The sequence below is a fragment of the Canis aureus genome, chromosome 19 (assembly GCF_053574225.1).
Source record: "Canis aureus isolate CA01 chromosome 19, VMU_Caureus_v.1.0, whole genome shotgun sequence".
Classification (NCBI taxonomy): Eukaryota; Metazoa; Chordata; class Mammalia; order Carnivora; family Canidae; genus Canis; species Canis aureus.
The window spans coordinates 32435392-32569613 of NC_135629.1; the positions used below are offsets into that span (position 1 = coordinate 32435392).

The 134222-nt window shown below is 39.7% G+C and overlaps 2 long non-coding RNA genes across 3 annotated transcripts; both read right to left on the reverse strand.

Annotated features, from left to right (window-relative positions):
• Positions 1-26094: 26094 nt before the first annotated feature.
• Positions 26095-63583, reverse strand: LOC144289830 (uncharacterized). Of its 2 annotated transcripts, XR_013357808.1 has the most exons (8): positions 62119-63583; positions 59275-59456; positions 44390-44441; positions 42314-42456; positions 40048-40201; positions 33102-33242; positions 31772-31912; positions 26095-29663 (listed from the first exon to the last, which is right to left on the reverse strand). It is a non-coding gene; the product is annotated as an uncharacterized LOC144289830 (long non-coding RNA). The 2 variants fall into 2 exon arrangements; XR_013357807.1 differs by lacking the exon at positions 62119-63583 and having other exon boundaries at positions 59275-62038.
• A 1557-nt stretch (positions 63584-65140) lies between these two features.
• On the reverse strand, positions 65141-120783 carry LOC144291241 (uncharacterized). Its single transcript, XR_013358561.1, has 3 exons — positions 120534-120783; positions 71281-71364; positions 65141-65417 (listed from the first exon to the last, which is right to left on the reverse strand). It is a non-coding gene; the product is annotated as an uncharacterized LOC144291241 (long non-coding RNA).
• Between the last annotated feature and the right edge of the window lie 13439 nt (positions 120784-134222).

Sequence of the window (134222 nt, forward strand, 5' to 3'; positions counted from 1 at the left end):
TTGCTAGGCACCAGGATTAGAAGGTGAACACTATGGTTATGGCCCCTGCCTGGTGAAGTTTTGTCTGATGAGAGAGGTGGTTACAAATGAGGGAACAGGCAGACAAACTCGGATGGCACTGTGGTACGGAAGAGTAGCAGGAGGAGATTCAGAGCCCCTCCTTGTACTCTAACATACAAACTTGGCTCACTGATCACGTCTCTCTCATATTTCAGACCACTTCTCAGGACAGAGCAGTGGGTCTGAGTCACCTTTGGAACATCAGTCATTGTCCTGTAGAGGTGGTAAACAGAATTCCAGCTGATAAGTTAGTAGATACTCACCATGCCAGATCAGCCCAACGACATATCTTGAGCACAAGGTCTTGAGAGGCAGTGGGAGCAAGTAGAAAGAGAGCAAGCTTGGGCATCAGAGAGACCTGGATGCTCCTCCAGGCACAGTGTCCTCTGGGCAAGACATTTGATCTCAATGGACCTCGACTCATCACATGCTAAACAGGAAAAGTATATCCATCTCTGAGGGTTCTTCTTAGGATGTGCCAATAAAATATAAACTATCCACTGCTGGTCATACAAATAGGTACTCAAAGAGAAATCTGTGATTCTTATGGAGGAAATTCAGTCTCTCGCTCTTTAAGATGGACAGCATGAAAGATACCCATGGGCATCCATGGAGCCAGACTCTCTCTGGATGCCAGGATAGGGATTCTGAATATCCTTCTCCAAGATGAAGGGCCCAGGGCAAACTCCCAAACTAACTCTGTTCAGACTTCCAAATTAGAAGGGGTAGAATTATTTCCACTATCTTTCCCAAGTTACAGGTTACATTTCTCTGATCAAAAGAAAAAAAAAATTAGTTCTTTTGTTAATGTGTCAGTCATAAATTCTCTTAGGATGGGAATAAGAGTCTATATTTAAGATACAGACTGCACCCAGCACCATCTTTAAGTCGGATTTGTGGTGTTACACACTCAGAACAGACTCAATATGGGAGTACGTATTGATAACCTATAGAAGCTCTAGAGTATACCAAAAAAATGTTGCATGTACAGAATCTTAGCGGAATATCTATGAATTTTCTGGGTTGACTTGTGCTCTGCCTATGGCAGCTTATTTTCTCGAACACCTTCACCTCCTGGTACAGCTCCTGCTTTGATTTACTAAATGTTTTCCTCTAAATTTGTTTGTAATCACTGCCCTGGCACTTGGAACTAGGTTCTGGTACTTGGTACTAGGAGTTTGAACCCATGTAGTTTCAAGCAAATCTGAAATTTGCCTTTTCTTAGAGAGCTCATGTCCAGGCTTTTACTGTCTAATGGCTCTGCCCTTCCAACAACACTGCTGATACTATACTTACTTGGTGCTAGACATTAAGAGCCCTAGTATGTGGTATATTGACCCCTTATAAGAACTCTGTGAGGGGAGTATACAATATATCTCCCAAGAAGGGGGACCTCAAAACACAGGGCAGTTTCATCCCCAATGGTAAACCAATGGCTATTGCACTTTGCTTGTGTAGGTCTGTGTGTAAATAAGTTACTGAAGGGTATACTAAAGTTAATGGCTTCCTTAGAAGGTGCAGTCTCCAAGGGTTTCTGCAGTTTTCTTGAGGCCTTTAGCTCCCTGGGACAGGGATCACATGGTTTTACGTATCACTTTACATCCAGCGCCTAGCAAGTGCCTGGAACTTTGTGGTTTTAATCACCATTTGTTAAATTAATGAATGGAGACTTCCATATAATATAGGACAAAAGGTGTGACATAATAGAAGCAAGGATGTGATCAACTCCAAAGAGAAGGAGTTAATTGCTGTCAGAAGTGGGTCTAAGAGTCCAACACAGATGTATATAGGACTCTCAGCTCAGCCTAGAGCCACCTCTTCATTCCTCTACACCCCATGAAAGACAGAGAGTTTGGGGGGCTGGAACGGAGACAGTAGTAAGAGTCACTTGGCACAAGAGGAGAGACAAGCAGGTCAATGAGGGCTTGGAAGAGAAAGTAGCATCAGAACAGGGTCCAAATTCACTATGGAGATGCAGGAGGTGTTCTAAGTAGAACAAACAGCCTAAATACAGATGAAAGGTGAGAAATCATGCAGTAGGAGCAAGAACAAGGAACAGCAAGACCTTCATTAGTCTGTAACAAAGGATGTATGCAAGGAAACAGGATAAGAAGAGTGAACAAAACTCCAGTCCAGTCTGAATCCCACACAGAGAACCTGGGAGTTCATTACATAGAAAGATATATCCTAGAATGGGGAACACATGTGACACTAGTATGCCCCACAGTGGGAAGTGGGACACAGTTTATCATTCCATCCCCCTCCAGTCTTTGATGAACCCAAGGAGGGGTTAACAAAAGGACTATTGAAAAAACATGGGTATAGGCATAAGGGCAGTGAAGGAATCCAGGGCTAGTAAAGACATTTGTCACCAATGCTAGGCCTTAAGGGATAAGAAAAGGGAGAGCCATGTAGAACAAGGCACCTTAAAACGAGCAGTAACGGGGGCACCTGGGTGGCTCAGTTGGTTAAACATCTGGTTAAGTGTCCAACTCTTGGTTTGGGCTGAGGTCATGATCTCACAGTTATGAGATGAAGCTCCAGGTCAGGCTCCATGCTCAGCCCAGAGTCTGCTTCAGAGTCTTTTTCCCTCTCCCAGCTTACACTCACTTTCTCTAAAATAAATAATTCATTAAAAAACCAAAAAAGCACAAGCAGTAATCTTTGGTCAAGAACACCACCTGGCTGGGGAAATGGGAACAAAGCGCTGGGTCCAGACCCTCCCACTGTTGGTCCCTCCTTCCCTCCTCTACCTAACTGGGCTCCCTAGGCTGAGCTCCAGTGGAAGCCAGAAAGCAAAGGAGCCCATGGATTAGTCCCTAGGGCTCAGCCTCCTGGGGCAGAGAGCAAGGACATGGGAAGAGATTGTATCTGGAGGGACAAATGGAAGATAACTGAATAATCACTCACCTTTGTAAGCAGAGAGAGAGAGTGCTGCAAGTGAGCAAGCCTCAGGCTTACAGCCTCAGGCAGTACTGTCTAGTTAGAAGATACTACTTCTGTTTTGTTTTGCTTTCATTGTATTTATTGTTAGCTGCTATTTATGATAGATGATACTGGTTTCCCATTTACTTAGAGATAAAGTTTGCTCTTAGAATACATTTAAGTGAAGAAAAAAAGTGAGTCCATTTAAAGATAAATATGAAGTAAACAACAGCACACAGATGGAAGGGGAACAGCAGAGATAATGGAGGTGTATGAGAGACTCATGTTTGGGAAAATATCTCTGAGAAAACAGGGAGCTACTGACAATTTCTGAGCTGGAGAGAGATAGGATCAAGGCTCTGCTAGGGGGAGCTTGCTGTGGAGGCAGCAACACAACAGACCTAGGGAGATGCAGGGGGAAGCAGGGAGACCCTTAGAGGAGGCCCATGGGGCTGCAGGGGTAGGGCTGGGGAGGAAGGGTAGATTCCACATCTGGTAACTCATTGCATGCATGGAAGGCATGCAGGATACAAAGCAAAAGATGATAGTAGCTGCTCCCCAAATGGCTTTATTTATTTATTTATTTATTTATTTATTTATTTATTTCCCAAATGGCTTTAAAAAACTCTATTACCAGGAATATTAGAACTGATGTAGGAAAATAATGTGACAGCAATGAAGGTTTGCTAACAGGCAGAGTTTTTACGTGGTTCATCTCCTGTGAGGCCATCTGCTATGAAAGAAAAACATGAATGCTTACCTAACGTGTGCCTACGCCTGATGTTTCTCTACAACAGCTGAGTTTGTTTTTCAGATTTGCAGCCGAAAAATTGGGAAGGTCAACCAGGCTTGGCATCTAGCACCAGGAGGGCAATTTTCATGCCTTGGATCAGCATTATAGGAGAGGTGATTTTATAGCATATAGATACTATGAATGTTTATTTAGAGCTTTGAACTAAGCCCGGCGATCTATTTCCTGAAGACCATTTAGTTCGAAAAATGAAGTAAAATAGGGATAATCATCCAAGTGTCACATATAAATAATTTGAAACTAGAGGTAAGGAATAGTAACAGCTCAGCAAGGTGGAAACAAAGCTTTGGCCTGATAAGGATTTTGATACTAGCTGCCCACACTATCCTGGATTCATTCACTCACACACACTCACACACATACACACACACACACACACACACACACACACAGAATTTCTAAACCATGCTTCACTTGTATGAAAATTACTTTCAATTAAATTTTCAATTTCTGGTTCCCTGAGAGCATTAACCATTAGGTTTTCAAATGAACCAGTGATTCATGGGCATTGAGAAAAGGAAGAGACCTATCGTATTACCAAGTCTGTCCCAAAAGATATTCAGGGGAGTGTTTCCTACAGTTCACTTTCCATTGCTTTGTTCAGTTCTGGTTTTAAATGACTCCAGCAATGGGACTCTCCATCAAACAGGCCCTTGGGAGCCCTTTCTCTGTCTAAGGCTCTTCATTTTCAAAAAAAATATTCTGATATTAAGTCTTGTTATACCATCTGACTCTCCCAGTGGAGACTCACTTCTCTGCCGTGATGTCCTTTAGCCCCTCCAGATGCCAGGAAGTGGCAGTTATCTCTCCTTCCCCTTCATCATTTCTTCTTCATTGTTTTTAATCTAAAGATTTCTATGCTTTTATCTGCTTCTCTGGTCCCTATCACTATAGTAATTGAAGGTTTGACAAAGCAAGCCTTTCAACAGAGGCCCTCAAATATGGGCCATTTACCCTTATAGCCCTCAACTCCAAGCCAGAAACTTTCTAGAATCCTAAGCATTTCACCCCTAGGCTAACTCACTGGGTAGCCAGATACTGGCCTGGGGTAGCCAGGGCCTGTCACAGAACCTGTGCATGACCAAAGGTTTATGGTCCACGTGGTAGAGATCTCTCCCACTCAAGGATAAGGAGGACAATGAAAAGTTGGCTGTGTATTTTTGCACATTTAGAAGTATTAGAAAAACCACAAAATCTAGAATTCTCCAATTTCTGCGGTTAACCAACTCTGCACCTCTGGATGTCAATTTCCACATTTGCCAAAAGAGATTACATGCCATCTGAGGACAATTTATGCGCTAAATCATTAGAGCACAATTCTAATTTGAAGAAGTAACAGCAACGTCCCACACCTAGCACTGCCAGATTTAGCAAAAAAAAAAAAAAAAAAAAAACCTAAGCTGCCCAGTTAAATTTGAATTTCAGATAAGTGAATAAATTTTAATATGAGTATGCCTTTTACAATATTTGGGACATATACTAAAAAAAGTTATTCATCGTTGAGATTCAAATGTGGCTGGATGTCCTATATTCTCTCTGGCAATCCTACCCTCACCTCTGCCTCCGTAGGTGATCGCTGGCATATAGGTAGTAGAGTAGAAGATTCTGGTCCTCATTACCTCTCACCCCAGTGCCCTGATAGAGCTTCCAAGGCTCATTTGAAGCTCCAGTCTCGTATTTCCAAATACATGCACCCTTACTTGCTCTCAGGTTTCCTGAACAACTCAAATATAACCGAATATACTTTAGAAAGTGTGAAAGGCTGTACATGTACATTATTAGCATTAAGCACAGAAGCCCTCATCAAAATATAAGGACCAAGGTAGTATTAAGTCTATAACTCCTGTGCTACAGCACTGCACAATTAAAAACCAGCCTTCCTATCAGGATCCCTGCATTCCCCACAATGGGCTGGCCACATCTCAGCTCTAACAGTAAACCTATTCATTTACTTATTGAAAAATGTGATATGACATGTACACGTAGTGACCTTTTTCATTCTTAAAAAACCTTGAAATGGTGAACTAGTATACTTTAGAATCAGGATTTACAATGCCATGCACTGTGTTAGGAACTTTGCATGTGTTATTTTATCTAATCCTCAAAACAATCCTGTAAGAAATAAATCATGCTGCTTTCATTTTACAGATGGAAAGACCGGCCAGAGAGGCAAAGTGATACATCTGAATTCACACAGTTCATCTATGTGAATAGAATGGCCAAGGGATTTCAACAGATCACAACAAACTCATTTTAATATTTAATACCTGAAAGCAAAGGGCCAACTATACCAAGAAACTCCTAAAAAAAGAAGCCAAAGGACTTGCCCTATCAGATAATAAGTCTTATAGTAAAGCTATTAAAATGAAGGACAGTGTGGTATTTGAAAAGATGTAAACAAATAGACAAATGGAAGAGAAAAAGCAAGTCCCAAACATGACTGGTTCCCTAACAGGAAGTTGGCGGGCTGGCAAGCAGAGTAGCAGGATCAAAGAGGCCACCTAATAAAGGTCAACAGTTGACTATATGGAAAAGTGAAATGGGAACTGAAAAAACACAGGAAAAAAAAAAAACACACACACAGAAAACACACACACACACACACACACACACAAAAAAAACACAGAAAAATTGATTCCATACACATTAAGACCTTAAATGTGAAGGACAAAACGTTAAAACTTCTGGACCAAAAAAAAAAGTTTTTAATTGCCTTAGTCTACGATTGATTTCTTAAACAAAATGCAAAAAAGCAGGAAGATGAAGGGAATTAAGAGCATACTTAGCCTGATGAACACTGAGCAATGTACAGAATTGTTGAATCACTGTATTGTACACCTGAAACGAATGTTAACACCATATGTTTACTATATTGGAATTTTTTAAAAAGTAGTAAGATTGATCAAATGTGACTATGTTAAAGTGAAAAACTTCTGTTCATAACAAGAAATCAAAAAAGTGAGAACATAGCTACGGGTTGGAAGAAAATAGGATTAACAAAAGATCAGCCTCTAGACCATGCATTACTCTCAATAGTTGTCCAGAGACACGTGGTTACTGAGCAACTGAAATGTGGCTAGCATGAATTGCGATTTACTGTAAGTATAAAATACCTGTAGATTTGGGCTTCATGAGTAATTTTATTTTTTATTTTAGGTATTTTTGGATAAATATAAACCAAGTTAAATAAAGTTGTAACCTGTTTTACCAATTTTTTACTTTGTTGATGTGACTATTAGAAAATTTTAAAACACAAAAGTGACTTGCATTGCATTTCTATTGGGCAGCACTGATCTAGAATATACAAAGAGTTCCTGTGACTTAGTAAAAAGAACAAAATGGAAAAATGAAAAAGATCATGAACAGATTTTTTTCCCAAGAAATAAATAGCCAACACAAAATGCTCAACCTTACAAATAATCCAAATTACAAACTAAAACTGCAATAAAATATCCTTAATGCCATCAGATTATCAAAATATAAGGACTTTAACAACATCTAATGTTGGCAAGGATATGGAACAGTGGAACGCTTGTTCACAGTTGGTGGACGTAAAAGTGGGTACAAAAACTTTAGAATACAATTTGGCATTAGGCAGTGAAACTGAACATGTATGCACTCTGATGATCTCTTAGACACCAGAGAAAACTCTTGCAGGTGTCACATGCAGAGAGTCACAGCCCTGTTGATACTAAACGCTGGAAATGGTCCAAGGTTCCATCCACTTTAGAGTGGCTAAGTCAGCCGTAGTTTATCTATACTATGAAAAGCTACATGGAATGTTAAAGAACGCAAAGAACATACTGAAGCTACATACAGCTAAATATTGCAAAGATGTGTAGAGAGAAGCTCTTAACAATGAAGAGATGGTACCAAATTCAGCGGGCACCCTCCATGTGAGGGAGGGAGGCGGCATGCCTGGGGAGGGGGCCATTGGGAACACAAAGAGGCAATCGGGTTTTCTTAAACTGAGTGGTAGGTCCAGGAGTACTTAGTTTTGTCTACTTTTAAGTATACGTTGTAAATCCTGATTCTAAAGTATTCTAGTTCACCATTTCAAGGTTTTTTAAGAATGAAAAAGGTCACTACGTGTACATGTCATATCACATTCCTCCAGAAGCACTGCCCTCTTTTTGCTTTGTAATAACATCATCTCTCAAGTGGAACAACGTTCTGTTGGTCTTTCCTCTAGCACTAGGCTCCTCTTTCTCATAGCCTGTCCTGTGTAAACCCCAGATGTCATACTTTATAAACAATGTAAGTAACATTCTTGAAAACACAATTGTGTTTTGACTCCTCTCAGTCACTTTCTCCAGGAATAGCATAGACCGAAGGGGGGGCAGGGCCGACACTTGGTGGTGGCCCAGAGACCCAGGCACACGTGTGATATACTGAGCAGCCAGTGCTTCTTCTCTTGCCAGTTCTCCCCACCCTCAGTCCAATACTGCTTTGATTCCCCCATTTAAGTTTCTGTCACAGTTAACAGAAGGTAATTGGAGATGTTCTTAAGACAGGCCTTGTGGCCTCTTGTCAATATTCTTGGAGATGGAGAGGAAAATGATTTAATGAGACACGTTCAGAGTAGTCAGGTTTTACAGGCAATTCTGAAGTTCTCAACCCCACTGAGGCAAGGGTATCAAAACACTACATACAGTCAACCTGAAAACTGGACTTCCATCTTGGTCCTAAACACAGTTATAAGATTTTCCTAAGGGGCCAAACCATCCGATCAGATATTCCCCCCTCCCAGCTATTAATTTATCCCTCTCCCTTAGAAATGCAAAATCGAATCCCCAATGGAAATGTCCAGAGAATCAGGTATAGCTCATCTTCCTAGGACTAGGGGGGAAAACAAAAAACCCAAAACCACCAAACCCTTATTAGTTGTGTGTTTAACTTCTGGCACCTGTAGCATCCTTAAGCCATCTTCACCTTGAAAACATTCCTTCTACCTGAGGGCAACTGGGGACTCCCCAGAGCCAAAGTCCCCTGCAGAGGAAGATTCTTGGGGGACCTGCTACTCTCACACATCCTAGGCAGCCTAGTCTGTGTTTCCAGAACCCTGAGCGCTGTCTCCTTTAGGTGAGCCCCAATTCCAGAACATGACGAATCAATGCACAAGCTGTTATTCTCACCGTGGAGCAGAACAATTACTAAAATCTATTTGCCAGTAAATGTGCCTTGTCTTGTAAATCATTGGGCCGTTAACCTTAACAACGGCAGTGTGCCGTCTCTATCCAATTCAATTAAAGTACAGACCAAGGTAATACTTAAGAATACATTTCAGGCAGAGGAATATACTATTATAGTATTATATCCTCATAAATTAAACACTGCATTTATTTCCCTTCTTGGAAAAAAAGTACACTGCATGATAAGCACAGGGTGAAGAAACAAAGGCAAGGATTCTAATAGTTCAGGAGGACTGGAGAGAAGAATCTAAAGGCACGAAGTCAGTCACCTGTGGCCACCACTCCCTCTGGCACTGCAGAGAATTTCTGAGCCAGGTGGTAGAGCAGACCATTCGTGGCTTAGGAAGTACAGTGGGAGATACAAGTGCCTGAATTGTATCCAAGGGCAAAACCAGTTCACTGCCTGGTCCTAGTCTGGCATGACTGTACCTGAAGATTTCAATGCCAACCACAAGTAGAAAGCTTGGAGTCCAGACGCGGATTCTCTATAGTCCAACAGGGATCCTGTTCTTTCACAAATATTTTGAGAATAAACAAAGGAAAGCTCCCCATGCAGCACTTGCTCTCAGTTTTCTTCCTGTTTCCCACTTTAGGGGTGAGGTGGCAGGGAAATCTTATAACAGGGAATAGGTCTCAAGACTTAAGGTATCTATCTCAAGATTAGAGAATACAGACATGAATATTCATCTTCACAAGGGGCTCAAAATGAAGCTTCCCTTCCATCTTCATTTCCCCTTAATTCTTCCAACATGGACCCCTTTCTAGCTACAACTAGCACAGTTTAGTTCAGAAGATATATTTATTTTCTATTGCTGCCCTAACAAATGGCCACAGAGTTGTTAAAAACAATACACGTTTGTTATCTTATTTTTCTACAGGTTGGAAGTGCAATGCAGGTCTCACTAAGCCAAAATCAAGGTGTCGGCAATGCTTTCTGTGCTCCTTTCTGGAGGCTCTGGGGATAATCTGTTTCCTTCCTCACGCAGGTGGCTGGCAGCATTTAGTTCCTTGTAGTTTGAAAACGAGTCCCGGTTTCCTTCCTGGCCAGCAGCTAAGGGCTGTTTCCAGTTGTTAGAGGCCACCTGCATTTCTTTAGCTTGTGGAGGTTTCCTACTTCATAGAGCTAGCAACGGTGCGTAGAGTCTCTTTCATGTTTCCAATCTATCCCCTCTCCTCGCTTTGTGGCATCTCTCAAAATTGAGCCAAAAAAGGTTTTCTGCTTTTAAGGGTTTATCTGATTAGACTGAGTCCAACCAGATTATCCAGGGTAATCTCTCCATCTCCAGATCCATCACTTTATTCTACAAAACCCATGTTAAGGAACCTATCTCTAGGGCTTGACGATCAGGATGTGGACCTCTTGGGGGAAGGAGGGGTACATTATTCAGTCTGCCACATAGACTGGTGCTCATACCAAAGGGGCCAATGCTGAGAATGGAAGAAGAGATGAAAGCTGACCATCTTCTCCCTTTTCTTTCCCACCTCCTTCTCGACACCTCCTTTCTGTTCTTTGAAAGCAAAGTATGGCTACTTTTCCCTTCTTAAAAGGACTGCCTGGTTGAAGAACTCCACCTCTCACCAGCTAGGAAGACCAGTCTGCATCTACCTGGCTTTCTCTGGGTGAAACGGTCTTTTACCATCTACACAGTGGTTCGCAAGCACGCGTTTAAACAAGAACCACCTGGGGAGACATGTTCCAATATGGAACCTTGTTCTCATGTGCTGCTGTTGGAAACTGAGTTCACCTGGCCTTCAATGATCTGGGAGTCGAGGGACTCAGGAAACTCTGTTGGCCATCCCCCATCCAGCAGGCTGGAGCATCTGATGTACAAGGGCTCTGAGGGTCTCCGGCCCAAGTGGGTGGATCTTGGTTCAGAGGCCGTCTAAACTCCTACTTCTCTCTCCTTTTTTTTTTTTTTTTTTTCTTTTTAGTGACTACAATATACTCAGTCTTCACAGTAGCCACATCTCCCTTTCTAGCTGCACCGAGTCCCTGGGGAAGGCCTTAAGGCAGGGCACTTACTCAAGATGCTTTAATATTATATGGTCAGCAGAAGCTCTGTCTTTGGAGTCATAGGAGGTTGTGTGATTTGGGAAAATTTCCTGGTCTAGGCCCCGTTTTCTTCATCTATCAGATGGGGCAATGATGGTCATGACCCCAGAAGGCAGTTACAAGGATATTGGGAGATGCTGCCTATAAAGCCCAGAGCATAGTGTTAGGCACTCAGTAATAAAGAGCTGTTTCGTTACTCCTGAAATTGTTATTCAGTGTTGCCCTAACCTGCTCTGTGACCTGGGCAAGTGGCTTGGCTCCTCTAACACTTATTTCCCCCTCCCAGGAAAAAAGGAGAACTTTACTCAGTTCAGGAGGTAAGAGGGGAAATTTACCAAGGCACATTTTTGCCCTAGTGGTTTCTGCTTCATTGCCAGAATGTGGGAAAACACGGTGAGAGATTATGGGATTGGGGAGATTATAGATGTAGTATGTATATGGTGTTAGTTTTTTTAGACCAAGGTCAGCAAACTTTTTCTACAAAGGGCCAGATGTTTTTCAGAACATATGGTCTTTGTCATTCCCTTTCACCTCAAGCAGCTATTGATAATACTCAATAAATGCATGCAGCTGTGTTCCCATAAAACTTTATTTACAAAAGCAGGTGGCAGTGTGGCTTGGCCCATGGACTCGATCTCTGTTTTAGACCAATGTCTGGAAAGCTCAAATTTAGTTCTAGTGATAGAACCATTATTCTGCCCCTTACTTTATTGTCTTTTACCAGATATTTGTGAATTTACTATCCTTGTAAGCATATTTCAATGAATCTTTATATCCATGGGCATGCTTGGAAAATTTGAATAGAAATTCACATAAATGCTTGGAACACATTCTGAACCCCACAAAAGAAGGCAACAGTAAAGGACTGTGTGTTTTGTTAAATATGGTTTTCTCCGGAAGGTTTTGAAAGCCATAGAGCTGTGTGATTTTTGGTAAGTTACTTAACTTTTCTGACCTTCAGTTACTTCCTCATGTTCAAGGCCCTAGTGGTGTCTATTTCATGAGGACTTTTAAAAAGTAAGCATAAGCATATAAATTAGGCTAAGTAATATGAAGCTCCTAGCACAGGGCCTCTGGTATGGAAAACATGCAGATTATCACCATCCTTCCACCTGTTGTTATTAGAGACCTTGCATGAAGAGATTTTCTTACTTATAATACAGAAATAATAGTGAATTAGCAGCTATACATAGAACCCTGTCCAAGGAACTTACCAAAGTTTATCCTGAATAGGAGAGTAAAACTGGGGACTTTAGAATTCTGTAAAATAGTCTCAAAATCAGAAGTGATTCAGCAAGTCCATCTCACGGCTTACAAATTGGAGACTAATGGGTCCATCAGTTAGGTTAGGTTTAATGAACATAACACTTTTTTTTTTTTTTTTAATTTGAGCCACAACCTCTCAGATAACCACAGTTCACTGCTGTCTGCAACAGAAATAGCCTCACACTGTTATGTTACCATTCTGGACCTGAAGGCGTTTGAGTGCCTCACCTCTGGTCTAAATTTTTGATGCTAGGTTTTACTGTTACAACCCCAACTTCTCATGTCATGATCTCATTGTCATCCATATATCTGGAGGTAGAGTCCTTATCTTTTCAAAAACATATGGCCAGTTCCCAGAAGTAATGTCACCCAAAGCTGCCAACAAATGATGTAATGAGACAGGTTAACTGCAAAATGAGATGTTTGCTTCCTTCCTTGCTTGCAGCCGCCAGACCTCACATATAAAAACTGAGACTCTCTTTTCACACATGCACAGAGAGGAAACTTTCTTTAGGAGTATTTACTCACTTTGAGAACATTCATTATTATATTCATTTTTATACATTATCAACATTCATTATTGAGGACTCAGGAGTCTTTGAGGACCTAGTCACAGGAGATTATCAGAGAAAACAGTCTTCAATTGCGGAGTAGCCTGACTTGGAGAATGGCTCAGAGGAGGCATAAGGATTTCTCTTCTATAATCAGGGTCAAAGAGGCAAATAGCAAAGGTCAGGATGGCTGGGGTGCTGGATGGATGCCCCTACTGTGTGATTTTCTGTGTAATGCTCCCAAAATGACATTAAAGGTGAGCAGATGGTGCAACCATTCTGAGCCCACCATCACAGCAAGCAGGATGAGGCTGTAGCTGATACTTCAGGATCTCATCGCCTTGCTTGGGCCTGGACTTTCAGCTGGTGAGGACTTAATGGGCACTGGTGCCCTGGAAGTTACACAGCAGGCATTTAATGAATTCATTCCACTTAAATTTCAGAGTCAAGAGAGTAGTAACATTGGTAATAATATTCTTACTGTGAGCAAGGAGTAATAAGCAATATTCTTTAAATATAAATCAGATCACATCTGACTGCCTGCTCTGAGACCTCCAATGTTTTCCCATTCACCTTCAGTAAAGCCAGACTCTCTGTGAGGCCTGCAAGACCCTGCATACCTGCTGGCCCTCCATGCCCACCTCTCCAGTCTCACCCTTTCCTTTTTATAACAGCCTTATTGAGATATAACTCATATGCCACCCAATTTATCCATTTAAAATATACAACTCACTGGTTTCTAATATGTTCACAGAGTTATGCAGCCATCACTAAAATCAATTTTAGAACCTTTCCATCAGGCTAAAAACTGATCCTATACCTTTCAGCAGTCACTCCCACCCTCAAAGCCTGATAACCATTATGGATCTACTTTCTGTTTCTACAGATTTGCCTATTGTGGACATCCCATATAAATGGGCAATGTGTGATTTTATGGGACTGGTTTCTTTCGTTTAGCCTATGGCTTTCAAGATTCATCAATGTTGTAGTGTTTATCAATACTTCATTCCTTTTTATGGCTGAATCATATTCCGTGGTAGGGATACACCACGTTTTGTTTAACTGTTCATCAGTTGATGACTTTGTGTTGTTTGTACTTCTTGGTATTATGAATAATGCTGCTGTGAACATTTGTGGATAAGCTTTTGTGTAACTATTCTCTCAGGTATGTATCTAGGAGTGACATTGCTGGGTCATATGGTAATTCAGTGCTTAACTTTTTCAATTTGGGGAAATTTTCAGCCATTATTTCTTCATATATTCTTCCTACCCCTTTTTTTTTCTCTTTCCCTCTAGGACTTCTAAAAGGTGTATATATAAATAACTTGGAATTCATCAAAATTAGAAGTTTCGTGCTCAAAGGATGCTATCAAGAAAGTGATAAGGACTGTTTTCCAAGGTGGGTGTACTATTTTATATTCCCAGCAGCGGTATATGGATGGGAGTTCTGGTTTCTTCACATCCTCACCTGCATTAGTTACTACCTATCCTTTTGGTTAAAGTCAATTGGAACACTCTTTTTAGGTCTGCCTCTCTCTCTCTCTCTCTCTCACACACACACACACAATCACTGAGTCTCTTCCCCAGAGCTAGGATCAGAAACAGTGGTCTGCTTCTCTCAGAGTGACACCCCTGCTTTATGAGTGCGTGCTGGCCTAGGGCAGCAGTCTCCAATCTCCCTGGCTTGTCTCTCCTAGGTGGACAGTGTGCTTCTCCTAGTCCCCCTGTGAGCAAGCTGAGCAGAAATAATTGGGCCCCCAGATTGTTTTGCTGGGGAGGGGCTCTGTGGGGCTCCTCATATCACCATTTTGGAAGCTGTCCGCCCCCCTCTCCACCCTCATCCTGGGCACCTCTTCTCCTTCTCCTCTCTGCTCCTGGCTGAGGGTCATAGATGCTAGGCTTATCACTGCTGCAGGACATTTGCACCTACTATTTCCTTAGCCCTGAAAATTCTCCCTTGAAATAGACACTGTTAGATTCCTACCCAAGTGTTGTTTCTACCTGACCCCTGTAGACAGAGTCCTTTCCCCCATGACTCAGGAAATCCTCATTTTTCTAGAGCAAAAATCAGAAAACTGTAGCCGATTGGCCAAACTGGGCATACTGCCTGTTTTTGTACAGCCGACAAGCTAAAAATGGTTTTTACATTTTTAAATAATTGAAAAGGAAAACAAAAAAATGAATACTTTCAACACAATGAAAATTACATGAACTGTGAATCTTAGTGGCCATAAATAAAGTTTTATTGGAGCATAACTGTGTCCATTCGTTTACTTTTTGTCTGTGGTTGCTTTCACACAACAGAAAAATTGTGTAGTGACAAATTACACAACTAACAAGGTCACATCTTGAAAGCATTTTGAGGTCACATGTATCACCTGTGTGTGTGAAGATATTTGCACAGATGAAATATGTAAAATCTCATGATAGATCATTAACAGATAAGAACTTGCAATCTTTTTGATGATAGAGAATACTATCTTTGCCCCTCAATTAGACAAAATGTTATCCTCCCCCCAAAAATCTATTCTTCTCATTAGTAGACCTGAATTTTTAAAATTACATTTATTTATCATTCTATTTTGAATTTCATCAATCCATGAAAAAGTGTGTGAAAATTTTTCCCTCTTGCTGTGGAAGTACTTACACAATATCTTCAGTTTTTCCTCCTGACTCATAAGTCAAAGGTATTTCATATCTCTTTACAGAAAAAGTGCACCAATGAAGGTGATTCTATCCCCTTGTGGGTGAGTGATTTTAAAGGTGAGTGTTTGGCCTGGTTCTGACCAATGACATGCAAGAGGAAGCACATTGTATGTACTTCTGGAAATGCTCTCTTTCTCTAGGTGTCTCCAAAGTGGTGCTAAGAACAGTGGCAGCCACAAGGGGAGCCATTCTAAGGAACCAGATGACATCTGAGGATGGAAAAACCTAGTTCCTTGAACTGTGGGAAAGCCCTGAGTTAGCCAATCCCTTCCTACCTCAGGACTTCTTGTGATATGAGACAATAAATGTTTTTATTCTTTAAACTATTCAAATCAGACTTCTCTGCTATTCGTTGTCTAAAGCATTCTTTAAAAATAGAAAGATTTATTTATTTGAAAGAGAGAGAGCTGGAGGAGAGGGAAAGGGAGAGGGAGAGAGAGAGAATCTCAATTAGACTCTGTGTGGAGCCTGTTGCAGGGCTTGATCTCATGACCCTGACATCATGACCTGAATAGAAACCAAGAGTTGGACACTTAATGGACTGAGCCATTCAGTCACCTTTAGTATCCAAAGCATTCTAATTGATATCACTTGAGAGCATCTCATCACCTAGGGTCAGGACAAATGTCCTCTCCTTAGAAAGGGCTTTGCCAGCTACCCTAAGGAAATAGCCTGTGATGTTCCCCCTCTCCCTACCATGTGTCATTATCTGTAACTATCTCACTGGACAGTCTCCCTTCTTTCAAGTATAAGTTCCCTGAGGTCAAGGCCACTGTGTCATTCAGCATTGCTGTCCCACGGCTTAGAGTAGAGTCTGACACCAAATGAGTGATCAATAAATATCTGTGGAATGAATTTAAAAATATACTAATAATATTTTAACTGATATTTCATAGTGTTACTAATACAAACATTGTTAAGAAATATTAATATTTACTACTAATAAATATTAGTAGTAAATAGTACCACTACTAGTAGTAGGCAAGCAAACATTTTCCTATCTAGCACATGCCACACTCAGTGGTAGAGCTTATCACACATCCCTCAGTTAATCTTTGTAACCATGTGAGGAGGCAGATATGACCATCCCCACCTTCCACGAGACTGCCTGCTCCCATTTTCTTCATCACAATCTAGACTGCAAGTACAAGCAAAGGGCAATCAAATAATAACAATATATTTTTTAAAAACCAATAACATTAAGTTGGACTCATTGCTATGCCTCTGGGAACTTTCCTGATGGGAAATGGCATAGGACCACAGTGATTTTGCCCCAGACCTCCTCCTCACCCTGCTGCAGGGGGAGATTCCAGCCCAGAAGGGAAGCACGTTCCCCTAGGGGGATGTTTCAGACCCAATTTATCAGGGCAAGTAATGATGGTTATTGTATCTGACTCAAGGCCTGCCCTTTCCTCTTCCAGGAGGCTCTGTGGTGACACATGATAATTGCCCAGTTCCTCCTAGGGTCCTGGAGTTATGCAGACAGGCTGCAGCAAATCTCTTGTTATCTTTTGATAAGTGCTCTAAGAGCAGGCCGATTACCACCCCCCACCGTGTCAGCTTCTGGGATGCTGGTTGGCTCCACCTTTTTACCCCTCAAAATTTGCACCTTGGTTTCTGAACAATCTCTGCCTTAAATCTAATAATTGTCTATGACACTATCTCCCATGTAAAATTGCTGAGGGGTGACCCAGAAAGTGCCTGTATGTGAGAATTAATGTGCATCGCCCTAGGTCACTAGTGTCTGTAACTCTAATAACTATTTTCACAACAACAATGTTCATTTCTGTCTCTTTTTATTTACAGAAAATCTGAAGGGCAAATTTGGGATGATCTAGCTACAACATATGCTCTAAGGGCTCTGTGGCATACCCGAAATTCACTATACCGGAATTCCTGGAACACTTTAAAGAGATGGAGGAAGGGGGGTGCCTATTTTAGTCCAGTGCTGTCCAATTGAACTTTCTGTGATAATGGAATTGTTCAATCTCTGCTCTGTCAATACAGTAGCCACCAGCCATACATGGCTATCAGCCACTGGAAAGTGGCTAGTGTGAATGAGGAAGTCAATTTTAAATTAAAATTCCTACAGTGACATATGGCTGGTGGCTACCTAGTGGACAGCTCAGGTCTGGAGTGTCTGAGGATGCTGATTTAGCATGGAGCTGCTTCACATTCAAGCTGCCTTCCAGGGTGAACGTATGTAATAACCTTCCTCAGCAACATTTGGAAACCAGCCAGTAGTTATTAATGCTGATGGAAATAACAATATAATTTACAAGGTGCTTTCATATAACCTCACTTTAATCCTCACACAAACCTTGCAAGTCAGCTCCTATCCCAATTTGGGGAAGAGAATGAGCAGTGCAACTGCTGGACCAAAGTTACAGAGATTTTTGGCTCCAAGTCCTGTGTCTGTTCTAGGTGCCCACTGCTTGGTTGTTTTCCAATTTTCAGTACTCTGTAAGTGAATCTGTCCCAGGCAGACATGGGGTGGCAAAGCCCAATGAGAAAGCAGGAAAGCAGCTACAAGGGCTCTGCCAGAGGGGAAGATGGGAGGACAAGGAGGGTGGGCAGATGCCATGCACCTGCACTCATGCAGGTCCTAATGACATGACTCCACTGCCACTGATGGTGTGGGGGTCCTAGTCTGGGGGCTGTAAATTCAACCTGTTTCAGCCCATTAAGCCAGTATTATAATCCCCATCTTCCAGATGAAGAGAGAGGCTCTGAAGGTTTACATGACTTGCTAAGATTTGCTCCACCTCTGCCAGTGGTAGGGACATGCTTCTGGCTCATCTGCTTCTAGTGCACCAGACAGTTCTTACCCAAGAAAATAGCCAAAGCTCAATAAAAAAGGGGGCATAAATGGGAAAGCAGTGAGTTTGGTCTTCATCAGGAAGACCAGAAAAAGGCTAGTCACTCTTGTTTGCCTGAAACTCTCTCACAGACCCTCTTCTTATAAGTTAAGGCTCGAGTTCCCAGGACAATGGAACTTGATTCTCATTAATGTCCTGGGACAAGTGGTCCCAGGACTGTGGCAAACATGGGGGAGACACCAGCACAGCCAGAGCCAGTGGGACTGATGGTCCAGAGATGCTGTACTAGACATGACAAGGCAGAGGGAGTCCCCAGACCAGGAAGATGACACACAGGACTCACGCACACTCCCACCCCATGGGACTGTATCTAAACCGAAACAGGCCTACAACCTATCCTGCCTGGGAGTGCTGTTGAGGTCAAGGCTTTATAAAGGGAGAAGAGAGAGAAAAGAAGGTGAGGAGCCAGATGAGGAAGGAAGAAGCAGAAGTGGCAGCTACTACCACAGGAGCTCCTAAGGAGAGCAACCTGGTACTCCCAGTGGGAACTCACATACCTCCTTCTGCCGAGGCCCTCAGACCTTGTGGCCACTCCCTGCACCACTCCCACCTCACCCCTGGCTTCAATTACATCCACTGGATTAAGTTCTTTGTGTCCTTTGAGTCTGAGCCTGAATGCAACTACCTCTAAAAAACCTGCCTTATCCAAACTGTGGAAAGAGACCTGATGTCCATCAACAGACGAATAGATAAAGAAGACATGGTATATCTATACAATGGAATATGTTACTCAGCCATCAGAAAATGAAATCTTGCCATTTGCAATGATGTGGATGGAACTAAAGGGTCTTATGCTGAGTGAAATAAGTCAATCAGAGAAAGAGACCATATGATTTCACTCCTACGTGAAATTTAAAAAACAAAACGGAGGATCATAGGGGAAGAGAGGAAAAAATAAACAGGATGAAATCAGAGAGGGAGACAAACCATAAGAGACTCTTAATCATAGGAAACAAGCTGAGGGTCACTGGAGGGGATGTGGGTGAGGAGATGGGGTGACTGGGTGATGGATATTAATGAACACTAGGTGTTACATAGATTGATGAATCACTGAACTCTACCTCTGAAACTAATAATACATTATATGTTAATTAATTGAATTTAAATAAACAAATAATAAAATAAAAATTAAAAATTAAAAATTTAATTAAAAATTTAAAAAATTAAAAAAAAAAAACTAAATAAAACACCTCCCCTAATCCTCAGCCGTCTTTTATGCTTCTCACCTTCCTCTTAGCTATTCCCTCCCTCCCTATTCATCTATTGGTTCCTTCCTGTCAACAGAGGACAGGGGACTTAACCCAAGTGAGCCTTCCGGTGTCTGTCACATAATAATGACATTAATGATAATGACACTGGTAAAGATTAACGTGCCCTGAGCAATTACTATTGTGTCAAACACAGTTCTAAGCACTTCATATGGATTCATTTCATTTTTGCAACAACCCTGTGACATAGGTCCTTTATCATCTTCATTTTACAGAGGAGAAAAGTGAAACACAGAGAGGTAAATAAACTTGCTTAGGGCACACAGTTAGCAAGTAGAAGAGTTAAAATTTGAACTCAGGCAGTTTGATTTTAGACTTTTCCCCTAAACCCTTTACTGACTTGCTATAGATGCTCACACCTATTGACCTATTTATTTACCTCCTGGTTTTGTGTAACTCCCCAGCTTAAATCTAAACCATGATAAAATGCCTCCTGGATTACAAAGAGGAATATAGGTAGCTCTGTGCACCTGTGGTAGTCAGCAAATAATCCAACATCCATTAGAGATAACAGCAAATAATCTTTTATTTGCACAGGATGTGCTTTATTAATTGTTCTTGGAAAGCATTTTTAATCTTTTATATGTGCTTTGCACATTACCCTGTAGTGAACACTGAGATACATCTAGTGTGCATCTAGATATAGGATTTAAGCAATTTCCTAAATGTGTTTAGGGATAATTTGTGGTTGGTGAAACAGGGTTCTGGCTGGGACACAAGCAGAAACTGTGAGAATGACCACAGAAAAGGAAGTAGACATACATGCTCTGCAGAAGGCAACATGGTGACCCCCTTGCATATTGGCATTGTTTTGTTCTTTGAATAATAATAAGCAATCGTGGTTCTGAAATAGGAAGGAAAGTCATGACTGAATGCCCTGGAGCATTATGCTCAGGGAAAGTGAGTGTGTCATGTGCAGGCTGGGGACCCATTTACAGGCAGGCAGAATAATGCCCCCTCAAAGATGTCCTCGCCCTAATCCTTGGAACCTGTGACTACGTGAGGCCATGTGGCAAAGAGAGTTAGGTCGCAAATGGAATTAAAGTTGTGACTTGGTTAACATTATTATCCTGCGCTACCCACAGGAGCCCGTGTAAACACAGGGTCCTTGAAACTGCAAGAGGGAAGCAGAAAAGCAGAAGGGTCAGTCAGAGGAAGATATGACCAGAAAAGAAAAACCCAGAGAGATGTAAGATTTGCTGACTTTTTTGAAGATGGGAGCAACAAGCCAAGGAATTCAGGGGGTGAGGAAACAGATTCTCCCTTGGAGCTTCCAGAAATGAATGTAGCCTGCCAATGTTTAGATTTTAGCCCAGTGCAGTGAGACTGGTGTTGCACTCCAAGACAATAAGAAAATAAATTTACGTTGTTTTAAACCTCTGAGTTTGTGGTAACAGGAAACGTGCAGTGAGGTGTAGCAAAAAGCTGAGGGTAGCCTGCCTGGGGAAGTAGAGAAGCTGCAGGGCTTCCCTTTCCTGACTATGATTGGGGAGACCCACGTGTGCACTGCTCTCAAGCAACTTTCCTGCCACTCAAGGGTCTTCATCATGGCTCAGGTGCAAAATACAAGGGTGCATTTCCTGGCACAGGTTAAGCCATCCAAATTATAGACAAATTAACACAGAAACAAAGCAACAAAGAGCTTGCTTCTGATTCAAGTAGCTAGCGTTCTCAAGACCTAAGGTGCCTAGAAAAATAGGTTCTCCTCCTCTTTTCTTTGCTTAACAGCTTTTGGAAAAACCCTAAGGTGATAGCTAATGACAGCATCCCTCTCCTCTCCTGCACCCTCACTCTGGACAGTGAGATAGGTGTGGGGAAGCAAAGATACAGCCAGGGGAGGCGAGAGCTTGCGCAGGACACTCACCCTCAGCAGGCTGCAGGCTGCTCAGAGAAAACACAGGTGATTTTTTTGATCGGTGCTGTTTAAAGACGAAGACAGACTTAATGGAGGAGAGAGTTTGCTGCTCTCTGACCTTGGCTGTGTGTTTTTCTCCATCCCCTGTCAAGTTTAGCGCTAAGAACAAACAATTGCTGATGAGCTGGAGCATGAGAATGCAAAGGGCAGACAGCAATGAGCTAACTCCAAGGTGAAGCGGACTCAAGTCTTAGGAAATGTAGTTCACTTATACCTGCCCAAGGGAAGAGAGGCTGGAGAGTTGTCAAGGCATTCACAAGCGTTGTGGTGTGCGGTGTGTGCCAGGCACGTCTGTGTGTGAGCTGTGAGATCTGGGTCAGGTTATTCAGATCCCAGGATCCTGTCTGGTCAGGTCAAGGTGGGAGGTCATACCTGGCCAAGACAGTGCTGGTGGGGTGTTCTGAAAAGTCTTCTTTGTAGCAAGGAACAGGGGGCCCCCTCCTGCTGGCTCAAGTCCTGGTGGGGTGTTCTGAAAAGTCTTCTTTGTAGCAAGGAACAGGGGGCCCCCTCCTGCTGGCTCAAGTCAAGGGAGGGTGATGGGACTCATGTGAAGATACAAAGGGACCCTCACAACAGGCAAGAGCAGAAGCTCTGATGGATTCTGGATTCCAGATTCTTGTTCATTCCAGGAATATCCTACCTGGAGTGTGTGGAATCTTTTTCATTTTCTTTCTTTCTTTTTTTGCTTAATCTCTTAATGGATATCTTTTCCTTTCTTTCTTTTTTTAACTGAGACATAATTAACATTCAATAAAGTGCCCAATTATAACTGTATAGCTCCAAGAGTTTTTACACAGATCCATGTATTCACCAACCACATCAAGGTATAGATCAGGGGTCAGCAAACTCAGGTCTGTGGGCCAAATCCCATCTGCCACTTTTTGTAAAAAAAAAAAAAAAATAGTTTTATCAGAACACAACCACACCACTGTTTGCATCTTGTCTAGGGCCACAGAGACATTATAACTTCAAAGCCTAAAATCCTTACCAGCTTCCCTAAGTCAGCAGGCCCCTGGTATAGACCTCACCCATACCTTGCTGCTCGATTGATGCCCTCCCACCAAGAGAACCATTCTTTTGCCTTCTATTACTGTAGGTTAATTCTGTTTGGTTTTTAACTTCATATGAATGGAATATAAGAGTGTTCATTCACACAACATCATGTGTGAGACTCATCCATGTTGTGTGGCACTTTCACTCTTGTGCACCACCATTAACATGACTTGTTACACTGTAGGCATCCTCTGCTGAGTCCCACTGACAGCAGAGTGCTGCCCTGACCCTGGATCCCATAGTGTCCCTGTAGCACTCTGGGCCCTCTCACTACTATGGTGATTCCTGACTCCCTCCCTCCCTCTCTCCCTCTCTCTCTCTCTCTCTCTCAAACACCTATTTCTGAGCCTTAAATGCCACTGAAAATCTGATCAGAGACAGAGACCCTCTTCTCAGGTAAATACACAGAATATGTCCAGCTAAAGATGAAAATTCGTTGACTTTTTATGTTTTTCTCTCCGTGTTAGAGAGATGTAAGAAGCCCATCTTGGATTCATGAAGCTTTGCCTGTCTTAGAAAAAGCAGGGGTTGGAGAGAGAAGACCCTGTTATCATGTGGATTCACCTGAGGGCTATGTGTAGGACATGTACCTCTGTGGTGGCAACCAAGGGAAAGAACAAGACACCTGCTGTTCTGGGGACCTGACCTAGGCAGATATGTCCCCTGGAAGAGTCAGGGACAGGGCACTGATTCAACCCTCTAGTGGCTCAGCGATACTCAGGTCCCACCTCCAGGAACTACACAGGCATCACTACGGCAGGGCAACAAATGGCACCTGCTGCTCACCATGGGGACCAAGCTCCAACCAAGACTTGGCATGGGAGGGGACCATCAGCAGCAGTGGACCGAATGGTTTCCCGAGCTTTCCTGGCTTAGATGTGGGAAATGGACAGAGCCCTTAGGGACAGAATCCTTAGGGGAAACTCAAGGCTCTTGGATCACTCAGGGAGTGAGAATACCTTAAAACAGTGATTGTGAATCTTCAGCTAATGAGGTGAGTAAAGGGGAAATTAGTCAGCAATTAAGAGAGGCAACCCTACTTTTATCTCTAATTTGTGAAGCAGTCCATACCATTTATACACATAATCTAAATGGGTTCATAGACCCTAGGCTAAGAGCCTCAGTTTAATATGCTATCCTTTCTACTTCAATTCCCACTGAAAACAAGCAGAGCCTTTCTGTGCTTAGATTAAATTCCCAAGAGAATGTTTTTAGTCAAGTTAATATTTTTAATTAGGCCACAAAAATCCTGGTCTCTGGCCATTCCATGGATTAGTTGTCCACAGGTCAGGCTCTCAGCCACAATTTGGATCAACCGTGGTGGGTGTGGGGAAAGAGGGAAGCAGGATCCTGTGATCTCAAACACAGGCAGTGGGGTGCGGGGTGGGTAGCTTCCCTGAGAAGGAGTCGGGGAGGTGGATAGCTTCCCTAAGAAGGAGCTGTGAGCAGGGCCGGCATGGTGACTCTTGTATCCAGTCCCAGAGGTTTGGAGATCTTGATGGAAACTGCTTAGTAAGTGCAATGCTGGAACCATTAGATGGTCAGTAGCTGTAATGATGCTGATGAAGATATGAGTTAACCCCTAGAGAATCACTTCCTTCTGGGGGACATTTCTACTGCCCTTCCTCTCTGTGATCCTGATGGCACTGTTGTATGTTGAAAGCAGATATTAAATGTACACAGGTTGACAAGCTTGTGGAACATGGGCATTTGATGAGGACACACATTTAAAGAAATTAGAGGAGGGAAATTAAAAGTGTCCCTCAAGTCGTTAAAATACAGGTAGTTTGAGGGTTTCATTGAAAAATGAATCGCTTTAATAAATACTTAAAGACTAAATAAAGACATTGCACAGCAATTTGAATAAGAATATTGTTTGAACGATTATAAAAGTTGTTCCTTTCATCTCATAAATTTATGTAATTAAACTAATGTCACAGTTTGCTCTTGCATGGTGGCAACATGACAGAAGCGCAGAATTTCTATTCTACTGCTGGCTAATTAGGATGACGTGTGATTCTACTTCTTATTTTCCATGCTCTTTTGGGTTTTGTGCTCAAACCCACCCCCCGTTCTTCTTTCCAAACCTGATGTCTAAGTAGTTATAAATAGGCCTCCCAAGCCAGGACTTGAATGTGATTTGGCTCTATTCTCTTTTCACCTCAAATTAGTGTAGGCATCAGTAACAATTTAAAGAGAGTTAACAAAAGATATAACCTGGATTCCAGAGAAGGGGATGAAGAGGTCTGCTTCATTTGGGACTCAACTAAGAGGGACATATTATTGGTCCCAGGGTGAGAGAGAAGTCCAGGCCTCTTTGGGTTTTATTTTTATCCTCTTGTTTTGGGGAGTTTCTTTTAGAGGAAACATAATTTTCTTTAAAAAGTGGCAAGATGTTGTAGAGAATGTCTGTATGGTAACTGTACATACGACAGAAAATGGTATCTATACTGTAGCCCAGCACACAAATCACTTAACACCATCTGACTTCTGACATCCTCATCTGCAATGTAAAGGGCATAAATGGATCCATCCACCCATTTGTTCATTCACTTAACCTGCTAGCATTTCTGAGTGCCTAGAACATTCAGACATCTAGAAGTGAAAGATAGTGTTTGGCTTCAAGCAACTCACTAGCAGGGAAGAGAATACTGTACAAAGGTTAAGAGCTCAGATTCTGGAATTAAATGATCCAAGTCCCAGCTCCCCACCCCACCCCACTATCTTACAAGCTGTAGACTCTTAGATAAGCTCCTTTACCTCTCTAAACTGTTTCTTTAAATTTAAATTAGGATATTAATATAATATCATAGGACAGGTGTAAAGGTTAAACAAGATAATACCTATAAAGCACATTGCCTGACAGATCCATATGAGCTGCTAAATTGATAAATGTGTTTAAATTGTTCTAATATAGTTATGTAAGTAATGCTTGAGCAATACTATGAAGGGAGCCATTAATTCTTTCAGGGATGGACTGAAGGAGAGTAGGCTGAATTTTAGAGGAGGTGATACTGAGTTGGATTTTGTAACATGAGTAGGAGTTTGTTTACAATACAGAGAGGGAGGTAGGGTAGTGAGGACAGAGGGCACCATATGTGAAAATTCACAGAGAATGAGCAGTAATGTTTTCAGGTGAAACCTTTGATGCATGTAGGGAATGGCAGAGGTAAATCTTAAAAGTAATCCTGGGATTACTTTATAAGCAGCATATCACTCAGAAAGCTTTTAGTCACTAGTTATAGAAAACCCAGCTTGAACTAGCCCAAACTATAAAAACATTCATTTTTTTTTCATTGTTTATTGGGGGTTTTTTGGACATAGGTAAGTTCATGGCTTTTAGAAACATGAATACCTAAATAGTCAGATTGGTTTGATCTAAAGACCCAATCATATCACCAAGGAGCCGATTTCTTTACGTTTCTACTCTTCTCTCTTTTGTAATATCTTCTTCGTCTTAACACCAGTTACCCCTTATGGTCACAGAGTACCTGCCAACTACCAAGGCTATATGCTTCCCAAGTAACATCCACAGGAAGAAAGAAAGCCTGTTCCTCCAAAAAAAGTCCCAGACTTTATTATGACTGACTCACCCCCGAACCAATTTCTGTGACCATAGAAGGACATGGGCCAATTGACATACATCTGGGACACCTTAACCAATCACTGTAATGATAGGTATGGGGCTATCGTTTTGGTTTAGAGCAGTCAAAGCCATCTTTAAAACTGAACAGCTGGTCTTTGTAACCCACAAAGCTGCCACACAATGGGGAGGGATGGGATGGTTATAGATAGACTGACCACATGGTTCATCCGGAAGACTTGCAGGCCATGCTTTAGACTTCATTGTTTACACTGTGGACAATAAGAAGTCATTCATAGGCTAAAGTCCACATTTTAGAAATAATTCTGGAGGCAGTATGGGGACACATTTGAGGAAGGAGGCAGTTTGCACCTAATTCAACTCTTAGGTTCCCTGTAGAGCCAATATCCTAACTCTCCTGGGCAAACAGCTATTCCGGGCATCTACCATGCCTCTCAGAAACCCTACTTCTCAAGTTGTCTTCCAATTCAGTGTGTTGAACTCCTCACAATTCCCAAGCTGCCAATAATAATGGGGCAATAACTGTTAAGAAATTCAATGTTTCTGAATCACCTTAAAATCTCTGTACTTGAGTTTTGTCCTGAAAATCACTTGCAGGACACATAAGAGCCAAATGAGAGGAAAATCTGTTATAAGTGGCAGAGGGGAGAATATGAGAGCCAGGGCCCTAGAACCAGACAGGCTCCCTGGAAGTGACATGTCCCAGTGAGTCTGCCCACACCTCTGAAAAGCAAAGAAACAGTCCTAACCTCGTAGGTTGTTCATTCACCCAATTAGCAAATATTTATGAGAACCAACAATGTACCAGGCTCCCTGTTAAATCTCAGGAGAGAAGCAACTGAGCAAATGTTTGTTGTTTGCTTAGCAGAGTTCCCCTCAGATCTGAGAAGAGAATAAAGAAGGGGACAGATCCCTAGGACACCAGAAAAATGGAACCTCTGGTGGTCAGGAAGACATGCATTGAACACCTCTCATGCTAACACCAGTGAAGATTTGAGGGCTGTCCAAATCCTCAGAGGTCATGGCCAAAAGGCACAAGTGGTCACAGATGGAGGCCACTGGCATTTATTAGCTCTCTTGGTAAAAAGAAGAAGATTAAGGGTACCTCACTGCTCTCCTAATCCTGGAGTGACCTCAGAAATCCGCTTATTTGATACTCAGCATCATGTCATTTAAATCATGTTTCAGGGACACCTGGGTGGCTCAGCAGTTGCGCGTCTGTCTTCAGCTCAGGGTGTGATCCCAGAGTCCCAGGATCTAGTCCCACATCGGGATCCTTGCATGGAGCCAGCTTCTCCCTATGCCTGTGTCTCTGCCTCTCTCTGTGTGTCTCTCATGAATAAATAAAATCTTTAAAATAAATAAATAAATCATATTTCAACAATACCCCAAAAGGAAAGTTTCTCACTAAAGAAAATCTAAAGTACTTTGATGACTTGGATTTTTCTATCCTTTTCTCAGGACTACAATGATAGACTCAAGGTAATATGTTATGGAACAACTTGAACAAACTCACATTTTAAAAATGGATTACTTTCCTACTGTGCTGTGATCATAGGAGTGCTTCTTTGGTTGTATTTCAAATGATGGCCTCACCACCACTTCCAGAACCCTAATGAGAAAGGCTTAGAAGTAAATAAGCTTCGTGCAATATGCCATGTGGATAGGCTTCTCCCCATAGAAGAATGCTCCTCTGTTCAAGGGGGTGATACCCACATATATAGTTTACCCTCCAAACACTAAAGCTAGGGAGAAGATGGCTTAAATTGCTGTGATTTGTGATCAGGAAATGAATATGTATTTTTATTGCAGCATTCATTATACAGAGTACAACAAGTTTTGCTTAAAGCAATTCCTGTATCACTTGGTATGAATGTTATATTGTATTTTGCAATGCACAACTTCTTGAAGAAATATTTTACAAAGAAATTAATAATGCAAGCTTTTAATGTATGCTTCTAGCACTCATAGATAGAACCAGTCTATTTCCATCTTTCTCCCTGGAGCCACTTTGACACTGGGCTGACATGTTGGTGACGATGCTTCATAAAAGAAGGTTTTTGCATTCTACCTTATATATATTCTGGTTAAAGTATATAGAGATAACAATTGAATGAGAGAACTCACAGATAGCAACAGAAGCTAAAGGGGATACTTTTGCACCAAGGTATTGGAAGAAAAAGGTATATACTAAATGGCATTATCTTTAGAATAAAATAATTATATGAATTAGAAGCTCCTTGAGTAAGTGCAAATTAGGACACACAAAAAAATAAAGTTTTTCTCACTAAAAATTTCTGTGAGGCAATAATATCTAAAGCTTTCCAATCCCAGAGTTTGTCTGGCCTAACTTTCTTCTCTTGCTAAACTACCTTATCACTCAGGTAAGTAGCCCAGCCTAGGGGTCTTTGGTTAGAGTAGAGGTGGCTGCTCACCAAGCCTGGCCCACTTGTAAGCTGGCCAGAGACAATCAAGATGGCCTACAACAAAGGGATCTTCCTATTAGCCAAGAAGTTGTCTCTCTTCTCAATAGAAATTGGAAAATTTCTAAAGGCCTGGAAAGTAGGCTATGAGCGGAGGGGAGCAGCTGGTCCCCTCAGCAGCATAGTAGCAGACTGAATACCCAATTTACATAAAAAGCCATCTTTGCTCTCAGACTTTTGGATGGGGGTTGGGCTCATTGTATCCTAGCTCCAGATATCTGCACATGGTCTAGTCCTGGTCAGTAAGAGTCCCACACCTCCTGGCCACACTGACTGGATTCTGGAACAGAAGCATGACTCAGGTCCGAAGCTTCAGTTAAAATTATCAGGAACAGAATTTCCCTTCCACTAGGATAATGTAGGTCTAGAGTCATTAGGGTTCCAGTGAGTAAAGGGAGCCTGCCTGAAAGCTAGGCCAACACATCTGAAAGATGTAGAGACACATTCTGGTTGACATCATCTGAGATCTTAGATCTAGCCATATTTGAAGTTGTTGAACTACAGACTTAAAAAATTTAATAAACTATTAATTTCATAATAGTTTTAGATTTACAGACAGTTGTTAGGATAGTTCAGAATATTCCCACATACCCCATACTCAGTGTCTTCTATTATTAACATCTTATACACTAAAGCCCATATTAACACATTATTAACTTAAGTCCATGCTTTAGCAAGATTTACTCAGTTTTTACTCCTTGTTCCTTTTCTGTTCCAGTATCCTATCCAGGATACCACATTGTAGTTAGTCATCATGTCTCCTTCGGGTCCTCTGGACTAAGGCAGTTTCTTAGACTTGCCTTGTCTTGGTGACCATGACAGTTGTGAAGAGTACTGGACAGGTGTTTTGTAGGATATTCCTCAGCTGGGATTTCTGATGTTTTTCCTATGATTAGACTGGGATATGGGTTTTGGGGAGAAAGGCCACATTGTAAAGTGCCATTCTCACCACATCTTATCAAGGGTACATGCCATCAACATGACTTATCATTGTTGATGCCAATCTTAATTACCTGGGTGAAGTAGTATTTAGGTTTTTCCACTGTGACTGTGCTTTTGGGAAGGAAGTCATTTTGTGCAGCCCACACTTACTGCAGGGGGTGTTATTCTCTTGTGGACAGAGTATCTACATACACTGAAATTCTACCTCATAGAGTTGTTTCTTCTCCTTTGTTTATTTATTCAATCACCTATTCATGATGATTGGTGTGGACTCGGTTGATACTTTGGCTTTTGATTCAATACTTTCAATTTGTTTTTGTGACTCAAATTCTTTCAGCTTTGACCTTTCGCTTATTTGTTCAGTTGGCTGCTATGTCCCCTTGACATTCCATATCCTTCAATATGTGTTTGTGTGTGTGTTTTGGGTTTTGAGCACTTTTTTACTTTTTGCACCATAAGATGCTCTAGGCTTATTACTGTATGCTCTCTGCCTTAGTTCTAGAATTAGTCATTTCTCCATGGAGCATAGTTCATTTTATTGGGGAATGGTATTAAACACAAAGATCTGGGCATTGGGTGTAACTATGGACTTTTTAAATTACTTGAACCCATTCATTCATCCTTTCTCTCCCCCCTCCCCCACACACTTAATTCTATCTTATTTGAATTTTCTATCACTGGAGAAAATTTTAAAAAAAATTAATAGAAATACAAAGATATATAACAAAGCCAACTATCTCCCCTCACCTTCTCAGTTTTAGTGAGCTACAGACCTCCTCCAAACCCTCCCCTTCCAGCCCAGGCAGCCTCTCTCCATCAACTGGGTGGGGAAAGGACAGAGCCCACACACAACATAAGCAATGTGCTTGTTCTACAATAACAATAGGCTTGTTCTGGACTGGCCTAGCTCTCCTGCACATTTCTCTCTGCTTTCTCCATTTTTTCTCTTCAAAGCCTGTGTTCTATATTTTCACCCTCCAATCCCCATGCCTTTTGGTGATCTCAGTTCAAGCCCCTTACATCAGAGCTGGCTTGGATATCTAGTCCAGTGTGCCACAGATACAAACACTGCACCATTCTTGCTCTCTTATAAAGTTATATTCCAGGTTTCTTAGAAACGTAAAAGCCTTTCACTAGTGAGAATTTTTCTCATGACATCTTGTTCTTTTTCTCCATTGAACACATTTGCAATTCCATGCTTGTACTGTTTGTTCCATGCTTATACTGCTTAGTCTTATGAACTCTACCAGAGGAGAAGGAAGATCTGTCTCATTCCTCACTCTAGTCTTACTCAGCACAATGCTTGACACATAACAGGCACTCCGTAAATATTTGTTCAACATATATATAAATGAGTGAATGAAAGATCAATCCTGGACCCATGGCCTCCTCACTATCTAAGGACCTGGAGATATAAGAAACCAGTTCATGTCTCACCACAGAATATGACAGAGTGGTGTCAAGGGGACCCTGATAAGGGAATAAGTGATGTCATGTAGTTTAGGTTAGCTGGAGGATCAGAACGGCAAGGGGAACACAACTTCCAAGCTAGGCTTGGAGATGACTGTAGTTCACCAGGCAGACAAAGGAGCAGGAATGGGAATTCTTAGAAGAGCATTCCAAGCAGCAAGTTAGATATGAGCAAAGACATGGAAATGTCATAACATTTGCATCAAGACGAGATGAGATGCCTGGAGTAGCTCTGAAGAAGGGTGAAAGGAGTGGTGAAGGGCCTGGGAGTGGCCAAGGTGAGCTGCTGGGGAGTATATAGCAGGGATTGGGGTTTCAGAAGGATATTTGGCAGACAGAGGTAGGAATGGATAACAGAGGCAGGAAACCTGATTGGGATACAGTGTTGTGGGCTAGGACCAGGCCCCAGGGTGCACAGGGTAGAGTGGGGGGCAAGGTAGACAGGCCTGAGCACTGGAGCCGTGTCTGCATATTTTCACACAGTGGCCCACACCAAGAATGTCTCCTGAGAGGGGACAGTACATATCTTTCCCTCCTCTGTGTCCTTTGGTCTTATACTGGAAGCTTGAATTCAACCATGTGGGAGTACTTACACCACAGAGATTAACATGCACTCAAGGCTTTCTTCCTTTTCTTTTTCTTTCTTATTTTGTTCTTTTCTTTTCCTTTTTTCTTTCTTTTCTTTTCTTTTTGTAGAGCCAGTATCCCACTGCCAAAAGAATCAGTCAGCAATTCTGGAAAAGAGAAAAAACGTATTTATGCTTTGTTCTTTTTCCACTGCTTTTGGGTCAGGTTTCTAAGCAGATCTGTACTGATGGGGAATTCTGAGTAAATTGGCTATCCAAGAGGTACTTGGGCCTCATCTTCATGAAGAGAAAAATAAGGTCTGCCTCCTTAGAAAAGAGGACACAGTCTAGACTTAATTCACTGGGTCTGACTGCTCAATATTTTTTGCATTTAAATATAACTTATAACTAAGCATTTCATTTACTCTGATGGAGGTGGAAGGGAGAAAAAGAGAGAATGGGAGAGAGAGGGCAGAAAGAGACACAGAGAAGAAAAAGAAAAAAATGAAATGAGAAAGGAAAAGGTGAAAGGAAGGAAGAATGAGAAAGAACAGAGAAAGAAAGAAAGCGGAGGGAAAAGGGGGCAGGCAGTCAGTTGTCCCTCTGTCACTATGAATTATGCACCACATCCTTGAGGATCTCTAGTCATTAACACAAAGCAGCAGCTTTGGACACAGAGACCATTCTGTAAGCCGACACAACACACTGCTTAAATGCCAAGGAATAGATGCTATTATTATCTGTCCTCGAATTTACAGATGCGAAAACTGAGAACTGTAGAAGTTAAATAGCTTCTCCAGTCACCCTTTTAATAAATCACAGAACCATGATTGGAGGGGGGACATGAATCCAATTTGTGTAACTCCATTGGTATTCTCCCTTTGCTACTGTACAATAAGGCTTTCACTCCATATAAAGCGAAGTGTGGTTCTCAGTGACTACATTTGAACACACACTCTAGGTGAACAGGCATTGTGAAAAATATAGAAAATGGCCCTGTCCTCAGGAATTGGTCCATGGTGCCTTTACAGGCAAAATAAATGACAAGGTGGGATCTTGGGGACAATACCCAGGCCCAGCTGATGGGAGCTCCTTGAGACTGGGGACAATGTCCTTTTATCCTTGCATTGCTAGTACTGAGCACAGAGCCTGACCCAAAGCACATTTATTCAGTGAATAGCCTGAGCTTGTATATGAAGGGCGGATTAGATCTCTCTTGCCAGGGAGTAGTCTAGAAGTCCCTGCAAAAAGGGAGAATGGCTGAGCCAAAGGTTTGCTCTGTGTGAGGAACAGGAAAGTAGCTGACAGGTGCATATGGAACATCACTTGCTGCGTCCAGCAGGACACATCTCCAAACCTTGACTGGACTGTTTGCTCCAGATGCCCTTCCTCCAGCTCTGAAGTCCAGATCACAGCAGCAACACCACTGGCAGTGAGTTACAAATCTTCTGATGACTGAGGAGCTCCTGATGGATTTACTCAGTTATGGGCAGAGCTTCTTGGCAGGGGATTAACAAAGAAGGGAGAACAAAAGGATATTTTAAAACTCTGATTCTTTGGTCAAATGGATACAACAACTACGAAAGGCAAAAGTGGCTTTGGGTGATTTGAAAGCAAAGTTTTTTTTTTCTTCAGGCTCTAAAGCACACAGCTACCTTTTACTCACTCTGGTTTGCCTTCTCTTCTCTTCTTAATGTATTTGTAAAATATGTCTTGCAGCCACCCTTTCCTTCTGTTTCCACTGCCTTGGTCTAGGGTATGGTTGAATGTTTGCTCAAAAGCCCCCTTAGAAAACACTAGTGTGGGTCCTTTGTTAGGGAGACAAGAGAGTGAGGCCCAGGGATGGAGGACTTTGCAGAGACGACAGGTTAGGGCAGAGTTGGGGCCACTACCAAGCACTTCCACTTGCAGGAATTTTCATTATTTTCAAATGGGTCAGTCAGAGTTCTTGGCTGTAAGCAACAGACATGAACTCTGATGACCTTAAGTGACAAGAGACTTAGTGGAAGTATATCAAAATGGCAGGGGGCTGGAGGATCAGACTCTGAGAAAATCCAGGGCCGTACTCATGCTGCCACCATGTAGTCAAGGCATGCTTCTTCTGCGTTATTATTCTTGCCACAATGCAACAGCAATGTTCTGACCTCCAACTGTCCCATCCCTAGCACCAAATGCTTAAGTCCAGGGACAGTGCCTGAATCTCTCTGGAGAGACCACCTGAGCCAGACCTCCCTCAAAGGGACATGGGGGAAATGGGGAAAGCAATAGGAAGGGAATGGATGCTGGCAGCCAGAATACCAGGAAACTGAACATTACTTTTCTGGGCCTGGGGGTCGGGGGAGTGTCTTCCCAAATGAACCTTCTGCCTCTTTTTTTCAGAAGCACTTGGGGCCCTCTGTCAGACAACTTTATAAAACTTACAACATCTACTTCAAAATCTGCAGTGGCACAAAGGTAAGAGCCCTTTAGCCACCATCTATAGCCTGCTTCATACCCTCCCCAACTTTACCGCCATCTCCAGTAGAACCTCACCATAGCTGTCCTCTAACCGTCTTCTCTACTTCAGCTAGGTTGGCCTAGTGGTGGCTACTGGTCCCATCTTCACTTCTTTACTCATGCTGTTCTTCTTACATGGAATGCCCTCTCTTAGCTCTCAGCACTGTGATTCAAGGGACAGTTCGAGTTCTACCTTTTACAACAGGACCTCCTCAAACAGTCTAACCAACAGAGATGTCTCCTCTGTACCCTTACCAAATGCACTTTCCATTTGACAATCATCTTCTCTCTCAAACTTGATGCCTGACCCAGAGAAGGGTCTCAGCATATATCTGCTAAATGAATGAATTGCATCCTTACTTACCCTTCAAGGTCTAGCTCAACTGTCATTGCCTCTAAAAACCCCTCCCTGATCCCCCAGCACAAATTAGTGCCTTGCTCTTTGAGTTTCCATGGCATTTTTTCTATATATAGCTGCACCATAATACCATGCCTACTAATCATTTGCTTGTCAGCTTGGTCTTCCATTAAACCATAAGATTCTCATAAATGGGAATCACACCTTATTCTTTTTGTACATATTATATCTGGCAAATTCTATACCTGTGCTGTCCAATATGGTAGTCACTAGGTACATGTGGCTATTTAAACTTAAACTGTAATTAATTAAAATGAAATAAAATAAAAGATTCCTTTTCTCAGTTGCACTAGCCACATTTTAAGTTCTCAAAGTTACATGGAGCTAGAGGCTCCAGCATTAGACAATGCAGTTCTAAAACATTTCCATCATCATAGAACAAACTAATGGACAGCGTTGTACCAGGAATTCACAATATTATAAAAATAGCCATCATTTGAGAATTCATTATACTTACGCATTGTGCTAAGTGTTTTATGTACACTCATTTAATTCTAAGGACTGCACTCAGAGGTTAACACTAGGATTATTCTTATTCTATAAACGAGGAAACTGAAGCACAGAAAGGTTAATTTGGCCAAAGTCATATGTTGAATGGATGGCAAGGCCAGATTTTATTATTCTCATAGGCAAGTCTACACCCATAACCACTGTGCTTTTTTTGTTTAAGGAAGTATAGGATAGGATAAATAAAATGGCTTTAAAAGTTCTAATTCAAATGCTAAATCCCACCCTCACATGTCAACTGTTAGACCTTGGAAAAATTAGTCATTTCTCCCTAAAATGTAGATAATTATTTCATAGGGTCACTGTGAAGACTGAGTGAAGTAATCTGTATGATGAGCTTCATATAGTTCCCAGAACATAATAGGTATCCAGTGAATTTTAGCCATGTTCTTATTCAATGTTTTACCCTCCAGGGTGTCAAGAACTTCTTAGTTCAGTTAGAAGCACAGAGTAAACCTTTGTACATATTATTTTAAATGACTGATTCTTATTCTGAGATATTACACTTTGTTCCTTCCCTGTATTTTTTTAATGTGGCTTTTACAAATCCATCGACTAACTGCCCAATTTGTGTCCTGTTATTAATGTAACATGACAGGGGTAGAGGGTGGAAATAAATGTTGCATTCTACATCTAGGAAACAAGAGCTCTACAGAAAGGAAGGAACCACCTCAATCAATGTGAGCACCGGAAAGTAGTAGAGTTTTAACAGGAGAATTTCAAGCATCAACCCTGATAGGGGTACAGGGCCACCTTTCCTCCTTAATGACTTAGTCCCCTTGACTGCTTGAAAGAAGGCAAACCTAATTCTTACTGACTTGACAAGAACTTGCAGTGAATAATAAATGCCACAGTTCAGGCAGGCTGTTACCATACCAACTGGAAGGTCAGATGAACAAACATCTGAGAATGAATCGAAGTACACAAAATGAAGAAGAAATAGATCTGCTGCAAGGTGAGTGGGCAATGAAAGGATGGAATGGTTGGGTTTCCAAGGACAACATTTGAAGGGGGGAACCCTGTTACCTCTCTAGGCTCTGCATTGCGTTTTACCAATGTGCTGTTTATTCCCATTGCTTTGGGCCTTTGTTCTTAAACATTCCGAAGAAAATTCTGAATTGGGAGAGTTTCTTGCCCAGTACAAGAAAATCTATCCCAAATGAGCTTAAATACTGTCACACTTGGCCAATATTACTTGAAGCCTGGATGTCAGCTAGAACTTGGGGTTGATACGATTTAGTGGCTCCAGCTCTGTTTTTCTGGGATTCTCTCGGGTCACCTCTTCTCTGTGTGTGTTGGCTTTATCTGAAGGTTAAAAGGGATGTGGTCTGCCATTCTCCTGAGTTTCACATTTATGTATGGCCCTGTGGTAGACTGGATTATTGCTCAAAACATTCAACACCTTCCCCACGACTCCCAGGAAAAAAAACAGACTTCCCTCATCCATTGATGATGGGCTTGGCCATCTGACTTACTACAGCTTCACAGCAGGTGGGTTTGATGCAAAGCCTAGCCATATGACTGTCCTTGGCCACTAAGATGGTGGTAAGTGTGATGAAGCCTAGGCTTTAGCTATGTTATGTATTTCCACTGGTGCTCTTATACCTCTGCCATTGTCTTGAAAATAACACGTGTAGGCTAGTTCACTGGTCCTGGGAAGAGATGGAAGACTTTGATGTAGAACACTAGCTAGCTCAGCTGATCTCTGGACTCATTAGTGGGCCCAGCCAATGTCAGGAGAGCTCAATTGCTCTAATTAGCAAGGTTTAAACCAACTGAGTAGATGCTTACTGCTCTATGGTGCTGAGGTTTTGTAGGGTTTTGCTAGGCAGCATATTTGTGGCAATAGCTAACTGATAAAATTATATCCAGATCCAAAAAGGGATTCTCTTCTGAAATTTTCACATAAGATTAAGACAAAATTGTATCTTAAGCTCCCAAGAAAGCTTCTTCTTGCATTTAATTGGTCCAATTTGATGCTCAATTACTGGCAAGGGAGGGAGGGGGGAGTTTTACCCTCAGACAAATAAGATCTTTCTTAGAGACCAGCATCCCCTAACACATGAACCACTTTGTAAAGGAGTAGATACCTGAAGGAAATAAGAAACTCATTTAGAGGAAGAAATTGGTCTTAAAATGGCAACATTCTCCATCCCTACGTCTCTCTCTGACCTCAGGGCAAGCCTGACTCATCTATGAAAACTGCCAGAACCTTCTTGCTTGGTACTTCCCGTAGAGTCCAAACAGGAAGGCTCTCTTGGTACAGAAATGGGTATTTGCACATTACTTCTCAGGTAGCATCAAGAGTTTTGCTTTCAGCCATTGAGTTTTGGTTTCAGTGCAGGCATAGCAAAGTGGTTGAAATCCTGGACTCTATAGTTAAATTTGGCTTCAAGTCTTGGCTCACTAATTTACCAGCTCTATGGCCCAAGGAAAGTTATTTACCTTTTCTATGCCTTAGTTTCCTCACATGTAAAATGGGCCAAAAACAGTATTGACTTTACATGTTGTTGAGTGAATGCATCAGTTAGTAAATACTAGTCGGAGGTTTCTTTTTCTCCTGTGAAAACAATTGGGAAGATTTTTCCATAGCAGGCCATTCTGAGCTTATTCAGAGTTTGAGGTGTCTTAATATTGTCTAGTCAGACAATGAAATATTCTTTAGAAGTCAAGGAGGCATGTTTCCTCTCAGGAAAGCAAAATAGAGTTCCATAGTAAGTCAACAGCAAGAAAACACATAGGCTGTGAGCTTACATGTCTCCCAGTCCTGCTGTTAGTTCTATATTTCGTTGGGCCCTTTTGGGGGTCTGGTAGTGAAAATCTGTTTTAGCTAGATTAGGCAAAGAGAATACCACTGCATAGGACATCAACTGTCTCATGTAAATCCAGAGTAACAATGTAGAGACTGGAACCATAGCCTAAAGGATCATTAGAATGCTTTGCATTCTTCTTTACCTCCTCTCTGCAGACCATCTCTCTGCTCTCTATCTGTAACCTGGTGTCTCCATTTTTGTCATGTCATACTTCTGGTCACTCTCAGAAACTGAACTCCTGTCTCTAAGTTCCATTTCCAAATTCTGGAGAAAAGACTCTGGCACTGTTTGGATCAGATGTCCCTGCATCCCTGATGCTGGTGCCAACCTAGATGCCAGAGTCCTCCCTCTGAAGGATAGGTACCATCCCATGAGAAAAAAAGAAATGCAAGCCGGGTATGCACTTCAAAAAGATTCCAGTAATATATTTGTCCCGTTTGAGAATGACAATCTCTGCCCAAACCCTAAGTCACCCTTGCCCCTATAATTTCCATGCAGCAAGTCTGGAGAGCAATGTATAATTTGGTCTGTTTAGAAAGGTCTTTGGATGATTCTAACGGTTAACAAATTTAAGGAAACTTTTTTTTTTTCTTGGAACAGTGAAAAGGAAGGAAAATAAGGCTTGGAAAAGAGAGGTTAACCCTGGATTTTTCAACCCAGAGAAAGTAAGACCAAGAATCTTTAAGCATAAGAAGGCTTACCGACAGATATACCCAGCTGTTTTCTGCCTCCACAAAGAGCAGTACAAAAGCAGGAGGTTAGATGTAAGGAAGTATTTCTTAATAGGAAAAAAAAAATTTTTAAATAGAAGACTTCTGTGTCTCTGGGGAAGTCTCGATGTGCCTGAGGGTGCATATATAGGCCAGCTGACCTTTCAGGATGCTATTCATACAGAGCCTCTGATCCCAGGGCCAGGATCAGAATCAAACCAGGCTCAGAAACATAAAGTCAGCTCTTCCAGATGGAGCTCCAGTTACCTAGAGGCAGAAAGGAGTGAGGAAAATGTCTCATTCTAATCTTCTCTGACCCCTCTACTGGGCTCAATCAAATTGCACACTCAATTCCTTTAAAGGACAGGAGGCATATCTGTGTGGCATCATTCAATAAGCAAAGAATGTGGCAGTGACCCCAGCCCCATCTCCCCTCATCTCCAACTCTTGGCCCTAGGCCAGGATACTTTCATGGTCCAGGGGCCCTTCTTCCAGATAGACAGGGCCTGGTGATTAATATGGCGTTAGTGGTTACTGTACAGATGTGGCTTGGTCGTGCTGGGGCTTCAGGTGCTTGCATGAAAAGGGGAAGCCAAGGGTGGTGTCAGGCCCCAACATATCATCCAATCAAGCTGGCAATAACCAGAGCAAAATCTGCCAACTCCTAATTTTTTCTCCTTTCCATCAGAGGCCCAATTGTGCTATGTTATGAATGACCGTATCTGCCCCGCAACACCCAAATTCATGTTTGAATCCTAATGCCAGGGCACCTGGGTGGCTCAGTGGTTGAGCGTCTGCCTTCAGCTTGGGTCATGATCCCAGTGTCCTGGGATTGGGTCCTGCATCTGGCTCCCCTGGGGAGCCTGCTTCTCTCTGCCTATGTCTCACCTCTCTCTGTGTGTCTCTCGTGAATAAATAAATACAATCTTTAAAAAAATAAATAAATAAATCATGTTTTTTAAAAAAGAATCCTAATGCCCAGTGTGATGGTACTAGAAGGTAAGACTTTTGGGAGGGGATTAGGTCATGAGAAGAGAGCACTCAGGAATGAAATTAGTGTCCTTATAAAACAAGGCCCAAGAGAGCCCCTTTGCTCCTTCCTCCACATGAGAATACAGCAAGAAGTCAGCAGTCTGTGACCCCAGAGAGGGCTCTTATCAGAACCAACTGTGCTGACATCCTGATCTCAGACTTCCAGCACCCAGAACTATGAGAAATAACTTTTTTTCCTTTAAACCTACCCAATATGTAGTATTGTGTTATAGCAGCCAAAACAGACTAAAACAATCCACCTTAGTTATCTATCCAATGAGACCAGGCTAGTTGTCAGGGCCTATTTCTTATAGGCTTCATGCTGACCTGTCAGTCTCCATTCTTGCTTTTCCCTTTTCTCCAGGCTGGCAGCTGATGGGTATACTGATTCAGGCTTATTCTCTGCGGGCCATCCTGCTGCCCATCCCTACTCAACTTCTGTTGCTGGTAGGCAGACAATGGTAGATACTGGGATTTAGAGCTGTGAAAGTAAAAGGAACCAGAAGGTCCCACTTGGATTGCAAGTCCTTACCAGAGCTCAACACTCAAATAGCTATAGATAAAGTGATAGCTTCAAGCACGTTCCTGTTCCTGGGGTATATATACTAGTCCCCTTCTAGAACCTCATAAGGCAGGGCAGTGGGAAAGTGATTGGCAGGGCAGGATTCTAGCATTCCTGAATCCCAGGGTGTATCATCTCATTAAAAACACAGCAGAGTCAAAGTTTGTGAACATTACAACTCCAGTATTCTGGCTAAGGCATTTGGGGAACACTGCATGGTTGTTAATTGTACTTTCTTTTCACAGTATAAAATGACATTTGGCATTTGTTTTTCTCATCTTCACTTCTCAAGGGAAAACAAAACTTCAAAGATCTCAAACTTCAAAGAATACAAGCAAATTAACCTGATAATTTGGAGCTCTAGCCTTTGCTTCCTCCTGCTGAATCATTGCGGATTGTTTTCTGAACTTCACAAAGGAGCCTCAGGAGGAAAGGGGAATTCATGCTTTCCCCAAGTGCCAGCCCAAATGGCCATAGGGCTCTAGACCACTGAGTTCTTCAATGGAAGCTACAACAACATGGGCCACACTCGGTCTCACTCACCACCTTGCCTCAAAACATGCCCCCAGGACCAGGAAAGGACTTTCCCCAAGGGAGTCCCAGAACCTGAATTCCTTGAAAAGTGTTCCTCAGAAAATCTTTCTAAGTTCCAACAAATTTAGCAAGTGTTCCACCCCATGTTCTCCCTTCACCCTTTGTACATTCATGAGGCAGTTTAGCAAATTAAAAGCATTGAGGATCCCCAAAATAAGATAACCCTTCTGGCTTTGCTATCTTGGAGAATCTTACATGTATCTTACCACAGAGCTCTTTTCATTATTTTTAACATAATTCATATTAAGATTCTGTGATGCCAGCATTCTACCAAACACAGCATAGAAACATTGGCTCCTACCAACGTCCTTTGTTCAGATAAGAAGCATCCACTTTGCACAGATTTTTCTGCCCCCACCCCTTAATTTGACATCTGTTGGTCTTGCTATAATACTTGGAGTATAGATTTTTACTATTTTATAAAGTGCTCTTTACTACCAATTTTTCATGCCAAATTGACCTCGTTATTAGAGGTTTGATGGTATTTCAGGCCATCCAGGCCTAGTTCAGCTCAAGTTGGGGCATTTAAACAAAGCACCAAGAATCTTTTTAGAAAGACATACCAACCTAAAAAGTTAAGGCAACAGTCTCTTTGAAGCCCATTTAAAACTACTTGCTGCCTTATTTCACTACTTAGTTAAAATACCATGTCTGAAGAAAATATATGTAATTTTCATTGTCAGTATCAAGAAATGACAGTAATTGTAATTTCCACAAGTGGAACAATCTGTTATGGGAAAAATGTTAATACTCTTAAAAGTCTAAATCCTTTACAGGGTGTGGCATATCCTATAATCTGTCTGTTGGGTGTGAATGCTTTCTTTTAGATACTGCCATATTTACAATTCTATTCACAGCTCCAGACACCCCTATTTTGAATGTGTCTCCTGGAATTGAAATCTGGAGCCATTTATTGACGAGGCAGAGAAGGGTGAGAGGTAATCATTCCTGACGAGTGATCGATAGGGTAATCCTCCAACCTATCACAGACTCCCTAAAAATGGAGGGTGGCAAGGGTGATTTTTCTCAGCTTCAGTTCAATACGGCTATTACAGATATGTAGGCACTAAATTAGAGATGAATGTGTGCTCCAAGGTATACATCATGTTTGGTTCCTTGTGGTGTAAGCACTACCGAGCAGATAGAGAAGCGACCGCACATCACTCGCTGACACGATGTTGGCAAGAGAAGTTGATGACTATGTGGTGGTCAGGGATGGGGGGGCGATCGTCTCTGAAAATGGTGGGCAAATGGAGAGGGGACTAGAAATCAGTATTTACGGCAGAGTTTGTCCCCAAAGTATAACTCTGACAAAGAGTCTCAAAATTGTCCATTTATTGTTTCTGTCAGCCTTTTTAGGCCTGCTGAAAGGAAGCCTGCTGATCCTGACAAGATCAAAATGACCCTTGAAACCATTTGATAATGGGCTGAACTCACAGTACTTCATCCTCTCTACACGGTGCTTTTCTGTCGGAATGTAAGCGGCAGGAAGAGAAAGTGGCTCTGCACAAAATCCACCCAGAAGCGGAAGTATGTGGCTTCCCAAGTTTGAACTTCTTTGGTGAGAAATTCTCCATGTCCTGCACAACATGTCACAGAACACTGTTCTCATTATCTCAACCCCCACCACCACCCTCACTAAGGAATACCTCAAGCCTTTCTCTCAGCATAGAACATTTCACCAGAATAAGGGAATGAAGGGTTTCCTCCAAAGTTGATGCAGTAAGCAAATTGTGGAGGTTGCCTGCAAACTTCCCAAGGATTTTGCAGAGGAATTGGGCCGCGTGGTGGGGGGTGGCGGGTGGGGTGGGGGTGGTGGCATGCCAGAGGACTTTTACACACAGGATAGAGGAAATAGCTGCTCTTCTGCTATGGGGTCTGGACAAAGCTAATCGCCTTGAGGCCCACCCCAGTCTAGAGTTTTGGTCAAAAGATCCACAACTGAACACTGCCCCCCACCCCAAAATAATTGAAAGATGTTTAAATCTCAAGAAAACACTGAAAACAGATTATATTCATTCCACACAAGAAAACCTCCACAAATCTTTCCCTAAGGTAGGACCAGTTATATAATTTGTAGTGCCCAGTGCAAAATGAAAATGTGGGAACCCTTGTTTAAAAACTATCAAGAATTTCTAGAGGGTGACAGCAGAGCATTGAACATAGTGTGGAGACTTTCTGAGCCAGAGCCCCTGTGACTCCCAGGGGTAGGCCCAAGAAGCCAGCACTGCCCTAGAGGGCTTTCCTCCCTCCTTTTCTCTCTCTCCCTCTTTCTCTTTCTCTTGTTCTCTCTCTCCCCCTCCCTCTCTCTCATTCTCTCCCCCTCTCTCATTCTCTCTCCCCACCACTTTTAACACAAGGGAACTATCCCTAGGTCTTTGTCCTTTCCCTCTCCAAGGTCAGGGTTTCTCCCACATTCTTTCTCAAATCAGGTGTGTAGAACCCTCCCTGGGCTCTCTCCAGGCTAGCTAGATCACGGTTCCTTATCATGTGGACCTTCCTTCCTTCCTCCTTCCTTCCTTCCTTCCTTCCTTCCTTCCTTCCTTCCTTCCTTCCTTCTTCTTTCCTTTCTCCTTCCCCCCTCTTCCTCCCTCCCTCCTTTCCTTCTTTCCTTCCTTCCCCCATTTATCAGGCCCACCTTGTGCTGCAAAGAATGATATTTTCCCCCCTTAGAGAGTGAGAAAGAGATAGAGAGAGTGTGTGAGCAGGACAAGGAGAAGTGGAGAGAGAGAAAGAATCTTAAGCAGGCTCCATACCCCTCACAGAGTCTGCCATAGGACTCCATCTCATGGTACTGAGATCATGACCTGAGCTAAAATCAAAAGTTGGACCCTTAACTGACTGAGCCACCAAGACACCCCAAGAATGATATTTGATGAAGCTAACCACATATGGTTATGTGGTGTCATATAATATATTTTTTTTTCCACACACTGTCTTCCTTATAGGAAGGGGACAATTTTAAAACACTTAACTTTTAGTATCTTTTTAGTATTTTATTTTAGTATTTTATTCATTAGTATTTATTAATTATTGATACATATTGCTTGTTAACATGTGTTAGAACCTGTTCATGACCCATAAAATGGAAATATCACTGACCTCTAGAAATTTCTATTCTAAAATAGGCAATGATGATGATGATGATGACAAAGCAACTCTTGAGCTCCTACTGTGTGCTAGAAAATACCCTGTCTTTTAGCTTCTTTAGTCCTCACAACTATGTGAAATACATATAACTGTTTTTTCACTTGAAGATGAGGAACTAGAGCTTAGGGAAGTTGTCAACTTGCCTTTGTCATAATCCCACCATCTGGCAGCTAGTTGGCCTTCCTGATATTATAAAATAAGCTATGCAAATGAATGAGAACAATTAGTTTTCCTCCACATGCTACCTCTCTGTTGGGCATACAATTAGGTCCTTAGTATTTGCTAAATAAATGAGTGTGTGAGTTAGTAGATTAAGGAAGGAGATGAGAATGAAAAAAAAATGGAAAATAGAAAAGATCTTACCAAATCTGGTCAAAGAGGTGAACTATGAGTGCATTCCAGTACTGTCTTCACCCTACAGTTGACAGAGGTATAAATAGCAAATGCTGATACACACCTGGCTTTGCAGAAGAGCCTTGGTCCTGCTGATTTTTATACATGGCATCAATTAGTTGCTCAGCAAGTGTTCTTAATTTTAAATGAATTAATTAGAAAGGAATGGAATTGAATTAAATCCGAACATTTTTGTTAGAATCTGGCTTTAAGCTGAAGGAGCTTTATTTATTTATTTATTTATTTATTTATTTATTTATTTTTGTATATTTTTTTTATTGGAGTTCGATTTGCCAACATATAGTATAACAGTCAACAAAGCTAAAAGACAGCCTACAGAATGGGAGAAGATATTTGCAAATGATATATCAGATAAAGAGCTAGTATCCAAGATCTATAAAGAACTTCTGAAACTCAACAGCAAAGAAACAAACAATCCAATCATGAAATGGGCAAAAGACGTGAACAGAAATCTCGCCAAAGAAGACATGCACATGGCCAACAAGCACATGAAGGAGCTTTAATGTAGTTAAACAGACTCCATTGTTCTTTGTAAGTGTACAAAGTAACTGTGGACAAAGCCCAAACAAGTCACACATGTCTGAGCCTCAGGCTAAGGGAGACAGAGGACGTTTCAGGCCTCCAGGAGCCAGGCCTACAGAGTGCTCATTTGCTAATGTGATGAGGGAATTAGACAAAGTCCTGAAATGCTACCACACTTCCATGAATGGATACTAAATAATGTTGCTTTAAGCTACGGTAATTGCTGCATAAGGATTCTGTCCATCTTTATGGATGGTTTGTCATGATATCTAGAGTTATAAAAGCTGTCCCATGACTCCATAGATCGAAAGGAAACAATATATGAAGTGTTTCTTCCCTCTTAGCTCCAGCACATAAAGTGATTTTTCACTGCTCTGAATCAGAACAGATGAATTTGAATATATCTGCTTGCACAGAGTTCTGAGTTGGGCTTAGAGAGAAGCTCACAGGTCTGGCAGGCCTCAGTTCCTGAAGGAAAATACAGAGGCTAGGAGAGATGTCCCACACATAGAGACTCAGATGTCCCTCATAGTACAATAGGTGCTGCCTCACCTCTTACCCTGAATCACCAAAGAAGGAGAGGCCATAGTACTCAATACCTGGTGATTGGAAACACTCCTCTCCCCATTCCCCCCCTCTAGACCCTGTGCTCTGACCCCCTATCCCTCCCATAATTCCCAGCAAGAATTTACAAAGCTACAGCCCACCCAGGTTCTAATTCAAATGATGGGGGAGCATCACTTTTTTGCTCTCCCAACACAGACACACTTTGCAGATACAGAGAGCAAAGCACAGCCCAGTGAAGTGGCTCTTGTGGTCCTACTCAGGCAATAACAAAGCTGGGGTGCTCAATCCAAATATTTAAGCTTCCATTTCAGTTAGCTGTTTGTTTTTCCAATCTGATCCTCAGACTTTTCATTTTGTTCCGTCTTCCTCAGGCACATGTTTTGGCAGCTGCATGCAGGTGCAGCCCCCCCCCCCCACCACCCCAACCTTGGGCAGATAAGAATGTGCTCCTAGCCCAAGTGGCAAGTAGCCTTTCTGCAGATGCAGAAAGTTCCCAAATCCCACACAAGTAAACTCAGTAAAGATAGCAGGAACCTGTATCATTACTGTCTGCCCAATTATTGAGAGCTTACTATGTGTGAGGAGAAATAACATGCTGGAGGTCACACCAGTAGCACAAGAGTAATGTGTTGTGGAGAAGGGATTCAAGCCAAGCCCTGTCTGACCCCAAGACTATGAGTGTAACCACTCAGGTACATTACCTTTATATAGAGATATTAATATTTCACAAGATAGACACTAAGTGATTGTGTATGAAACTCTGATCATTTACAAAGAAAATCATTTACAAATAAAAGAGAAACTGATCAGCTATAGTCCCATCCTATAGGCACTGCTCACCAACCAACTTTCATGAGGGGAGATCCAGGCAATTGTTGCTGCTTTCCTTCTTAAACCAGACCAACACAACACACACACACACACACACACACACACACACACACCCCAGAATCTCTAAGAGTGTTTCATAAATTATTTACTTCAACCTCTACTCAGTCCAAAAGGTGCTAAGTTTTAGGTAGCAGCATTCCACCTCTGTAATGTGCCTTCCATGCATTTTTTGATGGTTCAGCCTCACTAGAGATTCGTAGAGCCTCCCCCACAACTAACATGTTAGCTGTAGACCCTCTCCTTCACATTCATTTCCCGCCTCACAACCTCCCTCTTTCATTTCATCTACTTCTTCCCCTCCACTCTGACACTACCTCCTCTTTGTAAGTTGGCAGTCATTATCTTTTCCTATCAGTTCTGCTCCTTGGAAGTAGGGGGTTCCAATGATGAGGATGAAAGTAGGGGAGCTGGTGCGGCCACTCTGGAAAACAGTATGGAGTTTCCACAAAAAGTTGAAAATAGAGCTACCTATGACCCAGCAATTGCACTACTGGGTATTTATCCCAAAGGTACAAATGTAGTAATCCAGAGGGGCACGTGCACCCCAATGTTTATATCAGCAATGTCCAAAACAGCCAAACTATAGAAGGAGCCCAGATGTCCATTGACAGATGAATGGATAAAGAAGAGTGGTATATATGTAAACAATGGAATACTCCTCAGCCATAAAAAAAAAAAAATGAAATTTTATCATTTGCAATGATGTGGATGGAACTAGAGGATATTATGCTAAGCGAAATAAGTCAATCAGAGAAAGACAATTATTATATGATCTCACTCATACGTGGAATTTAAGAAACAAAACCATAGGGGAAGAGGGAGAAAAATAAAACAAGACAAAATCAGAGAGGGAGACAAACTGTAAGAGACTCTTCATCATAGGAAAGAAATGGGTTGCTCGAGGAGAGAGGGATAGGGGGATGTGTTAATTGGGTGATGGGCATTAAGTAAGCCCTGGGTATTATATGAGACAGATGAATCACTGAGCTCTACCTCTGAAACCAATAATGCATTATGTTAATTGAATTTAAAATTTAAAAAAGAAATAAATAATAAAAATAAAAGAGAAAGTAGGGATAATGGATAGAGAAGACATAACTATAGTGGCTGGACTCTGAGTGACTTATTTTAAAGAAACAATTTGTCATCTTGCCTTGCAAAGGTTAACTTCCTGGTATACTCTCTTGTATACCTCATTATCACCTTCCTTTCTTGGAGTTGCATTACAAACATTGCTCCCTCCATTGCTTAATCCATGAGAAGTACCAGGCACCAGAAAGAAAGAGAGAGAAGAAAAAATAATCCCATCCAGGCACACTATGAATATATTAAACTAACTGAAGTGGACATTTATTATTTTGTGGCAACGCAACACCATTTTTTTCCTTTAGTAACAGCACCCTGATTTTCTTTTATAGCTTAGGAAAGACATCAAGGGCTCCTGACATCACTTGAATCATGTTATGCCTGAAGCCATATCTACCCAGGGAATATTCAGTTGTAAAAGCAATAAAATCCTTTCCAGTTTCAGCTGGCTTGAGTTTGGAAAAAGAACCACCAATGAAATGTTTCTTCCTTAAAATTGTAACTCTGGCCAGATCTTTCTGGCCAAGACTCTTTGGACATTTGCAGGTCATCAACTGTCACATAGTAATTTGCCTTGGGAAGCAAATGAAAGTTGGATTTTCTGGAGGTTGCTACTGTGGGACCAACAATGCCTGGTCAGAGGAGGAGGGTCCTTGAGCCAGAAGGAGGGCTCTACTCCTATTATGACTCTTCTGCTGTAAGCCATGAGCATCCGCAGAAAGGCTACTTGCCACTTGGGCTAGGAGCACATTCTTATCTGCCCAAGGTTGGGGTGGGGGTTGGGGGGGCTGCACCTGCCTGCAGCTGCCAAAACATGAGCCTGAGGAAGAAGGAACAAAATGAAAAAACTGCAGTGCTGGCTTCACAGCACTCTCAGAATATATCTCATTGTTGTAAGCAACAGAGGGGTGCCTGGAGCACTTGTCAGAACCAAACCTCCTAATTTAAAGCAGAAGGCCACCGTGCTTGTGCATTCTCTTTCTCTCTCCTGCCCTCTCTCTGTCAAGCCTCTTCCCCTTCTGAAAAGGCCAGATCTACCTCTAAGGGGATGGTCCCCAGGGTAAACAGCCAGGTATCTGGGTATTTCTTTATTTAGCTACCATCCAAGCTTTATTTTCCTTTACCTCAAGGCCTGGTTACCAGGAGTAACCAATGCAAATGCAAGCCGCAGAAGCAAGCCCCAGGGGGCCTATTGCTTAGCGGGCTCAGCTAGAATCCAAACTGAACTTGGAGACATGATCCAACTTGTTCTGCAGATAATTAAGTGCTCCTGAACTCTTCTTAAAAAAAAATAAAAATCCAACAGCGTCCCAAAGAAAAATCATGGAAAGGACAGGAATCTTTATTAGACTGTCTGAATGGGTTTTTCTTTCATTGGGGGTGAATAGAACATCTGTTTATTCGTTCAAACAGCCTATTTTGTATTTTTGACCTGGTGATCAGAAGAGGTTAGTGTTATTTTGGGGGGAAGGGAAATGGAAGTTAAAGAAAAAGAATTTTTTTTAAATAGCAATAGAAGCCTTCAGAAGATTTTTTTCAATCTAAATTTAGGAGGATTAGAGATGGCACGGGACCAGATTATAATAAAAAACAGAGACGGCAGGGGGAGATTATAATACATAAATACTCCAAATTGCACTTACTATCATCCCATCCCTTTTTCACTTGGTCAGCCTCTTCCCTTCCTTCAGATGTCAGGTAAGTCATCTCTGAGGGAAGCCTTCCCTGGCCTTCCAGAAGGGACCACTGCTCCTGATCTCTTCTATACCCTTCCTTAATCTTTTTTAATTCCTGTCACATTACAATTTAACATTGTATTTGTGCAATTCTTTAATTAATGTCATTTCTCTGACTAAATATGATCTCTCTACTGGCTTACTGAGATCCCTGTGCCTAACATAGTAGCTGGCATACAGTAGGTATTCAATAAATGTTTGTTAGTTTAATGAATGTTTCAATTGAATAATTATTCAGTGAGTTAATAATTATAAAATAAATGGGTGGATAACATTGTCCTTCATTCCTGAACACTTGCTGGCCATTCATTGTAATATGTCCATAAGGAAAAGATTAGTCATCTATAAGAGAGTCTTATAAACTATTTCTGTTGTGATCTGGGCCAGTGACTTGGCCTATTAGTCATAGTTTATCCAAGGTGGTCAAATGATAATAAAAAGTTCTATATTGAATTTGAGCATCAATGAGGTTCATAATTGTAGTGGAACTACAATTCCTTTTTTAAAAGGAAGAAAAACTCTAATAGGTCATCATTGGAGGATACTGGTGAGTTAATTCATTATTTTGAAAACTGATAAATAAAGGGAAAGACTTAAATACTTATCTTGCCTTCCCCATGTGATCTGTACCACTGATAAACCACAGATAAGAGGAAATTTGGTTTAATAGAACTATTCCAGAAAATACATATTATAAAAATATTTAAATATAACCATTTTGAAACTCTTGATCAATTAATTGGTTGCAGCAAATTATTTTTTCCAAAGAACCATAATAATATTTAGATCCCAGAGCCATGACATTAGATAGGAGTCTGTTTCCCATCTCCTTGAAACTGGAGGATTTTTTTCTCTCACCCATTCTTAGAGAATGGGAATGGGTTTACCATATTTCCCCAGTATCCTCTGCCTAAACCCAATATCAGAAATGGGTATAAGGCACAGAGACCAGGAGAAGCTCTCTAGCTCAGGCATGGGGACTAGGAAAGGAGATCCCTAAAGGATAGAAAGGGGGGTGGAATCTCCAGTTTTATTCTTCTTCTTTTTTTCCCCTTCCTCTCTCTTTTCTCCCATCCTTTTGCATACAGTCTCTTGTGATATCCAGACACCTAAAACTCTAAGGAAAGGGATGTTTCTTTTCTAATCAAAAAAGCTGTGGTCTCCACGACCATATGGGGCAAACCCTGGTTACTTGTGTGTATATATATGGGTCTGTCTGACCATCTGTAATTTTTCCCTTCTCTATTAACTGGCCCTGGACAAGGGTGAATTCACAGGAAATATGCGACAGAGCGGGATAACTGAAGCCTTGGTGTTCTGAGTGGAAGATGGAAAAGAAGAACCATGTGAGAACTGAAAGTATTAAGAGACCATAGAGAAAAGGAGGTTGTGAAAATGAACTCAAGAAGTTATTTATGAATTCTGGACTTACCCCAAGTATCTCATACATAGATCTGACCCTAAGGAACATACCCTTAGTCAACCACCTAGGTCCCAGCTGGGCTGCTGTTGCTGGGCAGATCAGTGATCTGAATAGCAATATAAAGTTTTTGAAAATGGACTTGGCATTGAAACCACAATCTCCAGAAGCCGGTTGGAATGAGTGATATTAACCTAATCAGTTGGAATGCCTACTAAAACAAAACTTCTTAACATTCTTGATAGGATTTAAACAAGACCAAGAGTCTCATAACACTAGATTCAAAATGTCCAGGATACAATACAATATTACTGATCAAATGAAGAACCAGAAAAATCTCAAAGAGTTTCCTAAAATAGAACAATATAAATATGGCCAGTTGATTTTTGACAAAGCTGCACAGGCAATTCAATGGAAAGGGGGTAATCTTTTCAACAAACAGTGTTGAAACAAGTGGATGTCAATATGCCAGATGGATGGATGGATAAGTAGATAGATCCCAATCTAAACCTCACACATTATGCAAAATTTAAGTAAAATGGATCTTAGACCTAAATGTAAAGCATAAAGCATTTTTTAAAAGCAGAGGAGAAAATATTTCTGAGCTAGATTTACTCAAAGAGTATGTAGGCATGACAACAAAAGCACAATATAAAAAGAACTCACATAACTCAATGATAAGAAAATAACCCATTTAAGAAAAAAAAAGAGACTTAAATAGATACTTCACCAAAAAGGATATACCAAAAAATATATATATATGAAAAGATGTTAAGTAGCATTAGCCATTAGATAAATGCAAATTTAAACCATAATGAGATACTAGTACACACATAACAGAATGACTAAAATAAAAACTGGTAATTTCAAGTGTTAGTAATCATATGAAGCAACTAGAACTCTAATACATTTCTGGTGGGAATGCAAGATGGCACAACCACTGTAGAAAACAGTTTGACAGTTTCTTATAAAAGTATATATTCAATTACTATGTGACCAACTAATCCCATTACTACATATTTACCCCAAAGAAATGAAAATGTATGTTCACTCAAACACTTGTACATAGATGTGTACATTGGCTCTATTTATAATTGCCAAGCTGGCAGCAACTCTCAAATCTCCTTCAGCAGGCAAATGTATAAACAAACTATGGTACATCCACACAATGGAATACTGCTTAGCAATAAAAGGAATAAACTATTGATACTCACAGCACCTTGAATGAATCTCAAAAGCATTGTAATAAATGAAAACATTTAGTCTCAAAGTATTACATACCGTATAAATCCATTTATGTGGCACTCTCAAAAAGACAAAACTATAGTGACAGAGAAAGGATCAGAGGTTGAAATGAGTTGGGGGTGGCAGAGATATATGAAGGGATATCAAGAGGGAGCCTTGGGGATGATGGAATTGTCTGGTATTTTGATTGTGGTGGTAGTTACAAAAATATATACATGTTATAATTCATAGATCCATGTACCAAAATGATAACTTACTGTATGTTAATATAAAAGATTTAAAAAAGAAACCCTCTAGACCATTCCCTCTCACTAGCAGACCATTAAGCTAATATCTTAGAAACATTTAATGTTTCCTAAGAGGTTACTATAAACAAACAGCCTTATTACTATCCTAACTTCTACTCCAGTATATACTGATGTTCTTTTCTGCACTTTATTTATGAACATGTGATTTGTTTTAATTTATCTTACCAAGGAGAACCACAAATTTAGAGAGATGCTCCCCTGTCTCCTCAATGCTCATAAAATAAATGCCGGTCCACTCATACTTGCTCTTTAGCGATACCATCCTCATGATAATGAAAAGACAATGAAGGGAAGCCTTAAAGCCAAAGGGAAGTACTATTTGAGAACAGCAAAATTTCTCAGCTTATTATCATTTCTCCACTGGCTGAGACAGATTCTGCCCAGAACGTAATAGGATAGCAATTAGAAGCAGAGATTTATACCAAGGGCTAATAATATACCATAGTTCTTCTAGAGCAACAAACTCTGGGCCTTAGTGCTAGGAGAGAAACTCTTGAGAACTCTTCTAAAGAAATAATGTTGGGGAACTCTTTGGAAACTTTAAATGACAAGTATAATAACTATGGCAGTTTCAATGCATTTTCCCAAATTCTTTGATACTGCTCCCTTCAAGAGGAGGAGCCTAATTCTCCTTCCTTTGAATGTGGGCTGGATATAGTGACTCATTTCCAACAAATGAAGAGAAAGTGATGGTTGTGTGACTTTGGAGATAGTTGTAAAAGCTAATGTGGTTTCCTATTTGTTCTCTCTCTTTCTCCTCCCTCTCACTCTCTCTTGGCTCACTTGCTCCGGGGTAAGCCAGCTGCCATGTAGAGAGGCTCATATAGAAAGGCCTTGGCCTCCCAGCCAAGAGCCAAGTGATTGCACCATCTTAAAAGTGGATCTTCCAGTTCTGGTCAAGCCTTTAGATCACTGCAGCCCTAACCACCACCCCATAAGAAATCCTGAGCAAGAATGACCTATCCAAGCTACTCCTGAATTCCTAACCCTCAGAAACTGGGGGATAATAAATGTTGATTATTTTAATCTACTATGTTTGGGAACAACTTGTTATGCAGCAACAGATAACTAAGATAGCAACTACGCTAATGTTAAACTGCTCTTTCAGTTTGAAGGAAGAGAAAACGAAAGGAGGTAAGAATTGAGATCAGGATTCAGTTCAATATTTTTATGAAGCCAAATAACTCTCAAGTTATCTGGACTTCTTATACAAAGATAAAGGAAATTTCCTAGAAATGAATTTTTAAATGAATCCTCTTCCCACACAGGCACCCGCAGGCTGATGCCCTACATGGCAGTTGGGGAAGCTACACTGAATATCACACCTACCTCCCACCAGGAATTCCCAAACTGCTACTTTAATAAACAGTCCTTTAAATAGGATATGTTATATAAGTTGTTTCAGAATAAAGCCAAGCAAAAGGATATGTGTAAGATAGCACTCAATAAATATATTTTAGTGTTAGCAATGGGCTTCTATTTTTATTCTTTTAATTAGCAGATACTGAACTCATATCCAAGTCAAAAAGACCAAACTAAAACAAAAACCCAGAACCAAGTTAAAATCATGCCCCTGTTTCTCTGCACTCATACATAGGAACTTTCTTTTCAAATATAAACCTGGACTTTAGCATATGCCATGAGATAGTTGTATGAGAAGTTACTCTAAGAGAAAAGTTAAGTGATGGATGTTTGTGTCTTCTAACACCGAAGACAGAAAATATGCCCAGCAACTCACAAGTCAGAGAACACTTGACAGAAAAATATGCTTTGGCAGCATTGCTTGTTGCATTCTTTAAAAGGAAAATTGAAAACATAGGATCACAAGGGTCAGATGGTTATTATTGGAAGCTGGCTCTTATAAAATGTAATACATACCATTTCCCCCATCTAAATCGCATTGTTTTGTTCAAGTCATCCGATGCAACCCAGGATAAGGTGTTTTTCTGATGTAGATAACCACCCAAGTTTCCAAAGTCACATCCATTTAAAAACGGGGGCGTGAAGAACACCAACAGTGACAGAAAAATGATATTTTCTGTAACCTCAGCATCACAGGAAATAGTTCCAGAAAAAAAAAAAAAGTGGTTTACAAAAAAAGAAAACCTTATTATTAAGCACAGATAGCACTATTCAGCAAAATCTGCTGCTGAGGGCAATGCCCCAGACTAGGCCTTTTAGAGAGACTCACTCTATATTGGGTTTTAAGAAACTCTGAACATTTTACAGATCAAAGTATCCTTACAGCCTTTTTTGCGGATGGACCTATATTTACTAAGAGGAAAGAAGCACAACTTCACTTTGGAAAAGGGCTGCATCGTCAGAGTCATAATTGACTCAGTGACTAGGCAATGTGGTGGCGGGACACCTCGGGAAGTATTCACTATGTGCTAGATGATGTTGTGAGTACCGCCTACTCAGGCTTCAGGACCTGCGAGATCCCCAGAAGGCTCACAGTATATAGATGAGAAGACTGAAGCTCTGGGGGATAAGTAATCTATTCGCTCAGTATCCAAGAGCTGGGAAATTAGAACCCAGAGCCATGGGACCCCAAAGCCTAAATCTTCCCCATACACCCTCCCATCCCCTACCTGAAAGTACCAAATGAAGCATTCATGCCTTGTGTACTACTATTGTCAACATGGTCCCTAAAAGACCCCTGCTGAAACATATCAGAGGAGGACATTCAAGGAGGATTATTTTATTTTACACTTTTGTTTCCAGCTCATTCACCAGATTCCTGAATGACATTTTTAAGATGCAATTGACACCTCCACAGTGTGACTGATGATTACTTGCCATTCCCTAGCTCAGGACTCTTACCTCACCCAGGTGAATAGGCTATAATAAAGTGACACTTAAAATGGAGCTTGAGTTCAGCATGAGCTTCAAAGATATAACCCACAATGGTGCACAGGATTGGAAACCTTCCCCTCTGCCACCATTCTGTCTACAATGTTATTTTTAATCCCTTTACACGGCAGCGGGAAAGAAACACCTAATGGAAGTAACTTTAGGAAGCAGTAGGTGAGAGAGAAAACTGCTGTGTTAAAGGAGAGAATACCAGCCCTAGAAACAAGACTTTTTAATTGGTTCATCTCCTGATACCTCGGGCCAATATTTTGAGCAAGCAGGGAAGGCAAGGCACCGCCTACGTAGGCTATTCCATCCAACCTCCCACACCATGATGGAAAACTCCAAATAAGCAAAGACACCTACACAAATAGCTCATGTCTTTATTTAGAAACCTCCATTCCACTGGTAGGAGAAAGTTCCTAATCAAGACAGCCAGTGGCTCAGTAGAGATGAAGCTGTCAAATAGAAAGAGAAATCACACAATTAAGATAGACTCAGGTCCCAGTTCCTCAGGCTCCCATTCTTATAGTGGGCATGAGGGGTTCTCCCCCTAGTATACCTGCCTCATCAAATCTACAAAGCAGAGATTTTAACTCAGTCCGGAGGCCTGTGAATGCCACATAAAGGTGATGGGGGACTCAAGAACCTACCAGCATTTTCTGACAGTGTTAATAATGTGAACTTTGTTTCCATCCAAAAGTTCTTGTCTTGCTCTCCTGGGAATAGCAAGGTTACCAGAAGAGGGCCAGGAGGTGTGACTGCTAGAAAGAAAGCAGAAAACAAATAATACCTGATACTCCATTTATTTGAAGTCCCAGCCATATTACATTATAGTAAATGGACTTTGTGAGTTTCCATCTGGCAAGGCCAAATTGGAACTAAGAAGGAGTCGCAATGAAGAATCTGTGCAGCTATTTCTAGGGACAAAAGCAGGCCAACAGCAGCACAGGTCACGTTAAGACAAATGGTCCACTCTTGAATGGCGTACCGTAATGTCACTACAATTAGATGGATTAGAGGTTACAGTTCGCCATACAAAGCCATAGGATATCCACTGATAATCACACATTTTGTTCTACCGACAGATAACAGCAGCCCACAAATGAGATGAACTTCCTCTGTATACACATGTTACACGAAATCAATACTTAATTACAGCAGCACCTGCATGTGTTGCTGGCAGTCAGTTCTGATGAGGATGTGGGTACTAAGTTGCTCTGCTAGAGCAGCAAGTTAACAAGCTGAAAGGGGGTCAGGGGCACTGTGGGAAGGCAGTACCCATCCTATTGACCATGCCTGAGGTCTAGGTTGAAGTGAAACACTGTGTGGACACTAGGCTTAGGTTGGAGAACAGAACCAAAACATAAATAAACATGGCATTAGGGGAAGAGCATGCTATCTGTGATAGCAGTTGCTAGAATACTATTGTGGAACAGGGCCCCTGATACAGACCCAGGAAGTGGGCAGCATTTGAAGAGTGCCCCTACAGAGAAATTGCATCCAAAGCAAAGAACAGAGAGTGGAGAATCAAGTGAAATGCAATATGGATCCCAGATCTCCTGCCCATGTGCAAAATATCCTGCAGTTTAAGCTACATATCCATAAAAATGAGGTGATACTCATTTTCCAAGCCAGAGGATCACTGTGAGGATAGAGTGAAATCAGATAGCCTGAAAGCACTTTGTAAAACTATGAGCCTCCAGGCCATTGTAAAAGATTATTTTTATTTTAGGAAGTGATAAGACCTAGGTATGCGATATCACAAATGATCAAGAAGAAGAGGCAATAGCTTCACATATGAAGTTCCCAGGGCAATGCTGGTGAGGCCACACTGAAACCTACACACACATACAAAGAAGAGAGGTTAACAAACCTGAAGGAGACATTTCAACTAGAACCAAAGATACACACAGGGGAATCTAGATGATTCCATAACATCTATGCCATGCTCACATAATACCACACTAGAGAGTATTCTTTTTTTTTTTCTTTTTTCTTTTTTTTTTTTTTTTAACATTACCAACCACAACTACCCACAAAGGTTTTGTTTTGTTTTGTTTTGTTTTCAGTTTCAAATTCTTTCACATTAGCATTAGTCTATTTTTTTTAATTTTTATTTATTTATGATAGTCACACACACAGAGAGAGAGAGAGAGAGAGAGAGAGAGAGGCAGAGGGAGAAGCAGGCTCCATGCACCGGGAGCCCGATGTGGGATTCGATCCCGGGTCTCCAGGATCGCGCCCTGGGCCAAAGGCAGGCGCCAAACCACTGCGCCACCCAGGGATCCCACTAGAGAGTATTCTACTGGAAAGTTATATGTTCATCCGAGAATTCTGTTGTTGTCCTTTCTTTTTAAATTTTGGTTTATTTTGCATAGCCACCTTTTCTTTGAATGCATTATTTTTCCTATATCCCATTTGTTTGTTCGTTTGTTTGCAAAATATCTAATTATTCCCTGAGAAAAATGAATTTTGTGGCTATGGCACTGGGAATTGTATTCAGAAAGTAACATTGAACAGTATAATAGGGAGAGAGACAAGAGAGCTTTAAGTAGCTCCTTTACAAAATAGCTTAAAAGTCTTGCCTTAAAAGAGGAGGTGGGTTGTTTGTGGGTGAGAATTCAGCTCTGCAGTTGGCCAGTCCTCACCTGTTCACAGCAATGTAACTCTGGGTTGGTGAGTGAACTTCCTAGGGCCTCACTCAGTTGCCTCATTTGTTAAACAGCAAGTATAGGCATGAATAATTCAGATGTTTCTTGTGAGTGACCCAAATTCTTATAAGTGGTTCCAGACTTCTCCATCATCCCTTCAGCAGTACCCTACCCTGATGTGAAGCCTTCCTTGACATTAACCAAGTAAACCTATCACTTGACTGGCTGGTGTCTGCCCCTTGACTTGTGTCATTCACCCCTTCACCAAAAGCAGAGAAATTCATTTCACAACTGAGGATTTGGCCTAGCACACAAACAAAGACTCTTCATTCAACTCACAAAAGTTAGCCCATGTGAAAGCAAGACACTGTCATCAGACACTAGTTTTATAAAAAATCAAAATTAAAAAAAAAATCAAAATTTTCCATAGGTGGGTCAAGATGAAATGTACTCTAACATATCCTAGCTTTACTGGACTCCTCTTTATGCATTTGCTAAATAGGATACATTTGACAGTGGATATGTTACTGATTTAAACCAAATGCTGCTCCTGAAATTTGGGGTATTTTAGAAGGTGAGGCCAGAAGAGCACTATGTCAAATTATAGAGCCACCACATTGCATGCAGATTTTAATTACAGGGAGTCAAAATAACGTGACATGAAATATGTTGAGCCTCCTTTTGTGTGCAAAATTTATAATAACACAACTCCAACCACCCAGATTAAAAGTTTATAGCCAATCACATAATTTAATCTCAAAGATGAAGGAAACAAATGAGCTGTAAACTTGAGTTTTGCTAGGGCTACATAGGGACACTCATTTTAGCTGATAAACAAAACCCCCTCCTATCTTTTGTTGGCATTGGTTCTTAAAATAGGTGAGTTTTGAATTATGTAAGAACTCCAGAACATATTCCTCAAATATGACCCCTCTGTGTATGTTTTTCATTTATAATTTAAGAACCTCAAATCCAGATAGATGCCTGAAGCCTAAAGACTACTGGGAAGCAGCATCATGGAATAGATTGTTCTAAAAAGAGGAAATTGAAGACTTGCTTTATAAGGTATGGGCTAGTATCCTGTATTACATTTCATGACAGTCATTTCAGCCATCTAATCTGTAAGGGACATACATTCATGAAGTGACATTGATCTCAGTATCTAGGATATGTGCTGGATCTCAAATACGCTGTCGGCTCTTTGTGTCTGTCTTTGAGCTCCCGTAGTCATTCACAAGGATTCTTAAACTCACAGGAGCATTTGGAAATCCTTTTTCAGCTTTAGAAAATGCTTTCACATACATGAATGCAATTGTTCTTAGTGTCCATAATAACTCTGTGAGATAGGCAAGACAGGGATAGTAGGACACAGGAAAGACAAGAGAGTTGCAAAAAATCACAAAACCTAAGCAATGTGAGATCCAGGTCTTCAGACTCCAAACCAGGAGCTCATTTCATCACATCAATCTGTGCTATGATTTGGAAAAGTCTGAGATGGTCAGCTCACCATGCAGGGCTAGGAATCTCTCTTCGAGGAGTAACACCTACTTACCCTGCCACTCTGGACTGTGTGCTTGCTGTTTTGGGCTGCTCAGCATCCATCCCTTCAGAGGCTCTTTCTTCCCCCACTGGATATTGTCTCTTGAAACAGTTAAAGGAAGTGACCTCTCTCTCCTTCCATTGGTGAGCATGGGAGCAAATGAATCAATTGGATGCTTGATCCCTTCCAGGAATCTCAATTTCAACCAAAAACAGGACAAAAGGAAAATGGTTAGGGCTCATTCACTGAGCCTTAGCACTCTGGTGCTACAAAATAATTCCTGCCAGCTAGAATGCCTGGGTTCATGTCCATTTCCAAGCCTGTGCCTTTAGCCTGACACTGATTCTGTAAGTGATCCCATCTCTTCCAACAAATTCTCACTTGGTTAAATCAGCCAAAGTCCATTTTGATCACTTGCAATCCAAGAAACATAGCTAGGAACCCAACTAATTCCGTATCTTTGTGCATACACTGGTACCCAAAGAATAAGAGATGAGAGTTCCTGTGTATGTGTGTGTGCATGTATATTCTTTTAGTCTCAAAAGTTTAGACTACATGTCCAAGAGAAAATGATTTGCAATTTTTCTTTCTGTACATGATATATTGTACAGTAATTGAAAATAATATGCTGAATTTTATATGAGCTAAATGGGGATTTAAGTTGCTTGTGTTGAAAGGAACAAGAGGTTTGGCTTAATCTGATGTCCATTTAGTATTTAACAAATTATATCATTGTTTTATTTCTGCTCTTACAGTTCTGTTCACAACCAAAAATCAAAGCAATTACATTTATGTAATAATTCGATTATTTGATTTTTTTTAAGATGAGCTATTGTTTCAAACTATTATCAAGCTTCTCATAATACACTAGGCCTGCCCTTTTTAAATCAGTGTTGAACAACAAAAATGGATAAAAATATTTCCTCTGGCTTTGTAAAGGTTGAAGCAGTTACCTAGAAGTTATGGATGAAAGAAACCCAAGATTTCTGTCAAACTTAAATTGACTTTTATCACATTTCCCCACTCTATAGCTTACTGTCTTGATGACATGCTTTTCCCCCTGATCCCAGTAATTCCAAAGCAATTACATTTCCAAGAAAAGAAATGCAATAAGCAAAGTAAATTCATAAAGCGGGGCTCTGAATGCATTTCTGCCATCTTTGGCTTGATATCTGATCCTAGATGATGTATCCTGAACAACTCGGAGATCATTTGTAATCTTTATTATGATGACAGCAACAAATACTGCAAAATAACCTCCTATGACTGAATATGCTTGTAGAATTCCTTTTAATTTTTCAAAAACTGTTGTGTTGGGCATCAACACGTGCACAAGCAGGAGCACCAACATATATGCACAGCATATTTCTCTCAAGTTTATGGCCATGTGCCTTGAAGGGCTTAGGCTTGAAATGGGCTAATATTTCATTCCCATGGAGGTAACCATATTGATAAGTTACTTCCCCAAGTTCATTGTTAAGGTTTTGCCTGAACTTGAATGGATTTCTGGGTTTTTGTTGACACTGAACATTTCTGGAAATATAGTAAATAAGTTGAGATTAGGAAAGGATGGAAGAAAGGAGGGGAGGGATGAAAGGAAGGAAAGAAGGAAGGGAGGTAGGGAAGGAGGGAGGGAGGGAAGGAGAGAAAGGGGAGGGAATGAAGGAAAGGGGGAGGGAGGGAGGGAGGGAGGGAGGGAGGGAGGGAGGGAGGAAAGAAGGAAGGAAGGAAGGAAGGAAGGAAGGAAGGAAGGAAGGAAGGAAGGAAGGAAGGAAAGAAATACCTTTTTCTCTTTCACCTTATGGCTTATGGGCCAGTCTGCATACCTAATATCAGTGGGAAAATGTCAATCCCAAACAGACTTCCACATCTCTTAGCTCCTGCCATATCCTCTTCCCTGATTTACAACAGTCTTTTATTTTTCAGGATGCAAATGTAGGTTAATATCCCTCAAAGAGCATCATTAGGAAAGCAAATATCAGGCACTGCACAGGGTAGACTTTATCACACAGCCCAGTGGAGATGGATTTTAAGCTTTGGTTTGGGGAATTATCTATGCTTCTCTTTCCTCTCATTAATGCAGACATTAAAAAATTAACTATATCTATAAAATGCACTTTTGTAAAAGAAGCATGCAGACTTAATTAAGAATTTCACTGTGAATGTTACTGCAAAAGAATTACAATTGTGTCTAATGTGAAAGGTTTTAATTTTTCCCCTTAGTTTATTCATTATTTAGGTAAAATTATGATAATCAGGTATTATATACCAGATTACACAAATGAATGGTATGAATGTAGGGTTTTAAAAATTATCATATATGCCAGCTTTTCATTCTACCAAATTTAGGAAAACTGTAGGTCATACATATTAATAAGGCTTTATCACCATTTAAATTTGCCACCCAACTATAGGCTATTATTCAGAAAATCCAGTTCTGCATTCAAGCTACCTTGATAATGCCTGTGAGTCCACCAGCAGAGTGTATTTTTACAGTTTACAAAGGTCACACCCCCTAGCCTAAGCCCAAAAAAGATCTCTGCTAGCACCACAGCCTCTGGGAAGGCTCCCCACCCTCCCTTGTCCAGGATTTGGGAACACTCATGTGTGCTCCCATAATGAGCTGTCCTTTCTCTCCCAAGTGTTCATTATACAGCAAGGAAAGTCTGTTTCTGATAGTGATTGTTAATTCAGAATGCAATGGCCATGTCTCCTCCCTGCCCTAGCAAAGATATTTGTTAGAAGAAGTTACTAAACGAGTGGATGGATGGATGCAATAAATATTGAGCACTTATTAGATGTTCTATTTCCAGAAATATGGCTGTAAATAATACAGAATCCCAGTATGAAGCTTACATTCTATTGAGGGGGCATTCTCATCTCCAGTGATAAGATTCTGAGGTGAGGCATGGGCCCAAGAAGATAATTCTTCCACTTTAGTATCCACTTCATGCTTCTTGTGTCAATTTTTTTGTCCTAATAACTGTACGCTGGAGTGTTAAATACAAGGTCAGTTAGTGATACAGTGCTACTCGTATATGCCACTGTTTCTCATAACTCGGTATTGCTTAAAACCCTCCCAGAGAAGAGAATTGGCTAGGCTAGGGCAGATTCTGGCATTTCTGGAGTCCCTGACCAAATTACCCTATAACATCAGCCACATTTGCCCATCCTACCCCAGTTTTGGCAATTGACTATGACCTAATTATCTGGTCCCCAGTCTTGTTAATCTATTCAGTTGTGCAATTTGAAAAAAAAAAATGCTCTCCAATTATCAACATATGCCTATATAATATATAAAATAGCACTTAGTATACCAGTACCCTAAAAATGGGATCTCTAGTGTTTGTCCCCCTCATCCCAATGAAGTTAGACTTACTCCTCAGAGCTCTACCCATTACCTACAACAGCAACCTGTCATTCACCACCCCTATCTCCAGGTGATTCTCCATACCAGAGCCAGAACATCCTTTATAAAAGTATGTATATGAGAGAATCCCACTCTCTGACTAAAGCCTATGAAGGCTCCCCATCACACTTGCCATATCCCTTGAGGCCTTGCACAAGCTGGCCCCACTCTAGCTCTCAGACTTCACTTTCTACTACTCTCCCCCCCCTACAAACACTGGCCCTGCTATTCCCAGAATATACTCAATGTGTTGTCACCTCAGACAACATGTTCTCTCTGCTTTGAATATTCTTTCCCCTAGCTTTTCCTATGCCTGGCTTCAGTCTCCACTCAAATGTCTTGTCTTTGGAAAGGCTTCTCCTCACTATCTCATCAAAAATAGTCCCTGCCACGCTATATCTGCTTGCTGGCTGAGTTTTTCTTCATATCACTTATATTTTGCTTTGATCTGCCTATTGTCTCTCTCACCTCCTAGAATGTAAATCCTATTAATGAAAGCACTTGTTCACCTCTCTACCCAAGGCCTAGAATAGTGCCTGGTACACTGGTACATAAAAGGTAGTCACTAATTAATGTTTAATTAACTAATTAATTAATAATATGTTTCCTGCATGCCAAATTGCCTGACCCAGTTACCTTCAGAGTATGACCTTCTCCTGGGTTTCCCAATACTGAGGTCTCCCACATCAATCCAGTAAGTTTCCTGACAGCACTACTGATTGTCTATACCTGTGCTATCAATATGGCAGCCATGAGCCACATGTGGCTACTGAGCACTTGAAATGTAGCCAATCCTAGTTCAGATGTGTTGTAAATATAAAATTCACATCAGGTTTTGAAAACTTAGTATGAAGGAAAGAATGTAAAATACCTTACTGAGATTTTTTTGATTGTATGTTAAAATTATAATATTTTGGATATATTAGGTTAAATAAGATACATTTTTTTAAATAAAATACATTATTAACATTAGTTTTACCAGTTTCTTTTTACTTTTTTCAAGTGTGGGTACTAGAAAATTTTGAATCACATATATGTCTAGCATTTATAGCTTGCTTTATATTTCTGTTAGACCAGCAGCTCTAGAACCAAGACTCTAATTAGGAGATGCAAAAGAAAGAATAAAGAGTATAGGCTTTATGTCAGATAGAGGCTTATAATTCTGGCTTTTCTGATACTAGCCAATGACAATGAGCAAGATACTAAACTATCTGATACTAAACTAAAAGATGAGCTCAGTTCATCTGTTCAGGGTGTGCAGTCGAAGTTACTTTGGAGGACAGTAACATGAACTAATGAAATGATCCATGAAAGTCCCTTATGTGTCCAAGGTACTCAGAACATGCTGCTCTTTCCTCTCCTCCCATTACTACAGAGTCCTGCGATTCAGACGCCACACTTTTTCAGTCTATTTCCCAAGCTCTACCTTTTACTTGTATCTAGCTGGGCCAAGCTGTCTTCTGTGCTGTGGCAAGGATAAAGCATTTACGTGGTCATTTTGTAAGCATATTAGAGTACCTACTCTGTAAGAAATTGTTATAGGCTAGAAGTTGGGGGGGGGGAGGGTTTTGAAAACAAATCTGTGAAAAGTACAGAAGAGGGGCTTTGCAGCATCCTTGCTGATGGTAGGGCAAAAGAGATGACCATGTGTGCATGCACTGTCCCACTCTCCTCTAAGTGCCAACTAGCGGCTATTCTGCTAATTCTCTGGCCCTGTGCTTCAGTCATCCTAGTATGGATTTTCAGGGTTGTACCTCAGAAATTTATGGAGAGCTGAATACACAAACTAACAAGCAAAAGCCAGGGTTTTCTAGCTTCCTACTGAAGGTTCTGGTTAAAGCCCAGGAATCTTCATAAACAAACAAACAGAAAAACTCCATAGGCCATCCTGATAACTATATAATCAAAACTAAGAATTACAGGAAGGATGCTCAGAAATTATGTGTTAGCATTTGCATTTTGCCCTCCCATAAAATGAGCTCCCTTGGGCAAAACACAGAGGCTTCCTAAACTTCAGATTCCTTATCTACAAATTGACACCTGTACACAGGGCAGCTGTCAGAATGGAGTAGCATAATGCACAGGACACTCTTACATTCCTAAACAGACTTCATGAATGGTAGCCATTTCAGTATTATACTTAAGAAGCCAAAAATGGAATAATGGTACCAAAAGGAAAAAGAGCTTCTCTACCATAATTGCCTGTTTTCTCTGGCACTTTTTACTTTTCTCCAAATTTCAAGTCATCCACTTTTTGTTAGTTATTCTTAAGCATTTAGGGCAGATGTTCTAAGTAACAGCCTAGCTGGACAAGTTTTATATTGGTGCAATAGAGCAATTATCACCAAAAATCCAATCAAAATGTCAATATTTAAAACTAATGAAGACATTTCCTCTATGGCCAGTGGTTCTCTCTTTTTCATGCTGTGCAGATTTTCAACTTTGCAATTGAAATATGACACCCTCCTCCAAAATCCCCATGCACCTTCCTGAATAAATCCACATGGGCTGGAACTGGATTTTTCAACCATGCCACAAAAGAAAAGGACTAAAGAGTTGGTCAGAAGCAACCCTGGAATGGTTAATTTAGAATTTTGTTCATGAAGTACAGAGCTCTGAAGTTTTTTAAACTTCCCTGGAGATTTCAGACAGAAGTTTCAGCATGTCTGGCATTTCACTTCATCTTGACTGAGCTGAGCCCCTCTCCCAGCTCCTGGTCCTGGGGCTTGGCCAGGAACCCATTGAGCTGAAGAGAAAAGAGGAAAAAAATTGCAGAATGTTTTCAAGACTCATGCAGAGACCCTTCTTGGCTCTCAAAAATGTCACTAGAATTCCCAGGAGAATCAGGTAGTATTTCCATCCAATTATTCTTTTATGATTTAATAATCATTGAGAAATTTCTTAACCATGTTGTATAGCAATTTTTTAAAATGTCTTCTCTCAGGAATCCCTGGGTGGTTCAGCAATTTAGCGCCTGCCTTCGGCTCAGGGTGTGTTCCTGGAGACCCAGGATCAAGTCCCGTGTCAGGCTCCCTGCATGGAGCCTGCATCTCCCTCTGCCTGTGTCTCTGCCTCTCTCTCGCTCTCTCTCTCTCATGAATAAATAAAAAAAATAAAATCTTAAAAAAAAAAGAAAAAATGTCTTCTCTACCCTGCTCTTCCGTGAATTTCTTACATATAGTACACGTAGCAAACAAGAAAAAAATCAAGTGCTTTGCTTCTTCCCTAAATTCAAGGTCTAGTTAATTATTGGACAACAACTTTACCTGGTAAAGGAATAAACAAATGCAAAACCATCTAGTGTTTATCCTGAAAAATATGCAGGTAATAATTGCAACTATATTGTTTTCTCTGGCAGCTTTCACAGGTGTAACAAATGTGACATGAAGAACAAATCAATATTATAATCTCTAAAGTAGCCAATCAATTAATTCTTCCAGACCACAAAATACCCTATATTTTGATGGTGACAAGGGTCTATCAGACGCCTTTAACATCAATTAAACTTCGCTGTGTGGCAACTGGATTTTACATTGATTGATTGATTAATTGATTGATTGATTTATCTATTTATTTGAGAGAAAGAGAATGAGCAGGAGAGGTAGAGGGAGAGGAAGAGAGAGAATCTCAAGCAGACTGTGCTGAGCATGGAGCCTGATGTAGGACTTGATCTCATGATTCTGAGATCATGACTTGAACTAAAACCAAGAGTCAGCTGTTTAATCGACTGTGCCACTTAGGTGCCTAGCAACTGGATTTTAAATGTTGGGCCGGGCCCATTTTTAGTGCTCTTTTACTTAAAGTTTAAGCAGCTGACAATGATTCAATAGAAGAGTTTCCATATTTAAGAGAATTAATACTTAGAGTTACTTTTTAGGCCATAGAGGAGAGCCTGGTGAGAGTTAAGTGCAGCATTCCCTAACCAGGAGGTTTTGATCCCAAATGGTTCATGGTAGGCCTGAAATAAGATGCCACAGAAGGACATGTGCATGAGCATGGGCCTGGCTGGAAATGGACATCTGGAGGCCTCTAAGCCATAGGGATATAATTAGAATTAAGATAAAGTTAACTGATAATAAGAGAAAACATTAAAAATCTTAAAATATCTATGACTTTTTTTCTTTCACTCTTGCTTTGACCAGTTATCAAATTTCCTAGAACCTTCTTAAGAATGTGCTTATCAGTGTTTTTGTAACACATTATTTAATCAGCTGAGAAAATATAAAATTTTTGATGGCTCAGTCATCAGTTTGTGAAGAGAGAGAGTGAGCCAACTTGTCTACTTCCATGACCTATTTGGAGCCTTCTATAGAAGAGTGTGACCAACACTTCCTGAGTGCATACACTGTGCCAAGAACTTAAATACATGATTTTCATTTAACTCTAAGAATTATCCTATAATACATGTAACTGGAGGTGAAGCAGATTGGGTATTTCTTTTAGATCAGCAACTAGTAAATGGCAGAAATGGGATATAAGACAGGTCTTTGTGTGTTTGTTTAGACACAAGTCCCCAGAATTCTTTTTTTTTTTTTTTTTTTAAGATTCTACTTATTTATTCATGAGAGACACACAGAGAAAGGCAGAGACATAGGCAGAGGGAGAAGCAGGCTCCTTGTGGGGAGCCTGATGCAGGACTCAGTTCCAGGACCCAGGGATCACACCCTGAGCCAAAGGCAGATACTCAACCACTGAGCCACTCAGGTACCCCAAGTAGCCAGAATTCTAAAAGAGCCTTGGAAATATGTCCTATGGAGCTAACTATATAGGGTGATGTATATTTTACAGAAATAGTATAGGTTCCTAAATTGGAAAATTATCCCATGTTCCTAATTGTCCCATGTTCCTAATAATCTGGTCTCTGTACTCCAGACAAAAAAAAAAAAAAAAAAAACTCCTATTCTCAAAGAAGGACTATTTCTTTTAAATCAGCAGAAATAAGTATAGTGCTTGGTGTACTTTTCTAAATTTGCTCAGTTTTTGCTAACTTCCTTTTGTTTTTAACTGAAGGGGAACAAAGAGCCCTTCCAAAAGCTAAATTCAAAACCTTACCTTCCCTGTTTCTTGTTGATTACAACTTTTCAAAAATCTATCCCTTCTTCACTGTGGAAACATTCATAAAACTAACATCCAGTAGCCACGCAAACGCTACCTAAGGAAGATTCATTCTCTCTCTCTTTATTTTTCTTTGAGACCTATCAAATCCAATACACTGGCCTTCATAAAAACCAACACAACTTAATTACTGTTGCCATAAAATTCCTATATAATAGCCCCCGGTGCTACCTGAACACCTAATATTCCAAGCAAACTACAAGGCAGCAGTTTTTAACTCATCAAACCAATTTCTTGTGTGGTGCTCATAATATAAATAATCAAACCAACATTGCTTTGTACTTCACAGTGAGCAGCACACTATTAATATTCAACAAAATACTATTTAACATTGAAGCAATGTTATAGAAGAATATTTAATAAATTCTAAAAATATTCTCCTATATTGATAAAGAAAAAGAAAACAAATCTCAAAGGGTTCCAAAGACTATAAATCTCGTTGAAGAGGATCTGGAAGGATATACACTGAGCTGTTACTAGTGATTGTCTCTGTTCAATAAGAGTTAGTGGATTTCTTTTTTTTTCTCTGTATTTTTGTCTTTAATTTAAAGAACATGTGAGTCTTTTGAAGTAAGAAATAATATGTTATTTATGAATTCTCATCATAATGTGTCTATTATTAAATAATTCATTTTGTCCTCAGAACCAGGAAAACCACCCTCTTCTCTGGCTGTGAGGTAGGCAAAACGAGTGTTAGTAACATACATGTGGAGATGGAGATTAAGCAATTTGCTGCTAGCTCCCAAGTGGAAGAGGCCAAAGTGAAAGTTAGGACTAGTGACTCCAATCTGTGTTATTTCCACAACTTCTCCATATATTGATGTGATTGCAATTTTAGGAGAGTCAGTTTTAATTGCAAGTGCATCCATATCATTTATTACAACTTTCTACTAATATGGAAACATTAGATGTGATATGACATACAGCTTCCATCTTTCAATCAATTCTAATACAGTGTTAGTGGGAAACATTAAAAATCATAGTACTCTATCCTACTGGCATAAGACATAACCTTAGAAGCCTTCACAATCTACTTCTCCAAGACAGCCACTTGCACATTAGGGTTGGCACATGAAAAGAATTTAGTCATATGCACCAGAAAAACCATGAGGGCATGCATGGCAAGAATTCGCCATCCCAGGGCATATCAAATAGTACATCACCAGCAATTAAATATACATACTACAGCTCAACTACTGCCTTCAAATTCATTCATCTAATAATTCATCTAATAATTGTTACACACTGTGGAGAAAACAGACAGGGGGTGGGCATAAATCTTACTTTCAAAAGGCCTATGTTCTTTGAAGAGGAAGACTAAGATTCTAAAAGCCTGTACAGCAGGGGGCGGGGGGAGAATTCTAAGAATCAAACATCTGTGCTCTGCTCAGAGAAAGCCAGAGGAGTTTGGAGAAGGGCAAGATTACCTCCACCTAGCTCCAAACAAAGCTTTGTGGAAGGGCAAGCATTTGAGCTGGGTGCTGACGTAAGAAGTTTGGGATTTATTTCACAGACACTGGGGAGTTAGCAATGGCTTTGAGAAGGTAGGCATCACGATGAAAGCTGTACAAAAGAACACCTCTGGCAGTATTACATAGGCTCACCTGAGTGGAAACAGGCCAGAGATTCACAGGACATTGCAAAAGAACTGCAACTCCCAACTTCAGGTTTGAAGATGTTAGTGTAGCTTTTAGAGAGCACAGTTGAAGGAGAAATAAATACCTCTGACCAGTTTTAGTACCTGCTTCTCTCTCCTGTATTCAGAGTCTGTGTTGACCTGACCTGGAGGGATCTGGCTGCCACTTAAGGGAAGATAAAATATGGCCAGCTCAGTAATGGAAACCAGGAGCACAAACGCAGCTTGCTCCCTCAGCGGCAGGACAAGTACATCAAGCATTCTCTCTGCTTCCCCTGAGCTGGAGCCCAATTTATCTGCCAGCTCAGGACTTCGCCATCCTTACAGAACTGGAAAAGGAGAAAGAGGAAGAGGAAAAAAACAGGAAGAAGAGGGAAGTCAGGGCAAGGCATAAGAGCATTTCACTCCCCAGAGCTTGAGGACAAAGGATAGGCCCCAGGCAACTAGCAACTAGCACTTATTGAGCACTTTCTGCAGATGAGCACTTTCTAAGCACTATCTCACATCATCTTTAACACAACATAATAGAGAGAATACTATTATCCCTAGGTTACAGAAAAATAAACTCAAGCCCAGATTCAGTGCAACCAGAACCAGCCAAGAATCTCCTAGTGAGAAGAAGTCGCTTGCTAAATGCTAAATTTAAGTGGCAAGTAGGTGAACTGGGTCTTACCTCAGGTCTGCCTGAATCTTCAGGCTGTACTTTCCCACTGCACAACTCAGTCTGTCAACACCAAACATCTGCACTTGCTGGGGTGATGATCAGAAGTGGAGGCAAGGGCAAGCCATTATCCCTCATTAACTTGTTTTCACTCATTCTCTTAGCTCTCTTCTTTGTATTGATTTGGATTTTTGGCCTTTTTGAACAATGTGTTTATTTTCAAGGAGTTTTCCAGCTCAGCATCAAAATGACTTGTCAAGCTTCACTCCTGTGTCAGGTGCTTGACACACTATAGCAATAGCAGCCTTGCTCTTCCCTGGAAGGTCTTTGTGAGCTGCTGATGCTAACCTTTCTCGTCTGGATTTCTGACATGACTGTGACAGCTGTGTGCACCACTCTATTTCTCTTCTGTGTTTTACTTTCCACTCCACCAAACTAACTTTCATGAATCCATTTCTTGGTGTGCACAGTAAAGCTCTCCAAGGAAGGTCTGGTAGCACAGGCTGATCACTGTTATTTATTGTTTGTCTCCTCCATTCTGGATATGCTATGGGATACACCACCCTTGCTCAAATATTAATGCTGCATCCCCAGATATTGAAGTAGGCAGAGGACAACAAGCACGAAATGGTAACATAACTAGGGAAATAAATAAGCCACGGGATGGGACAACTGCAGACACAGAAGCCCAGACAACAGGCATCAACCATCCCATATGGAGGGGAATTGTCTTTTTGTTGTTACTGCGGTTAATTCAATCCTACCCTACTAGCTTCTAACCTTTGGGATCAAAGTGCTCCCTGACAGACAAGTCTTACATTTTCTCGAGCTAAGGAAGATAATTCCCTGTAAGGTCTGCAATGAGAAAATTTTGATGAAAGGCTATAGTATCAAAATCAAAAGGCATTTCATGCTTAACCACAGGGTGCCTTGTTAGTGGCATGGATCCTCCACCCCATAATACAATAAGAGCCACAGAGACATGAGTCTTTTTTGTTTTCCTCCACAACAGAATTATCTTCATTGACTTCTTTGCAGATTTATTAAAATAATTCATGTCCATTGTAAAAATTTCCAAGTTATGTACATTATATACACCCTCTTTACTCCAAAATAACTTCAATTACCACTAGGATAAATACCCTTAATGACATAATATAAACATTAGTGTGTTTTTTAACACAAAGTGATACATACCATACCTAATGTACCGACATCTACTTTCTTATGTTTGACTCTATATGAAGGTCATATCTCCATGCCAGCATACTGGTTTTTCACCTAAAGATAATAGAGTAAAGATATTTTAATTCCACGTTCCTCCCTCTAACCCCATCAAACACAAGTTTAAAAAATGAAAATGGGGGATGTCTGGGTGGCTCAGTGGTTTGAGCATCTGCCTTCGGCTCAGGGTGTGATCATCTCGGAGTCCTGGGATCCATCCCACATTGGGCTCCCCGCAGGGAGCCTGCTTCTCCCTCTGCCTGTGTGTCCCCTAAATAAATAAATAAAAATCAAAGAAGAAAGAAAAGAAAGAAAGAAAGAAAGAAAGAAAGAAAGAAAGAAAGAAAGAAGAAAAGAAAGAAAGAAAGAAAGAAAGAAAGAAAGAAAGAAAGAAAGAAAGAAGAAAGAAAAAGAAAAAAGAAAGAAAGAAAGAAAGAAAGAAAGAAAGAAAGAAAGATACCTACATTCCTATAGTAATGATGGAAGTAAATATACAAAATCCCAAACCACAGCCTATGAATCATAAACCACAAATTCTGCTGTGTGCTTTGAAACCTGGCCCAAAATGTGAAAAGTAACTGAGGGCTACATATAACTTCCATAGAAATTAAATTAGCCAGAATATAAAATTTCCTTGACATGCTAATGAGCCAGGCCTGAAAGGTCAATGTAAGAATTTCTTAATTCTAGAAACAATGAGATCTAGGGACATAGGCAGGCCAAAAGAGAAGTGGGGACTGTCCCTACATAACCCCATTCTTTTCTACAGCAGGAAAGCTAAGCAGGTAAAGGTACATGACATTTTATTTTTTTCACAAAGGTGCATGCCATTTTTATTGTTCACAATCCAGGCTTACAAAGTGGTTTGTGCCCACTTTGTGCATACTATCTTAGTGCACTTATAAATGGCACTTCCTTTCACTATAGAGTGAATGATAACTTGAATAAATAACAAATTCTACGGTCTCTCTACTGATTGCTAAGAGAGACCACTGGAAATGAGATTGGGCAAACAGAAAGGACAGTATTGCATCCTGGATTACAAACAGAGGATTTTTTAATTTTCAAGGGTTTTCTTGAGCCACAGAAATACTAAAAACACTGAAGCCCAATGAAGACATCATCACTGGACAAAGGAAAAAGAGGTGAAATGTGAATCAATGTGGTTGCAATTTACCCTCCTCATTCACCCTCACACATTCTTACTTATAAACAAATCCTTTGTTTTAGTTGAATTACTAAGCTATTCAATTACTTAGTTGAATTATTTAATGATTGATAATAATTGGAAAGGACCCAACATGGAACAAATGTATAAGTAATTGGCAGGGAAGGTGTAGAGAAGATGAAGGAAGTAGCACAAAAAAATACAGACTAAGACATATATATAAAGAGCAATTATCTCCTTGAAGAAGTTTCCAACAAAATGATATCTTTAATAAAAATAACTCAAAGGAGAAAGTTAAGATGCTTCAATTGTCTATAGCTGCATTGAAAAGTACCTGAGAATTTTAGTGGCTTAAAATTTATTTTCTCACAAATCTGCGATTTGGACAAGACTTGGGGAGGACTGCTCATCTATATCCTACATTAATGTTTAGCAGAGGTAGGTCAGCTAAGGCTGGGAAATCCACTGACAAAAGGAATCATTCAGATGATTGGCTGCTGGGTTCTGAGAAAGTGGAGAACTCAGCTGGGGTTATTGCCAGAGTTCCTTGGTTTTCTTCTACATGGTCTCTCCACCTGGCCACTTTGACCTTCCTCACAGCATGGTCACCTTAACATTGTTGTATTTCTTGTGTAATAGGTTACTTCCAATAGCACAGAAGTAGAAGCCACCCAGAACTGACACAGTATTGCTTCCAGCATATTTCACAGTTAAAGTGGGAGACAGAGCCAGCCCAAACTCATTGAGCAGGAATGACACTAGGGCATACATACTGGAAGGTGTGGCTCCTTAGAAGACACTAAAGTGAACCCCCTGACCCTTAATGATTCATCATATTCCCCTGAGTCCCCCTCAGCCCTAAGAATCACCATAGTCTCATCCATTGCAGCATCAGATTTAGACTTAAGGTATAGGACACTCTCATTCAAATCAGCTCCAGATTTGAAGGAGGCTCCTCAAGTGCAGCTCTTGATCTAAAGACATGTGAACTGAAGAGACAAATTTCTACACGCCCCCCCCCATATGTCCAATATATGATAGTGAAGAAGGATCAGAAGCAGTACAATAAACACACTAATTCAAAAAAGGGGACAATAAGAAACACCTAACAGTCTGTGGCAATACTGAAATCCAACTGGGCACAGATCACAACTTCCTCCATCAAGACACAGTTCTACCACAAAAAGTGATCCATGATTACAGCTGAGTAGATTTCTCAACCTGCTTTCTGCTTATCAGAAGTTAGGGCCCAAGAGTCCTCTTTACATTCTATTTCTATTACCTTTTAGTCTGATACAATCCCTATAAAAATGCAATAGAATTCCTAGTCACCAAATTATAATTCGCTCCATTAAATGAGAGAAACACCCACAAACTCTCTTTCTACTTTAGAACTATGAATCAGAGTACTCTCTAGATGAGAAGGTTTACAAGTTACTCTTAAAATTACCAAAAGTCTTTTTTTTTTTCCTAGATGAGGAAGGAACTATGAGGCACCACCTTTAGTCTTTCTAATGTCTTAACAAAGGCTCTTATAGGTTCTTGACCACAAAGCCACTTTTTGTAGGCAGTGTTGTATATTTTATAATTGCCATATGGCCATTTCATTTTTTATTTTGAGAAATTTTCTTAAGAATATGAGAATGAGAAATAGCTTTATTTTCTGATACAGCAAGTTCTGGGTTACAAATACTCCTAATTCTGTTTAAAAATGAAATAATTCCTTTTTTAGTTTCTCTCTCTAACTGTACTTTATCACATGTAGATAAGAGTCAGCACTCTCACTATTCTATCTGTAAATACTCTTAGCCAGATAAATAGGTTTATTAGGTATTTTCTATTTTTCTTTTTTAAAAATATTTTATTTATTTATTTATGAGAGACACAGACTGAGAGAGAGAGAGGCAGAGACACAGGCAGAGGGAGAAGCAGGCTCCATGCAGGGAGCCCGACATGGGACTTGATCCTGGGACTCCAGGATCACACTCTGGACCAAAGGCAGGCAACAAACTGCTGAGCCACCTAGGGATCCCCTATTTTCTATTTTTCAATTTATAAGCAATAGTCTGACCAATTGTCTTGCTAATGTATAATGTGGGCTCCCTTGTATGAAGTTTCCAATAGCAGTTTCCTTTCCTTCTTTCAAGCCTCCACTGACAGCCTCCCAAGTCCCTCTGGCTCCTTCCCACTACCTCGTTCCAAGAACAAGTCTTTCAAAAAAAGTTCTAAGAGGACAAGCTCCACTGGGCAAGAATCTTGAAATAAAGATGCAAGTCTGTCACAAAAGGACATACCATAATTCAGGAAAAAGTGATACAAAAGAAAATATAGCAAGAGATATTCTGATACATATTGTATACCTGGAACCAATACAAAACTGTTAACTATACCGGAATTAAAAAAAAATTTAAAGAGAGATATTCTGGTAAAACTATCAAACTTCAAAGATATACAAAATGAATTCTATGGAAATATAAGCCAAAAAGTTGTTCATGTAAAAAGGAGAAATATTAGACTTCAGATTTTTCCACAGTAGCATTAGATGATAAAAGGCAATAGGGTGATATATGAAAAGTTCTGAGGAAAGTTTATATCCATCCAGGTTTACTGCAAGTACAAGATTAACGACAGAAATTTATAAGCCTTGAGGACTCAGAGAACACAATCTATAGGTCTTTATTGTGGCGGGGGGAGGAGGGGAAGATCGAAGATATACCCAGCCAAATATATGATAACTTAAAATGAGGAACTCAAAAATAGATATGTTGTGGTAAAATACCAGTGAGAATTAAATCCAATTCAGCATAGAATTAAGGCATACCAACATCATGAACTGTGGCTACATAGCAGAAAGCAAATGTTATACATTTTTAAAATGTCAGACAGAGAAAGACAAATACATTTGATCTCACGTATATGTGGAATCTAAATTATATATATATATATATATATATATATATATATATATATATATCTCAAGCTCATAGATACAGAGGATAGATTGGTGGTTGCCAGAAGCAAAGGGTGGGGGTGGGGTGGGATAAATGAGCAAATTGGTTTGGGTTCTTTTTATACTTTAAATAAATTTAATTTTAAAATTGAAGTAATTATATTTATCATTTTGTTTAAAGTTAGAGAAATAAGGACCATATTTAACCTCCTATAAGAATCAGCTAGAAAACTGGACAATATATATGAAATAACTACTTTCAGACCTTGGAAAATAAACAACACAGATTAAGATCCCTGACAGAAGGAAAATAAATAAAGTGATCCCTACAATTGTTCTGGTTCTCTGCCTGAGGCAATTTTAAGATCAGGAGCAGGGAAGAGAAAACCAAATATAGCCTGGTGGTCCTGCTGAAATATACATCAGAGACCGAAGAGGATGAAATGGCTGGAAAATGTAAGCAGAGTTCCAAAAATGATGAAGCCACACAATGAAAGAGCACCAGAAAGCTGCATGGGGGTTACCTGGAGTCTCTGCTAAGTACAAAGTCGTCCATGAATAGTGTGAAACTCCAAAAGACAGGACAAATAATGACTCAGTTAAGAAGGCAGAACAATTGCCAAAGCTCACATATGATTAGGAGGTGTTCAGGTTTTGATGAACCTGTACAGTGTCCACAGTGATCACCTGCGATATTCACTGGATACCCTAGAGGGGTCATAATTTAGTAATAGAGCTTATCTATGCTTAAAGTTTACTATAAACTAATCCTCACATAGTCTAAAAAAAGGACTCAATAAGCTCAAGCTGATAGAAAAAATACACATCTTTCAATATAAAGTCCAAAACTCTTTAAAGGAAGACAATGAAATTTAAAGGAAGACACCCAACTGTGTGATATATGTAATGTACAGCATCCAACAAAAAATTACTAAACAGGATAATAATCAGGAGAATGTGATCTATAGTCAGGAGAAAACCCAGTCAATAAGAAACAAACATGGAAATGATAGATGATGGAATTCACAGAAAAGATGATGGAGATGATGGAATTCATAGGCAAGGATTAGTTAAAAGTTACAAGTTATTATAATAATGGATTTGTACTTCATAGAAAACATAATGAAGAGAAAAATCAGACATATTAAAAGAGAGTCAAATGGAACTTCTAGAGATAAAAATTACAATATCTAAAATAAAAAATTTTAGTACGTAGATCTAACAGATTTGACCATGTGAGCCTAGAATTTTATATCCAGTGATAAGATCCTTCAGAAGAGAAAGCAAAATAAAAACTTTTTCAGACAAACAAAATGTAAGAAAATTCATCACCAATAGAATTGCACTTCAGAAAAGGTTAAAAATTTCTTTAGGTCGAAGAAAAATAAATAATATAAAACACAGATCTGAAAAATAAAGAACATTAAAATGTGGGTAAATTTAAGAGTTTTCTCTTCAGTTTTAAATTTACTATATAGATATTGACTATTTAAAACAAACTAATAACATTTTTTGTGAAATTTAAATCATACAAATAAAATCTATGCAAAGAATAGCACAAAGGATGGGGATTATGGTTTTATATTATACATAAATATATATAGTTTTATTTGAAAATAAATTGTTATAGATTAAAAATTTATATTTTTAATGAAATATTAAGAAATCCTCATATTATATATAATAATTACATATATAATAATATGTCTCTGCCCAGGTTCCCAGTACAGAGCTCCTAAAACTCTTATAAATTCCTAAGTGATAAGAACACTTGGAATATCTCTTATTCTAACATTTGACCTTTGACCTATCCTTGACTCAGGGCTCCTAAAACCCTTGTCATTTTCTAAGTATAGGAGCATCTTTTGTTCTAATAAGGGAACTCTGGTTGGGCTCCTGGATTACTCCTGAACTGATCACCAGAAAGAATACACTATGATTAGAAGCATAAAATTTTCAGCCCCATCGCTCACCTTCCAGAGAAGGAAAGGGACTAATTATGAAGTTAATAATTGATTATGCCTACATGAGGAAACCTCCATTAAGTTCCAGTAGTATGGAGTCTGGAAAGCTTCCAGGTGGGTGCACCCATCACACAGGAAGGTAGCATACCCCAACTCCACAAGGACAGAAGTAACTGCTCAGGACTCTCCCAACTTTACCCTATGTATCTCTTCATTTGACTATTCATCAGTATTAATTATCACATTCTTTAATAAACTGGAAACATAAGTGTTTCCCTGAGTTTTGTAAGCCACTCTAGCAGATTAATCAAACCCAAGAAAGGTGTTTTTGGAACCTCTGATCTATAGTTGTTGGTCAGAAGCACAGGTGATGACCTGGGCTTGCAAGTGGCATCTGAAATGTTTGTTATGGGATGGGAAACAGTCTTGTAGGACTGGGATCTTAACCTGTGGCCAGGATTATTTTGATATCAAAACTAGATAGAGATATTACAAAAAGGGAAAGCAACACAGCAATATTCCTCATGGACCTAGACACAAAAATCCTTAAAGCAATATCAGCCATCAAATGCAACAGCATATAAAATAATAAGCCTCAAAATCAAGTAGAATATTCCAGGAATGAAAAGTTGGTTCAACATTGAAAATCAATTGATGTAATTCACAATATCCACAGACTAAAAAATTAAAACCATATGATGATGCTAATATATGCATTAAGACATTTGACAAATTCAATATCCACTTATGATAAACACTCTGGGCACATTAGGAACAGAAGGAAGCATTCTCAACCTGATAAAGGGCATTCAAAAAAAACAAGAAAAAAAGAGCCCGCAGTTAACATCATACTTAATAGTGAAAATTTGAATGCCTTACCCCTAAGAAAGGCATGTTTGCTCTCACCACTTCTATTTAAAAGTTAGAAAAAGAAATCAAATATACCCATATTGAAACAAAAACAGTAAAACTGTTTTGTTAAGAGATGACCTGAAAAAACATAAAATATTAAGAAATACTAAGAAAATTATGAATAAAAACAGTGAGCTACTAAAACTAATAAGTGAATTTAGCAAGTGTGCCAGTCATCAATCTATTGCCTCTCAGCTCCAAATCTGCCCACCTTGTCATGCTTGGTGATAATGGAGCTGGACCTGTAAACATTTGCTGTCAGCTGGTGCAGTGTAGTTTTTTGTCAAAAAAGAAAAAGCTGGAGAAGCACTGTAAGGCATACAGAAGCTTCTCCTCCTAATTCTATATCTTCCTCCTAACCCATGAAGTATGGCTACCAGCAGGACTGAATGCAGAAGATTCAGGGGCAGTTACTCTCCAGGAAATTTCTCTGATACTCCAGCAAGTATTGACCTATTTACCCTCTCTATACCACTAGCACCTTAGCATATATCTGCATCACCTAATGCACTACAGCCATAAGCCCTCCTTGGGACATGGTCTTCCTCTGGATTCTTAGTTCTACTTTTGGATAGTTTACCTCAGTCTTAAGTGGTAGGTGCTATATTTACTATTCCTGAATTGCTTAAAGTTCTTCTTCACTTCTTATATTAGTTAATTCCCTGTTACTATTTAATAATATTATATAAAATAAATAAAAACTTTATTAATATTCCTTGTTTAAATTATTCATGTGGTTTCCATTTTCTGACTGGATCCTAACTGACAGTAGGGTTGCTGTATACAAAATCAACACACAAAAATCAATTATAATTCTAAATGCTAGCAGTGAACAATTGGAATTTTAAAAATAATATAACTTACAATAAAAAATTTTAAATCATAAAGTGCTTAAGGATAAATAAAATATGTGTAAGGCACATAAACTGAAAACTATAAAACATTACTTAGAAAAATTAAGGAAGAATTGGGGCACCTATGTGGCTCAGTCAGTTAAGCATCTGGCTTTGGTTCAGGTCATGATCTCAGGGTCCTGGGATTGAGCCCTATGTTGGGCTCCCTGCTCAGCAGAGAGTCTTCTTCTCACTTCTCTTTCTGTCACTCCCCCACCCAGCCCATACTCTCTCTTTCTCAAATAAATAAAATAAAATCTTTTTTAAAAAAAGAAAAATTAAAGAAAACTTAATTAAATGGAGATATATACCATGTTCATAGATTAGAAACTTGATAGTGTTAAGATGTCAGTTGTCACCCAAATTGAGCTATAGATTAACATAATCAAAATCAAAATCTCAGCATATTTTTTAATAAAAACTACCAATCCAATTCTAAAATGCATTTTACAATGCAAAATTACCTAGAATAGTCAAAATAATTTTAGAAAAAAAGAAACAAAGTTGGAGGATTTATATTATTTGATTTCAAGTTATAAGGCTAGTAACTAAGAGAGGTTAGTATTGGCATAAAGATAGACATATAAATAAATGGAATAGAATAGAGAAACCAGAAATACATTTACATATATGGTCAATTTGTTTTCAACAAAAATGCAAAGATAATTTAATGTTAAGTGATAGACTTTTCAACAAACAGTGCTGGAACAACTGGATACTAATATAAGAAAAATTAAACTTTGTTATTAATACACACACACATAAATTACTCAAATTGGATCATGGATCTAAATATAAAAACATAAAAACACTGGTAATACTTCCAGAAGAAAACAGAAGGAAATCTTCACAGACATGAAGTATGCAAGGACTTTCTTTTAAAGGACACAAGACAATGAAACAGACAAACAAAAAACTGGTAAACTGCATTTCATCGAAACTTCTGTTCTTCTAAAGTCAATATTTAAAAAATGAGAAGGTAAGCCATGAACTGGGAGAATATATTTGTAGCACACATACCTATGCATATACATTTAACAAGAGACTAGTATCCTTAATAGATAAAATACTTTTCTTTACCACTCAACAGTAAGAAGGTAAAAAACCCAATTTTAAAAGTGAATGGGAGGCACCTAAGTGGCTCAGTCGGTTAAGCATCTGACTCTTAATCTTAGCTCAGTTCTTGATCTCAGAGTTGTGAGTTCAAGCCCCACATTGGGCTTCACACTGGGTGTGGTGCCTATTTAAAAATAAATAAATAAATAAATAAATAAATAAATAAATAAATAAATAAATAAATAAAAATAAAATGTTTGAACAGACAGTTCAAGGAAGAAGATATATGGATGACCAATAAGCATATAAAAAGAAACTCAGTATCTGCACACACATACAAAGACAGAAGGAAATAAACAACACACACAAACACACAAAAACAACAACAAAAAAAAAGTAGAAGAAAATTCATGTAGAACTACTAGGACAAAATAGGTTCATATTCTACATGTCAATTTTAACTGTTTTTATTGAAAAATTAGAAAAGCACAGAGAAGTGCATTATAGATATGTTATATAACACATATTTTTAGCAATAAAATGAACCCATGTGTAACCACTGCCCAGGTAAAGACACAGCATATGGTCAGCATCCAGGGCTCAGGGACCCATGTGTATCTGTAGCAATCACAATCTTCTCACTCCCCATCAAGTTAACTACAGTGCTTATTTTCAAGTTAATTATTTCTTTGATTTGGTTTATAATTTAATCTTCTATGCAAACAAACCTAAGTATCATCCATTTTGCCTGTTTTCTGGACCTTACGTAAATGGAGTCATATTGTATATATTCTTATTTTTCTTGCTTTTTTTGTTTAACCTTATGTTCATTGAGATTAATCCAAACTCTGTCTCATAACTATAATTTGTTCATTTCCTTTCAGTTTAAAATTTTTTGTATATACATCACAAATTGTTTATTGATCCTAATGTTGATGGGTATTTGAGTTATTGCCAGTTCCTGTGTCTTTCATATATGTAATATGCAAGAATTTCTTTATGAATATTTATAGGAATGTAATTGCTGAATCGTAGAGTATGTCTTTATTACACAATGTCAAACTATTTTTCTGAAGTCATTGTACTAATTTACAATCCCAGCATCAGTGTATAAGCATTCCGTTGCTCCACATCCTCTCTAACACTTTTTATTATCAAGCTCTTTATTTTAGTCTGATTGGTGGAAAGGGGGACATCTTTGTGGCTTCAATTTTCATCTTCCTGATTGGTAATCAGGTCAAACACTTCTTTATATGTTTAGCAGCTATGTAGATATTGGCTTTTGATAAGTCTGTTTAAAGCGCCTATATTTGTATTAGGATATCTCTTTTTCTTGTTGGTTATTTACTAGTGTTGGAAAATTGATGTTTTTCTTTTCTTTCTTTCTTTGCTATTCCCTGAACTACTTAAATAGTAAAATAATAAAATATTTTAAAATAATAAAAATATATATAAACTTGCTTTGGTCTCCATGTTCTTTCATTATACAGATGTACCTTAAACTATTTCTCCACTGTTCTAATAATGGAAATGAAGCCCATTTCCAATTTAAAGGTATTATATACAACAGTGCAATAAAGAGTCTTCCACAAACACACAGGTCTTATAAGAGAAGGGAAGAGTGGCATTAAGGAGCATTCAGAACAAATTTGTTCCTTTTCTTCACTGTGAATATATTTCCCTGAGAATCATGTCTGATGCTGTTTTTGTTCCCAAATATTTATCAAAATTCTCAAATAGAAATATTGAAAGAAGAGTGCAATGAATATACATATAGCAATCACTGAGCTCAACAATTGTTAACTTTTTACAATACTTGCTTCAGATTTGCCTTTTACAGATTTGCCTTTACAGATTTGAAGCAAAACTTGCTTCAGATTTGCCTAACTTCTTCAAATTAGGAAGCAGCCATCTTGACACTTCACCCTTTAATATTTCTACCTATTTATCCTACAAACAAAGGCTTTCTCCTATATCTGTTCATATGGTACAATACACCAACACCTCCAAGAAAATTAAACAATAATTTTCTTAAGGGTATTCATTACCCAGACTAGTTTTTGAAACAGAGTAGTGTGTATACTTCCCATGAAATCAGTGGGGGACGGGCAGGCAGCAATGAAGCCTTAAAAGAAGACCCAGATCTTTGTTCTCTCACCTCCCTCCCCCTCATCACAATCTGAGGGCACAGGATGTCAGCAGCTGTTAAGATCCAAGTTTTTATTCCTATATTTTAAAGATTTTTTCCTGAGAAGAAAAGAAATAAATATACTCATTACAGAAAATCTAGGTAGTACAGTGAAACCAGAGAAAACAGATGGAAAAGCTATCCACAAGCCCATCCCTTTTCTTTTTAAGAATCTCAGGGAGGCCGATGCAAAAAAGCAAGCGTTCAGGAAACAAATGCTATCTTTGAACTAAATCCTCCTCAGCTCTGGTTCTTCCCCTTGCCTACTCTGGCAGGTGGACACAATGGGCACATTTAGACCACATTTCGGCACTATAGTTTGTAACTTGGAAATCTGCCCACCTGCTAGAAGAGATTTGGGATGAAGTCTCTGTGTTCAGGTGCCCAAGCCAGGCCTTATTATATACACTTCACAACTGTGCCTATTTTGTAAAAAATTATTTTTCCTACTCCAAATGGAAGCTCCAAATGAGCTGGCTTGAAGCTTCTCCTCCCCAGAATATCAGAGGCTTCTCAGACCTCTTCAGGAGGGACGAAAACAGTTTCCTAGTAGGAAGACAGTGCTGGAGATTGTGCTTAGAGCCTGAAACACAAATAACTTCCAAATCACTCAGTCAGGCAGCTGGCATGTGCCAGGACATGCTCAGCAGATGGTGTCTAAGGGCTCAGCATCCCTTCTCTTTCTGGCACATGGGAGTATTTGCCAGCTAGTCAGACCACAGCCAAAGTTTCAAAGGGTAACTCTAGATTTTCATAGGGAGGAAAAACACCACTCCTCTTCACCACCTCTCCATCACCAGGGGTCAGAGATCTCACCTCTCTAACTCCTACCCTTCCCCCTCCCCACCCTGCTAGTTAACTGCCACCTGCTCTTCCCTCCATACAAATTCTGGGAAACTGGTCTTAGAATGCAGAGCAAGAAGGGAAATCACTTCTTTGCAAATTCTCCTCCAGGCCTAAGGGCCCTTCCAGTCCCAAGACTGCTTTCAACCTTTTCCTTAAAATGAAACTCAGAACACAGAGGGGTAAAAATGCATGCCTCTGAAGAACAGTCCCCTGCCTTGCCCTGGGATTCACAGGGCGGGCTATAGTCCAATCTTCTACAAGTTGCTGCTTTCATTCATTCGTTTCCAGGACAGTCAATGTCTTCTGGGAGACCGGTTCTAGCCTCAATTGTGACATCTACAGTTTGGATTTTAGCATAGTGACCTAAATCCTAACAATGACAACCACAATCACAATGATGAGAGCAGCTCTAAGTTTTTCTAAATCTTTAAAGTTTTCATTGGTGCTCTGGTTCTAGAGCCAGACAGATGAGAGCCACTGGGGATGATGATAGTGTAAAGGGATTGTTGCTTTTAACTGACAATACAGTTTGTCTGTTCAGAAAAATATATATAATTGTAAACAATTTGGGGGCACCTGGGTGGTTCAGTCAGTTAAGCATCTGCCTTCAGCTCAGGTAATGATCCTAGAGTCCTGGGATAGAGCCCTGCATCGGGCTTTCTGCTCAGTGGGGAGCCTGCTTCTCCCTCTCCCTCTTCCTGCTGCTCTACCTATTTGTGTTCTCTCTTCTCTCTCTCTCTCTCTCTCTCTCTCTCTCTCTCTCTCTCTCTCTCTCTCCCTCTGTCAAATAATAAGCAAATAAAAACTTAAAAAAATAATTGTAAACAATTTGGACCAAAATTAATCTGACTTTCTCACCACCCCCTACCTCCCACCCTCACCACTAGGTAGGAATAGTGGCAGGGCAGTGGGGAGTAAAGAGGGGAAACTAAACATATAATCTTGCTCAAAACTAAATCTAATCTGAAAAGTATACAATCTCTTTAGTTCAATCTTTCTTTATAAAAATGCTCTAACTAGGGATGCCTGGGTGGCTCCATGGTTGGGTGTCTGCCTTTGGCTCAGGGCATGATCCTGGAGTCCCAGGATCGGGTCTCGCATTGGGCTCCCTGCATGGAGCCTGCTTCTCCCTCTGCCTGTGTCTCTGCCTCTCTCTCTCTGTCTCTCTCTCTCTCTCTCTCTCTCTGTCTCTCATGAAAAATAAATAAAATCTTTTAAAAAATGCCCAAACTCTCAGAGACTCCTCTCCCATCTCTTCCCTGAGTGGAGTCTTACTGAGGTATGCAAGTCTTAGATGATATCAGACAGTGCGGGAAGCTCAGGGTTTAAGGCTCTGGCATCCTCAGTCTCCAGGAACAAGCGCCTGTCCCTGGTCATTCTGCCATGCTGGCCCTCAGCTAGGCTTGGACTGATCCCACTGCTGCTCCCCAGCTGTCCCAGCCTCTCTTCACTCCTGCTGCCGACAGACCCAGATCTCTGCGGTATCTTCCTTGCACAGCCATGTGACAGAAAGCCTCACAGCGGGTCCATGGCTCACACCAAGGGTCCACACTGCAGGGTTGAGCACAGCGAGGAAAGCCAAAGCCCTGAGGCTCCTTCTAACCACCTGTACAACTTCCCAGCGTGAATCCTGGGGTTCTCCAAGATGAAGTCCTTGTCCAAATATCTCAATGGCATGGCCAATAACTCCTTCCCTCAATGAAATCCTCACTTATGTGACATACCTTCCCTTTCCAAAGTCAAAGGTGAGGAAATACACCCAAATTCCTCTCCTCTTGTTCTTTCTCTCATTTCTTTTCTTACCACTTGCCAGACCAGAAGAGGATCGGGCTGTTTATCTTTCACTTCTTCTACATCCTGATACCTTAGAGCCAGCCTACCTGCCTGAGCAGAAAAAATAACTGCTCCACAGCATGCAGACAATGTTATAAACTAGATCCTCCATACTTGGCCTCACCCCAAAATTCCAACAGAGGCAATCAAAAATGTAAATATTATTGCAGGGAAAACTATCCAACTTGCAAGTTTTCTTTGGATCTCAGAAGCTAAGGATTACCTCCTTCTTTGTCTCTGGTTTCCTTCCTTAACAAATCCTAATCTTTCTCCTCACTCCCACATGCAACTTCCTTGGATTAACTAGGGCAAAGATCAAATTCTCAGAAAGACGAAATTTAAAAAGCACATTACTAGTTTCTAGTCAGGAACTCCTTTGCCCCAAGCAACCCTTTCACTGGGTCACACTGAGATTGGGTATAAGATACTGTAAGATACTGCATGTAAATTGCTTAGAAAAAAAAAAAAGTCTGTTTAATTAGTATGCTATAAAATGTAGCTATTAATTATTATTTATTACCTACTGTGTCATCCAACCCACTGAAACTTATGAGGCAGTCTGAGCAGGTGGTTCTATCTCCATTTTACAAATTACAATAATGAAGCTCAAACTGCTACTTTCTCTAGGTCTCTCTCTCTCTCTACTTTTTCTATGTAGTCAGACCAAATTAGGATTCAAGAGTCTGCGATCCCTTCTCCTGTACTCAAAATTGTAACCTTCCTTTCGTCATCAAGTTCTACCTCTCATACGAAGTCTTCTGGGACTTTTAGATAAATGGTCAGCAAACTTTTTCTGTTAAAGGCCAGATAACAAATATTTTAGGTGTTGCAAGCCCAAAGGTCTCTGTCACAACTATTCAACTCTGCTGTAGTAGCACAAAAGCAACCACAGAACATGAATAAATGGCTATTGCTGTGTTCCAATAAAACTTTATTTACAAAAAAAACAGGTAGTGGGCTATAGTATGCTGACCTCTATTTCAAATCAATCCCAAGTGCCTAGCAGGGAGTGAGGAATCCAAATTCAATTTAGATAAATAAATGAATAAAACAATGATTTGTTCTACTGTGAATTCTTTTAGTCCTAAAAGTCACTACTGTCTAATCCAGCATTGAATTACATGTGTCCTTACATTATTCAGTATCATTTCATATGTCTCTTCTCTTTCCCTTTATGGAATAATATCGAATATGAGTCTTGGGACTTTGTAGTCTGATTAGGCCTGGAATTGAGAAACTTTCCCATTTGGGCAAACTAACCTTGAATTTCTGTTACCTCATTTGCAAAATGGGAATAGGAATGCTAACTCGTAGTGGTATGAGGTTCAGAAATTATGTAGGCATGGGGATAAATGAACGGTAGTCATTACTATAAATGAGCTGATAGGGGAAAGACTCTAGTCTCTGTATACAGGGATTTCTTTTTTACAGTCTCTTAGCAAAGTCTTCTTATGTTAAATCTTCTTGCTTTCTAAGTGGATGGGAATTGGGAATGGTGGTGATTTGGGTCTGGCATGTGGGAGAAGAAGGCTGCAGACTGGGAGGCATGCCACATGCTGAATTGGCTTGGCTTGGCTAATGCTCCCTCTCTAGCTGTGTGCAAATTCTGAGGCTTTGCAAAGGGCCAGGGAAAGGTCCCAGTTTTTGGCCTGAGCTCATTGCTCACAGCAGCTGTTCTATAAGCTATCGATAGTAACATGTTCAAGACCCATGTTTCAAATGCACTGTTGAAGCTTTTAACACTTTACTGTCTAAATTAAACTCTTCAACTGATATCCATAGAGAGGAAAGTTCTATGCCTTCTTCGTGGTGGACTCACACCTCAAATGGAGGCATGGCCAGCTAAGGAAGAAAGAAGTCTTGCTATACTCAAAGGACCTGGAAGATCCTGGGGGTTAGAAGACATAAACAATAACTCCAACACTGCCTTTCACTTGCTATCTGACCTTGGGCAAGACAGTTCCATCTCCTTCTCTAGACCTGAAAAGTGAGTCATTGTTATTTTTAAAACTCAGTCATTTATTTCCCATCTTCATAGTTTTTATCAAGTCTGTGTATCCTCATACTTTTTTTCTCTATTTGAACTAAATCAATGAATTTATTTTCCTTAGACTTGTCCTGTACAATAATACCTATTATATAATGATACACTAATTTTATTTTTCCTATTATCTATCTGATAAATGCACGCATACTTATTGAAATATAAATTATAACTATTATAGCAAAAATGCTCTTCCACCTGTCAGCTAAAATCATCCCAGACACCACCAGTGGTAGGTGTTCCCACTTTTGGACACCCTGGATTTGATGATGGGTATCTATGTGCCTCCCACAGTGTGTGATTCCCTCGGATGCTCTGCAGCTCCTGGCACCATGTCAAACATATGGATAGTATGTAAAGCTCTTATGTTTTTATCATGCTTTATAGTTTCCAGTGTGATTCAGCACATTTAAGAGGAGAAAGACACAGAGGAAAGAACTTCCTTAAAGGTTTGTATAAACTTGGCAATGGAGAGGAATAACTGGAAGATTGCCCCCACCTCAAAAAAGAAACCAAATCGCCCACTGGGAAGCCTCACTTTGACCATCCAGCCCTGTTTTCTCAATGTGAGAAAGGCAACAGGTCCTGGGTGAGGGCAGCAGCCTTCCTCCAAAGAAGCCAACTCATTTAGAGGGTGTCGATTCTGGTCCTCTCTCCTTAACCTTGAGATTTTTGTTGTGCCTTAAACTGGGCCTTGCTCTTTGGCACTCACACACATTCACTGATAAGTTGTCTGGCTGAATTACTAGCAGAAGGAAAGTCATGGGATTCTAGGCAACTTCACAGCATTATTAAAGCAATATTTTTTGATATTATTACCAAGCCTAATGCTATGTTGAATCTGCAGTTATGGAGTTCATTCTAAAGCACTTGATTGTGCCCAGAAGAGAAATAGTCTCACAAGTAATTTTCTCAAGCACGCTTGAAAGAAGGGTAGTGCATGGCTCAGTAAATACAACAGCCTGGACAGTTATGAGCTATCAAACTAAGTTGAATTGACTTACTGATATAACCTGCTATGAATGAGTTTTATCTATGAGAAGGTCTCTGGAAGTTTTTGGAGCCTATGATTTTATGGATGTCTTGTGCTTATCAATAGATAGGAAGACTGATGAGGGCTGATATTTGTAGGGAAACTATGTGAACCACATGACTTTCAATTTAATTTGTTCATGAATAACTATTTAGTACCATCAAAAGAACTTAAATTTTAATATCACCATTTGTTTACAAAGTGGTTAGCCGTTCTCTTATTTAGGGTATAATTGATAGCAGATTAGTATGAGAAGAGGGCGTGTTTTGTAGATATCCCTTCATGTTAGTTTACTAGTTTTATGGTCAGGTGTCTTCCATGAGGTAACTGAAAAGTCTTGAACTATTCTACATTTCAAATTGTGTTTTAAACTCCAAAGATGACTGAGCTGGATCCCTGAGTGTCTTCCTAAGGATGTTACTTTCCTACAACCACATACCTTATGAAGGATTCTAAATTTTTTAGTAAAAGATTTTGTAGTCATGTGAATTTGATTATTTTGATACTCTTATCTGAGTTGAGTTATGCATTATCTATGTCAATGCATATATCATCAAACAGACTGCTAGAATTTGAATGTGAAAATAGGGAGCCCTGGGTGGCTTACCAGTTGAGTGTCTGCCTTTGGCCCAGAGTGGGATCCTGGAGTCCCAGGATCGAGTTCCACATTGGGCTCCCTGCATGGAGCCTGCTTCTCCCTCTGCCTGTGTCTCTGCCTCTTTCTCTCTCTCTGTCTCCCATGAATAAATAAAAATAAAAATAAATGTGAAAATATATGCATGTAATCCCATTTTATCCTCACAATAGCACTTTGAGGAAGTGCTTGATACCATCCTCTTTTAACCAATGAGGGGACTGAGGTTCAGAAAGGTTGAATAATTTTTCCTGCAGGCTCACAACCCCATAAGCCATGATTTTGTCCACAGTTACCAGACTTCATAAATGACAAGTCTTAACTGGGTTAAACCACATTGACTCAGATGCTCATTCAGCACATCCTTATCAGCAAATCAGTCCTTGTGAGGTTTCATAAGAGGCAGTCCTCATACAGTCTCATATACCAAAAACAATGACTCCAAACTCAGGCACATGCCTGGATAGGGTACATGGGAACTTTGTAAAGCATGCTGTACACAGAGTTTAAAGGAATTGGTTTCTTGATTCTCAACTCATTACCAAGACTGACCTGTCTGAGTAGGCTCTGGAGGCTGGGTTCTCCTTCCCCAACCTTTCCTTCTATGACCTGGACAGGGGTCTCCAAATCTTTTCAAGAAGTTTCTGTTCACTCCCTCAGTCAAATTGGTTCTTGAACAAGGGAGAGGTTATCCCCTCTCCCCCAAAATTTCTTGCTGAAGAACCTGTCCTCTGAAGAGAAGCATTGGAGCAACAACTAGCTTCATCTTAAGCGAAGTGAGCTGTATATGGGACTGGGCCAAAATACTCTATGATGGACTTAACATCACTATTTTCAGATTTAGCAGGTCAGTGCTATCTCATTTGGGAGTAGGTCACATAAACTAATGGATCTATTGCACCAATTTTATTTTCCTTCCAGAGTGGTCATTTTTTGGGACTTAGTAACCACATATACATTATATTCCCATATAAAATTATTCATGTGAGTCCAAAATATCTGCATTGGTGCTATTCTCTCTTAAAATTAGCCAGGATTGGTTTGCCAGGATTAAAATATCCACAGGCCACACAGAGCTAATTTAAGTAGTTTATTTTCATTCTCCAGGCAACTGATTGATTTTCTATCACTTTCTCCAATTAAGAACTTGAACCTCTTATCTTAGAATCATTACTCAAATAGAAAAATTTATTAAAAAGATTGCTGTGGAGTATTTTTTTTGGCTTTTGTCTTTTGACTATCCGTCATAAGTAATAGTAGAAACAGACAATTTAAATAAAGGAAATTGTTCCACTCTTTCAAATTTTTGCTTTTTTTGCAAACTCTCAACTATTTCCTAACAGAAAAGAAAACTAAGGCATATTAAGACCAGTCCCTATAATTCATTTAAGAAACACACACACATGTAGCTGAAGCCAAGTAATTATTGCCCAAGTTCATACCACTAACTTCATATCAGTCATGGCAAATGAAAATTGTAGATAACCGATTGCAGAGATCCAGTTGGTTGACAGCCACTACTAATTTGCAGTTAGGTCTAAAGTTTGGCCCTGTGCAAAAACCAAAGCAGACAATGGTAAGTTAATGAAGTGTTTCATCTGGATAAGGTGAGCCCTTATGTGAAGGGTGCATGGTGTGAAAGCAGGACTGCCTGCTAGGAAGCTCAAGAGACTGCCATCTCTCTTAATAAGCACCCATTCACAAGCTAGAAGCATCAACCACCAGGGAGGGCCTTGGTGTAGAGCAGCGGGAATCACTTCTCATCCACAGGGAGGGCTGAGGTCTCCAAGGGCTGGATTTGATGTGTTAAGATTACTCTTCTTTGGGTTATTTTTGTTGTCTGTCTTAATGAAAAGGGTAAGGAAGGACTGAAGAGTCAAGGTGTTGGGTTGGAGATGCAACAGCTTCTTATCCCTAAACAACATCCCTTTCACTAAACTCAGTTTGGTCTGTTCAGAGGCACTAGGGGCTTGAATCTGAGTTCTGACTCTACAACTTACTAGTTGAGTGACCCTGCAAAAGTTACTTACCCTCTCTGAGCCTCAGTCTGCACATGTGGAAAATCATTATAGTAATAGCACCCCCCCCCCAAGATTGCTATGCAGAATAAATGGAATTATGCACACAAAGTGCTTAGCACACTGTCTGACATGATGAGAAAAGGATAGTTATTATGTTCTTTGCCACATCTACCTCTAAGCTCCCATCCTGACATGGGATGTTACAGCCCCATGCTTTCTCTTTATCTAGACCTCCTCAGAAACCACGGACACACACATTTCCCATTTGGCGTAGAATGCTCATATAGACCTACTAATCTCCTTATTACACACTTCTACCTTTTGCCCTACCAACCTTTGTCATCTCTGTTCATGAAGCTGACAGTGTGCTTCTTTATATATTCCACAAACCATTGTTGAGCACAGGGATGAACAAAGCATTGGGATTAGCCCAGTGGTGAGCAAAGCAGACAGAACTCCTACTCTTTTGTAAGTTACAGTCTAGCAGGAGACACAGAATAGTCAATAGCAATAATCATAGTGTCTGGAAACAGCAGCTGCCATGGAAACATAGAGTAGACCACCTATCCTACTCTTGGATGGGATGGGTGAGGAGTGGAAGGAGCTTTGCTCTGCTTTCTTCCATAGGAAAGTCTGGCACTCCCCAATCCCAGCCACTCTTTCCCAATGTACAAGCCTCTAATTAACAAAGGGACCAAGTAACCAAGTAAGAGATGTGCAATATTAACCAATATTAATATGGTTGTGTCTGAAGAGTCAATAGTTGTTTCTTAGGTATAGGCAAAATACATTTTCAACTTCAATGCTTGAACTCCAGTCCTCTCATAGGAATGTTCTGCGAGATCTTATGATTTCTAATATATAATTTTTAAATATTAGGCTTTTATTCCAGTATTTCCAGAAATAATATGATAGAGACTTTTTTCCCAGATAGTCAATATCACCACTTGCTGAATAATCAGCCCATCTCCTTGCCATTCATTTTTTTAAAAGAAAAAAAAAAGATTAATTGATTGGTTGATTTATGAGAGAGAGTGTGCACACACACATGAAGGGGAAAGGCAGATGAAGAGGAAGAGGAAGAGGGAAAGAATCCCAAGCAGACTACATGCTGAGCATGGAGCCTGATGCCAGGCTCTATCTCAGAACCCTGAGATCATGACTCAAGCTGAAATCAAGAGCCAGGTGCTTAATCAACTGAGCAACCCAGGCACCCATCCTTGACATTCATTTTAAATACCAGCTCTCTCAACAAAAAAATTTCCATTTTTTATGGTTATATTTCCAGGTTCTCTTTCCTGGTCCATTTGTCAATGCCACACTTTTCTAATTGCTATAGATCCATAATATGTTTTGATATCTTATAGAGCAAGACCCTTCTTTGTCCTTATAAATTTTTCTCAGATCTTCTTTAAAGTCCATATTAAATGTCTTTGCAAAGTAGCTGAGTCTGAATGTCTATCGTTGTATATATTTCTAAAATGTCGAACTTTAATTTATGGATTATGCATTGCTTTTCATTATTATTTTCACTAATATTCTGTGCTTTTCATCTAAGCTTCTGTTTGTTTACATAACAAAAACAGGGTAGTGGAAATACTATGGGTTACTAATCAAGGGACCTAGACTTGAGACCAGACTGCCATTTGCCAGCTGTGTGACCTGAGGGACTCCATTTACTCTTCTGAGCCTCAGTTTCTACATTTATAACATGGAAATAATAACAATGTGTCATGAGTATTCTATAAGAGAAGGCAATAAAGATTTTAGCAAAGCCTTGGCACATACTCACAGAGATAATAGAAGCTAGGGGTGTGAAAAATGGGCTATGGTTTTTTAAAATGCTATGCAGTATTCAGAATATTTATTGGAGAAACTCGCTTGTATGTTTCATAACTGAATAAAAGCTTGTCCTGGAACTGGGAATCTATATATTCTTTGGTTTTCAGGCAATGAAAATTTTGATGGACTCATCTTATAGCATTACTTCTACTTTTAAGATGTTTGACTAATAGGCCACATGTCCAAATCTTTGGCTGTTAGCTACAAGCTCCAATTTTTAAACAGTGCCTCTGTCAAACTCACATGGGCTGTGGTTCCACCTGGATGTCATGTGAGATTAAGACAACATGTAAGGCAACAAGTGAACAGAATAAACCAAGGGGGCAGGAGTCTGCACCCCATGAAAATTACTCTATTAAAGATTATCAGGAAATCCATCATCTTGGTCTGCAAATGATTCTATGTACAGTAATGTGGTTGTCACTTTGTATTTGTTACTGCTCAACTAGAGGAAAAGGAAAATACAAAAGTGTGGAAATAAGTCCATAAATATCTCCAAAGAGACTCCTGCAAATTTAATTAACTGAGCAATTGAATTTGACTTCCTTAAATTTAGATCTGAAATATTAGAGGTTCTTCCAGAGTCTTTCCTCTTATTAGAATGGGGCAGGACTGGGTGAGAGAAAACACAAAAAACTCCATAAAATTTTAGCTCAGTAATGTTTTATCATTAAGAAGGGATTAAAAGGAGGAATCTATAGTCTTTCTGATCCGTAGAGTACAAGGGAAAACTGTACCCTAATGGGTCTATTTTTTTTTCTAAGAAATAAGGCAGTTCTCAGTAAATAATTCCATCCCACTAAACAAACATCATGATCCCTTTAAGTGTAAAGCACTAGACACTGTGGGAAATAATATGGTGCCCAAGACACGGCCTGTACCCTCCAAATACCTAAAGTCTAAAGGAAGATACAGATGTGCAGGTGTATTTGTGTCACAAGAGCCACAGAGCTAAGTCACCTGCTAGTGGCACAGGTCCAACGAAGAGAAGAGGATAGGGACAGAATCATCCATCACCAGGCCACATTACAGAGGTCAGGGACACTGAGTTAAAGGGGTCTTCACACAAGATTCACCCCCCAGGTCACCTCTTGCTACACACGGAAGTTGGAGAAGGCCTGTCTTCTCCTCTGCCTCAGGGAGCAGGTTGGGTTGTGAAGTTGGAGTGGGTTCTACAGACACTAGCCCTCTTCCCCCCTCCTTGCCCCTCCCCTTCCTGCATACCTTCCTCACTTCCCTCTCCTTCTTCCCTTTCTCCTTTCTTGCTCCTTTGCTTTCTTCTTCCCTCCTTCCCTTTCTGCCCTCATTCCTTCCTCCTCCCTCTTTTTTTCCTTTTTGTTTTCTCTTGTCCTCATGCCCACACCTCCACTCACCGTGTCTCTCTCTCTCTCTTTCTTTCCAACACACCTAACCAATATACCATGCAACAAAAACCAGCCTTGTTATTTACACTTGGGAGGATAGAAGGTTCACACTGCACTTCTGTCTGTACTCTTTTCAATACAGTTCCCACCACAGTCTTACATTAGGGCTGGAAGGATTTCAAGGAGCTAGCACAGAATAATACAGCAGATGCTATATATTGTTTCCCAGTGGCTAGCAAACTGTGTTTGTCTGCTCCACTAGTGGTGAGAGGAGCACCAAACCTCTGACTGGAGAATTTCACACAGGCCGACCTAATGTGAGAGCATGTCTTAGAGGAGCTGAAGTTTGAGCTAGGCTTTGATACAGCACAACTGTCTATTTAGGGGAGCATAGACCTGAAGGGAGTCCTGGAAAGCCCCATCTTTTTGCTCCATCTCTGTGCTCCTAGAGCGGCAAGACTTTTAAATCTAAAATATATGTAATTAAGCCTCATGCTGCGTGAAATCATTCTGTAAGTTCCTCATCTCTGAGCTCATGTCAGGTTAGAGAACTCAGAAATAGTACAGGAGCATATTTATTCCCAGAATATTTGGGCTGACATTGCCATAATGATAATTGAAATTATGACAAAATCTGGATATTTCACAAAGAGATATCACCTGTCTATCACCCGGGTCCATTAAGTATTTTGAGCATCCGCTTTAAGCATCTTGGTGATGTTTGTGCCAGTCTCTAGGAAATGGTATACTTCTGTGGGGTTTACGATCCTGTTTTGGGAACGGCTGGCAAGAAAGAGCACTGTCAGCTTGTCAATAGCATTTGGTGACTGGAAGTGTGTGATCAGGAAAGGCGAGCCTTTGTAGAGTTCTACCTGCATGCTGCGCACTGGGCATTTTATGTTTTGTCCTTACAAAATCCCTGTGAGTTAGGCACTATTAGAATTCATTCTCTTCAGGCCAAGGAAAAAGGGACAGAGAGGGCAAATAAATTGTGCCTTCAACCACCCAGTCAGTGAATGGAGAGCAGAATGTCAGGTGCACAAGGACAGAGAACTTTGCTTTTTCTCTCCTATTCTTTCCCAAGCGTTGGCACAGTGCCTGGCACATAGTAAGTACTCAGCAAACACTCTGTGGATGAATGAAGTGACAAGACAGCAAAAGAAACCCAGCAATCTGGCCCCACAGTCCCCCTCCCTGTTGAAGGAGACCAGAATATGCTACCCCAAATGTTAGCACTTTGGCATGAGAATTCTTTTGAATAGAACGTAACTGAGCAATGGCAGATGCAGCAAAAGCTCTTTACCTTGCACCTTTATGCCTAAAAGGAAGGAGTAAACTTCCCTTTGTGAAAGTGTCCCCTTTCCACTCTCCTGTATCAGGAAAGAGAGACAACTCTTCCTACTGGAAACAGCATCTTCTTGAAACTGCACAAACAAATCTTACTGCATTCTTACCCTCCATTAGATCCACCCCCCCCCCCCATATATTTACCCTCCCACAATTTACTGACCCTAGCGGCCCAAACTCTCTTCCTTTGTCTTGTCACTTCTCCACAAATGTATGGCTCTTTAGTAAAATGGTAGATCAGCTCTTAGGCCTGACTGTTTCTTTGGCTTTTCACTTCCTTTTTTATGAGACCCCCACGTACACCTACAAATTAGAATATTAACATCAAATAAAATCTGTGCATTTTAAACTGTAAATCTACTTTTGTCAGTTGAATGTACACAGTCCCAGACACTGATGCTCAGAAAGTAGAGGAACAAAGTTTTTTCATCTCCATGGTGCATAATGTCATTTCTCTCTTCTCTGATCTCCCTAGACCAGTGGTTCTGAAACTTTAGCCTGCATTGCTGGCCCCCACCTCAGAGTTTGTGATCAGCTGGCCAGGGGGTGAGGCCTGAAAAATCTACTTTGCTAACAAGCCTCCTAATGCTACTGAGATTGCCAGTCTGAGGAGCACCCCCTAAGAACCTCTGCCCTCGATCATAAAATTCCTTTTAAACTCTACATTTTTATACAAACAAGTCCCTTTTCCCACCCCCAAGAAAGAAAGCTTATCCTATTCGCAATGTTGAGACAAGGAAAGACCAACTGAAAATTGCTGGGTCTCCGTTGCAGCAGAAGCAAACTCCAGCAGCACAAGGAGATACCGCGAAAGTAATAGAGCGAAGGCCCATAATTTACAATTAGAAATCCTGGATTCAAGTCCTAGCTTCCCCTTGCTCTGGCAGCCTGGCCCTGGGCAAGTCAGTGGCCCTGTGCATTCTTCATTCTCCAACAGGAGCATGTGAATAACCCCAACCTCTCCTACACTCCACAGTGGTCATGAGAATTCAGGGATGAGACGGAGGCAGCACTTTGCAGGCTCTAAAGGACTGTAGCACCGGTGCCCGCTATTAGGCAGTCAGCTCATGAAGTCATAATGTTGGTCTTGGAACTAGAACTAACTCTGGTGGGTGATGGGTGAGTTCAGAAAGAAGCGTGGGCTCTCTTAATATACTGTACAGAGGAAACAAAATGAAACAGCGAGAGGTTTCCAAGTAGAACATGAAAATTAAAGCTATATACTTCCAGATGAAATATACTTCATTATCACAGGCCAAACATAAAATAAATAGGGCAGAAATACAGCTATCTGTTCCCATAAAGAACAGGGAGGAAATTTGGGGAACAATTCCTGAGTAACTTTAAATGCCTCTTCTATCTTTTTACTGCAGAGCCAAGAAGGGCAGAAAATTATGACAAACTAATTATTATGATGGATGGGGAGCCGGTCCCTTACGTTAGCTACACTGCTGGAGCAAAGAGCAGCTCTACAGCTCACATACTTCAATAGGCAAGACACTCTAGATGATAATGGGCAATACAGATTAACAACATTATGTTAAAACAGGATAATTATTCTTTTTCATTTCCTAGTTCTTTTCCATGAACCCGGTCCTGCCTCACATTTTTCTGTTTCTTATTTTCAAGGCATTATCTGTATATATCAGGCAGGCTCCTCTCCTGCTAATTAAAGGTGATGTTGTGCTTGCTTTTCCTGCAGTTTCCAACAGCAGGGGTCCAGGGACCAGAGATTGATGAAACCACTGCAAGGAACCACCCTTTCCAAAAGCAGGACGAGGTCATGGGAGGACTGAGGACACAGAGCAAAACAAGCTCTGCAAAAATGAATTCTGCTTTTCTTTTTCTCTTTCTTTTTTTTTAAGGGCTTTTTTTTTTTTTTTTTTTTTTTTGAGAATTTTAACAATGCATTCAGCAATCTGGTGTGAGGGTGATGAGCTCAGAATTAAGAAGCGGGCATTTTGTACTTCGGTGGGAGATAAATTCCAGACAGCATCACATAATTAAGCAGCCATTCAGCCATGCAAAGGAATAAATCCATCCATTCATTCAAGTAGTCAGTCCGTTAGTCATAACCCATATCTCTTAAGTACCTACCATGCGCCAGTCATGAAGGTTCACCTGGGGACAGACACGAGCCCTACTATTCTAAAAGGGAAGATAAAAATAGAAAGGCGAAGGTGCAGAATGACCGCAACTTAAGAAGTACCATGAAGGAAAGAAACAAGGGGCTGAGATGGAAACTGACAGAGGAAGTTACTTTCTGTAGAGCACTCATAGGAAGGCACCTTGGGGGGGGGGGGGGTAGAGGATTAACTGAGACCCAAAGGCCTAAAATGAGCTAAGAATTCCAAGGAGGGGAGGAGAACCATTTAGACAGAGCAGCATTTGCATTTGCAAGGCAGAGAGGCAGGGAGCACAGCGCATCTAAGACCCAGATAAGGTGAGAGAGGCTGGAGGCCAATGAACAACAGAGAAGAGAGGCAAGATGTGGCTGCAGTTACCCAGAGACCGGGCTAGGCAAGACTCTGTGGGTCTTTCCAGGTGCAGGTGTAGAGTCCGGCACATACTCTTAAGAATAGCGGAAACACCTGCGAGGGTTTCGCCAGAGTGATGGAGCCTGGGAGAATGGTCAGAAGAGGCGCCGTGGAAGGCAGTAGTTCCAGTAAGAGATTGCAGGTGGCAATGAAAATGGAAGGAGCCAGGGAGCCTGAATCTGGAGACAGGCTTGGAGATAGCTGCTGATTTGTGGAGAGGCAGGGGTCACGAAAGAGGAGAACCATGGAGGTGGCTGGAGGTGGCTGGCCTGAGTGACTAAGTGGATGCAGCACTTCTCTTCCTGAGGATGGCTAAGGAGAGATTTAGGGTAAGAAAATCAAGGACGGCCTTGAGAGTCTGCAGAAATCCTCATGTTCTGACAGTTTGTATTGCATTCGCATAGACCTTAGCCCACTGCCATTGCACACGAAACTGTGTCCTGAGAAGCTACCTGGAAATGCAGCCTGTTGGCTGATCCTAGGACAGCACTCCACGCTGACTCGTGGGGGCCTCCTGCCAGCAACCCATGCAGCCACATTTCACAAAGATGGTACCCACAGTGGCTGCAGAGTGGGTTCAGTTCAACGACCTAGCAAAACTAGGGAAACATATATGCAAAACACCAGGCCATGTTTTCACCACAGACTTTATATTAATGACAACTTGTAATATTTGTATTTCACTTTTAAAATCACAATGTACTTTAAGACAGTGCTTCTAAACCCTTAGTGTGCATACAAATTACCTGAGCATTTTGTTAAAATAAAGACTCTGATTCAATAGGGCCAGTGTGAGGCCTGCAAATTTGGATTTCTAACAAGCTCCTGAGTGACGTAGAGGCTACCAGCCTGCAAGATGACACTTTGAATATCAGGACTGTAACACACCTTCTCATTTGATCCTTCAACAACCTCCAGAAAAGGTTAATCATGTCTGTCATACAGATGAAAAAACGAAGACTTGGAGAATTTTAAATTGCATCTTGTCTAAACCAGGAACAGTTAGTAAGATCTAGGATATAAACCACAGTTCACCAGTATCAGTTTAAATTCGGAAATTTGTGGGGCTATGCAGGCTTTAGTATTTATTTAATCAAATTGTCATTTTGGCAACTAGGTGAAAGAAATATTTAAATCAGATGTGATCAATATATTTGCATGAGGATCAATTCAGGAAAAAAAAATTTGAGACTAACTATATTTAACAGATAATCTGTGTGTGTGTGTATAATTTTATTCATATTTAATTGAGGTATAATTTACATACATTAAAGTGCACAGATCTGAAGTATTCAGTTCAGTTTTATTCATTTTTAATTGAGATATCATTTACATACATTAAAATGCACAAATCTAAAGTGTAACCACCACGCAAACTAAGATATAAAGCATTTCCATCATTCCAGAAAGTTTCATCATGTCCCTTTCCAGTCAGTTCCTTGATTTCTATAAACAGGGGTAACTTAGGCCTATTCTTGAATTTCAACGAATGAAAATCATATAGCATACACTCCTTTGTGCCAGCTTCTTTCACCCAACACAACATTTTGTGGTTCATAACTAGTATTTTTATCAAAAAAATCTTATCTCTCGCTGTACACTATCTGCAGTTTTCCTTCACCACGATTTTGTGATTCTCTCACAATGAAAGTCTTCCCCATTTGAGACTAAAATTACGGAAATTACACATCTAGCAACCACGGAGCATTTGATTGTAATAATAAAGTTTGGCCAAACTTTATTGTCAAGTAAAAACACTTTTGACGCTCGTTTGTCTTTTGTTGACTGACCTTGTGAGTCATTTAATTGTAATTTAATTGTACATTTAATTGTGGATTTTCTCATACTGCCTCTTAACACTGAATGCTCTAAAATAAGAAATTTTCTCAAGCAAAGTTGAACAGTAATAGCAGCAACATCTTTAAGACAAAGATGTATTATTCAATCCATTTATATCTAAATAGGAGCTTGTTCTTCAGACTACCTCTTTTCATTTTTGGCAGAAGCCCTAGCAAAGGTAGAAATTTTATTGAGGAACAACACACACACATACACACACACACACACACACACACACACACACACACACTGCTTAAGTCAAAGACCCCACTCTCCTGCCAACTAACCCAGCTAGTGGATACTCTTGCATAAGCCATATCTGACCAGTGGATGACAAATCAGTTCAGATGACAGGGGCCCCAGTGGTATGGGCCACAGAGTTTGGTTCTCTTAGCACCCTAATTTCTGCATCTCTGTGATATGGAAGTTTCAGAAACTAGATTGCATTCCATGCCCTAAGGCATCCTGCTGACCACCAGCACCTGTGTTGGGGCTCATAGGCTTGAGGACAGGGTTTGGGAGGAATTTTTGTTTGGGCAGGAGTTTGTTTTCATTTCAGTTTTTATTTTTTGTCTCTAAGAATAGATGGTAAAATTATATTTCTCTATTTACCATGTAAGCTTGGGGATTAACTGCTGTCATAACTAGTTCTATAATATTGAAGAATTTTAAAAACTAGCAAATTTTAAATTGTCTTTTTGTAATTGGAAACCTTGCCTAAGACGCACATATGGCATGTCCAAGAGGATAAACATTCTGTCCTACTTGTCTTTTTGTATTCCCAACTCCTAGGTGAGGGCTGGGCACAGAGCAATTCCCAGGAAATATTTGTGGGAATCAATGCCATTTTGTAAATCTAAAATAAGTAAAATAGCACAGATGCTTGAAAGGAGGAATAAAATAGATATTCCTTTCACTGACAAAGGACAGAATAATTATGGAAGTAGGAAGACAACAAAAAATATACCTTGGAAAAAACTGTATATCAAGAAAATTTCCTTGAAGTGATCATAATGGTAGGCCAAAAAAATTCAAGCTATAATTTTTATACTTTTTACCCAGTTTCAAATTTAAGCGTTCATAGCACATGATTTTACTCTAGATAATTACTGAGTGACAATCACATACAGATATATTCAGTAGCATTTAATCGAAAATGGCTCCCATAGGTATTCACTAATACATTAGAATCACACTTAGGTATTCGATTTTTAATCATGAAATGATCACCCTTCTCATGAATACTGATTCTGATGCACAAATTGCCAAAAATGTGAAGAAATATTATTTTGAATGGTAAGTTGAATTTCTCATTAAAAATTGAAACTTTTGTCTACCATATTTTTATTAACTTTGCTTGATTTGGCATTCTGTTTTCTTCCAGAATCATTGTACCAGCTGAGGCAGGGAAGTGGCAGAGAAGGTAGAAGAGAAGCACAGAGCTTCCTTTCTGTTTCTCCAATACAGCAGGCAAGTCCTCACATTCTAGGGATTCACTTTGCTCTCTCCTGAAATGCCCTGTCCCAGCTCTCTGTGGCACCAGCTCATTCCCCTCCTTCAGGTCTTTGGCTCTAACATTCTCTTTAGCGGGACCCTCCCTGACTACTCACTCCACAGGGGCTGCCTTAGTGGTCTTCCACCTCACCACCTTCAACTCTGACTTGTTGTCTATTTCCCTCATTAGGATGGAGGTTCCACAAGGACAGGGATTGTGTCTGTCTTGTTCACCACTGCATCCCTAGCAACTAGCCCAGTACTAGGCACATGGTGGGCATTCAGTAAATATTTGAAGAAGGAATGAATAAACATATGAACCCATCACTTCTATTTACAGAGCACTTTAACTGCATACAACTTGATGATTAGCATAAGGCTATTTCTAAACTCCTTCTCCCAATGCTTAATGGATACAGGAGACAATTAGTCACATTCTTTCAGGTTCATTGGCTACTTCTTTGCATTCCTTTGGTGACAGGACAATTATGCAGTAGGGAGCTGCTCAGATGACACGAGTTTGGCTCACATGAGAAACAGGGATGGGAATCAAAGAGCTACTTCTCTGCCATTTCTGGAAGAGTTCATGTAAGGTATTGTGCCATAATTCATAGCAACTGCTGAGAGTCTGTGGTCAATCTCTGGACACCTCAGAGGTTGGAAAACTAGGAGACATGCTAACAAGAGGTTAAAGTGAGGGAGCTGTGACATCAGTCTTTTATTCAATTGCCTACAACATCTAGCTACATTCGTAATAGTTCTTTAACTTATATTAATTCCCAGAGTCATTCATGTTCATTGCACAAAACTGAAAAATATATACCAGAGCATTAAATACCAAAAAACATCATTATCATATGTTTTGTAGTGTAGAATGGCTTTGTAATATGGCTACCTAAATTCTAAAAACAGCTTGGCCTCTTACTGATATTGTGACGAGGATAGATCACAAATGGCCACAAATTTTTCCTATCCCTCTACACATGCCATCTTGCAAAGTGACCATGCTACTCTTTCCATAAAGAGGTATAATCTATTTCTCCACCCCTTGAATCAAGATTCAGCCCAATATGACTTATTTTGACCAACAGGTTAACAAACATGACACAGCAGAGGCTCAGAAAATGCTAGGGTGTTTGGTTCGGCCTCTCTTGGAACTCCTCACTCACTCTATGAACAAGCCTTAGTTAGCCTCCTGCAGGATGAATGACCACATGGAGAGAGGCTCCCACTGTCCCAGTGGAGGCCCAGAAATGGGAGTGAGGTCATCCTCAAGCCTGAGCCATGGCATCCCAGTCCAGAAGAATCGCAGCCACACCCCAGAATTATGGCAAATAGCAAATATTTGTCTGTTTGTTTTAAACACTGTATGTTGTTAGCATAAGGTAACTGATATGATGGGCAAATTGCTTGATCTCTTAAAGCCTGTTTTCTAATCTATAAAATAAAGGTAACAATGGTATATTTTCCATAAGCCTTGCTTCAAGTCAGAAGTGAAATAATTTAGTATCATACTTGGCATATTATATGTGCTGATTACATTTAATTGATTTCTTCCAGGTTTCTTAGAAGATTATTTTCTGTTCACATAATATTATACCAGCTAATATTTATCTGTAACATAAAACTATTGCCTCATTGTTTATTATTTAGCTGTTTCCAGATTTTTAATTTTAACTCCATCAGGATCTCCTAGAAGTACCCCCTGTGCCACAATGAAATGGAAGATAGCTTTTCCAGAGTATTCAGGAACTTCCATGAAACTCCTTCAAGGAGAAATAAGAGGAGAACACTTGGGTGGCTCAGTGGTTGAGTGTCTGCCTATACTTAGGGCATGATCCCGGGGTCCTGGGATCAAGTCCGGCATCAGGGAGCCCATTTGTCCCTCTACCTATATCTCTGCCTCTCTCTCTCTCTGTCTCTCATGAATAAATAAATAAAATATTTTTTTAAAAAAAGGAGAAATAAGGGGAATATTCCTGTGAAATATACAGAAAAATTCTGGTTTCTCCAATATAACAGTTTATTTTAAGCAATCAAGCTGGAGAAGGCAGAGGGATCCCCAGGGCTTAAAAGCATTGCTCTGGGAAGATCTGTGCTTCCAAAAAGTCCCTTGTTGCTCTACATCACCTGTATTTGTTTTGAAATTAAAAAGCTCCTGCTAGTGATTGGCTCATGGCACATCTACATTGAAGGGGCTGTTTCCAAAATTACTAGAGACAGCTCTGCACACTACTGGAAAGCTCCTCCCTGCGATGAGGTCTGTCTCATCCCCCAAGCAGACTCTACACATGTAGCAGAATGTTTGCAGATCCCTGTTGGTCAGCAGTACAGAAGCTGAAAGGCTGGTGCTCAAGGTCATGGCCACAGCATGCAAGGCACACTAACTTCCTGCGGTGATTCTAGTGACCCACATTTTCAGGGGTCCTGGTGGAAGACTAGCTCCTCTGGTGTAGGTTGCAGTCTTAGAGAATCCCAGAAAGTACACTCTGGCTCCGCAGCTTCATAAAAGTGTTTCCTGAGGTTTGAAGCAGCAGGAAACAATCAGCTGTTGTCCAGAAAAGAAGAAAAGGTAAGGATCCCCATAAAGAAGGGAAAACTGTGAGTTTTGTGACAAAGACCAAAAGAACTGGAGATGATTTTTGGTGTGTGTCTCTATCCTTCAGATTAGAGGTAATAGTGATGATGATACAGAAATAGACATTCTATGCATTCATGAATTGGTAAGCTGGTTCTTACACAGTCTTTGCTAAATCATTTTAGCTTCTACTTCTTAGCAACTTGTTATGCATTCCAGCCATGCTATCTGCTCTGACCTACTTTCCTTACTTTGTAAGGGGGGAAAATCTCTGCAGGAACTCGACTCAATCAATATCCAAGTTTCAACCAATTATCAAGTCAGCTGAACCACAGTTTCTGCCTCCAATTTTTACGCATTCAAGAAAAATACAGCCTCTTATTCTTTGAATTTATATCTTGTGTCATTCTATATAATTTGTGGAATTTTGTTGGTAAATCCAGTACAATGGAAACACATGACTCTGGATTTACTCAACAAACTGTTTTTCTTAGTTAGTTCTCTATAGAGGGAGCTTCTCCAAAAATACTGGCAATGCTTGCCTTGGGTCTCATTCAATGGCACACTCTTACTTTCAGTCATAATGCATTTATGTGGCTAGTTACGCGGGCAACAGACATACATGCTGAATATCTGCTTTGATATATTTATTTTATTTTATTGGAAATTATTCCCTGCCATATTCAAAAAATATCTGTGGCAGCTTACATTAAGTAATGTATAAGATAATGCAATCAAAAGAGCAATGGAAAGGGGATATAAAAACCTATACCCAGAGAGTGGAAATATAAATATTACAACTACATTGGTTAATAGAGGGGGATAAGCATTAACTTTATCTCTGACAACAGAGAAAACATTGCAATCTTTTGGAACATTCAAAAGACCTGGATTGAGACAGAGTGTGAATCCCAGAAACTTCCCTGAATAGAATTCAGGCAAGTTACTAACTCTTCTGAGATCCAGTTTTCTCTACCCTGAAGCTTATCATAGACATTCCATAGAATTGTTGTGAGAAGTAAATAATAGCACATGTGTAATAAAAAAGTAAATACATGGGTGTTAACTGTGTGCCAGGCACTACTCTAGTACTTTTCATGTATTACTTTAATTCTGACAAGAATTCTATGATCCTTGACTGCTATTCCATTTTAACTAATTGTAAAACTGTGGCCCTAGACAGGTAACAAGCTGCATAAGGTCATAAAGCAGTTGTGGGAAGCCAGTATTCAAAGCTGAGGGTCTGGACCTAGAATCTATACTCAGAACCCTCGGTAGTGCTGTCTCTCATTGACCAAAATGACTACACCAGAATAAAAAGTGAGTAGTATTCCTATTACTCTCACTGGTTTCCTGGCAGCCAAACCAAAGAAGGAAATAGTTTATATTTAATACATGCATTATAATAAAATATAGAAAATAAAATAAAACACCTTTAGGAAAAACTCCACTTCATTCTTAGGTGTTTGGTCATGAGTCAGCACCCCAGCCCTGACCTAGTAAAGACAGATCTTCAGGCAAGGGTGGCTAATGATGCCACTGGTGATCTGAACCAGTAAGTTCTACAGGAGATCTTGGAGATGCTAAAGACTGTCGAGCACTGAGATAGGCCCTTTGCAGCACTTGGTTGTACTGGTGAGTTGATATGCAGGTGTGCTAATCCACATTCATAGCTTCACTTACTGAACATTTTCCTCCTTAACTTCCACAGTACTCCCCACAGATGCCCATTATCTCTTCTGGCTGCTGGTCAAGCAGTGCTTCAACAAAACTCTACCATGGTTCAAGTTACATAGGGGCATAAGATGAGGGAAATAGGGGGAAGAGTATTTGACAATTTCCACCACGCATTTATGCAAGAAATCCCCTCACCAGGACAGGATAATTCAGCTCAGCACTGCCTGAAGTCATCAGGAGTCAAGGTCTCAAGGCCCAGGGAGTAGTTTGAAGACAGCTATAACATCAAGATGATAGATTTAAGCATCGTTTATTCTGGATCAGAGGTCTGTATTATGCACTTGAGGATTTTCTAAAGTACTGAAGGTAAGAGCAATTAGTTTATCCATTCTTTCCAAAATTTACAAAATATTGGCTTTCAAGATAACTGTGTTCAATGGATTAGAGCTGAAAGAAACTGAGTCAGCTCTTTCTCTTAGGAAACTATTCAAGGGGGAGGGGAAAAGCTACACTTTATGCTATTCTGGACAATGTGGTCACCAGTGACAGTGCATATCTTTTATTCCCCCAAGATGGAGATTTATCTATCTATCTATCTATCTATCTATCTATCTATCTATCTATCTATCTATTTACAAAAGTGGGAGGGGCTCAGGGAGAGAGAATCTGAAACAGACTCCACCCTGAGCACAGAGCCTGAGATGGGACTCGATCTCATGACCCTGAGATCACAACCTGAGCTGAAACCAAGAGTCAGAGGCTTAACTGACTACTCTACCCAGGTGCCCCTGAACAGTGTACTTTATAAATATTTTTAGTTTAAAGAGGGAACCGGCATTTCTTTTCATCCCCTCAAACTCACACTCATACCTATACACACTGATTAGTGTTGTCAACTTAAGCTACAAAGTATTAAGAGAGCACAGGGAATTTAAAAGTTGCTACAGATTTTGAATTTATGGCCCAAAAAAAATGTTATTTTGTATGAGTCACCCTTTAAGATCTACTTTGTACTCTAAATGTGAGTTTAGCTAAACCTGACAGTGGTTGGCCCTTTGGACACTTGGTAAATCTGTGTCCAAGATTGAAAAAGTGAATGAGTGAATAAATGAATTAGCGAATATAACTTATTAGGCAAAATCCTAACATTATAAATAAAAGACAAACTTGAGAAATGTATATAATCTCTAGGAAGAGAGTATTGGTTATTTGTGTGGTAAAAAGTAATTTGGTCTGGATGATTTCCCCTAATTATGCTAGGCATAGAGTTATAGTAGAGAGAAAGCTATGTAGATGCTAAAACGCTAAAAAATATGAAGAAAATGCTTTCACCATAAAATATCACTGGTTACTTGAAATTCAAAACACATTAGACACTTGGCAAAAAAGAAAAAATCCTCTAACACTAAATTCTCAAAATCATATCCTTTAAATGTTAAGATGGAACTATTTTGTGGTTTTCAATAGTTTAATTTGCTTCTGTGACTCTTCCTCCCTTCTATCTCTGTCTTTCCTTTTCATTCTACCCATTATGTGACATTTAAAGGGAATTAAAAGTTTACACCAACACTGTGTGATACACAGCCATGAGGGAAATTTCAATTGCACCACATAACAAAATTGTTCCATACTGTCTTTATACTTAGTCATATCCATGCATTCAACAAATATACTTAGTGGGTATCTCAACAAATATTTACTGAGCATCCAAGTTGTAGGCACTGTGCTAGACACTAGAGACGGGACAGAAAACTCTTCCTCTACTAGATTATGGAGGTCATAGTGTAATTAGGTGGATAGACATTAAATGATCATATAACTAATTAGTTCATTGAGACTGTGAGTAGGATCATGAAGTGGAGTATAGATTGGCTCATTTAAATAATAGTGCCATTTTAATAAAGGAGTATGGATTCAATTCAAAAGTTATGGGCACTCACTGGAAGAGTTTTCATCTGAAAGTGACATGATCGGATCTACTTTTGTAACAGGTCACTTGGGCCACACTGAGGCATGGGCAGAAACTGAGTGACAAATGAAGAGTCTATTACAGTGTTATCATGCAACAAACGCCATATCCCACAGGGCAGGTGATTGTCGCATGGTCAAGAGTGACCACTAGACATGGTAAGGGTAAAATAATGATGACGGTAATAACCAAGGCTGCCATGTGCTGTGCCCTTTTCTGTGTCAGTCATTGTAAATTTAATCCTCGTATTCCTGTAAGTGAAGTACTATTATCAACCCAGTTTTACTATCAAGAAAATGGGGCACAAAGAGGTTCAGTAAGCTGTCCATGGTCACACACCTAGCACCTAACGGCCATAAGAACTCAGTGAATCAAGCCCCAGAGTTCAAGCTCTTAACCATTCTATGAGCTTGCTAAATTGAATTAGATCTTTTTCTGAATGCTTGGACAGCTACCTGGTTTTCCATGGTGCTGGCCCCATATTCATTTCCTGCCCAGTCCTACTACTGCTATTCAACAGGTTAAATATCTTCTCCTGAGTCAGTTCAAGAGAGCACCATTAGTGGGAATTCTCTCTGCTGCCTTCCTTATTTCCTATGCTCTTCCTACTCTCTCAAACAAATGTGTCATGAAATTGCATGCATTGACCTATTCTGAAAATTGGCCTTGGAATTTCTTCATATGAAATTCTTTTCTGCGCAAACCATGGGTCATAGAACAGAGCTCAGCTGTGAATTCTGATGCCTCCATTTGAAAAGATTTGTTAATGTTGAGAATAAATATGACTCATCAATCTTGGACAAAGGATGTGGGCTGAAAAAAATTGTTAATTTATAGGGTCACTTCACTAGTGGACCCTGAACAGAAATGTCAGTTTAAAAGTTGTGACTCTAGGGGCACCTAAGTGGCTCAGTCAGTTAAGCACCTGCCTCCAGTTCAGGTCATGATCCTGGGGTCCTGGGATCGAGCCCCATATTGGGCTCCCTGCTCAGCGAGGAGCCTGCTTCTCCCTCTCCATCTGCCTCTCCACCCCCCTCTTGTGCTCTCTCACTCCCTCTCTCAAATAAATAAATAAAATCTTTTTAAAAATTGTGACTGTATTATTGAATTTAGTACTTTAGACTCTGTCTCACTTGAATGGACTTGATGAACCAGGGCTGGGCTAAATATGAGTCAGGTCAGACATTTGCAGACCCAGGGGGGCTAGGAGACTCATAGGGCCTGCCAGGAACCTATAACAATGCTCCTGATGGGGTTAGAAGGCAAAGTGTCAGAGAGGACTGCTGGTCAGAGGGAAGAGCAGGGAAGGGAGGGAAAACTTGAGGTGTCAGGTAGTCAGGGATAACCAGAAACTCATCACTGAGATTCACTTCCTGAAAGGAAGGTTAGAGGAAGGAAAATGGATCACACCTGGGCAGGAACTCAGTCTTGAAAAGAGAGTGTTCCAGACAAAATTTTATGGTGGAATTGAGACACAAGAGTGAAATAGGCCCCTGAGCAGCTGAAGTAGAGAATGAAGTGTGGTTACATTGACCAAGGTGGTTCATGCATGCAGTCAGCATGTTCATATGCCAGGAATCATGTGAAGGTTTTAAGATTCAGAAATGAGCCAAGGCACCATTTCTGCCTGGGAGGAACTCACCATACTAAGTGGAGGAGTGGCTCCTTTTTGAGAATCCAGGTACATGATCAAGGCTGAACTAATGTTAAAACAGGCTTGAATCAGCATCATTTCTCAGCCCTCCTAGGATAAGATTCCTCTTACACTCTTCCAGTTAAGTTGCACTTGCTTGTAGATTAGAAGGAATTAGGTTCTGGGTTTTAAGCATTCCCCAGCTTTTCTAGACAATGACCTTTACTAGGAAATGAAGTCAGACCAGAAGCTCAGACATTCCCTCTGTACAGAGAACCCTATCTCCTCAGAGGGACCATGGTTCTTGCTGGCTCCTTGTTCTTATTCACTGAGGTGACCCTATCTCAAATTCAACTCCTCTGAGCCTATCTGTACCTTTAGCTCCTGCTTTGCTGAGAGTCCCAGACTTGAAAAAGGGGCCAGGTTATGCTTTTCCTCTGACATGATTTTCCTTCTTGAAACTCTCACTCCCAAAGTCCAGGGGTCACTTTCCCTTCCTTTCCACCTGGCTTGGGAACTAACTAGTGGGCATTTTTTTCCACCTGACCAGACCCCAGTCCTCTGCAGCATCACAACTGACCTACTGAAATTACTAGCAGAGCTAAGAACCCTCAGTTTTCCAGAGCAAGAAAGTAAGACCACTGCACCACTGGAGGAATTTCTTGGGGTCCAGAAAGTGGTCTTCTTAAGATATTACAGCTAGAAGGGACTCTCTGGCCCAATATCCTGAACCCCAAGGTGGAGAGAGAACAAGAGGCAGAATTAATCTAGAATTCAGCTCCTAGGTCTCACCCCAATGCCACGTTGTCTCTGTAAATGAAACTACTTGGTGGAAATTCTGACAATTCCAATAACGAGGCTCTTGTTTAGGGGTCATCTTATACTTCCCACATTCATTCTTGCCTCTCCCCTGCCAAGTTCACTTTCCACCTGAAAACTAGAGTGATCTCAAGAGATAAACTAGGTCACAAGTCAATGACCTGCTCAAAACTACCAGTGAGTTTCCGTAAAACTCAGGATAAAACCCAGACTCTTTACCATGGTTCTCCCTGGGCTGGTACCCACTGATCTTTCTAACAATATCTCCTGCCACTGCCCCCTTCTCACTGTTCTGCAGCCATGCTAGCTTTTTCTCTAGTCTTCAAATACACTAAGTTGATCCCCACTTCAGTGCTGGGAACACTCCTGTCCATCGGGCTGGTTTTTCTCACCATTGGCCTTAACTGTCATCTCCTCAGAGAGGTCCCCTTTGTAGCCTTCTCCCCACACCACCACTCCATTCCACACTACGAGCTTTATTTTGCCACAGAACTCTGCCTGGCTGAGATGATCTTATACATTAGGTTTTTGTTCATCTTCCTCTCCTACCAAGTCTGCCACATTCAACTCTTGTATGCCAGCACCTAGAAGATGCCTAGCATAGTAGGTGCTTAAGTATTTGCTGAATAAAATGAAAGAAGCACAGAATAACTACAGGCTCCTTCTCTGGAATGAATGTGGTATGATAAGGTTTCAGTTTACACATTCTGGAAACAGACTACATAACGAACAAAAACAAAGAGGAAAAAAAGGAATTTGTAGTTGTTTTAATAAGAACTAAAATATGTAGTTAACTAAACAGAATCTTATACATGATATTTTCACTTCATATTCTGTAAAAAGAAAATTGTTACTGCCAAAATTACAGAAATATGGTTTTGATTTATAACAATGTAGAAACAGTTATAGTAAGTTGTTAAAGCTTGTTTATTTCTGGGACTTTGCTGAATTTTCCTTTTGATGAAATTATTATTTAAAATTCTAGTTAGTAAGTTAGTGTCAATAATTTAAATGAATTTCTTTATATGCAATTATCTTGGATTGGAAGCCAATAAAAGAGTTGGGATTACTTTTAACAAATTACACATTCTTTCCCTTTTCATGTATTATACCGTTAACATTAGGAAAAGTTACAGCTATAATTTTATATTTAAAGTAGAAGTATTTGGTTTGGAGGGAATCATGGAGCTAAAAAAAATACACATGTTCCTCACATCCATCTTAAAGAAATAAAAACACCAAGAGTTCACAATTTCCTAGGAAGTGGTATTCAATCATGCTCTATGTATTTGAATTTTGTTTTAAAGAAATTAGACTGGGGAGAGAGCATCCCAGAGAGAGAAGCTGAACTTTAAGAAGATAAATAAATTAATGCATAATGCATTTTTAAACTCATGAATAGCAATCATTTTCTTAATCTGTGGAAGTACTGGGCATTTTTCCATGGGAGACATGGGGTTTACCTAGTGTGTTGGACCATAAAGGTAGTTACAGGAAAGGGTCAGTGATTAAGGAAGAGAAAGGTAGGTTTCTGCCTTCCCAAAACTATTCACACATGAAATTTCTACTTGTAACCACTGAATGATTTAGTGAAATTGGAAGATAATATTAAAATGTTATAGAAAACAGTTAAGAAATTGGTTGGTGTATCATAAGGCTGCAAACCATGTTCTGGAAACAGCCAAAATTAATGATGGCAAAGTCAATGAACAAATGCAAAGAAAAGGGCTTAAAAAACTGATTTATCTTCTATGAAAGAGTAGGGCAGATTAGATGTACTTTATTTACTTTGAGGATAATGACATGGATCCTTTGGAATTCATAATCAAAATATACTAAAGTGAACCATGAATATAAAATAGGAGAGCAAAATAGATTTAAAAAATGGGGTTCTTGTTTGGACACCTAGCACATGACAGCTTCTGGTGGACACAGATTTCTTCTTGTAATAATCATTATTACCACTAAATTACTAGGGGCACATCCCACCCTGCCTACCCTCAAAATGAAAACCATGTGGAGAGTAGGCTAATGTAACAGAATAATGAAAGCTTCACAGGTAACAGGGTAATGTAACAGGATAATGAATGCCAGTCAGATGCATTCAATCTGGAGCCAAAATTAGCCTATTTCTGAATCAGCCTGTTCACATCATTTAGCATATATTACATTAAATCAAGGCCAAAAAGTGTACATGTAACTCTACAAAATCTTGCAGGAGCATGTAGATATCAGGCAAATATAAATAAATCTAATTCTAAATCTATTTGGATTAATAATGAGACCTAAAATTGTTTAAGCTTTACACAATCTTATGAGGTAGGTGCTAATATTACTCCCATTTTTCAGATGAAGAAAACAAGATACAGACAGTTCAGGAACTTTCCCCAAGAACAGACAGCCAATACCTGGCAAAGCCATATTTGAATGCAGGCACTCTGCCCCCTACTTCATGCCCCTTATTATGATATGATTATACCACCCCTAGAGAAGTTCTTGAATTTATTTAACTGTCATAGCTATTCACATAATCATTTTTATGTGAATAAAGTTAGATTTTTTATGAAAAAGCTCTGGAACCCTGATGCATGGCTGCAGGCAGGGGAGTGGGGTGGAGCATCTTTACTCAGATCAAGTTGTATATGCCCATCTACTACCAAAGCACTTATCTTTAATTTAATTTAATTTAATTTAATTTAATTTAATTTAAATCTTATCTTTAATTTTCAAAATATAGATTCTTAAGGTCATCAAACTGTTTATTTTTACTTACATGAACTGAGTTTGCCTCTGAGACTTAGAGATGCAGGTGTATGTTTGATTTGATACGGCTTTTATACAAGTCTTAAGGATTCAGTTATTTAGACAAATATAGCCAACATCCCTATGTTAAAAATGACCTGAGAGTCACAGAATATGGCCCTCATGCTGGCACCATGAATGCAATTATCAATTCCCAGTATGCCCAGTGAACTTAGACACCCTTTATAGATATTTATGTTATATTTAGTAAAACTGTTTAAAATGTCCTTCAGTTGCATTTGACCAACACAACTTAACATCTTTCAACAATAAAAATGAATCAGGTCTCTGAAACTGATGTAGATATTGATTAAAATTGAGCTGCCTAATGTGTAGCGTTCAGTAAACATTTAAAAGTATTAATTCAATTATTCTTAGTCGAGGACAGGGGGTGGAGGAAAAGAGCCCTTTAAAGTCTATGCACAAAAGAGGAGAACCTCTGCTTGAGGTCTTTCTTAAAAAGCCTTCAGTTTTATAGCTCTGGCAGCAAAGGTCTCTCCTCAGCCTCTGTGCTTAGGCATTTATGTAATTCTGGGAGGACAGAGCATATATTAGCCATAGCTATTGACTTTGATAAATCACCTGGGCTGTATGGCATGCAAAAGGATATTGTAAGGAGAAATGCAATACTGTCTGTGATAATACTTTGAGGTCTCCAGAGAAAGGCACATATTTAAATATGGCAAAAGTCTAGGAGTGAGAAATCAGAATGGCCAGGATCTAGTTTCAGCTCCACCAAGTGGCAGGTAGCAGTAAATGGTGGCCTATCCATCTGCCTTCATTCTTCTGTAAACTTTCCACATGCAGACTAATGCATGCCATTGATCACCAGTCTGTAGGTATCTCAGCTACCCTGCTCTAAAAGGGATCCACCATACCAGGCTTGTTTGTTTTACTACTTATTTTAACCCCAAAACCATACCATGAACATCTGGCCATGCTACAGAGATGAATTTATGCATACTAGTTTGTACATATAGTAGCATATAGCCAACTCCATCTTACACCATGTTCGTGGACCCTTCTATAATGATGTCAGAGAGATAGTGTTATAGTAAGGGTCAAAATATCAATTTGAGTCCTAACTCATATACTAATTAACTGTGTAACCTTGAACCTGGCTTCTCTGAGGCCAGTAACCCCTGCTTCATCATCTGCCTTCCGGGGGAATAGAACGATCTAATGAACTAATAATTTACAGAAAATGCTTCAAAAAGGTAAAGTGGGATTTTTTAGTATCAGTGTTGCTGTTGAAAAAATACTGATTAAATAAAAAAGACGGGGTACCTAGGTGGCTCAGTCAATTAAGCGTCTGCCTTCAGCTCAGGTTATGATCCCAGAGTCCTGAGATCAATCGATCCCCGTGTGGGTCTCCCTGCTCAGTGGAGAGTCTGCTTCTCACTCTCCCTCTGCCCCTACCCCCTTCTCGTGCTCTCTCTCCACTTGCTCTCAAATAAATAAAATATTTTTTAAAAATACAAAAGATAATCTAAAGTATGTTCTATATGTAGTTTTACACATTAATATGCATGCATACCTGTAACTGATATATACATAGGTTCACAGTGTTACCTCCATATTTATATGTCCTGAACATGTTTTGAGCATTAGGTCTCATACATTGTGCCTGTATAGCCAGACCTAGTCCAGATTATTGTGGAAAATTTTTATTTCCAGAGTGATTAACTTTCATTTTTCTCCTTACCACTGCTATTTGGCTGAGCTAGAGATAATCTCAGGAAAAAAAAATAAATTTCCTTAAAAGACTATTCATTATGTTCAAAAATAGCCATAGTCCACTTTAGAACTCAGTTAATGATAGATTTTCCTGAGCAAAATTCCCCTTTTAGTAATTTAGTAGCAAAATGTTTACTCCTGGAAAATGCCTGTTTCCTAGGGATTATTAATCATACTTTATTGGGAAGTAATCAGTTACATAGTTTGTTTTCCTACCCTTTTTAGAAAATTGAAATGCTGAGATATTCATTTTTGCTATGAAAATCTACCCAGTAATTACCATATTTACTTTTCATTTATGGGGGAATAATCTGTTTTAATTAAGCCTAACTGAAGAACTTTTATCAGATGTAATTATCCCTTTCGATAAATATGTCTCCACTAATTACATTTAACCATGGGATTTATAGCTCTTAAGTCATTTAGTAGGAAACATAATAAATCTTTAGTAATACATGCTAAATTACTATAAATTAATTCAGATCATTAACATAATAAACAAATTAGGATAATTTTGCTTAATTAGTTTGGGTGGTTAACTCAAAATCCCATGTAAGCTTCATGGTAATCTTGATTTTCACCATTATTACTGGAATGACACATTTTGAAACAAATCTGTTTTAAATTTTTTTAAAAAAAGCTGATCCCTTGTTTTAAGCCTTAATCCTTTGACAATTGATTATTTTCCAGAGGAAACATAATTGACTATCCTTTAGTTTTTTAACTTCATAAAATTTTTCATAAAACTTTATAACCTAAATATATTTCAAATAAAAATATTTGAAATTTCTTCCTTAAGTAAGTGAATTTTCATTTACTAATTCAATAAATGTATCCCAATAAAAATCAACATACATACCTATACTTATTTGTGTGTATGTTTTTAAGTTTATGTGTAAATTATAATACATTTTAGGCACTTCTCTCTTCTTGAGCTTTAACTCAAGTTAGAGAAAGAGAAGTTTGAGGGCACCTGGGTGGCTCAGTCAGTTAAGCATCTCACCCTTGATATTAGCTCAGATCATGATCTTGGTATTCTGAGATCAGGCCCTGAGTCAGGCTCTGCCCTAGGCAGGGAATAGGCTTGAGATTCTCTTTCTCTTTCCCCCTGCCACTCTCTCTCTTTCTCAAATAAATAAATCTTAAAAAAAAATAAAAAGAAGTATGTAGCAACAGAAAAAAAAATATTAAACTAGGAAGCACTTAGAGAAATTTAAAACAAATAAAATATATTTTTCACAATGAGTGGAAACCTCATGGATATTCATTATCCCTAGAGGTGGTACAGACCAAAAATGTAATTACCTTCCAAAATAGCCCAGCTAAATTCAAAGATGTTAGCATTTGTAGATGCCAGAATCAGGACAAGTTATTAAAGAAGCAATATGTTGTGTTCTCTCCTGCTTCTACCCAGCATTCCCTCTGTTCTTTCTACTTGCTTTCACCTAGGCAATTTCTAGGACACTGCAAGACCCAGCTCAGGTGCCACCTTCTCTAGGCAATGTTAGAGAATAATCTATCAGATGGCTTCTAATAACATTCTCCTATTTGTTTCTGCATTTTCTCCCACACTGGATGATGAACTTCAGACACAGGTGGCCCTTCCAGGCACAATAAGCCACACCTCAATAAAGACAAGGTGAGCATGCATTGGTCCCAATGGCATTGGCCCAAAATGAACCTACAGTGGCTCAATCTGCCTGCTCTTGGCTCTCTTGCTTGCATTCTTCTCTTCCATACAGAGAACTGTCTGGGTATTCTTTTCTGGCTTACAGTCCTCCCCATCCTCTTCTACCAACAGGCAACTTGGGTCTCTGCAGTTCTCAGAGTTTCAGGTAAAAGCCTCTCCCTCTGCCTGTACTTACCCATGCTCACTCCAGCTGAATCATGAATCTCATGAAAGGCCCAGGACAGCCTTTCTGACTCTTCTGAGATAAGAGGGGACTTAAGTAGAATCTTAGTAATTGAGACACATAATATTTTATTTCTCAATAGTGAATGAATCAGAAACTCAAAACTGACATCTGAGAGACCCATCACACGTCAATGCTGCCTGGTGTTTTAGGCACCCAATAAATATATTAATTTCAGTCCTTCATTTAGGAAACTTCTTTTGACAGGCACTGTTGGATATGTCTTTCCCCTTAAATGACATAGATTCTCAACAAGCATTTAATCTTTAGGTCATCGTTCAGCTTGATGTTGGAGGGAACAATAAGCAAACTTAGTTCCTGCCCTTAATGAGCTTGCCATCAGTTAGACTGCTCCATAGTCTTTATTTTGGGCCCACTTCTCATTCTAATAAAGGCTTTCGCTGACTTCCAAGAAGAGAATGGGGCCTTGGAATTTTAGATTTTCCTAACACTCTTTATACAGCCTCTATACTTTTCATGATATTTGATTAATAACTCTTTCTCCCTCAATAGACTGAAAAATCATGACAGCAGGACCACATCTGTCCTATTATTCACTGTCCCATTCCCAGTACCTAAAACAGTTTCCTCCCATTAGTAAGCACTTGATAAATGGCCAGTCTAAAATAAGAAAGATCAATGGAGGAAATTGAGTTAAGCTATACTGTATATTATAGCTAGTACTATGAAGTGATTAGTGTTAGGTATTAATTCAAATACTTTACACATACAAATTCTTTTCATGTTCATATTAACTTCATAACATAGGAACTAGTGTTACTTTACAGATAGAAAATTTACATGAACCCTATGACCAGATACTATTGCTATTTTATAGATGAAGAAATAGAGACAATTAATTTACAAACATCACATTGTTAGCAACTAGGAGAACTATGATTCCAAACCATGCTTAGTCACTAAATTACATGTATTTGCTATCCCACTAGCCACAGCGGAGTGGACCAGAAACCAAGACTATCCCTAATTTTGAAGACTTACCAGATTTTCTATTTATTAGTGTAGTCCACATTTGGGTTAAAAAAAAAGAAGAAGACAGCCAGACCCCTGCCTTACACCATAGACAGAAAAATCAATTCAAGATCATATAGACATAGACATAAAAGTAAAAACAATCAAGTTATTAGAGGAACTAGGAGAATCTCTCTGTGACCTTCAAGTAATACTTCTCAGAGAAGAAGAAAAAAAACGTAAACCATAAAAAAAGAAAAGAAAAACTTCACTTGGATTTCATTCAAATTAAAAGCTTCTACTTACCAAAAATACTAGAAAGGAAATGAACAAACAAGCCACAAACTAAAAGAAAATATTCCCTATGTATTTATTCAATAAATGACTTATATCCTGAATATATAAAGAGCTCCCACAACTCAAAGAGATAAATAGCCCAAAAAAAACTGGGCAAAAATATTTGAACGGGCACTATAAAAGAAGGTATACAAATAGGCAGTAAGCGGATGAAAACATACTTAACATTACTGATCATCATTGCAACAGAAATTAAAACCATGAGATACCAAAACCCAACCATCATAAACTAAAAAGACTAATTATATCAAATATTAGAGAGGATATGGAGCAACTAGAACTCTCACACATTGCTGGTGAGAGTATAAAATGATACAATTTTCAAAAACTATCTGGCAATTTCTTTCTTTTTTTTTGGCAATCTCTTTAAAATTTAAACATACGATACCATATAAAGCATCAATTCCATTTCTATTTTTTAATGCAATAAAAATTAAAATATTTGTCCACAAAAAAGCCTTTTGCACAAATGTTCATAGCAGCTTTATCCATAGTAGCCCAAAGATGGACAAAAATCAGATATCCATCATCAGGACATTGGGTATATAAATTGTGCTATAATCATACAGTTGAATACTACCAGTCAATAAAAAGGAATACCTACAGACCTAAGTAACAACATAAATCAATCTCAAAAATATTATGCTGAATGAAAGAAACCAAACAAACGAAAGAACATTCTGAATGATTCAATTAGTATGAAATCTAAGATAAGTAAAACTAACCTTTAGCAATAAAAATCAGATTAGTGGTTGCTGGAGGAAAGGAGGGAGCAATGATGGGGAACAGGCATAAAAAAAACTTTTCTGAAGTGGTATAAATGTTCTGTGTCTTGATATACATTCATTAAAACTGACTGAATAGCATACTTAAGATTTCAGAATTTGGCTCTATATAAATTATATCACAATTTTTTTTTAACACAGGTAACACCACCACTAAAATTAAGTGTGAGGATGTGAAAAGACAAATAAATAACCATTGGCCCATGAAGAAAGAATGTCAGTGTTGCTCTGAACATAGTGGAAATTTGTATTTTTATTTTAACTCAGATTATTATATTAACATTTTTTTGACATCTTATGATAAAATATTGTTAATTGCTAGGTTTCCAGCTAAGAGCAAATATTGTTCTCTGTGTCAGAGCATTATATCCTCTCTTTAAAAAGACATGGACTCTAGGATCAGATATCTTTCCTGCCTTTCTCAGGGTGATAGATACCCCCAAAGACCCTGGACAGGAGCCACTGATTTATTGCCAAAGTTCGCAGAGAATGAAGTCATGGCGGCAGTTCAAAACTTACACACAGCATAAGTTTACAAAGTCTAACTTAAAAGGATCTACATTCCTCACCAGGCTGCCTTCAAGCCGAGTTAGCGTAACCCCTTCCACCTCCTGTGATGTGCATCTATGCAGGAAAGCTCATTTGTTATCTACGGGGTGGAACGCATTTGTCATCCATAACTCATGGTCATTAGTATAGTCATTACCCAGCTAAGTGGAGACATCAACCTGTTGCCTCCTTTATTCTAGTATCTAGAACTCCAGTCTTACTGAGGCAAATATGCTTTTTTGCAGCTTTCCTTACAGTTTGGGGATTTATGGAGAACCTTTTTCTTTACTAATGAAAAGGAAATAGGTGCCGCTGGCACCACCCTTTCCCCTACTTTCTGTTTTGCATGTGGATGAAATGCTTGGGGCTACAGCAGCTATATTGCAACCATGAAGCAATAGCCCATAAGCTAAGGATGATGAAGCTGAGTCTACAAGGGGTCTAGGTTCTTAATAGCATGATGAAGCCTCTCCATCAACTGTAGACTGCATACTCTAAGAGTTCTTGTTCTGATGGGTGGAGACACTAGTTGGGAAAGTTCCAGGGCATAGTACACTCCCAGAAAAGACTTAGACACGGAAAAAACTGCCCTGAAAGCAGGTACAAAAGAACAAAAAGGAAATGAATAGCTCCAAAGATTAACTTTGTCCTGGGATGATTAGATAAGAGCAAAGAGGAAGCCTAAAGTGTCTTATTGCCTAGAATTTAAGGGAAAAAATTATATTTGCTTTCCAACATGGCAAATGACTGCCTTTTTTTTTTAAACCTCTTTAGAGCATGTGTGCATGTTTGTGTTTATAGAACGAGAGAATCAGAGAGTGACACCAAGCTATTCAGTACTCTGTCCTTTTTTTTCCAAGCTTCTGAGCTTCTTTTTCTACATTGTACTTTGCTGTATTCCATCCAAGGGGCATCAATTAATCACCATCCCATTTTTGGCAGTGACAAGTAGACAATGCATCATGTCAACGATGTTGCTGTTAATAATTAATGATAATTTCTGTAATGGGGAGTGACACATTGTATTATACCCAAGCTCAAGATAACTAGACCTGCCATCCATTCTTGTTTTAACTTGTGTGATGAACATGGCAGATCGAGCCTGATACAGGACAGAATTGGAAGGGTGGGGTGCAGAAACAATCATTTCACCCAGCAATTGGAGAAAGCTGTTTCTAAAACCCATCCTGACTCCAGGAATGTGTGAGGTCACCAGATAAGGGAAGCTATGACATTCTAGAAGATAAAAGTTTATAATTGGGAACCCTGGTGGTGCAGCGGTTTAACCTGCCTTTGGCCCAGGGCGCGATCCTGGAGACCCGGGATCGAGTCCCATGTCGGGCTCCCGGTGCATGGAGCCTGCTTCTCTCTCTGCCTCTGTCTCTGTCTCTCTCTCTCTCTCTCTTTCTCTGTGACTATCATAAGTAAATAAAAATTTTAAAAAATTTTTAAAAAAAGGTTTATAATTACCTGAAATAAATATAATAATTTATTCCATAGAGAGATGCTGAAAGGGAACATCAGAAGACAAAGTGGTCCACATCCATTGTCCTGTTAAACTATGAAGAGATCAATGATAGTATGAAAGATGTTTTTAAGAATTGAGGAAGAACAGGAAGCCATGCTAGGTCCATTCTTTAACTCTCTAACTGTTGTCTATATCAGCTCTTATGAAACCCTAGCTTGCATTAGAATATGTGCCACTAATAGCCTCCCCAACTTCTCCTACCCCAGAACTTCTAAATCGGAATACCCCAGATTGGCTGGGGTATGGAATCAGAGAATTCCATTCCACAATTCCATTTAATTGTCTACCCAATATCAAGTGACCCTTCTCTCTTGTTAACATAATCCCAATTTTGTCTAGGGCATAAATGTGCCCAACTAAATAAATACCCTCTTTTCCAGGCTCCCCTACGGTTAAGGGTTGCAATGTGACACAGTTCTGGTCAACGAGAATAAGTGTAAGTCTCTAATAAGAGCTTCTAAAACTTGCTCATTTGATATAAAAAAGATAAACACTTCTAGCACCACATTACCTACTTCTTTCTGACTTAAATAACTTAAATATGGACACTGAAGTCTGGAACTGCAGCCACCATCTTATAGCCATAGCAATGACCCAAATGCTAAGGAGAGCATCATAGAGAACTACAAAAAGCTGGGGTCTTTGAAGACACTGTTGAGCACAGGTCTGTGTCACATGTCTCTGTATGTGGTTCTATATGAAGGAAACCAGTCCCTATTTGTTTAAGTCACTTCCACGTGGTTGTTTTCTTACCCGAAACCAACTAAGTGATACAAATGAGTCTGAAACCATAACTTTAAAAAGCATACAGATGATTGATTAAATGTCTAATACACATTTGAAACGTAAGATATGCAAAACAGAACCCTTGATTCTTACCTGCTACCCTCTCTCCAATCCCTTCCCAACCAAAAAAAAGAAAACCTCTACTCTTCTCCCAGCTTATCCCCATCTCAAAGTGTAGTAATAGGCACTACACCACTTAACCTGTTGCTAGACCTAAGGGTCAACCTTGACTTCTTTCATCTGATATCCACTTCATCTGCAAGAGTTATTACCTCTAAAATATGTTTCTAATCCACCTACTTCTCTTTCTCTCCATTCCCACCCACTTCTTCAGTCCAGGTTACCACCACAACTTCCTAACTAGGTCTTCCCCAGAACCAAACAGTCTTTAATCAGGCATGTCAGAACATGACATTCTCTGGTTAAGACCCCTGAATAGTTTCCCACTGCACTTGGACTAAATCCTTATCATGGTCAGGAAGCCTTGCATCACCTCACCTTGCCACTTTTGAAATCTCAATTTAGCCCACTAACCCATCACTCACTGGGCTTCAACCTCTCTCGCTTCTATTTGCTCCTTGAACACATCAAGGTCTTCTCTGTCTGAGGACTTTCCTACTTCCAGGGTGTAACCTACTTATTCATATTACTTAGATCTTGGCTTAAATACCACCTCCTCAGACTTGCTTTCCCTGGCATCTCTATTGAATGCAGTCCCCTACTCACTATGACATCATTCTGCTTTTTGCTTCATAGCACTTATCACAATCTGACATTTTATTGTTTATTTATGTTAATTGATTTATTTCCTATTTTCTGCCATTAGAATATATGCTCCCAGAGTGCAGGAATTTTGTTTGTCTTATTCCGTGGTTAATCTCCAGCACTTAGAATGGTGTCTAACACATAGCCAGTTATTATCTAATGTGTGGATAAATTTATTGAATGTATGATTTATACCAATATGGTGGAACCACTTAAATATAATGTCCAGATTATTTATTTAATTCTTTTTTACATCGGATATGGATGAAGAATGTTTATTTTAGTCATAGCAAACATTCATGATTTCATTTACCTCCAATAATATGGTCCTGACACTTCTGGAAGTTTATTGATCACTCTTTTGAAAAACAAGGAAGGACATTTTATGTTGGATTCTACTATATGCTGAAAAACAAAACTCCTCATTGAATGAATTCTGAATTTTCCCTCTTGTTACATCTTAGGAAAGCACTTAGATCTAGTTAGTTTTATAAAACATTCAGAGGTCAAAATTCCTGAACTTGCTGAGTGATGACTTCCAACGACTCATTCTAAAGTCTATCATTCCATTTGCCAATAGCTGTAAAAACAAAAATCTAATATAGACAGGCGAGGGGCTAAGTGGAGTCATTTAGTTTGAAAGATAAATTATACCAATAATGTACATTATCACATGCTGAAGAGTCACCAACCTGCTTTAGTTCAACTTTGTTACCAAATTACTCATCTTAATTACTGCCTTCTTCTTTTTCTTATCTCATTTTTCCCTAGTCATATTAATGGTCGCATAATAATATTAGACAATGTTCACTAAGCTTAACTCTAAAAATAATGGCTGTTTTAAATCAGAGTTAATTAGTATGTCAAGAAGTTCAGGTAATTATGGGGCCATGTGATTTTTTAAAAAAAGATATTGGGTATAAAGTCACTTTACCAAATGCTACATTCATGATTTCATAAAGTATTTTTAATATTTTTCTTAAAATTGTCACTGAAAACTAAAAACATGATTCTTCAGTGATCATTTGTCATTGCTAACTACAGGTGAGTGAGCTCTCCCTAATCCTGCAATCACTGTGGAAAATAGATTTAACATTAATTTATGAATCTCAGTGTCGTTTCTCTTCCAGGTTTAATAGTGAATCATGGTTTATACTATTTATATTTCATCACACATAAGGAAGGTTGTCAGGAGCAAAAGATCAGAGTAACATAATTCTCCTCTCCTGCACCCTCATGAGCTGCTGCTTGAGAATGCTCGCTAGTTTGAGGGGAGTTGAAAGGCACACTGTCCTTGGATATATGTGGGAAATGTTCTGGGACTTCAAGGGGAAGGAGCAAGTGTACTGGGGGATGTCTTTGAAAACTGCATACATATGGAATAACCATCATAAATAAAAGGCCTGTTATCTTGGGTATCATGTCCTGTAAACTTGTCCATCTGTAAGTCCTATGAGGGTACCCATGAGCCAGCCCTCTCTCAATCCTTCACAAAATAATCAGAAATTCAGAGCAATCAAGAAGGACAAGCAAAATTAGTTTGTCTTTGTTTCACTGGTTCCTGAAATACATTCCTGTCCCTGAAATAGAACTATATATATATATATATATATATATATATATATATATATATATATATATATATATATTAGGCAACCAAAATAAAGAGGGTCCCTTGGTACATGGATAGATTCTCAAGTCCATAGTAAGTTCTGAGTCACTGGGTTAAACTATTAATAGGACAACCAAGAGATTGTAGGCAGTCAGGCTTGGGCTAGGCCTGGTGAAGGCAGTACTACAGGTGCTGACTGGGGAATAGGGAGATAGTCTTCATGATCTACTGGGAAATCTCTGATGGAGGCTAATCTCAAATTGAGAGATAGCAACCTACAATATTGCTGAATCAAATTCCCAACAGGGTAAAATTATAAACATTTTTAGTCTATTAATATTTATTGAGTACCTACCAAGTACAAGGCACTGTGGACTGCATAAAGATAATGGCCTCCTATAACTCCCTTTCTGTCTCCTGTAACAATATGCCATACTGATCATAATCCATTGTTTAACTGTGCATCTTCCACATGAGACTACCAATACAAGGGCTAGTCTATCTGTGTGTGTCCTGATCCTAAGACCTCTCTGGTACCTAGCACATAGCAGGTACTCAAAAATGTGTTTGAATGGATGACTAGAAGTTCATACAATAGTTTGAGAGATAAGATATAAACACTTATTACTTATAATAAGAGAAGTCTCACAGGAGAGAACATGGTGAGTTGCCAAATGAAAAGTAAGACAAATCCTAGAGAAGAGGAATTTCACTGCAGGCTGGACTGGGGACTCCCTCAGGTTGTCAGAGGAACCCAGATACTAAGCCTCTTCCATGTTTTTCCAGGATGGAGACAAAGGGAGGAATAGTAGAAAAAAGGAGGGGCTGGTTGGGAGGAAGAAGAGGTGATAACTCATCACTAGGGTCTCAATTGCCGCCACGTTTCTTTTTGCTTATATTTTAGGTATTTCATGTATAAATTACATTAGTGTAGCCAATAAGCTCTGGGGCTACAATCATTTTAAGGAGGGATTGAGGACTAATACTCAAAAGTCATTAATCAATTTAATTAATGCGTAAGGACCAAGCACTTAACTTCATACTCTCATTTAATCTGAATGGCAACCTATGAGGTGTCATATTCCCATTTTGTAGCTAAGCCCAATTTTGTATATTAAGCCTCATAAAGGTTATGTGAAGTAGACAAACCACAATCCAGAGCAGTTGACTTCCAAAACATATCCTCCCTATTTAATCCAAAGAAATAACATAGTCAGGGGATCCCTGGGTGGCTCAGCAGTTTAGCACCTGCCTTTGGCCCAGGGTGTGATCCTGGAGACCCCGAGATCAAGTCCCACATCAGGGTCCTGGCATGGAGCCTGCTTCTCCCTCTGCCTGTGTCTCTGCTTCTCTCTCTCTCTCTCTCTTTCTGTCTTTCATGAATGAATAAATAAATAAAATCTTTAAAAAAGAAATAACATAGAGGTTAATCTTGCTAATCCAACAAGTGAACTAAATGGCTCTTACATGGTAAGCGGATATCAAACTGCATTTATTCAAGACATGAACACATTACATTGTGGAGGGGCTATGGACTACTGAGAAGGCTGAAAATCAATGAACTTGCCTTAAAATACCAAAAGCTGGAACAGCAATTATTCCAAAATCAGGTTTCAAGGTGGCACAGAGTCTAAGAGGGAAAGAATGGCAAGCATGAGAAGGGAACCTGGAGTCTACTCCAGGCTACGATTCCTATCTTACCAACAAGATCCTCGCTGAAATGATCTCCCCTACCACCTCTGTCTGACAATTCTCATTTAAAGATTTACTCCTTGGCCTAAGGAATGCTACTTTTCTATCATCAGTTGTCATCAGTTTCCTTCAACTCAACTGCAAAAATATGTATCAGTTACCCATCAGGAGAGAAGGCAGAGTGCTAGCCCTGGTGTGCAAAACTGCATACAGCCAGGTCCCTGTTCTCAAGGATCAAATGAAAAACAATTCAACATGTCTGAGTGTACTATTAGTGGAGTAACCAAAGTATTATAGGAACACATGGAAGGGAGAGATCAACTTTGCCTTCCCAGCTGGTTTCCTATTCTGTCACTCTGTACATGCCTAGCTCCTAACCAATGTCACTAAGAGCCCTTCAGTTTCTACTGTTTTCCATCATTGTGGTAGACATAATGGCCCCAAAATATCTGTGTGCTTTCATCATTGGAACCTGTGACTATGTTATGTTACACAGAAAAAGGGACTTTACAAATGTAATTAATGTTACGCATCTTAAAAGAAGGACATTATCCTGAATTATCTGGGTAGGCTCAATCTAATTTAATCACATGAGCACTTTAAAACAGAACTTTGTTTGGTCAGAGTTAGAGAGATGCAGTAGAAGGAGACAGCAGAAAGATTTGAGATAGAAAAGGCAATGGAATGAGATATACAGACAGCCGTAAGATGTGAGAGGATCCCAGCTGCCAGCCAGCAGGAAACTAAGACCTCAGTACTACAACCACAAGGAATTGAATTCTGCCAATAATCTCAAACGAGCCTGGAAGCTCATTGGGAAGAGTGGACTCTTCCTCAGAGTCTCCAGAAAGAAACGTGGTCCTGCAGACACTTAGATTTTGTCCTTGCAAGAACCTAAGTAAAGAACCAACTGAGTCATGCTATACTACACTTCTGACCCACTAAAACTATGAGATAATAAATTGATGCTATTTTAAACCACTAAGTTTTTGGTCTTTTGTTATAGCAGCAATAGAAAACCAATACATTGTCAAAAATGTTCTTCTACCCTCTTTAGACCATACTTCATTCTTTAGGTCTTGCTCTAATATCATGCCATATGTAAAGCCTTACCAATCTCCATGGGAAACAAGCTCTCTTCCCTCTGGATTCCTGGCACACCTTGTCTTGACTTTCATGAGGGCAGTTATTTCCCTCCTTTATACTATTATTAGAGGTTTTCATGGCTGCCCAACTAGGTTATATATTGTGTGTTCACTTTTATGTCACCCACATACCCAGTTACATTGGCATAGATGGAATAAATAGTCAAACAGCAATTCAGTACACCCATATTTAGTATCCCTGGGTGTACGGCCCTTATTAAGCATTCACATGTCTCTTTGGCTGGCACTGAGAGTAGTGGATGTCGGTCAAAGACAATTCATGGTAAGAAGGGCAGTATCATACAAGTGGAACAGCTCATGAGTGATCAGTTGACACCATTTTATTATCCTACATTGACTGCTTTTTTTTCTTTTTTTTTTAAGATTTTATTTATTTATTCATGAGAGACACAGAGAGAGAGAGGGGCAGAGACACAGGCAGAGGGAGAAGCAGACTCCATGTAGGGAGCCCAATGTGGGACTGGATTCTGGGTCTCCAGGATCACACCCTGGGCTGAAGGCAGTGCTAAACCACTGAGCCACCCAGGCTGCCCCATTGACTGCTTTTTAAATGAAAATTGAATGTTCAATGAGAACTAAATTGAAATATTACATTAGAATTAGTCTTTATAAAAGAATATCATAGATTGATGCTGAAACCATCACCTGCACAGTTATAAATTAGTAGTGCATCAAAAGCCAACTCATTGTGCCTCAGTTAAACAAAGACAATTCAGTGTTTCAGCAAACCCAGTAATTCATTAAGAGACATAGCAAGTAACTGTATAAATAAAGAGCTAAGGATTAAAGTGTGACACTCATTCTTTAGAATAAACTAACACTTTAATATATGAATTGTGCTTTCTAGAATTGTCACCCAATTTATTTGAATAGCTAATTAGCAGAGAGGCCAGAACCATCTGGAATGGAAAAATGATAAATTCACTTTTAGAATGTATAATAATACTGCATAATTCTAGTGATCCTATAGTGAAGATGTGGAAACAGATGTCAGACATCATACATTTTGGCTAAACCCATTTTGCATTAACATTCATCATATATTATAATTATCAAACAACATAAGCCATCTAACCACCAAGCAAATTGAGAAATCTCATGTGATCCCACAGTCCTTGACTCCAAGGAGAAATCAAAGCTCCCAGTGGATATATAACCATGAAATATGTATATCTGTATGCATTATTATTACTGCTGTAATTGCTTCAAGTGATACACTCTCTCTAGATGAAAAAAAAAATCTATAGAGAAGTCCTGATTTATCTCATCACTACAAGGTGTCCTCCATACTTGAGTAGACTGAAATATTTATCTATTTGTTAAAAAAGAAGTGTTAATTGGCCAATCTGGTTAAACTCCCTAGAGGGAGAATTGGATAAATGGAAGGTTGTTAAGAGGTGCAAACAGATCAGAAAAGGTAAATCAAACTGTAAATCAAAACCCAAATCATTGTTAGAAGAGAAAGTAATTGATGGAGCAGAAAATGCCATAAACTACATTTTTGCTAACAATGACAGTGATAAGGATGTTGGGAAAATCCAATCCCTGATTGGGCAGGGATCTATTTGCAAACAAGTTTCAGTAATTGTACTGTAGGGTCTATGGAATGGAGCTGCATTAAGCCATGGTCTCTATGGTTTTCCTCATTAATTCAATCCACCAGAAAGTGTCTACTGTGGCAACCCCTTGGACTAGGTAGTGTGGAGATGAAAAGGTGAAATCAGAAGTAAATCCCATTCTCAAGGGGTCTGAGCAGAAAATATAATAGAAGCGAAGAGAGCAGTGATTTCCAAACTTTTAGCAAAAGTAATCTCATGTAGAACTCTACCAGGTAAAACAAAACAAAACAAACAAACAAAAATATATATATATATATATATTTTTTTTTTTTTTTCAGGATCCCCCAGTACCAAGGCAGGGATGCTAAGTTATCTGGAATCCAGGACTTTGGCCTTGCATCTCAACTAGAAGATGAGTACCATATATATATATATGGTACTGGGGGATCCTGAATCACCTTGAACTCTGCATAGCATCGTTTGAAAACAGTACTGATACAACCAATCAAGATAGAAAGTGACATGCTCCAAAAAGCAACAAGGAAGTATCTACAATAAGACAAAGTCTTCTTGAGACTACTGCATGTTCATCCACAGTGCTTGGAATAGTACTAACCAAAAGAATTTTCTACAGTGTTGGAAATGTTCTTTATCAGTAGGGTCTAGTAGAATAGCAACTAGCTAGATGTAGCTACCAAGCACCTGAAACATGGCCAGTGTGAATGAGATGAATTTCTAATTTTATTTAATTTTAATTAGTCACATATGCGTACTGGCTACCATATTATATATTATACCACAGAGAGAAAGCCTTCAGAGAGAAAGTAGCAGGGATTGGGAACTAAGCAGAGTTCAGAGATTCAGAGGTGGACCAGGAAAGGCTCCAGATAGAGGGAACTGAATAAGGAAGATAAGAACATTTTCTCCCAAAAGAAATATTACTTTTCAAAAAATTCATATAAAATGAGTTAGGGGTTTCATCTTTGGAGCCTTTAGTCCCTTCCACCCAACAATATGGAATTGCTATAATTTGGCCGGTTAATACACAAAAGATATTACTTTCAAGATAACTACTCAGTTATAGTTTGGCTAGTTTGCCTCAAAGAGAGCAGGAACCAATAGCCTTCAGCCCAGGAATGATAGGCTTGATCCTGAGATAATATTGGGGACATGTGCCCTCTGATTGACCACTACTCAATGAATATGTGAGCTCAACCCTTTTTAATACCATGTACATACAAAATGACCTGGAACAAATCATATAAACTTGCTGTACTTTGAATTACTCTTATAAATGAGTATGAAATCAACCATACTTTTCAAATCATTTTTTCCCACAATAATCAGTATCTTGTGCAATTGAAGGGCATCCGATCTGATTCAGTTGAGAAGATTCATTTGTGAAGATTGACTACTTTTGCCCAATATGTCAGCATGGCACCAATTATATAAAATTAAGATGATTCTTAGTTTGAGTCCCTTGACAATCAAGATAAACAAACCATAAATGATGTGGATCAACTAAAAGGTTACAGAAGAAAATCACAGGAAATTTGTCTAATTATTCCTTTGTTTTGCAATTATCCCTACCCTGCAAACCCTTAAACCAACACAAGCCTGATGTTCAAGTCGAGCAAGCTCAACTCTGAATGGAGATAGAGAAAAAGAAAGTATTTGTGAATCAATAAAATTCACCTTTACCAAATTATCAAGGTCTCATTGATGACAGAAATAAGCATTTATTTAGAGTTTACAAAAGTCTTGGTATGAAACATTTTTTAAGTCATTTCATTTCATTCTTACAACTCTATGTGGCATGGACATCATTACTTCCATTTAACAAACAAAGAAACTAAGGCTTAGAAGGAAAAACTGAAACCCTAGTCTGACTCCAAACTCTGTCTTTTTTCCACTATGCAATACTGTGTCCCAGCCACCTCCTTGTTTTTTTATTTAATTTTTGTTCTTATTGAAGTTAGATATGCCAACAAATAGTATAACACCCAGTGCTCATCCCATCAAGTGCTCTCCTCAGTGCCTGTCACCCAGTTACCCCAACCGCCCACCCACCTCCCCTTATACAACAACCCTTTGTTTCCCAGAGTTAGGAGTCTCTCATGGTTTATCTCCCTTTCTAATTTTTCCCACTCAGTTTCTATCCTTTCCCTTATAATCCCTTTTACTATTTCTTATATTTCCCATATGAGTGAAAGCATATGATGATTGTCCTTCTCCGATTGACTTATTTCACTCAGCATAATACCCTCCAGCTCCATCCAATCAAAGAAAATAGTGGGTATTTGTCCTTTCTGATGGCTGAGTAATATTCTATTCTGTATATATACCACATCTTCCTTATCCATTTATCTGTTGAAAGACATCGTGACTCCTTCCACAGTTTGGCTATTGTGGACATTGCTGCTATGAACATTGGGGTGCAAGTGTCCCAGCATTTCACTACATCTGTATCTTTGGGGTAAATACCCAGTAGTGCAATTGCTGGGTCATAGGGTACCACTCCTTATTTTCTGCTTAATTTTGAAACCATTTCTAGCCTCTGCTTTCAGTAAAGGGGATAATATAGCATTTATTGAGCAATTGCTGCAAATGCTGTGGTGTTTTCATTTACTTGTTCACTCATCCATTGACTCAACAAATATCTATTGAGTGCCTCCTCTGTCTCAGAACTATTCCTTGATTATCAAGGTAAGCCCCTGATCCTTTAGAGTATGTTTTAGTGGACAGAGACAAATAACAATAAGCCATCAAACAAGCACAAAGAAATAATGTAGGGTGATAATTAAGTGCTATAAATAATGGCGGGGGGAAAGGTAGAAGGCAATAATGTAATAGAGAGTGTCTGGGATGGATCAACTTTAGATAGGGAGCCCAAAGGCATTTCTCAGATCATATATTGAGCTTTACTTTAAATTCTAAAATCCGAAAAATGAAAATAAATAAATAAATAAATAAATAAATAAATAAATAAATAAAACCTGAAAAATAAGAGAAAATATTCCAAACAAAGGGAGCAGCATGTTCAAAAGCCCTGGGATGATCCGTGTGGCAGGGGTGTGGGAATCAAGAGTATAAGGTATAGTCAGACTAGTAAGCAGAAGCCATCCAGAAAGTTGTTTAGATTCTTTCCAGTCTATGTGCAGGAGGAAGCCATTAGAAGATTTTAAGTACTAGGGTCATAGAAGATGATTTACATTTCTAAAAGGTCACTTTGGCTGTAATGTGGGGAAACGACTGTAAGGGACATATGCAGAAGCAATTGCTCAGTTAGGGACCAGGTGTCTGAAAGTGTAAACGGAGACAAGTGGGCAGATTCATGGAGTATTTTGAAGGCAGAGCCCAGAGACTTGTGGGGTGGACTGACGGGTGTGGAGGACCATAGGCAAAAGAGAGGAATCAAGGACAACATCTAAGTCATTGGCCTGAACAGTTACTAGGTGGATGGCGTACCCTTTGTTGAAATGAGAAAGGCTAGAAGAAGAGAGGTTTGGGAGTTGTGTAAGAAAGAGGAGGAGTAAAGACAGAGACAAAAGAAAGATTCTTAGGTTGTTCTTGAAATTGAAATTTAAGCAACTCCAATAAAGTAGCCATGGACACTCAGCAAGGACGTGCCAGGACTGGGGTTTGAAGCCAACATGTTTGATTCTAGAGTCCACACGTGCACATTCTACACACCACTATCTCCTGCCACAGAAAGACTACGGTTTTGGTACTGGTTTTGTTTCAATGAGCTTCTCTTTCCTTATTTATAAAATTAGACAGATAATACCCACTGCATAAGAGCTGTAAGAATCAAGGTGATTAAAGAGTTCTCCCTGCACTGTAGACTTATTTGTAAGAATAAAATATTCTATTGCTAGCCATTGGATCCTGGCATAATTCTTGATCTTGTTAAGTGTGAGCTGTCGGGCTGTGACCATGGCCACAACCTAGTGTGGCAGATTTCCTCTGCCTTATTTCGCTTCCAGTCAAAGAGCTTTCCAGGAGCCCTGAAAGAGAGCCCTGAAAGGGACTCACAGATTCTGTCTCTCCCAAGTCTGGGACAGTGCCCTACTCTCAAATATCCCTAGAGAACTTTGGGATTCTCCAGACCTCCAGGCAGCCTTTTGTGATTTGCCTTCAGGAAATGATGTGTCATGCTGAGCCTGGGGTTGAAATTTCTACACAGATAGAGATGTTGTCATATATATATAGTTACAGTGACCTGTGTCATTTGCAGGACGCTTTCTCATGCCACTTGACACACTATGGGAGACACTCAGCCTGCAGCTGTGAGAGTCCTTGACAACCACCCAGCCACTGTCCTTTTGAGCTAGAAGTGAGAGGAAAAAGAAGGAAAAGAGATGGACAGAGAGGGCCCACCATCTGTGAGCTCCTACTGGGTTCTACACAATGGGGTATTTTTACTCACATTATTTCCTTCAACCCTGATAAAAATCTCGGAAGGAACAATTAAATATTTTCATTTAATAAACAGATCCTAAAGTTCAGAATGTTCACTTAATTTGCCAAATTCATACAGCAGACAAGAAGCAGAGTCAAAATATACTTGACTCTAAAATACAGTGTTGTTGTTGTTTTCCATGAGCCCATAATGCTTAAGTATAGAATCATGGGAGAAAGGCAGAAAGAACAAAAATATCCTCTTAGATTCTGTACTCAGAATCCTATTGAATACATGAAGTCACAAGTCCAGAGTGACTGAAAATTAATTTGATTTTCAGCTCAGGATGTCAGAAAAAAAAAATCTAGGTTTGGTTATTGTATGTGGAATGTAGGTTATCAAACTTTAATGAAAAACATCAGCCATATTTAACCAGCCTGATTTTTATTTCCCAAAGCCATGATAAGGAAGGTGACTGAAATTTAGTTTGCATAATTGTAAAGAAACCATGTTAGCAAAAGAAGGAAGGCAGCTTATTCCAATGCTAAAAGAAGTGATTCTTCTATCCAAATGAGAATGCCAGGTGAGAAATGGGGATTTACATGGCTACCTTTCATCAGGATGATTTGATTTATGTAAGTAAATTCTATACCTTTCCAGCTCCTAAATCCAGAGTGGTACAGTTAAGCTGATGCATATCAGACCTGACTCACTTTTTCATTCCAAGTTGATAATTTAAATGCTTACATTAAAGTTTCTATGTTAACTTTCAGGCTTTTAAAAATGAAGCAAGTTTCTGTTCTCCATCAGACTCAGGAGCAATGGGAATTAATGTGATATTGTCTTTAACGAAATGTAGTGGGGACCTGTGATTCATGTTGGTTCCCAATCCTTTCCTTCTCTTTAAAATGCCATAAAATGAAAAATACAACAGCTGTTTCATATTAAAGAGAAATGCAAATGTGCATTAATGCAGCTCCAGAAATATTTTACATGTTCAGAGAATTTATTATTTATATGAATGGAATCAATCTACATTTTTCCCATTTAATAAAATGGCACTTATTTCAATGGCTTTGTCAGCTATTTAAGCCAAATACACAAAAAGGAATGGTCTAGGATCTAAGTCAAAGATATATTTCTTTTCCCTAAAAGTACAGAATAAACAACAAAAAATGTCTGACGCTGTTTGCCATCAAAGATATGAAAGCACCACATTCTCCTTATACCTAGGTTAGTATATAACCTAGTATTTAACATAGTAACTAGATTAACTAGTTTAACATATTAAATGATTTCATTCGAAGGGTTGATTGTTTAGGCTGAGCTTTGTCACAGGGGGAACTGTGTTCAAACATAGGTACCTTTTATGCTGGCAAATTATGTTTGGAGAAGTCCTCCTGGCAAGCAGTAATGCTTCCTCATTGTTATACTCTTTTACCTACTTTGGATGCAGGTATAAATTATTTAAAACAGGAGAGGTTTCCCTTGCTAATTAATGGCAGGCTGACTAACCAGTTCCCATCAATGCCTAAGGCTTCATTCTATGCACAGCTTTCCAACCAGTGTAACAGCCCACTTCCATGGTTTTGCTGGGTAATTTTAATCAGTCACTATGTGTACCATGGAAACCCAACAGCTGTGCACTT